This window comes from Tetrao urogallus (genome assembly GCF_951394365.1).
Source record: "Tetrao urogallus genome assembly, chromosome: 1".
In the NCBI taxonomy this organism is placed as follows: Eukaryota; Metazoa; Chordata; class Aves; order Galliformes; family Phasianidae; genus Tetrao; species Tetrao urogallus.
Window position 1 is genome coordinate 119,135,983 of NC_136813.1, and position 144,179 is coordinate 119,280,161.

Consider the following 144,179-nt stretch of genomic DNA (forward strand, 5'->3'; position numbering starts at 1 on the left):
CCAAAATTAAGAACTATATCATTAGAAGAGGAAAAGGACTTAAATCAGCAGGATTCTTGGATCCTGGTTGAATCTAAGAATAGAAAGAAAGCCAAGCAGACTAAAATCCAAGTAGAAGATCTGGGAACCTGAGGTCCTCTAGAAATAAGATCAGTAATAACTTAAAAAACAAAGAATGTCCAAGATTGACCAGTGGGGTTGTCACCTGAGGTGTGGCCCCCTACCCACACCACATTACATGTAATGGTGTGCTGATACACAAGCTGCCAAACTCATGGATCTGTTACAGCGATTTAAGCAAAAAACATGAGAGGGCACACCAGCTTGGCTCTTGAGATTATGGGACATGGGGGCTGAAAGCATGATCCTGACATTTCTAAACTTGCATCCGTTACTGGCCCTCAGACAAACACTGTATGCAACTGTAATACATAATGAGGAAAATCATTCACTAATTCAATGGATAATGATGGTGTGTAAAACCATGCGGCCAAACAAATGTGATATACCAATAAATACTGGTCTGTGGACTTGAATGGAGGAACTTCACTCTCAGTTCTCTGATATAATTTTGAAGGAGACAATTTATGCTTTTGAGAGTCCTGGTTAAGTATTCAGCAGGAATGAGAGACCTCTTCTTGCAGCAAGCTCCTCCCCACCAGTATGGCACACTGGTGTCCATACCAAACCCTGTATTGGCCTTAAGGTTCTCCAGGGTCCAATGCTAAAACCTGTTGTCACTGTGTTATCTCTAGATCTATCCCTGTCTGTGACAGGGGAACAGCAGGCCCACAAGCCCAAAAATAGTTTGGGGGGAGAGGATGCTCTTTGTAGCTGTTGTCATTTCCAGGTGTCATGGTTTTAGGACTTTTGTTATTTGTTTTCCACATCTTAACATCATGTAAAGCACAGGGAGCGAGAGTTAATATTTCAGTTCCATGGACTGATGATTTTGTGGATACCTGGTTCTCAGAAGAGAAGAACTATGTACCCCAGAGAACTTTGCATTCAGAGGGAAAGATAAAACTTGCAAGTCATAGGACCTTTCTTTTACACTGCCTGACATTGAGTGGGTATGCTCCCCAGTCATTTCACCTTCAATTCAGAGTAAGGCCTTCGGTTTCAGGTACTCTCTCTCTCATTTTATTTGATTTATAAGCCTCAGTTCCAATTATATATTGTATTATATTGTGTTATCTTGCATTCCAACATCATGAGTAACTTTTCTCCCAGATCATTCCTGCTGTTTTGTTTTTAGGCCCATTTCCCTACCCTTCCCCTTTACCCCTTTTCTTGGGGGCATCTGTCTGTGGTTCCCCCACCCCGTTAGTCCGGCCCATAAACTGTTGACACACTCTCCCCTCTTTGGACTGTGGGCCCTGTCATGGACACAGATAGATCCAGAGATAATTCCATGATGGTTATTGGTGGAGAATGTGGGCAATCTGAACTGAATCTGAACCTTCTAAAGCTAGTAGAAAAATAAAGGCTTCCTTAAAGTTAGAGAGTTGCAGAGTGCTGTAGCTAGCCTTGGCCTTTGTAGATTAGATTGTAGGCTGGGTGGTCTGCCAGACTCTGGATACTGTACCAAGTTTTTTTCCTTTTAGCATCTGCCAGCTATGAATCTTCTTTATTTTAGGAGCACTCTATGAAGGATTAAAGGCCATTATGTTTTTTGGAACTTACTGGTTTCTTATTAAGTTCATCATGTTCTGTTTTGGAGTTGTATATGTATATAACCAAGTAAGAGCACTGATGGAGACACCTGCCTGGTACCTATAAGCAGTGCTGTATGATTTGAACATTAACAGTTACATCACAGAGGGAGTAGCTAATTTTACAAACAGCTCGATATTTAGACCAGTTTCCCGGTTCTCTTCTTGGTTCTGGTTCCTTATGCATTTTTGAAATGCCAAATTAATGGTCATGTTATTAATTCCCCTGAATTTGTTCCTCCTAATAATGATTTATATTATCTGGAGGAAGCTTTCTCCAAAACTGGAGAATGCTGTGTGACAAGGAATATGGAGAGGTTTAGGAGAAATCTTAGAAGCATGGGGACCCCTGGTGTCATGGTATTTCACTCTTGAACACCTGTGGGATCCTGAGACACTAAGCAAGTATTTAAGTCAGGGATAATCTAGATTAGGTAGATCTGAGGAGGTACGACTTACTTGAGGTTTGGCTTGTGCTTACTGAGCTCTATATAATACTGTTTCAGAGAGAGAGAGTTTCCGTGCTATGATTCAAGCCAAAGAGGGAAGTCTGCAAGTCAAAACTGATCAGTCACAGAAGGCACCAGTATCAATGTCAGTTGCCCCTGTGGAAGGCCAGAAATGGAAATGAGTGTTGTCGTGTCTAGAACAGAAAGAAGTGGAGGAGGGAGAGGAAGATCCAGGCAAGGGGCCATCCCCAGAACTACCATCATCGAGAAAGGCAACAGAAAAAACTAAGGGACACAGAGAGGAGAGTGAGCAGGAGGAAGTCACTGTTACCACTACTCTACCAGCACTCTTATTTGGATGTATTTTAGCATGCACAGAGATCTTGCAAGTGGGTTATACATAACTTAAGGGCAGACAATGCTAAGGAGAGGCTGAATCCTAAGATCCAAAGGATTTATTTGTCTTTATCCACTAGAGATGAATCTGATGCAGTCTAAGATCTAGGACGTATCTCCTATCTCAGCTTGATAGATACGGAGCTTCTGTTCCTCTTTTTAAAAGTCAAAGAAAAACCCAAACTGAGTACATATTTCAAAGATGCAGATTCATACAGAGCATTGATGTCAGCTGCACAGAAAACAAAGAGCAATGCCTTCATGGCTCATCACCTGTATACACACAATCATGAATACACAATGAAATCCTTTTGCTTTCTAGCTGATCAGGGTAATGCAGAAATTAGTTAGAAATAAGACTTAATGCAAAGATAATTATACAGTGCAGGAATCAGTCAGATAAGCTGTCAGACCAACAGCTTGCTTGCTTACAAATGGTCCTTTTTCTTACACCTCATTTTGATTTTTCTCATGATTGTTCTTCCCACATCCACCATGACTCCCAATCTTTCTCTACCATTCATCTCTTGAAGAAGAAACTTGTTTCTTGTTGCTTCCTCACCAATGGTCCCAGTTTTGCCATATTTGCAACCACATATATTTTATATTTCTGAGAACACATATGTCGCTTTGGATTTACATGTTATTAGTGGTATTAATACAGTTACCACTGACTATTCAATTTCTACTTGCAAAAAGGTAAATCTGTGAATTTAACCGTGAGATTTGCATATAACTCCCTCCTAACCAGCTGTGAAGTCAGCCATTACACAGTATTACCTGTAAATATTAGCTTCTCACTTTGTTATTTATTATGACCTAGGCCAGGTCCTAGCCATCTCTCTGTACACCTTAAAAGCAATTATTTAATCAATCACAAAAAAGGTAGATGTGACTAATTTTACTTCTAGAAGGCTTTAGCCAGCCAGGTGGTCAGCAAGTAGAAGCGGGAACTGTCAGCCTCCGATATTCTTTGACACTAACACATCCTCTGTCTTGTTGGATTGCTGTTTGCTGATTCTGGCACTGGCATCTGACACTGTTCTGCGCTACATCTTTGTTGAAAAATTGGAGAAAAATGGATTTGATGAATGGACTACTTTCTGGAGAAGGAATTGGCAGAATGACCACACTCAGAAAGTTGCGGTCAGCAGCTCAGTGTCCAAGTGGAGGCTGGTGACAAGTGGTGATCCTCAGGGATCGTTGCTGAGACTGGTGCTATTTAACATCTTTATAGGTGATGTGAACAGTGGGATTGAGTGCATCCTCAGCAAGCTTGCGTATTATGTTAAGTTGAGTGGTGCAGTTGACACACCAGAGGGAAGGGATGCTATCCAGAGGGACCTGGACAAACTTGAGAGCTGGGTCCATACCAACCTCATGAAGTTCAACAAGGCTTAGTGCAAGGTCCCTACAAGGACAGGCTAAGAGATTTGGGACTCTTCCCTCCAGGGAGACCTCATAGCAGCCTTCCAGTACCTGAAGGGGTCCTACAGAAAAGCTGGAAAGGGACTTTTTAGAAGAGCATGTATCAACAGGAGAAGGGGAAATGGCTTTAAACTGGATGAGGGTAGATTTAGGCTAGGTATTAGCCTAAATCTAATTATTACTAAATTGTTACTCTCTTTTTTAGGTGACAGTAGTGAAACACTGGAACAGATTGCCCATTGAAGTTGTGGATGCTTCAATCCTGGAGGCATTCAAGGCCAAGCTGGATGGGGTTTTGAGTAACCTGGTCTAGTGGGAGGTATCCCTGCCTACAGTAGGAGGTTGGAACTAGATGATCTTACAGGTCAAGGAACAGTACAACTAGAATCCCTATCTGCAGGAAAATTGGAAACATTATGTACCAAGTGGCAGATACCATAATAGTTAAGATGCCTGAAGGCATTGTGCGCGCTGCCTCAGCCTCTATGCTGTTTGTTCATTGGATGAAGCCTGGCAGAGTGCATCTTACACTGAAAAGAAGGAAAGCCAAAACGTGGGGGCAGGGGAGACAACGAAACACAGTAATACGTTTGTCTAACTGCTGGTATTTTTTTCCTCTGTACCAGAGTCAGTGCTAAAAGATTTGTTTTTGTTGACAGTAACTCGTGTAAAATTCTCCCCCATATACACCTCTATATAGGCAGAATTTTCTGCTGTGTCAGGTCATTATGAGAGAACTCTACTTCATCACCTAATAAAGTCGAAGCCTGTTTCAGAAAGCAGAGACATTCCCACAAAATGTATCAGTAGCAATTGCCTGAATTCAACAGCTGTTGAAGCAATGGTTGTAATTCTTGTTATTTCAGTAAAAATAACAATGGCAAACGCATCTTCCCTAGGAAAAAACAACAACAACAACAATAGAGAAAAATGGGTACTTTCACCTATTTACACCTCAATCAATTGTTAATATGAAACTGATAAAAAGATATCTGATTTTTGTATGATGAAAATAAACATCTCAAGAAAAGAATATTTCATAGGTAGAGTTTTAAGGACAGGAATAAAAGTTCACTCATGCTAATTTAATATTAATTTCATGTAGACAAACACAGACCAAATAACTTCAAATATTCTATCTAGTGACACTTGTTCCTTCCAAATACAGTATTAGTTGAAGGTCATCTGATCAGTCAATTAAGCTTTGCTTCTTTCCTCTCAAGCACTGAAGAGGAGAGCTTCAAAGATGTTTACCTGTACTGAAAACCAGTGTGTAGCTTCTGCAGTTGTCAGCCTCTTCCTGGTACCTTTTCTGCAACACGAACAGAACAGTCATTGAATCGCAGAATTATTTAGGTTGGAAAAGATCCTCAGGATTATTAACAATCAACATCACCTACTGAGTCCCATCACTAACCCTTAGTGCCCTGTCCATAAATCCCTTAAATACTTCCAGGGATGGGCACTACTCCACCATTTTCATGGTCAGCTTGTCCAATACTTGACCAGCCTCTCTGTGAAGAAATTCTTTTTAATATCCTATTTAAACCTCTCCTAGTGCAATCTGAGACCATTTCCTTGTATCCTGTCACTTGTCATCTGAGAAAAGAGACTGACACACTCCTTTTCTATTGGGAAATTTTCCTGATAATTTTCCCTGTAACTGCTTCATGGACTTAAATGGTGGACTTAGCCTTGTTGAACCTTATGTGACTGGACTTGGCCAATCAGTCTTGCATATCCAGCTCCCTCTGCAATACCTTCCTACCAGATCAACAGTCTTGCCTAACTTGGTATCATCTGCAAACTCACTGAAGATGCACCTGATAAAAATGTTAAATAGACGTGACCAGTCACCAACTGGATTAAACTCCATTCTCTATGACTCTTTGAGTCTGGCTATCCAGCTGCTTCTACCCAGCTAACTCTACACCTGTTCAAGATATGATCAGCCAGTGTCTCCAGAATACTGTGGGAAACAGTGGCGGATGCTTTACTAAAATCCAGGTAGACAACATCCAAATTTGAGGTTCAAGAAAAGACTTTTCACACCACCCAAATGAACGCATTGCTACCTGCTTACTTCGATGTTGGGCCAACAGGGCCAACAGTATGTTGCTAGACAGTAGAGGGGCTTGCCAACTGGGTAGCATTGCTAAGGATTCAGCCACTGACAGAAGTACTAGTAGATGTCAGGATGAGGCTTTCACCATCTGGAAGCAGATGCTGTTAGCCATGAAGGAAAAATACTTCTTCAAAGACGATCTGATGCCTGAGATAAAGAAATTATGGACTACTATGGAAAAATGCATCCTTTTTTTTTTGAAAGAATGCACTATGGTGGAAATGTTGCCAGACTCCACTTTCATTCCTGATGATCCAAACCAGGAGTCAGGTTGATCCTGAGAGTCAGGTGTACACCAAATATGTGGTGTAAATTCACATATTCACCAGAAAAGTATGCTGGTACACTAACTGCCATGCATGGCAGAAGACAAAGATGACCCCTTTAAAATGAACTGATTACTAGACTTCATGACTTTGAGCTACATTTAACCTCTCTACAAGCTTATGTTTCAGCCATTTCCAAAGTAAATGAAAAACTGGATAGAATAGAGAGAAATCAAGGAGATATGGCCAATGGATGAACTGTCTACTGTGCTTCATTATGATGAAATTGATGAACCCAAAGAGACACCTGATGAGAATCAGGATTATCAAAATAGTCTACTGGAGGGCTGATCAGATTGGTTTCCTGGCATGCTGCATCATCCAATATTAAAAGAGGACTCACAGTTTGTAGCTCAGAGATGCAGCACTAAGCCACAAAGCTCAAAGCAGTTCCCCTGTGATAATGAGTGCACTTTCTGTTTGTTTCCTTGCTCCCGGTCATTGCAAGTGCAAATAACTGCACAACATACTATGCAGTTATGGTCAAGGTCATTTGAATCTTAATTATCAGAGTTCATCAGCTGTCACAGGAACTCTGTTTATATTGTCAGTCTGTTATACAACAGTTACTCACCCCCCTTGAAATAAATAAAAGCCACTAACACAGTGTCTCAGTAACAGGATTTCTTTACACAGAGTAACTTATTTGTATTAAATCACTTCTTGGAGTGGAGCAGAGGAAGACAGGTGAATTTTAAGAGTTTAACTTTTCACATATATGTGATAGACATTTGTAACCACACTTTAAAAAACACACCTTCCATGTTTGTGAAGAGCATAGGTGTTATTAAAAGCACCATGAGAGGTGATGCAAGGAATTACTTAATTCAGACAGAACGTCTGGAAGTCCTGCTTTTTTCCCCCATCTATGCCCCAAGTAAGGTGTGCTATAAAGAAATTGAATCAAGATAATCAAATAACAATTAATTAATTAGTGGAAATTTCTTTAATATTTGTTTCTCATTAATAGGATTCTTAGGCCTGAACAGTGCAGAACAATGGCTAAAGTGTTTTATTTTTTTTTTCTTAGTTACAGAAAAAATTGATGTGTGCGCACAAGCACAGTATATTTAGACTTCTATGGGGCATAGTTGATCAAGAAAATAGATCAATACAAAGTTTTGAAGTTGGGTTTGTTCAGTCTGGAGAAAAGAAGGCTGTGGGGTGACCTAATCACAGCCTTTCAGTACCTAAAGGGAGCCTATAAACAGGAGGGGAGCCAACTCTTTACAAAGATGGGTAACAGCAGGACAAGGGGAAATGGTCTTAAGTTGAAGGAGGGAAGATTTAGGCTGGATGTCTTTAGGGGGAAGTTCTTTACAGAGAAAGTGGTGAAGTGCTGGAAAGAGGTGAGGCTGCCCAGAGAGGTTGTTGATGCCCTGTCCCTGTTCAAGGCCAGATTGGATGTGCCCTGGGCAGCCTGGTCTAGTATTAAATGGAGAGGTTGGCGGCCCTGCCTGTGGCACGGGGGGTTGGAGATTCACAATCCTTGAGGTCCCTTCCAACCCAGGCCATTCTGCGATAGCAGAGCAGCAAGATCTTAGGCTACAGCAAGTGAGAATCTGCTTAGATGTGATATCAGAAGGCAAAGAAATAAGAGAAATTACTTAACTTCAAAAGGCCTATAAGGTCCTCAGGTGCATACGGATCTCCAGATAAAATTTTCTCACCTACACTGCCAACCCTTAAATGATGTCTGTAAAGGGGTGGATCTTGGCTTCACCCCTTCCAGTCACTCAGATGCATTGCTTGCACGTGAGCTCTCCTGAGCTGGCCCTGCCTTCCTAGCAGAGGTTCAATCGCTGGTTCAAGCTGTGACTTAGCATTTCCACTACAGTCATCACTACTAACATCCATCAAATGGTTTTAAATTATCTGCTAGCAGATATCTAAGGAAAATTCTAAATCAGAAATGCGTGTGTAAGATACTGTACAAAGACTCTTTTGTCTCAAAATCTGCCTGAGTTTCTGCAAGCCTTCCTACTGGATAGACCTCACTTCAACTAACCACATGGTTGCCAGGGACAATGAATATAAGGGGAGAATCCCAGCTCACATTACATTCTAGGCTACTCCTGAGATGAGACAGGATGATCCTAAGGTGAGGGGCCCTGAATTCCCAGGGGTAGGTAGGTGTAGTATCGAATGTGCAAAAAAAACCATTACCATTTCTCTGGAGAAACCAGAGAAAGACTGGACAGTTTATAAGGACTTTGCAAACAAAAGACTCATGCCTTTTCCATCTTTTCCCTCCTTGATTAGAACATCCCATCACTGACCGAGAGAGAAGATGCAACCCACCCCATCTCTACTGCTTACTGGGAGAATCATGGAACACTGTGAAACTGCAGTGGTGTTATATCTCTGCTTTTCTATAATGAACCCTTGCTTTTTCTATCTTTTTACTATTTTTACTATCTTTTTACTATTTTTACTAATTTTTACTATTGCATTCTTCAACTCCCCCACCTCCAGGCCTAACTAATGATGAATGTATAATAAATGTCAGATGTTGGGCAACATCTGAATCCAAAAACATCTTAATCTCACTCTGGGTGTATATACATATATCACAAATCATCTCTCCTCTGCTAATTGGAGCAAGACAGCATGGTATATTGCATCCAATTTTAAGAAGAGTAGAAAGGGTGACCCAGGGAACTACCCAGGTATTAGCCTCACCTCAGTGCCAGGAAAGATCATGGAGCAGATTCTCTTAGAAGCTATGCTAAGGCACACGGAAGGTGAAATGGGATAACCAGCATGGTTGGCTTCACCAAGGGCAGGTTCTGCCTGACCAACCTAGTGGCTTTTTATGATGGCATAACTGTGTCAGTGGACATGGGAAAAGCCAATGATGTCATCTGTGTGGACTTTAGTAAGACATTTGACATGGACCGTCATAGCATCCTTCTCTCCAAATTGGATGGATATTGGATGGATATGGATTTAATGGGTAGGTTGAAAGGTTGAACTGGTTGCAAGATTGTTCCTGGAGAGCGGTAGTTCAATGTCTGGATGGAGATTAATGACCCTCATGAGTCAGAACTGGAACCAGTGATCTTTGACATCTTCATCAGTGACACTGATAGTGGTTTTGAGTGCACCCTCAGTGGATTTGTGGATGACACCAAGCTGTGTGGTATGGCCAATATACCTGAGGGACCTTTTGCCATTCAGAGAGACCTAAACAGGCTTGAGTAGCGGGCCCAGGATAACCTTATGAGATTCAGCAAATCCAAGTGCAAAGTCTTGCACTTGAATTGTGTCATTGCCCATTATCAAAGCATGGAGACAAAAGGATAGAGAACAACCCTGCCAAAAAGGACTTGGGTATACTGTTGAATGGATGGAAGGTGGACATGAGCCATTGATGTAGCCCAGAAAGTCAACTGTTGCCTAGGCTGCATCAAAAGAAGCATGGCCAGCAGGTCAAGGGAGGTGATCCTACCCCTCTTCTCTACACTGCTGAGACCACATCTGAAGTCCTCAGTACAGTAGAGACATCAATCTGGTAGAGCACATCCAGAGGAGGGCTACAAAAATGATCCAAGGATCTCCTACAAGGACAGCCTGAAAGAGCTGGTGCTGTTCAGCCTGGAGAAAGCTCCAAGGAGATTTAATAGTCATCTTTCAATCCCTAAAGGGCCATAAGAAAGAAAGAAAGAAAGAGACAGACTCTTCATCAGATAAGACAAGGGGAAATGGTTTCAAACTAAAGAAGGCGAAATTTAGATTCAATGTAAGACAGATGTTTTTTACAATAAAAGTGCTTGGGGACTGGAACAGTTTGTCCAGAGAGGTCATAGATACCCCATAGTTCGAGACATTCAAGGTCAGGCTGGACCAGGCTCTGAGCAACCTGATCTGACTGTAAATATCCCTGTTCATTGCAGAGGAGTTGGACTAGATGAACTTTCAGGGTTCTTTCCAGCTCTGAGGATTCTATGATTTTATGGTTGTGTTACACTCTATGGAAAGTTTTAATGTAGGATCACAGAATCACAGAATTTCAGGAATCGGAAGGGACCTCATGAGAGGTTGAGACCAACCTCCCTGCTAAAGCAGGTACCCTACAACAGGTTGCAGAGGTAGGTGTCCAGACAGGTCTTGAATATCTCCATATTGAGATTCCACAACTCCTTTGGACAACCTGTTCCAGTGCTCTATCACCCTTACTGTAAAGAAGTTCTACTGCATGTTGGTATGGAACTTCCTATGTACAAGTCTTAGGCCATTACTCCTTGTCCTATCACAACACACCACCAAGAAGACCCCAGTCTCATTTATTTGCCTCCCACCTCCCTTTAAATACTTATCAATCAGATCCCCTCTCAGTCTTCTTTTCCCCAGACTGAACAGACCCAGGTTCCCCAGGCTGAACAAACCCAGGTCTTTCCTCATATGGGAGATTGCTCCAGGACATTTACCATCTTTGGGGTCCTCCACAGGATCCCCTCTAGGAGATCTCTATCTTTTCTTGGAATGGGGAACCCAGAACTGGACACCGTAGTCCAATGCTACCTCTTCAAGACTGAGGAGATAGCTCACAGAGGATCACTGTGAGCCTGGAAAAATGTTGGACTAGGCACCAATACACAGCTGACATCTCTGGATGATGTTTTTTTGTTTCAAATGTCATACAGCATCCAGGGGGGGCTTGTCACAGCTTTGAAAATGCCAGTTTCTTCATGCAGGCCATACAGTCCTTCTGTAATGGATGGTTCAGATAATATAAGAATGATCTTTTTTATTACTGCTGTTGGAAGCCAAGGAAGCTTCCATGGACTTACTTCTGTAGTAAACACTCCTACGATGAATCTAGGTAAGGGTCACAGCATTCAGTTCATCACTGTGAGCAGAACTTCTGCTGAGGGAGATTGGCAACCCTCTGGGTATTCTTCCACTTGATGTTGACTTGCTCCATAGTCCTGCAGTTCCTTAGAGAGCAGGGGAGCTACTTTTTGGTGCAACTTTATTCTCACCCGTCAGATTCTCAGTGGAAAAGTTCAGTGTTTTCTTATCTGGCATTGTTCAGGTCATATATATTGCCCCTGCAAAGCGTATAGAGAACTTTGCCATTTGTTGGTTCAGCTAAGACCTGTAATCCAAGTAATAATATGGCTAGATATTTTCTAGACTTTTCTTCCTGACCATATTCCAAATGGTGTGAAAACACCCTACAATACATGCCCCATATAAAAACTGAAATGACAGGATACATTAGTTCATTCATTCCAATAAACTGGACTAGAGACCTCTAAGGATCTGTTACAACCAAGATAGTTGTGGTGCAGATGAAAAAAAAAAACAACAGATAACCATTTCTTGCATGGTTTCAGTCACACAAAACATTTTGCGTGTCTTTGCGTACCGACACTGAAGCCTAACAGTTGGTCTCACACCAACTACAACCCCCCATAATATAACTCTGAAATAAATTATGAAAGCACTCCATGGCGCAAGAAGATGTTATGCTTTATTGTCTCAGCTATACTTAATAGTGGGTGGTGCTGAATCAGCTTATCAGATGAGTATTTTCAGAAGTCCTTTCCTCAGAAATCTTTAGGTATTTACTGGTAAAGGATACCACGCATCTTTTGAATTCTGTTGCTCATATCCTCCCATATTCTCACTTTATTGCTTAAAAATTGCTGTAATCATGTGTGTTATTGTCTAACTGGAATAGAAATGCTTTCCCTCACATACTGCTGTTACAGCTTCACACAACACTTGTTGGCCTCCTTGAGAGAAGTTAGAAGATCTGACTTCCTCCCGCTTGACTGTGCTCTTTGTAGCATGATGTATTAACATCTGAGATGAAGTCTCAAAGACACTGAAAAGAAGTGTTTGAAAAGGACTAAGGACCTCACTTTTCAAATTGGAACTGGTCTGTGAATATGTCCTGGTTTCATCTACTATAGATTTAATTTTCTCCATGGTGGCTGATACGATTTTGTATGTTGGGTTTAGGATAAAAGAAATGTTGATAACACAGTGATGTTTTAGTTGTTGTTGAGCAGTGTTCACAGTGTTCACAAGGTCTTTCTTTCTTCTCATACTGCACTGCCAGCAAAGACACAGGGGTGCTCAAGAATCTGGGAAGGGACAGAACCGTGAAAGCTGACCCAAACTACTTAGAGATATTCCATACCACCTAAATATTCCTCAAAAAATGCGTACACATACCACAACACAGTAAGAAAACACAAAATTATCTTTAATTAGTCTTGAAGTTACATTTTTTGCAAAACCCTTATGTATATTTAGCCAATATGTATACACCTAGCTTCTGGGGGACAAAAAGACGGTGAGAAGGGAAGGGGAGATGAGAATGCAGTTAGGTGATGTAACTCATATAGAAAGGCTAGGGTGCAGCCACATAAAGGTAAGAGGGGAGCTACCATGAGTGGTGTAAAGTGAGAACTAACTGTATCTTCCTCTATCTAATTCTTCTCAGAGATGCATAGTAAAAGAACAAAGCAGTAGTACCAAGCTATATGGGAACTGTTGAATCATGACCTGAACCTCTGATTGATCAGGAAGAGAATTCACCTGTGCTGCTGGAAGGGGTGGAGCCTGGCTCCACCTATCCTAGACTCATTTAAGAGCTGACTACCATAGGGAAAGGATCTCTTCTGGAGATCCCTCCTCTGCAGTTTTGCAGTGAGCCCAGGGTGTAGGTAAGTATTCTATCTATTCTCCTTTAGTTATTATAACAGAGCAGTATTTTGCCTAACGCTCTTGTTTATTTCATGATTATAGCGTCTTTGCATTCATTGATTATATGTAAGCTGTAACAAGAGAAATTCTGGTTGAATGTAGAAAAATAATAATAATAATGAATCTGTCGATGCCTGTAGAGGCTATGAAACCTTTGCTCTTGGAAATGTTCAGAACTTGTCTGAACAAAGCTCTGAGAAACATAATCCAGCTTGAAGTTAGCCTTAACCCCTAGTACAGCAAAGATTTTCAGAAGGCTTTTCCATCACTAATTAGTCTATGTAATTAGTCCTATAGCAAAATAACCCCACCTCATCTGTTTACCAAATCCACTATCCTTTCTGTTTGGATATTTCTCTCTGTGTACCCCCTCCCTCTCTCTCTGTGAGTTGTGGGAAACATGGGCCGGCTGTAAAGGAGGGCAAGACAAAAGAATGTAGCAAGCAGGATGTGCAGTAAATAAGGATTAACCATTGCATAGTGAGTAAATAGAGGACAAGATAAGGATTAACCACTGCATAAGAATGCAGGTAAGCAGGATGCGAGGCCAGATAAGAAAAGAACATCTTGAAACTCTATTGTAAACTTAAAGAGAACACCACACAAGGAACAGGTCTGATCGGATTATTTCGGTTGAAGACAATGAGCCTTCATCCCATGACCACCAGAAGAAGACCCCCACGGCGCAGGTGCAAGAGGGAGGGACCGTATGCTGGTGGGTTCTCGGAAATGTAATGAATATGTATACGAATTCCGGGAAAAACACTGATTATGTATTAGTTCAGCCTATATCTGTACCAACTTTTTATCCTATGGTGTGCAAGTTCGGAGGAGCTATCCCCCTTGCACCCAGCTTGGTGCCAAATGCTGAATAAAACATACCTGCTTTATAACCTAACTCTGGGTTATAGAGTTCGATTCCGTATATCATCCGTGTCCGTGATCCCTCTCTCTCTGTGTCCGTCCCTCCCTCCCTCTCTCTTCTCTCTCTGTGTCCGTCCCTCCCTCCCTGTCTCTCTCTCCTTTCCTCTCACCCACCTTCTCTTATACAGCAGGAATCATTGTTGCTGAAACATTCTTCTCTTTGTCAGCTGACTCCAGTTGAACAAGTGAGCAGGCAGATTCTAATAAACAGCAAGTCATTCTTTTGCCTTCTTGCTCTACCACTTACTCTACTGTGTCCTGGGATATCGTTAATTTTCTTCCTAACTTTAATAACATCTGGCAAGAGCTAGTTGGTACTGGGAGTGATAAATGCTTGTGAGTTATAGTATACTGTTCTGTAAAGAACTTAAGGACCGTAGAACAGTCTTCTTCACATTCATGAGGACTGCCTCCCTAATTCTATAGGTGCTGCCCATACGAATTGTACTCAGTGCATTTTTGAGGCATATCTTAGATCTAGCTTCTTTGGATGCTCCTTTGTTCTTGAAGTGACAGGACAATCCCTGACGAGTTTTAATAAACTTTCTTGAAGATCGCAGTCAAGGCAGAAGTGACTTTCTTTCTCATTTTGCCAGTGCTGTATTTATTACTCATCAGGGATGTGTTACTATTATATTTAAATTTATTTTATGCTTTGAGCTCAGCTCTTGATCTTCTTTTCTTATCGGTGGAAAGTAAAATAAAAGCTTTAAAGATGTGTCTGTTTCAGAGATCAAGTCATTTTGTCATTAGTATTTTAATGTACAGCTTTGAAAATGAGTGACTTGGATTAAATCCTGATGTGTGTGACTGACTTTCTTATTCAAATCTTAATAAGGTTAGGCTCAGACCTTGTGTTAGTTACTTGTAATTAGTTCTTTACTTGCTGAATTGCTGAAGAAAGCCTATCAGCTAATCGCATGTAGCTGTCAATCTTGCATTTGTTTCACTAATGACAGGATAACAGACACTATGTATGCTGAACTCATTGGTGGTTTCAGAATCTTAGTGGTTTGAGACATGCATATGGAACTCAGAAGCCTAATTTTGTCTTTTGATCACTGTGATTTGAAGATAGCCAGCTCTGTAGCATGTTCTCTAAGCTCATGTGATGGAGAAGCATGTGCTATGCTTTCAGTGTGATGTGAAAGAGTAGTACAAGGATAGTTTTCCAGAGACAAATATGACTTATCTTGCCATCATCTCTGAATAAATTAGTCACCAGTGCATGGCTTGAAGTTCTATCAAGGAGTAAGACAGATAAACAAAGCCAGAGTTTTTTCTCTCTAAGTTATAATCACCTGAGTGATTTGCAGAAAAGGAGAAGATAAAAACAAACACTGTTTTAAATTTGAGAGTCTCTTTAGAAGTGGAAGGACAGAGGAAAAAAATCTGGTAGAATTCCTTACCTTGAAGTCCTAGATTCATGAAGTCATGAACTTGACAGAAAGGTATTTCTTGAAGATTTTATGTTCCAAGCCCTCACTCAAAGTGTTGTTACGAGCTGATTCCTTGAAAATGACAGCAGTATTTGACAGAAAAAAAATGCCAGTAATTTGGTGAGGAAAGTAGTTTACCCTCATTCTGGGAATATGAAATGAAGTGCTTTAAAAGAACTGCAAGGAACTGCACTGCAAACTGCATTTTTCTGCTAAATTATAGTTTAATTTTATTCTCCATAGATACCACGTGGTACAATCCCTAGACCATAATTCTTAGATATTACGTTAAAATGGAGGTACCGTACCGTTTTCATGAAGGGAAAAGCAATAGAAATATATTCTGGAAAGTAAAAAGCTGACAAACATATACGGGCAAAATAAGAACCTACAAAAAACTTACTGTTGAGCAACACTGTTTGCTTGTATATTCACGTAAGCTTTATTTATAGGTGATTAAAAAGATTTTTCAGGCAAAAAATAGTCTCATCCAGTATATGATGGAACATGATGCAGTGCACTGCACTAGAGATTAGAAGATGCATATTTAGAACTGATGATTCACTTTTTGACAAATTACTTGTGATTCCATGGTCAGCTTTCATACAGTAAAAATACATATGAATAATTACAGTCAATATTTACCTATAAGCATAAGGTTTTGTAAGAAAAACAAGGAGTGTAAGAGGATGGGGAAGCTACAGGCATCTTAGTAATATTGGAAGCAATATATATTTATTTAAGACATTAACTCATTCCAGCATACCATTGCACCCCTTGAGAATAGTATTTGCAACTTAAAACTTATCTGAAACATTAATGAAAGAAAAACTCTAGTTTTTAAAATGATTCTGTATTTAGAATCTTGCGGAGAACTCAAATGGGCAAAAACTACATGGCCACAAAACATGAATTACCCACCATTTCAGAGACTTTGCATTCATCACATTTAAGTACTACGTGCCTGATTTCAGAAGGTCTCATGCAAAATCCACCTATAGGAACTCACCACAGGATATTTGCAAGCTGATGTTCTGTAAAGCTCTAACACATCCAGTTATGAAAGTGAATTTTAGAATTCGTGGTCCAGTTTCCAGATGATATTCTAAGAGATACTTGCTGATCCTTTATAAACTCCCAGCTCTTACCTACATTTTGCTCAGAGTATTTCCCAAAGCTATAATTTCAGCAATTAATTAGAGCTGAAAAGTAGCGCTGTCTAGAGTAGTGATATCATCTTTCCATAACTGCATAATTAAAATTAAGTAATCACAAAATGAATTCCTATTACGAATAAACATTTTTCTCATGTACAATATATATCATATTATAATATACTATTTTATACTATATTATATAGTATTTATATTGAACGTAAGTCCAGCTATAATGTCTTTTAGTGGTCTTCTATATTGAAGAAACTGCCCTAATCAACTTGTAACATGCAAAGCTTGGAAGAACCAGAAATTCATTATAAATAGTACAATTTTATATGCATCTTCTGGCATCCTGAAGTCAAACAGAACACTCAATTCTGTTATTTGTTTTCCCCATATATTTGACAAAAGCTGTAGTTCCGTATGTTGTACACTCACAGTGGGATCCCAACCTTCTATACCATCTGTAGGAGGGAATCATGTTACCACTTTCCACTGGAGTAAACATTCTAATGTTTAATATAGTAATCGTGCAAGCATTTGCTCCTAGCTTGAAGTTCAGCAGTTCAAGATTTCACAGAATTCATTTCATCTCTCTGAAAGGTTTCTTGCTAGCGCATTTTGTAGTCATTAGATACTGATGCTTCACATAGCTGTCCTTTAAAATCCAAGTCTACGGTGAAATCCAGGTCGCGCTGTAGAAGATGTAAATGTAAGCAAGACCATAAATCCAGTGTTTGAATTCAGTTATTGCTCAGTTTGAAAAGACCTGCAGTCTTAAGAGTTACATGCCGTGGTTTCTGAGTTCTTTTGTTTTGAAATGTTGCTAGCATTGAAAAAGCAGGATGTAAGAAGTATAATGTCACCATGTAATCTTTGTCTAAGGTATATTGTATTCTTCTCAAGACTGCTTTACTGTCCTGGTTACAATTAGAAGGTTTCTGAAATACTGTGCTGTCGTAAGTATTCTATAATTTTTAAAAGCATATCTCATTGAGTAAAGGGTCTTCAATCGAACAGCTATTCCAGAACAGATTAGGTAAACTTACCATCGTAGACCAGTCCTTAGTCATTATTTTTCTTTCTTTTTTTTTGGAAAGAGGCACAACACAGTCTCTCAAAATGATGTTGTCTCCCTACAGGCTTTTGGAAGACTTCATATTTCAGAAGGTCCAAGTGCTAAGAAATAATTTTTAATCTAAGAATACTAAGATAGTCTGTCTTATGATAACTATTAAGAAGATTTTCATTTTACCACCTGCGATAGGTGTTGTGAGAACAAATTTGATTTTTCTTTTTTTCCTCAAGAGAAAAGGGCAATGGACTGACACATTCAATGCAAAAGAAAATGTTTCCATGCCACCTGAAGACAACATTAAAGCGGGAATCACACTGTCCGCCTGTATTCTCACAGCAAGGAGTAAGTTTCAGAAGTGAAAGTGATTGTTTTAATGCTAGGCTTAATTCATGTTTAATTCTTCCTATGCATCAACACTTTCATGAAAATTGTATACAATTTAGTTTTGGTAGAAAAAAATAGGACAAGACATGCAATAAAAGAAAGCAATGGAATGTTAAGATTCACTGCAGTCAATGAATACAATGTTCCAACAATTACAATGACAGCATGAATGGATTATTATCACACTATATTAATGGCAGTATGCGACAATTGCAGTAATAAAAACCAAGGAGATTACATTAAAGGGTTTTGGCAGAAAATGGTACCACAGTTTCTCATGGAAGCAATACTTCTCATATCTTGCTTTTCTATATTGGTAGTGGTTGTCCATCAGACTCTGTCCCATAGTCTCCTCATAAGCTAAAAGAAGCCCTAACTCAAGACATCAGCCCATAGCAGACAAATTGAGGAAGTTCTTGGTCATCATAGAGTGATATCCATCATGTTTTGGCTTTGGTCTTGAACAAAACATCAATATTTTCTATAGGCAGCCACAGTTTTGAAATAACCATATTGAGTTTGAGTAGTGAGTTCATACAGAAGCAACTGGAATCTGTTACTTAATTTCCTGAAAGGTGAATTCTTGGGTGCTGAGTGGAAAATGTGGCTCTAAGTATAGGATTTCCTCAATCATTCTGTACTGGTAGGGGGCTCTTATTTCTGATTTTAGTGACAGTATGAAGAAACCCTTGCCTGCTTTTTTTTTTTCACAACCTATGATTCTAATTATTTCAGAGGGCAGCGGACCTGGTGATGTAGCTGGACGATTTCTTCCTTCTCTTGCTAGCTGGTTTGCAAGCTGTCTTCTGTAATGTAAGCACTATGTTATCATTGCTGTCACCAGTTTTGGTGAAGCTATGAATACAGCTTTTACTAAAATACACAAATTTAGTGTTTTTAGCGTACTCGGTGTTTTACTCATACACAATTTAATTACTGCTGATTATTATTTGTCATCAGTAGCGTTGGAATTAGAAGCAGTGATGCTGACTTACCACATTTTTTGCGTTTGGTTTCATGGATATTGTCCCATAGATTTCTTCTCCTCGTCTCACAGTTAAGTAGTCTTCTAAGTAGAAGACAGTTTGCTTCCAGTGAGTATAGGGAGCATCAGGTGCTAGAAAACATATGTGGGCTTTATTTAAAGAAATTTGGTCTTTGTCCTTAATTCAAATTAAGACTTTCAAACAAATGAAAAAGGGCCTATAATACTTTTAACTCATATACAGTATTAATAGTTGAGCTTAAGGACAATCTTAGCAACTATGATTCTATTGACTGATAGTGGGTTTTCATCCAAGTTTTACTGGAATGTGTTAGATGTGATTACAGACAGCAAGAGGGATTCCAAGAAGAATGTTAGTGATCATGACAGGCACTTTCTGTATGCATTCCTATTAACTTAAACACATTCAAGTTGGGGAAGTCTTCATCGCTAAGTTATTTGAATGTCAGAAGTATAGATTAATTCAAAATCAGAAAATCACAAAGAATTGTGCATAAAATGCTAACCACAGAAGAAATCTTTGATTCACCATGCTGAAAGAGTACAAAACAGATTTTTCAGGAGAACATGTCTGGGGGAAAAGGCATTTGAACATGTTTGTTTGTTTTTCAAACGTCATATGCTATGGATGATTGACAGAAATGGATACCAGATTAAGTGAATTCCTAATCTCTCTTAGTAGAACCACTTTGATACCCTTTAAATTTAGAACTAAATGATAAATTTTGCTAAGTGCTAGTCTTAGTTAAATCTGGGGTTCCTTTGCACAAGTATTTTAATTAATTAATTCTATTAGAATTGAATGCTCGCTTTGGTTTGTCTTCATTTTCTGTTTGTCTTCAGGACCAAGCACACGCTATTTAACTATTTTGTATTCAGGTTCTTTTTCCCCCCAAAATTCCGTTGCTGCTCTTTATATTTGGAGGAGAAAAAAATACCATAAATCCTGAGGATGGCAGCACACACTTTGCAATCATTCTTCAAAACTTCTAGTATTATCCTACTTGATGTTTAGAAAATGCTTGCCTTTTCAAGTTAAGGAGACCTAAAACAGATTATCCAAAATTTAGAACTCTCACCTGTTCTCAGAATACTACAGTGCAGAAATGAAGTTAATGTCAGAGAGAGATGACAATGCTAAATCATCATCAAGTTTAATAAAAAGAAGTGACTACCTCCAAAGAAGGGTGATCTTGTCCTAAAATAGGTGAGAAAAACTGCCTTTTGCTTTGTTTCATTACAGGAGAATATAATTGATGTTGCATACAGTTGGCCACAAATTTCAGGGCAGTTAGAGAGAAGTTCAATGCCACCCAGCCAACACTTATGTAAAGCTGCAATCAGCACCTGCTTGTGACAAGACTTGTTTGTGAATTTCAAGCATATTTTTGAATAATGTATCCAACATTTTTTTTTTTTATTCTGCCTTGGGCATTAGTCTATTTGGATACTTATTTCACAGACTTCTTCCTATTGCATAGGGCTGGCTGATCAGGAATTACTTTAATTCTGCGTATACTACATCTCTAAACTTTAATTGAATGGTACTGTTTGTTTTACTTGTCATTTCTCTTCAGCAATTTTAATTTTTCTGTTTTGCATATTTGTTTCTATCCTTGATTTAAATACAGAAGTTCAAGTAGTCCCTAGCGAACTGGCACTGGTAACTTTTGCCTGTCATTGGTCACTGATACCTGTCACAGTGTGAGAAATACTGCAGTATAATGACTTTGTAGAATGACCAGGGAAATGTATTTGATGAAAAAATATAAGAATGAGGTACCAATAATATCTTCCATATGGTTATTCTAGAAGAATAAAACATAAGTTTTGACTCTCAGTGAAGAGCTGAAAGCTGCAAGGGGAAAAAAAAAGAAAATATTTCTAAAAACTTTTAACTTACATTAGATTCCATTTACACCAACGGTGCCAGTAACAACTGGTAACTACTGTTTGTTGTTCTCATCATTAAAGCAATTGCAAGATTTTTACATTTCTTGTGACACTGGTTTACTCACTCTGGCACAGGACTGGAATTATTCCAATTATTCCTTTAAGTATCTGCTCACCTAGGGAAGTTAGGGTTTCATGTATGGATTGATTGAGCCAATTTACATAAGCAATATGTGTGTGTGTGGTTATGTTATTGAAAAACTGATAATTTTGTTCTAGATTCTGAGTCAAGTAAGAAACTTTTGTTGAGTTTCGGATTTCATGGAAGCTGGGACCCAGAGCTGCTATTTCTTACTGAGGCAGCAATCTCTTGTTCCTTGTTTCCCACAAGAAATGTGATATAGGATTAAGATACTGTAAGAGATTATTATTTTACATCATTGTCTCAAAGCTTGTTGGAGACACAGATGAACAAGTCCAGGCAAGTCCTGGGCAGGGGTTGAGAAATCGTTTGTCTGAAGGACACAGATGGACAAGGCCAGGGGCAACGAGAGCGAGATAAGCTGCAGCTTAATGGCCGTGAAGCCGTCTTTTGTGTGGGCTTATCTTGAGAAAGATGGCCATCTCAGGGGATACTCACATGACTCTTGCTCAAGCACTCAGGGATGTCACATAGGCGGAAAAAGGAGGATAAAATGGGGACCTACAATCAGGAGGTTTAGGTTTTCTGGCAACAGATTCCTCACGAGGAAGAGGTTTCTGCCATGAGAAGCCTCACGACCTGCCACTCTCCCTCCTGGACTTGCTCTGCACACTGCCACAATGCTGAAGAACAAAGGTGTCTGCCTTCAGATTCCTCACTACGGAATTCCTGCATGCTGACGGACTTTCCTGGGCCTGCTACCTGAGTCGTGCTGCTTCCTCCCGGATTGGCTCCGTGACTGTCTCTTGCTACCTGCTTGCTGCCCAAGGCCGGCCACTCTGCTGCTCTCCCCCCACCCCCTGGTGCTTTTGCCTTGGACCTTCGCTGGATCCTGGTGGTGACTGTCCCCGCTTTACACAATTCTTGCTTCTTTCCTATCTTTTCTATCGCCCTCCTTCCCTGTCTGCCTGATTAGGATTTTTAATAAACTGGTTGGGCTAACATGTGAACTGTTGTTACTTAATCTCACACCAGGTATACAGGTATTAAAAGAACCTCATCTCCCTCCTATATATTGGAGCAAGACTATAACTGCTGATGAGCACGAACTCCAGGATTATAATTCTTTCTGAGCTGTAAGATTGGTAGCTATGTGAAATACTGCCACTGCTTTTGCAGAATTTCTACAATTGTCCTTTCTCTATCCTGATCACTTCCTTCAAGGATGATAGTTTTTATCACTGAAATGAAAACTTTTTGTTACAGTAAACCCTCATGTACCATATGACCAGCAGTACTGACAAACAGTTTGAAATAGAAATGGAACAAAAGTACGGATTACCTGTAGAAAATCCCATCTTTTTGTGGCACTTTGTAAATTCAATATTAAAGTAGGTGACCAATGCATGAATGTAATCATTACGCTGAATTTGGAGGCAGAATGCTGAAGTAAATGCCAGTTCTTCAGTCTTCACTGTATAAATATCTACTTCCTGTTTTGAAGAGAATGAAGTAACTCTTTAGATTCAGATGTCTGTGACTAAGGTAACTGTTAAGGTGATGTACTTAAGCATTTTATTTAATGATCAACAACCAAGATAACTAGCGATCATTTATGCTGTAAGAAATTCATGGTACAATTGAATATATTAAATCAGCAAATGATCCAGCTACCTGACTGAGCTGACTCTATGATAAGAGAGGACAGTCACAGAAGAGAGTGTGCCCTTTGGAATGGGAGGGAGGAATGATGGGTGCTGGAGAAAACTAAGGTAAAATGATACTTTGATAAATATAGGTTCGATGGATGCTGAAATGGAGATATGTAACCCAGTTTTAAGATCTTTCCTTTCTGGTACAGTCAGCGTAAGATGATAGGGTTTTTTGTTATTTGTGTTTTTTTTTTTTTTTTTAAGTAAAAAAAAAAAAACTTCTGATTTGTTTGCGCATTTCTGGGAGGGATATTCTGTGACTGTTGTGTTAAGCAGTCAAAACGTTTGAGTCATTTGAGGAGACTGGTTTTTGCTGGTAATGTTTTCTAATCTTGTGTCAGACAAAGGTTTCTATTTAGCAGGCAGAGAGATATTACCCTTCAACTATACAAAAGCAGATTCTGTAAATTGTTTGGAGCAAAGATGAATCTACAAGATTGCTTATTTCTATTGATATTTAAATCACGCTTTTCAAGGCTTAACCTTTTTTTTTTTTAATTGATCTGATTTTCCCAGCTAGGTATTTATTTAGGTTTTATCAGGGATGCTCCCGAGATTGATACTTATGATAGGTATATTACTAAGTCATATATATATAGAAATATTATCAATTATTTTCCATAGCATTGGAATGTCTTTCCTATCAATTTACTTTTTGATATTCTTGTAAGTATCTCAAGCTGTGAAGCTTGATAGTGATAAAAAAGATAGCGATATCTTTGTCAGGGCATAATTAGCAGGAGATCTCAAAATACTTTGATTTCTGTTATTAGGAAAATCAGTTTCAACAACAAAATTATCCATGCTATCCATAAATATTTTGTAGGCAGAAATCCAGGATTCCTCTACTGCATCAATGTAAACTGTGAATCATATCATTGATTTCACCAGCATTACTTCAGGAATGGAGAGCAGAGATTAGAATGTCCATGCAGAATAGAGGGATCTTACTTATACTTTATAACCTAAGAGAACCGTGTACAAATAAGCATTAGCTAATTAGTTTGGTCTATCTGTCTATTTGAAACATTCAAAAATAATCTGAATATAATGAAAATGATTCTAGTACATTTCTATGTAACCATGACTCACTACAGTTTTTTTATCTGAAAAGTGGGTTTTTTTTTTTTTTTTATCCTGTGTGCAGTGAACCAATTCCTAGGCAGTCAGGAGAGAGATTTCTTTTTTATTTAGGTGTAAGTGCCAGCAGAAGCACAGTAATGCAAGTTTCTTCATTATGTTTTACATTAGATTCCCAAATATTCCACCTATCCAATACAGAAAAAACATCTACTACTACATATTCAAATACTTTAAATGTTTCAGAAATATAAGTTCTGGGTAAAATTGTTTCACTTTTGAAGGGTATTCTAAGAACAGAAACCTGCTTTTTACTTTTTTTTTTTTTTATTAGTATGCAGGATATTAAACTTTGCAGAGGGTTAATTAGCTTATTTTTGAGCCTGGCCTGATCCTGGTTTTGCTGATCCTCTTATTCTGTCAAGTATATGTTTATATGTTCTACTAAAGTACACAGTTCATTGAACATTACTAACAGTTCAGGGGATAAAAGCTTTGAATAAAATAAGTAGAAGAATTGTGATTTACCACATTTCATTTTAAATAACTTAATGGAAAAATGATTGAATAATGATTATAGTTAACCAGAGAATGAAAAGGAACTGAGTCTTTGCGGTGAATGAGCAAACTTCTGCTTCATTGACCTGATTCCATTGCTCCTATTGAAACAGAAATCTTTATTCATGTGAGTAGTCCCACATCTCGAGGATTCCTGCACATGAGAGGAATTTTAGAGTTTTCACATGTTCCTGTAGCTACAGACTTCTAACCTGGTTTTGTGACCATTCTGTCTTTTATGTAGAAGAGGGTACAAGTTAATCTCTGTCTGCAAGACTTGGTACTGGGAGAGAACAGCAACATTCTGGATAAGCCTAAGAATTAGGAATATTCACAAAAATTAGGTTCCAATTCTGATTTCATTGTCTGGAATAAACTAGAGTTACTTCATCAGAACCAAGCAATTCATAAACTACAAACAGAAATAATTTACTCTTTCTCAGCAGCTTGCCGTTGGTAATTTTCAGCCTCTGTTTACAAGAAGGTAAGGCAACTAGAATTCATATTTAATATATCATGTCTCTATCCAGTATTTGCACATTATAATTCAAAGAGTTTAAGTTACAGTTTGACAACCATTTATAGAAGTAGTCCAATGAGTGGAGTTACAAGGAGCATCTCACTTTGAGGCATTCCATAATATGTACTGCTTAGTTTAGCTGACAGCTGAGCATGTGCAACATACCAATTTACTCTATTTTTAAACTAATTTGAACTAATTTTAAGTTTTTAAAAATTTGTCTTACTGTGATAGTATTCTATGGTGATGGCTTGTCTAGCTAGTTAGAAGCGTACAAAGATATTAGTAAAGCAAAAGCAGCAGGTTTCCAAAGAATCCTACAGTTAGATGTAAACATTCATAGTTAGATAAATTTGGAATTACCAAACCTTTATTAAACAGGCATTGGTCACCACTTGCTTTGGATCTACTATGTCCACCAAAGGCTCCTTCATGGCAACATCCCTAATACAGGTCATGTCAAAGCCGTACACATTCTCCCACCCTGTCAATGCAAATGGATGTGTTAGAAACCAGCAGTAATATAAATATTTTTTGCTTCTCAAGCATATTTCCTTTGAAAGTATTTCTATGATTAGCTGATTTTGTTCTCATTAACTCTTTGCTGAGGTGCCACAATTGTCCATGTCACTGCTGCTATTTTATAGATAATGCAGTTGTGGCAAAATAAACATTGATGTACATCTTTTAACAAGTGGCCTGTGTTTTTGGATGCCCCCACCCTAAACTCTGTTACGAGACTTGATGATTGTTCAGAGTTCTAGATATTTGGGAGTGTTGCTCAAAATTATATAACGTGTCAGACCAAGGCCTAGAAATGTATTCTATCCTTTCATATTCATTTGGGATTTTTTTAGGTTGCTATTCAGTCACCTGGTTTTACATATGCTCTTTAAGAAGCAAATTAGTGACAGAAGTAGAATTTCATGTGTGTTTCAGCATTTGGGAGATTCAAGATTTAATCTGCATTGACATCATGGCAAAAAGCAAAGTATCCTTCCTCTTATTTTAAATCCATGCTGATCTCCAGCATTTAAACTTGCTGAGTGTTTTTGGTTTTTTTCCTTGAATTAATAGTAACTTAGGGAAAAGTAAACTGGCTCTACGTTTAAGATTGATTCACAAAATGAAAACTTCAAAAAACATGAAATATTCTTATCACGTGAATCAGGTTTAATTCAGCAGTCTATTTGAAAGTCTAAAAACAACGTCATAAACGTCACTGGGCATTACAGCCTGTGATGAGTAGAAAGCTGGCTAGAAAAATTCAGTGAATATATAACAATTATACTATTTGGACAAGTGTAAAATACATCGGTGGTTTTTTTTTTTTTTTATTTCTTCCTCCCCAGAACTGTGGTACTGGTGTTCCAAGTAGGTTACGACCGAAGGAACTTCAGATTCTATTTTGAGAAGCCAGATGTTTTTATATGATTAGTCAGACCTAAGAAAATCATCATCACCTAGGAAACACTGAGGAAAAAAATTCTTTTGGTGTATTTCAGCCTACATGAAATGTCATTGAGTGCATGCTACAGTCTATGTTAGAAATCTGTCAAAGGAGTAAGATAAAAGATGAGAAAAGATATTTTACAATTTTACAATTTAAAATGAGACTAATTGACTATAGTAGTCCTCTGTGGTATTACAAGTTTGAGACATCAGATGTTTTTTAGAAGTCCTATATTTTATTACTTCATTTGATGGCTTTTGAAGGTACTTTGAAAAGTTCAGCCCTCAAGCTCACATGAAGGCAAGATTTTCTCCCCCATCTTAAGTGAGAAAAAAGAGGAAAAAGAGGAAATGTAAGAAGATACGATCAAGGAGTTACAAATTGAAAAGAGGCAAGATGGCAGTGCAGCTATGAGTGAGATGGAAATAACTAAGAAGTTACAGAGTAAACACTGGAGGTATAAAAAGTGAGGGAAATCAGGTGAAATCAGAAAAGAAAGTGTCTTAAAGAAAAACAACATTTTAGAAGAGAAAATAAAACCTGAAGATTTTCGAAGTATAAAAAAAGAAGAATTAAATCCTGAGATAAGAACAAAACTCAAAGCCTAGAAAGGAAGGAGTTTGAAAGAAAAGTGCAATAAAGGAGTTTTTAGCCCAAAATGTCTTTGAATCTTTTTCAGAATGGATGCCACATGCATCCTTCTGAATCTGTAAATTTTGTAATGAATTTAACTGTTAAGGTCACCACAAGAGAAGAGAATAACCTGGGAAATGCCTGAGGAGTTGATACAATTTTACCTGGCACTTACAGAAACATTTTTTTCACTGCCTTACTGCACTGGAGTTGCTTTTGACCCGTGATGACCCATATGCATTGCAGTTCTATGTATTGAAACTGAATTTGATTTTTTCTGAGAGGAATTTTAGAGGAAAAGGAGGAATTAGGCATTTTCATCTGTAGGTGGACTGGACCAACAAATTTTGCTGAAACTTCTGTGTATATCTTTAATTAACAAAGCTGCTTAGGAATTTTTGTGGTTCCCCCATCCCCCCTTCCCCTGCCTTCTAAAACAAAAAATGCCTATAAGTGAAATTGACAAACTCTAAGAAGTAAATAAATAAGAGTCAAAGAGAAAAAAAAAAAGTGGAAAAAAAAAAAAAAAAGCAATGTAGAATTTTTTTCTTTCATCAGAACTATTATGACCAAATAAATCCAGGACTTGGGAGATCTGGGGGATTATAAATTGAACGTGAACTAGGATTATGACACAGCAGTGATAAAAGTGAAGCACTCAGATATGAAATATTTCTAGGAAAACTGTGTTTGAGGTGACAAGAGACAGTGGATGCAATTCCAGAGTGGAAAATTCTGGCTGAATGTTCATAAACATGTTTACTCTTGAAGGTACTTTAGCGTTAACACAACAGCTTGGAGAAAATAAGGAATCCCTATCTCTGAACTCTGCTGGACTGGGTTCTGTATGACCCGATTTAATTTTGAAATTTAGTGTGCGTTGAGTAGGATGTTGAAGAAGATAACCTCTACAGGTCAATTAAAGCACAAGTTATTCAATGAAATTTAAGGCAAAAAATTAAATAATTAAATGTAAATGCCAGGTTAATTTTATGCATCCATGAAGCGAAAGCAAAAAACTTTTGGTCTTTTTCACATTAAAGTAAATGGAAAATTATGATCCTTATTTTTTATTTAAAAATGCTAATATGAAGTGCTTTAAAAAGTATTACATGTTTTTTCTCCCTGACAATTTATTAGTGACACTTATTTCTTAATCTTTACAGTTCAAATGCATCAAGTTAATTTTTTCTGTTGTTATTTTTATTAAAAACAAAACAAACAACAAAAACAGCACCCAAATGACAAGAATTCTCTTTTTCGTGGTGTTCACTACGAAGTGCTTTATGATTTTAAATAAAAGGGGGCAGATTCATCTTAGATGTTAAGAGGAAATTCCTTACTGTGACTGTGATGGGGCACTGGAAGATGTTGCCCAGAGAAGTTGTACTTATAGGTGCCTCTTTCCTGGAAGTGTTAAAGGCTAAGTTGGATGAGTTTTTAAGCAGTGTGATGTAGAGTAAGCATCGCTTAGCATGGCAGGGAGTTCAAACTAGATGATATTTAAGGTTCCTTCAAACTCAGACCATTCTGTGATTCTAATTTTAATGAAGGGATATTTAATTTTTTTAAATTTTAATGTGGAATATTTACAAAATCAACAATGAAACTAAATCTCCTAAAATGCACATTTTAAAATAGATTTAGAGTTATTAATAAAGCTGTAAACATTGTATCATTCATGTGTCTGTCCTTTGCAGACTTTAAATTATTGAAAATTTACTTAATTTTTCATCGGACTAGAATTTTTGTTTTTGTTTGTATTGGAATTCTGCCTGGCTAGTATGAATTCTTGGCTTTTGCAAAATGTTGTTGGTAAGGAGATTACAGAAGGCAAATGTAAGTCAAATATTTTAGGTAAATAACAGCAGAAAATGGTTATCCTTAGGCATGTACTCACAGTGAATTTTGAAGTCCTTGTATTGTCTGTCTTCAATTGCTACCACGTACAAAGCAGCTCGGTCTGGAAACATTAGCCCTCCTGGTTTCTGTTGATGAATTGTGGGGAAATGGATCTCGTAATCTATTCACCTGACAAAGACATCACATTTTGAACTGCACATACAAAAAACAGACAAGCATCTCTTGCATGCCTTTTCTGTTTTACTTCAGATTGTCACATCAGCCTTAATCTCAGCAAATCTGGCAGCCTGTAGCAATGCTATTATAGAGTGCCTATATGAATTTCAGCGGCAGTCAATCAAAACCAAATCTCCTTTACTGAGAATTTTTGTTTTTTTGTTTTGTTTTCTTTTCTTTTCCATTAAAGCCTACAAAATTGTATTGGAGATGTAACTGTTTTTTGTTATGAGAACAGTAGGAGAAGGAAGGCTTGTAGTCAGAAAAGAAATGTTGACTGTTTCAGAGAGGAGCATAAAATGCAGGGCACCTACCAGCCATTTATCTCGTGCGAAGATGACTGTGTTTAACATTGACTCATAGAAAAGACAATAACCCATCCACTCGCTGATAATGATGTCTACTTTATCCACAGGTAATTCAACTTCTTCCACTTTACCTTTAAATATTGTGATTACTGAAAAAAAGAATCCAAAGAAATACATTTCACGTAATAAAACACCTGACTTCCTTGCTAGTGAAAGTCAGGTTGACTTTTTCAATATCATTCTCTTCTTGACCGCCTGCAGATTAGGAATGATCTCTCAGGACTCAGATAACCTTTATGTTATTTTAAAGTTTTCTTCAGTAAGTGCAATAAACATAACTTTTAGCATGACTTTTAGCATAAATGGAAAAAAACACCACAACACTAATAGAGCACATATATAAAAACAAAAAGAAGAAAGATCTTACCCTGTTTACTTGCATGATCTCGTTTTTCATGCCCTAATAAATTTCGTTTTCTAGATTATTAACAAAGTAGTGCAAATAATCCACTTAAAATATTTAAACATTCTTGTAGAATTACACGTCTGATCTCATTATTGAGATATTAGAGATTAATGGAGCTAAAATGTAATTCTCATCTGCTTTTCAAGTACTATTCTGACTTTACAGTGAGAAAACTGAGACAGTGTGTGAATCATGGGAAGTTGACTCAGTTGAGAAAGTCAAATCCAGCCTGACTGTAGGCGAACAAGGAAAGTTGTACCAACACAGTTCTGTCATGAAAAAATATTTGTTAAGTAAATACTAAAAATTAAGTACTAGTCCATATCCAGTTGTAACAAACAATTTCCTGTTGGGATCATCACACTGTTCTCCAATCATTCTTGAATGTTTTTCATGTATCTTCTATTTTCTAACACAGGCTAAATTCTTTAGAAAAATATTTTTAGCTTGGGTTTGTCTGCTATTCTTTGTTGCAAGGGGGCAAAGTCTAGTGGTTTTGTGTTTTGTCAATTTGTTACCTTGAGAAGGCAACAGATGCACTTTAAATTCTGGAAGACTAGGGAAAATTTTACTTTCATATAATAATGGACTGCATAACTGTATAACTCTTAGTATCCGGCAATTTTTATTGGTGGTAAGCTTTATTGTTGAAAGTGGTCAACATTTAGTGTGGGGAGAAGTAAGGTACCTTTATTTAGCTGTAACTAGGTAAGCTGTTCAGCAATTTTAGAACTTAGCCCAGGAAAAATGAAGTTCTATTCTTCCAAAATACATGCAGTATTAGTCATACTCTAACCAGATATAGCTACTGTATTTTCACAATAAGCAAAAACAGATTGGCGTTCTATGAAGTTTGCAAGTTCTCATTCAAACAGATAACATAAAGTGTCAACTAGTTAGAGGACCCAGCCTGGATGAGAATACAGTTTCCTCCTCATTTTCATTTGTTAAACTCCTTCTTTTTGCAGTTTTTGCAGGTCAATAGTTAATTGGTTAATATGTTACAGACTCTTTGTGTTTATATGCTCCTGCCATGAATTGAATTCTCTTTAGTGCACTTTTTTTCTGAGAAGGTTCACTACCTCCACTATTTTGGCATGAATATTAGGGCTGTTAACAGCTGCCAGTGTGACACATCTGCAGACTTTGAAGCCATATGTTTATACAAAGAACAGCCAAAGCATGAATAGTTCCTCCCACCTCCCTTTACTTTGATGAAACATCATTAGGCACCATGTGAGAACAAACTGTGTTGTCCTGTCCCCAGCTGTATTACATCAGTACATCAGGAAAAATTGCCATAAGCAATAAGATCCTTTGACTCAGTACCTGCTCACATTAAATTAAATGTATGTCAGTGTAAACTGTAAATCAGCCAGTCTCCTGCCACAGCAGAGCAGTCTCATTTTTCTAGGACTTTTTCCTATTTAAATGAGAATTTCTCCCTGGAAAAAGTATGGAGAAGACTAACCTCTGGATCACACTGGATCCTTCTTGGAGCCATTCAAACTCACCAGGTAGTGAAATGAATCTGACAGTGGGGTGGCCTACTAGATGACAGTGCTAGAACAAGGTAATCCAGAAATAAAGAGTAGGAAGGAAAGGAAAAGAGATGGGGGACTTCTTCCCTTCAGTAGAGATGACCTTAGATGTTCCTCATTATCATGCAGCCTTACAACTTTGAACGATATAGAAGGAGTAACTTCAGCAAAGAGAGATTCATTTTTTTTTTTTAATAGTAGTTTCAGTCTGACTAACAAATACAATGATTCTTGGGATGTAGACATCCAGACCACAGAGAATCGAGCCAAATTATTCATAAGGGAGAGCTACAGAGTCACTAATGATATTAGGTCTGCATCTATTACCAGATCTCAGGTGTATCTGTCTGTAAACTGAAACATTGTTCACTTATGCTTTTCACACGAAGGAAGTTTATGTTGGTCTTCAGAAATAAGTCTTAAAATTCTTAAGTATTCTTAAATAGTCTTAAGTCAAAGACAAAAGTGTGGAGGAGATCTGAAAAATCAACTGTACTGTAGGTTAGATTTTCTAACATTCCACTGGTTTTCATAATGGACGCACCCTAGACTCTTGGTCCAAGCATCAAGAAACTTTTGGGTTTGTTTGTTTTTTTTTTTTTTTTTCAAAACTGATTATTTTAATATATGCACAATTACTGTAGAAATTAAGCAAAACAGGATTGTTTTATGAACATATATGTTCATGTGTATATAAAGGCCAATTCTTTCTAGATATTGACAATTCTATCTGAATTCTGTCTGAATTTAAAACTCTCACTGTTAAATTCTGAAACTAACAAGTTACTCTGTTATAGTGTCCCTTAACATGCAATTTCTGGTGTTGGAAATCCAAACAAATACAAATGAATTTATGATAGGCTAGTGTGAAACTACTTTGTGAAATGTCTTTCTAGGAACCCATCTGCTCTGCACTAAGGGTGTGGGCTAAGCAAGCTGTGGTGTTGACAATGCTTCGATGCCTTCTCCATCTAGTGGAGGAGAGCATTTTCTGGTGCTTTACTTCCTTCTTTTTGTGAAGTAGCAGCCAAATACACTGGCTGCCTATTATAATCCATGCTACTGTTCTTTCTGATTATTTTTGCTGCATTTTTTTTTTTCTTTCCCAGCTTTATTTGAACAAACATATATTTATGAGAAACTCTCTTCACAAACATCTACCACTGTTTAGATGCTGCCAGTGACAGCAATAAAAATTAAGGCAGAAAACTAGTCCTGAATTTGTGCTTGCACAACACCGGAACAGGCACAGCTAAGAGAAAAGGAAAATGTTACAATCCAACTAATGTGATCTGTGTCGCTCTGCAGCAAATTCAATCTGTCTAAAAAGAGCACCTTTTAAAAAACTGTTTCACAGCCTCAGTTAAAAAAGCCTGATTTCTTCAGGTTACAAAAAGAGATATTTTGTGCTGTGATTTGGAGGACTGAAAACAAGGACTAGAACTAGCTGGATTTTTTTGATTGTTTGTTTAGTTTTTGATAGGTTGGGGAGATGTTTATATATATATATATTTAAATTGAAGTATTTCCACATCTTTGGAAATTTTACAGTTTCTGTTCAGGAGAGAAAAGTTCTCAGTGATACCACTATTCTGGCAATTAAATATTTTGATTGGTGTGTATGTGTATTTCAGTATGTTTTTTTTTTTTTTTTTTTTTTAAATACATTTTTGTGAGGTTGGAAGTAAGAAGAAGCAGTAATAAATCAGTATTGATTTGGAATACTTTTTGCTCAGAACATCATTTCAATTTTAATTTCTGAGTGTGCATGTGTGAATGAGTGCTGATTCTATTTAAGACATTAAGGTAGAACTGAAATGGCAGAATTCATTTGAAAGAGGAATTTTGTTGCTTGTTCAGCTCTACTATGTGACCTTCTTACTGCTTTGCTAAATAAAACTGCCATCTATCACTTCTGTTGTCTATGAGCCTTGAAGTAAGGGTAGAAGTAATTCCCCTTGTGAGGAGTTGCTCTAGTGTCTACAATGAGCACTTGTTTTATTTTTGTGATTATACAACTGAATAATGCAAAATTATAATTTACATACAGACCGCACAATATAAATTAACTAGGAAAATTAAAAAGCACTTTTATTTCTCCTGAAAAAAAAATATTTTGTAATATGCCTTACTGTTGTCCAAGTGGTTGGCCTTGATAATTTTTTCAGAGTAGTCAGATATACTTGAACATTCAATCTAGAAAAAAAAGAAGAAAAGAGGAAGGGTAATTAGACGTTACTGATATCAGATGCATGAATATATACAAAATCTACTGAAATCAGCAGAGCCTGTGCAGAACATTCAGTGACTGTTGAAGAGTAAATCAAACCTGTGTGTTCAATATCTTGAACAATTCTATCTTAATATTTAAACTGAAGTCTGTGCATAAGTTAAACTGGCTCATACAGAAAGGACTGTTTCTAAAATTGTTAAAATGTGGAAAAAAAGAGATCCTAACTACAAGTTTACTTAATATATAATCATAATGTATAATTTATTTTCACTACCTCAGATATCACCCTTCATTCAGAAACATCTCATGAAGGGAATGATGGTACATTTCCTCATACATTTTAAAATAAAATAGATTCAAGCTTTGTGAGTAATGTTAAAATTCAAACCATGGAAATATGGTCTGTTTCCAAAACAACTGCTTTTAATTGTTAAATTCTATCCCAATGCATGCTATTAAAAAAGAATAAAGAAATTTTACACAGAAGTCATTGAAATAATTTTATTTATAAATCATCCGTATCTACTTTTCTTTTCCTATGACCAACGTAGTGGAAATGCTAAGTCGTGGCTGGAAACAGTGATTGAGCACATGGTAAGAGGGCAGGGGCAACCCAAGGGAACATGCAATGGACCTGAGTGACTAGAACAGGTGGAGCCAGGCTCCATCCCTTCCCAGACCTCATTTAAAGGTTGGCAACAGAGATCCCTGTGTACCTTCAGGCCCTCTGAAAGGAAGCAGATTATTTTCCTATATTTCTGTGTCTTCTGCTGTTATATCTAACCAGATCCCCACTCCCTATAACTTAAGACCTTGCTACCTTGCCATTTTGTTACACTTTCTATCACATTGCTCTTAGCAAGCCAGGCAGGAGAGACAGCTGTATACATACTTAGGATGGATTATCTTAAAGGAATAACATGTTGGCTGGACACCAGGACCCATAATATCCCAAAGAAGGAACTCCTGGGATTCGTGAGTTTCCCTGAGTGCTGCTCAGATTATTTAAGAGTGGGGACCTATAAGTGACAATATCAAATCTCCTTCTAAGGTGGCAGAGTTGTTGAATAAATTAGATCAAACTTTCTCTAACAACAGAGACATCCACTGTGACATGTCTCCTACTACTAGCACATATCATTCCTCTGTGGAAGAACTAAAAGAGGAAAACAAGTTTTTAAAAGCTAGTAGCAAACAACTGGAAAACAAAACTACACTTCTGATAGGGGGAACTGCCCCATCTTCAACTGTCATTTTCCCTCTAAAAGTAAGAGGAGGTAAAGGCCCCAGATCTTTGGAACCTGGCTGAATCTAAAAAGAAAACTAATAAGACAAAAGCTCAAACAGAGGATATGGGCTCCCAAATCTTCTAGAGATAAGACCAATCATAACCCAAAAAACAAAGGAAGTCCAGGACAGACTGGTGAGTTTTCCACCTGAGGAATGGCCCCCTGCCCACACCATCTTAAATATGATGGCATGCCTGTGCATGGCTGCTGAGCTGAAGGGATCTGCTAGAACATTTTAGACAAAAACCAAATGAGTGTGCCAGAATGGCTGCTTAGGCTGTGGGATATAGGGGTGGAAAGCGTCACAGTGAGCAGGCCAGAAATTTCAAAGCTGGTGTTCATCACTACTCCCCCTGCCCTCAGGCAAAGGATTTATGCTGCAGTCCAGCACGATCAGGAAAATCCAGTGGTTAATGTGTAGAATCTCATGGCCAAATAAAAATTTCATTCCCATAAATACAGTTTATGGACTTCAGTGGAAGAACTCCAAACTTGCGTAAGAGTATTAGGTATGAAAGAGGCAGTCTGTGAGGACGTGTTTGAAAGTCCAGACCTAGTTTTCAATAGGGATAAGAGATCTCATCTTACAACAAACACCTGCCATACTGGTATGGCACACTGGTGTCTATACTAAGTCCCCTGGTGGCCTCAGAGGCCACTGTCCAACAGGCCGCCCAGTTAGTAGCCAATCAGAGGGAAACAGTGCTTGAGGGCCAGACACAATATTGGGATGTTGGAAGGGTCTGAGGTCTTACCCATAGCTAAAACTAGGAGGCCTGCACAATAGACATCACGACTGGGACTCATGCGAATAACCTCAAAACAGACAGTTCAATGATTTAATCCAGGATGGAGTTTAATTTGCAAAAATTGACCACCAGCTCAATCATGTTCTCCTCCAGCTATGGAAGCAGCTGGAGGAAAATAAAAAATTTCAAAACACCCCCAGAAAAGTAGGGTAAGAATTATTGAAGATGTTTTAATGGGAACACGGAACCTAGAAGATTTTATAGTTCCTAAAACAAGGAAAAGGCCTCCTGAAATGACTTGGGTGATTATGCCCAAGCCACATGAGAAAAAAAATTGGTGATTGTGCAACTACTTGCATGGTGGGGAAGGTCAGCCCCCCTGCAACTAGGGCACCCAGACAGGACCAGATGCCCTATGTAGAATTGGCTGTCTTGTGGTCCCAGAAAAATATACAAAGAGTGGTGGCATTAGTGGACACAGGCACAGAAACCTCAATTATTTATGGTGATCTGACTAAATTTCAGGGAGATGGAGTGATTGGTGGGTTTGGGGGCAGACCATCCCTGTAACCCAGACATGGTTGAAGTTTACGAGTTGGGTGTCTCCCGTCCTGGGAGTATAAGGTATCTATTTCTCCAGTCCTAGAATAAATAATGGGCATACACATATTATGGGATCTGACTCTCCACTGACTGTGGAAGAGTTCAGACTGAGAGAGAGATGTATTAGTATCCAGGTGGTACAGGAGAAGTTAAGAGGCCATGTGAAACATGAGCCTATCTGCCTGCCAGAGCTGTGCTGGTTTACTAATACAAAACAGAGTAGACTCCTGGGACAGCAAGAGGAAATCTCAAGAATGGTGCAAGAACTAGATGAAGAACTAGAAAAAGTGTGAATCAAGACTTGCACATAGCCTATGTAATTCCTCTATATGGCTGACATGGAAGTCATACAGCACATGGAGGATGACAGTGGATTACAGAGAATTCAGTAAGGTCACACCACTTGTGCACGCAGCCATACCCAATACCGCATCTCTCATGAACACATTCAGTAGGAAGATAGAAACCTATGATTGTGTCCTATATTTGGCAAATGCATTCCTTAGTATTCCCATCCATGAAGAATTGTAAGATCAGTTTGCATCCACGTGGGGAGGCAGGCAGTGACCTTTCAGGTCCTGCCATCCTTTCAGGTCACGTGCATTCACCTACATATTGTCATAACCTAGTGGTACATGACCTCGCCAATTAGAATAATCCTAATAACATCAAACTGTACCACTATACTGATGATCTCATGCTGATTTCTGACTCACTGGAGGCATTATGAAAGGCAGTAAGATTTGCTGACTACCTATCTACAAGAGAAAAGGTGGGCTATAAACCCACAGAAGGTGCAGGGACCAGGCCTGTTTGTGAAATTCCTGGGTGTAGTTTGATTGGGAAGGATCAGAGTACAACCCAGTGCAATAATAGACAGGGATCATGTGTTCCCAGTCCCTACCACACCAAAAGCAGCTGCTAGAGTTTTTAGGTGTATTGGGAGACTGTCATTCCTTTATACCCTGGAGTATAAAGGGGATGCCGGGGATGCTGCTGTTCTAGGGGATCCTAGATCCTCTATAAAGGCGGTGAGACAGAAAGCCCAGCTGAAGTGCTTTTATACCAACGCACACAGCCTGGGAAATAAACAGGACAAGTTGGAAACTGTGATGCGCTTGGAAAGTTATGACCTTGTTGCTATCACGGAAACATGGTGGGATGACTCCCATACCTGGAATACCACCACTGAGGGATATCTGCTCTTTAGAAGGGATTGGCAAGGTAGGAAGGGTGGGGGAGTTGCCCTCTATGTCAGAGAGTGGATAGACTGTGAGGAGCTTCCTCTGAGAAATGGTCAGGAACAGGTGGAGAGCCTGTGAGTTAGAATTAGGGATGGGTCTAACAAAGGTCAGCTGGTGATAGCAGTATATACTACAGGTCACCTGATCAAGGGGAGACTGTTGAGGAGGCTTTCTTGCTTCCAGTGCAGGGGGCTTTGTGCTCTGTTCGTGGAGTTCGTGGGCTCTTGTTCTGATGGGGGACTTCAACCATCCGGATATCTCTTGGAAAGACCACACGGTGAGCTGCAGGAGGTCCAGGAGGCTCCTGGAATGCATTGATGATAACTTTCTGGTCCAGGTATTGGACAGACCGACCAGAGGTGAAGCGTTGCTGGACCTGCTGCTCACCAATGCGGAGGAATTCATTGCAGGTGGTAAGGTTGGAGGCAGCCTGGGCTGCAGTGACCATGCCCTGGTTGAGTTTGTGATCTCGATGGATGTGGACCTGGCAAAGACTGGTGTCAGGACCCTGAACTTTGGTAGAGCGAACTTTAAGCTGTTCAATGGGCTGTTGGCCAAGATCCCCTGGGATGCTGTCTTTAAAAACAAAGATGTTGAGGAGAGCTGTCTACTCTTCAAGGATGCCTTCCTGAGAGCACAAGAGCTCTCCGTCCCTCTCAATAAGAAAGTGGACAGAGGAGATAGGAAGCTGGCGTGGCTCGGCAAGGACCTGCTGGCATGCTGAGGGCGAAGAAGGTGCATACAAGCTCTGGAAACATGGGCGTGTCACCTGGGAAAAATACAGGGATGCCGTCTGGATTTGCAGACGTGGGATCAGGAAAGCCAAGGTGCAGGCAGAACTGAACTTGGCAAGGGACATGAAAAACAGTAGGAAGACTTTCTACAGGTACATTGGCCAGAAGAGACAGGTCAAAGCGAGTGTACCTCCTTTGGTAAGTGTAAAAGGAGAACTGGTTTCAATGGACGAAGAGAAGGCTGAGGTACTGATTGAGTTCTCTGCCTCAATCTTCACTGGCGGCCAGAATTCCAGTACTTCTCACGTCCCTGAACCCTGCATCCATAAACCATAGGTGGAGACCGGGGCAGTAAATCCTCCCCCACTGTGAGGACAGAGCAGGTCCGAGACTGCCTCATGAGACTGAATGTGTACAAGCCTATGGAAACGGACTGCATGCATCCCAGGGTTCTGAAGGAGCTGGCTGAGGTGGTTGCCAAGCCGTCTCCATCATATTTGAAAAGTCGTGGCTGTCAGGTGAGGTCCCGGATGACTGGAGGAAGGGTCACGTCACTCCCATTTACAAGAAGGGGAGCAAGGAGGACACGGGGAACTACAGGCCGGTGAGTCTCACCTCTGTGTCTGGGAGAAAAAGCTTAACATGAGCCAGCAATGTGCTCTTGCAGCTCGGAAAGCAAATGGTGTCCTGGGCTCCATCAGAAGAGGGGTGGCCAGCAGTGAAAGGGAGGTGATTGTTCCCCTCTGCTCTGCTCTTGTGAGGCCCCATCTGGAGTACTGTGTCCAGATCTGGAGCCCCCAGTACAAGAAAGACAGGGAGCTGTTGGAGAGGGTCCAGAGGAGAGCCACGAAGATGATCGGGGGACTGGAGCATCTCCCCTATGAAGATAGGCTGAGGGAGCTGGGCTTGTTCAGCCTGGAGAAAAGAAGAAGGCTGTGAGGAGACCTCATTGCAGCCCTTCAGTACCTAAACGGAGCCTACAAACAGGAGGGGAATCAACTTTTTGAAAGGGTAAATAACAGCAGAACAAGGGGAAATGGTTTGAAGTTGAGGGAGGGAAGATTTAGGTTGGATGTCAGGGGCAAGCTCTTTACAGAGAGAGTGGTGAGGTGCTGGAACAGGCTGCCCAGAGAGGTTGTTGATGCCCTGCCCCTGCAGGTGTTCAAGGCCAAGTTGGATGGGGCCCTGGGCAGCCTGGTCTAGTATTAAATGGGGAGGTTGGTGGCCCTGCATGTGGCAGGGGGGTTGGAGATTCATGATGTTTGAGGTCCCTTCCAACCCTGGCCATTCTGTGTGATTCTGTGTGATTCTGTGACTTTATACTGACTCTCAAAGAAAGGCCAAACATGAGATTGGTGGAAAAAAAACAGAATGAGAGTCCTTCCAGCAAGCAAAAACAAGCTGTTAAACAGGCCCAGGTGCTGGGTATATTTGATCCTACCCTCCTGCCGAGGGTAAAAGCTGCTGGTAGGTCCAGTATCCCTTGTCTTGTTTGTCGTTCCAATCTGTCACCTCAGAGTTGGAAACCAGCTTGCCTTCTTCCAATTGCAAGGATTTAAGCCTGTGTCAGTGCACAATACTACTTTCACTATGAATCAGGTGTTGTGAGTCAAACCTACTGACCAGGTTTGTTTGTGATTACACTTGGTCTCTATTACTGCTTCTTTTTCTTTTTATCCCCTGTTGTATAGGGAAAGGTCTTTGGCCAGACACCCTCAGAGGGAGCCGTCACTTTCCTTTTACATAGCTTTACGATTAGAAGTCTTGTCCGTACCTACAACCATTTTTACTTATTCAGGTTTTCTGTCTGCATTCCCGTCTGTCTGCGTTCCCATCTGGTGTTTTCAGTTTCATTTTTTTACTTGTTTTTGATGATTCTTAAGGAAAAAAACAAACAAACAAACTTGGGTCTGGCTTTCCAAACTTTCTAGAGAAAAAAGGTCAATACAATCAAAAATTCTGTTTTATGAGCGACTACAAGTTTTTAAATAAAAAAAAAAAAAAAAAAAAAAAAAAGGAAACACAGAACAAGAATATGCTTAATTGTGTAGGTGAAGAAAGAGGAAACTAGATTCTTTGCCAGACTTTTCCCCTATTCTCTTTCAATTCAGTAATCTGCTTAAATTTGTCCAATTTTATAAAGCACTTGGATTTTGTGAAAGCTGTATGTTCCAATAAATAAAACCTCAATTTCTACAGCTGTGTTTAGTTTGTTGCATGTATATTCACTCATACTTTCATTATGCTTCTCAGACATCATCTTAATGCTGTATCTCCTCTTACGAGATATTTTTTATTTTTTTATACAGTCACTACTGTCACTGTAAATATTATTCATAGAACGGCCTGGGTTGAAAAGGACCACAGTGATCATCTAGTTTCAACCCCCATGCTATGTGCAGGGTCACCAACCTCTAGACCAGGCTGCCCAGAGACACATCCAGCCTGGCCTTGAATGCCTCCAGGAATGGGGCATCCACAACCTTCTTGGGCAACCTGTTCCAGTGCATCACCACCCCCTCTGTAAAAAAAACTTCCTCCTAATAGCTAACCTAAACCTCCCCTGTCTTAGTTTAATACCATTCACCCTTGTCTTATCACTATCCATTCTTATAAGCAGCCCTTCCCCTTCCTGTTTGTGTGCTCCCTTCAAGTACTGGAAGGCTGCAATGAGGTCTCCCCGCACCCTTCTCTTTTCCAAGCTAAACAAGCCCAGTTCCCTCAATCTTTCCTCATAGGAGAGGTGCTCCAGCCCTCTGATCCTCTTAGTGGCCCTCCTCTGGACCCAGTCTAAGAGCTCCACGTCCTCCCTGTACTGGTGGCCCCAGGCCTTGACACAGTACTCCAGGTGGGGCTCGCAGGAGCTGAATAGAGGGGGACAACCACCTCCCTCTCCCTGCTGGCCACCCTTTTTTTTAATGCAGCCCAGAACATAATTGGCCTTCCGGGCTGCAAGTGCGCTCTGCTGGCTCGTGTCCAGCTTCTCATCCACCAGTATCCCCAAGTCCTTCTTCACAGGGCTGCTCTCAAGGAGATTTTCCCCCAATTTGTATAAATACCTGGGGTTGCCCCAACCCAAGTGCAGCACTGTGCACTTGGCCTTATTGAACCTCATTATGTTTTCATGGACCCACTTCTCCAGCCTGTCCAGGTCCCTCTGGATGTCTTCCCTTCCCTCCAGTGTATCAACCACACCACTCAGCTTGGTGTCATCTGCAAACTTGCTGAGAGTGCACTCAATGCCATCATCTATGTCATTGATTAAGATGTTGAAGAGCACTGGACCCAAGTCCGACCCTTGAGGGACATTGCTTGTAACCGGCCTCCATCCTGACACAGAACCATTGATCACAACCCTTTGGCTGTGTCCAGCCAGCCTAATCCATTGAACAGTCCATCCTTTAAATCCATACCTCTCCAGTTTAGAGAGAAGGATGTAGTGAGGGACCCTGTCATAAGTTTTGCAGAAATCCAGGTAGATGACATCCATCGCCTTTCCCCCCTCCACCAAAGCCATCGCTCCATCATAGAAGGCCACCAGATTGGTCAGGCAAGATCTGCCCTTGGTGAAGCCATGCTGGCTCTCTCAAATCACCCCTTTATCTTGTACGTGCCTTAACATAGCTTCTAAGAGGATCTGCTCCATGATCTTCCCAGGCACAGAGATGAGGTTAACCGGCCTGTACTTCCCTGTGTCTTTCTTTCTCCCTTTCTTAAAAATGGGAGTAATGTTTCCCTTTTTCCGGGGACTTAATCTGGACTTCGTCTGGATAGCCATGATTTTTCAAATATGATGAAGAGTTACTTAGCAACCACATCAGCCATCACTTTCAGAACCCTAGATGGGTATCATCCAGCCCCATGGACTTATACACGTTCAATTTCATGAGGAGGAGGGCTTGGACTTGTTCCACTGTTACAGTGGGATAGAAACCACTCCCCACACCCTCACCTAGAGGCTCATGGTCCTGGCAAACATGGGAAACCTGATCACCCATGAAGACTGAAGCAGAGCACTCATTGAGTACCTCAGCTTTTGCTATGCCTGAGGAAGCCAGCTCCCCGTTACCTTTCATCAGAGGGGGGATGCTCTCCTTGGCCTGTCTCTTCCTACCTGTGTACCTTTAGAACGCCTTCTTGTTATCTTTTACATCCACCGCCAAGTTCAGCTCCATCTGCGCCTTGGCATTCCTAATCCTATCTCTACACACACGGACAACAGCCCTGTATTCCTCTCAGACTACACAACCCTGCTTCCATTTTCTGTACATTTTCCTCTTATCCCTTAATTTGAACTGCAGGTCCTTGCACAGCCACGAGCCATATATATATATATATATATATCTCCATAATATACAAAGGAAATATCCCCATATTTCTATTCGCTCCCTGGGCTGGATCCTCATCACTGCTTTTTTTTAATATAAATCAGATAATGTCTACCATGTGTCTTGATATTACGTGTCCGTTTAACTCATTAACTATACAATGTCGTTTGTGTGAATGTTCAATGAAATTGATTTGAAATTGGTCTGAATTTTATATGACTAAATTTTATATGACTAAATGCAATGGATAAGACAAGGTTTTCAAGGGATAATTGAATATATTTTTCCATCCACTTCCCACTGACAAGCATAAACAGGCCTTCCCATCATATCTTTATACATCTTCCAGCAGCTCCCTAGTTGGGACCTACTGTGATATCTTTGTTATCTTCCACGATGGCTAGGGTTTTGGAGCACATGAAGAAAGAACAGCTGAGGAGACAAGTTCTGTTTCTTCTATAGAAGGCAAACCTGAGGGGTCATCCAATAGTTATCTTCAACTATCTAAAAAGGACTTGCTGAGAAAAAAATGTCAAACATTTTTCAGAACTGAACATTGACAGAACAAAAGGCAGCAGTTATGACCTGTGGCAAGGGAAATTTCCCCTAACTGTAGCAATAGAGTAAGTGCTGAGAGAGAATTTAGAGTCTCCATCCATAGATGTTCTTGAAACTAAGCTGCACAAGGACTTGAGCAACTTGATACAGCTTCATATTTAACTCTGCTTTGAGCAGGAGGTTGGATAAGAGAATTCCAAAACTAAATATTTCTGAATAGACGACTCTATGATTTGCACATCCTGGAGACCCTGAAATGATTTTAGCAGTTTGGCTGAGTAGCAAAGAACATCCAACAGTGGTTTAGAGGGAACAAGAAGAAACAGATAGGACTATGGATGAATTCGAACCTGAAGACGGGAAAAGGGGATAAAAATAGTGATTTCGGTATCACGGTAGCCAGAGAACCAACACTCTGCATTTGTCAACAGTGCCCATAACACACTGAAAAATCAAATCTAACTTTAGAGAAGGAAACAGTAACAACTCAGTTCTGTGTAATAATTCCTGTCAAACATTTGCTTTTAATAGGAACACTCACAGTTTCCAGTGGAAATCTTTGCTAAAAGGACCGTAGAGTTAAATTTGAATTTGAAAGTGATTTCCACTTCCATGGTTCTGAAATGTCTGCTTTTCCAGCACAAATACAACTCTGTAGCTTGATAGGTGACAAGTTCATGGTGACGTAGCTCTTGTGACAAGAATATTAAAGCTAAGTTCCTTTGAGTGCTAAGCTTTCCTGGCTTCTCAGCTCTAGTGCTGAACAGTCTGTGATTGAGCTGACACTTCAGTGAGCTTTATAAATGCTTGAACTCAAAAGAAATTCGAAGGAAACCAAAAGAAACCTGTGAAAAGTATTTTATTTTTTTTTTACTGGTTGAATTGTCTGGCAGTGAATTGTCTTGGAAATATGGGTATGTAGCAGATAATTGAAGATTCACTTTCCCCCCCTTCCCCCAATGTACACAAAAATAGCAAGCACTATTTCTTGATTTTAAAAGCGTATACTACTGTAAGTCCTAGAAAACTTCAGACCTCCACTGAAGACTCTGTAATTCAAAGCTTGAAAGGGAGAATTACAAACCAAGACAAGCAAGAAATAGAAATCAGTGCAAATCCATTTTGCTTGTTTCTCTCTCAGGCATAATTTGCAAACAAACTATGAATATGAGGGAAAGTATTCTTACCCCATATACCTTCTTGGCTCCTGCCTTTGCAGCAAACATGGAGAGGATTCCTGTGCCACTTCCAACATCAAGGACAATCTTATCTTTAAAAACATGCTTATTGTGATACATTGAGTTTCTGTAAGTTAATGTACGCACTTCATCCTTTAACATTTCCTGTGTTGAAAAAAAAGCATAATGTTATTATTTAAGTGCTTATTTATATTCAACATTGCTGCTGAATTAGTTACCTTATTGTAATTTAAGAATTATTAGCAACCTGAAGAGTTTTCCAAGTACTTTGGAGTGCGTGCATCAAAGCTATTTTAAAAGGCAATCAACTTAGGAGTGAATTATTAAGAATAAGCATGATGTCTTTCATACAATTTTATTTCTATAAATATTGTATCACTCTTACAAATGGCAAACAGAACTTAATCTGATCACAGCAGTGATATGAGTGTAGACAGAAGCAATAAAGAAAAACAAACTTTTTCCTATGTTGTGAACAACCTAGAACCTCAACTTTCTCCTTGAGCACAAGCGAATAATTCCATAAAACATTATAAGAAGGCATGAGCCTTGCAGAAAAAGGTGAAGCTAGTCTACAGTAGAGCTTGGAAATAGTGTTCTGTTTTTGGAGCTCTGTTTCTACTCCTTTGTTCACTCGTTCATTCATAGGACCAGTTTTGAATTAGAATGAATAGACTGGAACAACAGTACTCTGGGATGAATCCCAACAGGCATGATAAGTTTAAGAACAATCCACTGATAAAATAAGTTCCTTACAGTTTTGGTGTTCCGGAACAGAAAGTTGCTGCTTCCACAGTCATGATCCACCATATCACAGGACAAGGCCTATCACTAATACTAAAGACTGAGGCAAAGAAAGACATTTTCTGCCTTTTCATTATCACCATTTTTCAGGTGACCAGCTTCATCCAGTAACAATCCAATATTTTCTTTTGAGCTCCTCTTACTATTAACGTACTTTTTTATTATCTGAAACACTGCTGGTTAGTTTTAACTCTGGCTGAGCTTTGGCCTTTCCTGTACTCTTCCAGCAAACGTGAACTGCAGCTCTGTAATCTTCCTGTGTGGCCTTATTTTGCTTAGAGACGTTCGTTTTTGGCTTGAGGAGTTCTCTCTTCAACAAAACTGATCTTAAGCCTCATTGACTTGACTTATAGCACACTGTGATTGCCTGCTCCCCCGTTTTTAAAAGGTTGTCCTTAGAAAGGGATCAGCTCACCCTAAGCCATCAAAAGCAAATTCCCACAGAACTCTACTAACTCACTCCCTGAGTTTCTCTCTCTAATTTATTAGAGAGTTTCTCTCTAAAGAAGAGAGTTTCTCTCTTAAAATCCAGAGTAACAACTCTGCTCATCATTTTTCTCATTTCACCAAAAATTTTAGACTCAATCGTTTTGTTGTTGCTTTTGACTGAACTGTATTGTATTCTCTATCTAAAGGTCTTCTCTATTCACAAACAGTGAGTCTAGGAGGACACCTTTCCTGGCTGGTTCACTAAATACTTGTGAGAAAAAGTTATCTTCAAAGTACTTCAGAAATTTCTCAGCAGTGCAGTATTCCTGAACAAAATTGAAATCTTCTGGAAGAGCAAGGGCAACCAATCCACAGATTTCTCCTAATTGAATAAAATAACCAATCAGTACTATCACCCTGGTTGAATGAACAATAATTCAATATCAATAAATCCCGCATGACATCATCTTATTTATCCATACCCCTCTCAACCACATCATCTCTTAACTAGAAATTAAAAGAGACCTCTAGAAGTCCTCTAGTTTGTCTGGTTGAGGCTGAATAACCTAGAACAGATTTCTCAGAGCCTCATTCAGCCAATTTTTGAAAATGCCTAAGGATGGACACTCCACAACCAGCATTTGACTAACCTCACAGTGATGATTTTTACCAATTAAGTTTGTTGGTAACAGGACAGCCTGTTGCCTCTTGTGCTTTAATTACTAGAGTAGTGGAAATAGTTATGTGATTGTGAAAAATGCTACTGTATGTTATATTGTAGCTTTTTACAGGCTAGTCTTTAAGTTTCCTTCCTCTTGAGTCATGTAATTTATTAGTGATTTCTTTAGACTTCATCCACAGACAACTTTTTGCTTGTAAACGTGAATTTTCTAGATGCTATTGGGCTATATGTTCCTATTAATGCAACCTGTACATTCAAATAACACGTCAGGAGTAAAAAAAATCACTTGGCTTCGTATGTCAGTTAAGTAACTTTCCTGCCATTATCTGTAATCAAATATTCAAGAGAACAAAAGACCTATGTTAACAATGAGGTAGTTTCCATTTGTGATCAGGTTAGTTTCCAGTCCTCATAAACATACTAAATTAATGTGCTCAGATAAGATCACCATTGTACAAATAGCTCTGTGGAGATCTTGTTTAAGGATTCGAGTGGGACAGACGGTTGAGTATGGATCTCTGGAGAAGTGGCACCTGACCAGTTCATTCACTGTTTTGAAGAAAAGCTGAGAAACAACAATCATTAGGAAGTGGCAAGGGATAAATGATAAATCACAGACAACTTTGTGGAGTTTTTTTTGTTTTTGTTTTTCTAAAATAATTACTGAGATAAAAAATAAATATTACCTCATGAATTCCGAAGTGCGCATAGGAATCAAAGTAATAATCTCTGGATGTCATCTCTTCTGGACTGAGGAGCTTTGCCATTTTGCCTCGGCCTGGACAGCCTGGTTGCAATGGGACATGTACGACAGACTGAACTGGCTTTGGAACGACAGTAGGCTGAGGAGTCTGGGATGGCACAGAGCAAACCTAGAAGAATACAGAGTGTTGTTTGTTAAGGTACATCATTAAAAGAGGGTATTTCTCTCAATGCCTAGTGTAGTGATATTGTAACTAGCTAAGAGGCAGTAGCACCAAAGACACCTGGGCTATCATAAGAGAAATCTAAGAAAATGGATTCTTTCTATTCTGAGCTCTTATTTGCTCTGTCTTGAAAATTTTCCTTAATGGCTTTTTCTTTTGCACAAAGTCACTGGAAAATACTGGCGTTGACTGAAGTGAGTGACTCGAAACATGCTCAAAATAACATTGACACACAACAGTTAAGAGCCAGCTTTTCTCCCTTAGGGTCACACTTTTCTAGCAAATGACCACAGCCTTGTGAGAGGCAAGTTGTCGTAACTAAATAGTTCCCCCACAATGAAAGGGTTTTTAGCCCTGTGTTGCTGACGTGAAAGGCAGGATTCATAATAGATTCTTAATTGTAAGGTGACGTATCTGGCTCTATAAATGAGGCAGGCCTGAGAAAGTTTGAAATATCTGAAAATCCCTATCACTCTCTAAAAATCTATCAGCATGTTCAGAAAGCAGCGTTAGGAGCTATGTGGAATATATTACTGTACTGGATGTGACTGGGATGGAGTTAACTTTCCCCACACCTGCCCATATACTGCCATGCTTTCCTCTTTTATCTAGAATAGCTTTGATACAGTACTAATGTTTTGGCTATTGCTGAGCAGCATCAAGACTGTCTCTCTAAATTCCCATTCACCAAAGGCGAGAGATAGGCAAGAGACAGGGAGAGAACTTGGTCTGTACAGCTCACCTAAAACTAAGGAGATATTATATATTGTGCGACATCATCCTCTTCAAAAAGAAGAAGGAAAGAGGGGGAAAGGGAGATTCTCATTGTGAAAGTGTTTACCCTTCTGACCAACCACTACAAACACCAAGGCTTTCTTTCACAAGACATGACTGAATATCAATTGATGTTGGGAAATAGTTTTTTTCCACAGGACCTTTTTTTTTTTTTTTTTTTTTCCCCTCCCATTTAACTACTCCTTTTCTAAAAACTTGATTTTTTTCTTCTGTTCATTGTATTTTATCACTCACTTTCTGAGACAGGGGAGGTGAGAGAGAAGCATGTTATTTAGTTAGACATGCTGTTAGTTGCTAAAGAATCACAGTTACCTCTTAATTTGTTTTACTATTTTAGAGAGTCATGTGGTACCAACATGCTCTGGACTACTGCATTTTGTTTCTCCTTGGTATCACACTTTCAACAGAAAACTTCCAAAAGAGCCAGAATTGTCACACTACCTTGACTCAGATCTGACAGCTGCAGTCACTAAATCAAAAGACAGAAAGTTTCACAAACAATTAAAATGAAACGATAATAGTCAAGTCTATGAGTGCATCTCCATCTTTCATCCTTAACATGAAAATTATGAAAACTTAGATGGAAGAAAAAATTAGAGCTTCACATGTGCACTAAGTGATTTGCAAATAATGGCTAAACAACTTCAGGTATTGAGAAAGACAATCCCACTTAAACTTTCTTTTCTACTTTCTTCTGATTTTCAAACTCAGAAGTTTACCAGTGGGGACCAGATTTGCCTCAGCCTCTCCAAGGCAATTTTTAAAAAATTGCCCTATATTCTATACTATGAAAATGTAAGACATCATTCTCTTGTACTCTCTATGAATAGCATCAATTAGCCTAGTTTAGTTTACTTCTATATATATAAAAACAAACCCACACTTTTTCCCAGTTCCTTTGAAGACTTAAGTGTGTCAATTTCTGATGGTTTCTTTGGTCGGTTTGGGAGAAAGGAATACAAGTACTTCATGTTCCTGTAACACCTTTTGTACCAGAAGATCCAGGAGTGTCTTCTTTTCTATGTCTAAGTTTTTACTCCATCTCATTGACTTCACCCTTGTAAAGAATATAGTAGTTGCCAAATTATATTTTCATTTTTATCTTATCTAGTTCTGTCAAGATGTGTTCCAAATTCAATCCTGATACTTTTACTTACTTACTTTTATAATCTACTATTTTTCTCCACCAGTGTACACATTATTGAATCTTTATTGAATTTTTTATTGAATCATTTACTTGCCCTGCAGTCCTTTCTGAAATTTTCTGCTGAATTACAAAGATTTCAACGGTAGATGTTCCACACTGCATTTTAATTTAATGCGGACTCTATAAGGTCTTATGCTTTTCTCCTAAATATTATTCTCTGCATCTTCTTATAAGCACAAAACGTAATTTTAATGTTCACATAATTTTCCACTGTGTTACTCTCTTAGGCGAGAAAGACACCAGATACATCACAGGCACTTGCACAAGAGCTATCTACTGGAGATTAAGGGGTACTACTGAGCACTGAGTATGCCTACTGCCAACGTATGGACTGGATGGGAAGACACTGAGTTACTTTGAAAAGTGTCTGAATGGCTGGGCCCAGAAAGCATTGGTCAGCGGCATAAATTCTAGTCAGAGGCCAGTAACTAACAGAGTTCCCAAGGTGGGAAGAGTACTGTTTAACATCTTCAATAATGATGTAGAAAGCATGACTGAGTGCACACTCAGTAAAACTGTTGGTGATGCAAAAACAGGGAGTGGCAGACAAACTTTAATCCAGAGGGACCTTGACCGGCTGGAAAAATGGGTTGACAGTCATCTTATAAAGCCAGTTTGAAGCCCAGGCTCTGGGAAGGAACAAATCCAGAAACACTGGGGGCTGCCTGGCTGGAAAGTAGGTTGGCAGAAAACGATCTGGGGGTCCTGAAAAACACCATGCTGAGCATGAATCCGCAATGTGCGCTTACTGCAAAGAAGGCCATTAGGATCCTGGGCTGCATTAGGCAAACTATTGCCAGAGGGTCAAGGTAGATGATACCTTCTTTTCAGCAATGGTTTTGCCTGAGCTGAAGTGCTGTATACAGCACTGCTGGGTGCCTCGGTTCAAGAGAGATGAACACACACACTAGAGAGTCCAAGAAGGACATTAGATCCTTCTCCTCCCTCTTCAGATACTGCATGACTTGTCTACTTTTCTACTCCACTTCTTTGTTAACACACAATATCTGTCTATACAGCCTAGAACCTGGTGCTTTACAGATAACAGGAAAAGTTTCCAGTCTCAGGATTTCTACCATAAGGGAATTTGGCCATATATTGATTTAATAATCCTCCAGATGGATAGTGTCTGTACTTCTCTGGTCTTCCTTCCATGCACTATGTGTGAATGATGAAAAGGGAAAATCATTTGTCTTCAGAACTGTTTTTAAATCAATCATGTCTTGAAGTTGTTCCTGTTAAGAATAAATTTGTCTTTTCAGAGACTGAAAGCGGTGTATTTACAGATACGGATGTGCACATACGAATACTTGGCCAGGCCACAGTAGTGACCTCAGTAGAATTTCCTATTGATATTGAAATTCACAGGAACACTGAACCTGAGAATATTTAAAAATTATAGTTGACCATTGAGACTGAGCTTGGGAACACATTTATGAACTCAGGTTTGTTGGATGTCAAGGAAAACAGGACAGGCACAAAGAAAATGACGTAACAGTAAAAGTGCATTTGTAAAAAATCCAAATGTCAAAAAAAATTCTGTACTTTAATACTTTATGCATAAAGTATATGTGAAGGTCACAGCATATTACAAATACAACTGTAGTGGAACTGAAGAGAAAATGGTAATGGAAGCATTCATTACTTCAGATTTCCAACAACAGCAACTATAGCCGAGTGTGGCAACAATACTGCGCTCGCCATCAGGAAATTCATACCCATTTCCAGTTTTGTCATTAGCTTGGGTGAAACCCAAGGTTCTACACTTGAAGTAGAGTTATCCCATAGATACAGACTGAGAAACTGACTGCATAGCAATCTTGCATAGCAGTCCTGACGAAAAGCATTTTGAGTTTACAGGGTGGGGGTTGTGAAGCTAGGTTAAAAACGCTTTATTATGCTTCCTCGCTACATAAGAGAGAAAATGCATAATTAGCTACATTAAATGTAATGTGGTTAAACTGCGTGAAATTACTGATCTCCCTGTGTGATATGATATGATATGATATGATTAAGACTCCATCTTTGATTCTGTGTCCAGTTCCGAGTCCGCCTGTCTCAAAAGGGAGTTGAATACATTGGAGACTGCACAGTGGAATATTACTAAGATGGTCTGCTATGGTGCAAAACCTCTGAGGAAATCTGGGCTTGTTGAATATGGTGAGGAAGAGGTAAAACACTCGGTAGTGGCTTATGAGTAGCTGTACGGATTGCTAATAAGATGACAATGTGAAACTCTTCTTGATAATGTCAGATGATGTGAACAGTTGCAGGTCACGCCCTGGGCAGTTCAGATTCACTGTTGGCAAAAGAAGGGTCTCACTGCATAAAAAAGTCTGACCGTTTGTGCTTTATACATCAAGGAAAGAGATTTTCTTTCATCTGTCAGTGATATGTGAGTCGCTAAAAAGAAGCATACATGAAAAAGAGAAAAAAATTTCCTGCTGATAAAATCCTTCTCCCTAAAATATTTTTTTGGGGGAAAGAAGATAAAATGAAGGTGCTGCTGTGGTGATTTCAGTTGAAGTGGGCAAGAAGGGCTTCAAACATAGACAATTTGGCATAATTTCAAGTACGAGATAAGGGCAGTTATCTCCAGTTAAACTGCATGGACTGGAAATCAAAGGATGAATAAATAAAGGAAAAGAAAATATGAATAAAAAGGCAGATCTGCCGGAGAGCTGGCAGAAGAGAACAGGTAGAGAAAGGGAATGAACGTGTAGTGAAGATCTTTATGGGGAGGCACAAGCTAGGCATGATAGGCAGTGGTAGGTAGGCTGAAGGCACACACTCTGTTTAGTGGTCTCCCAAACCTCTTTTTTATCCCCACTGTTTTTCTCAGAAATGCCACTATTTCAGATACAGTAGTACAGATACTTCTCATTGCCTGCAATTTGACCATGTTCATTCTGAAGATTCTGAAGTGAAGTCTCTGACACTGTGTATTTTAATATCTGCTTTTATTCCCTCTGACCTTTAGCCTTTGTCATGCACTTCTTTGCTGACTTTTTTTTTTTTTTTTTTTTTTTTTTTTTTTTTTTTTTTTCCCAGTACATCATCTTTTTATTGTCTTCTTCATGAACACTAATAGTTTTCAAGCTTCTCTTGGACATCACTACAGTTTTCAAGCACCAATGTTTAGGTTGAGAGAGGAAGTATTTATCAAAAGCTAAGGCGACCGGACATACTTCATCATGGCCACAAGTCAAAAAAGCAATTATCAGCACCCAGATAACTCAGTGTAAAACTATGGAAACTTAGACATGAAATGAACTCATAATTGCTTATGGCAAATGGAACATCACGCAACTACCCTGACCCTTGTGGATTCATCACTAGAATTTTCATGCTTTTCTAAGACTCTTCACTTTATATATCAACAGCTATTCTATTGTGTCAATCAGTCAAAAAAGGAAAACCGCATTTGAATTTAACCAAAATGTTGTGTTATGTTAATATTTTTAGTATTACCTTATTGTTTCATTATGAGTGATAAATTTATAAAAATTTGTAAGTAGGCCATCTAAAAGATTCTGCTGGAAGACAGTTCTGTTCCAAGAATTTCTATAAAGGCCACCAAAATTGGTTCTCTGACAGGTTAGAGACCAGTTAGGATATTAGGACGTCTCGAAGAGCTAAGAGGGCTGTTGAGAATTGGATTTACCTCTCTCAGCAGAGATACATAAAGGCATAATATCCTGGTATGTTAAATGTTGGCCTGCATAAGTCATTATACAACCTTCAATTACCAGCCAACTGTTTGAATAATTCCAAACCACATCCATTCCAAAGAGACAGCAAGGTGCCTTTGGACTTTGGTTGTAAAGTTGTCTTCAAGTTATGAAGAATCTAAAGGATAGTATACAGAATCACAGAATCACAGAACTGTAGGGGTTGGAAGGGACCTCCTGAGATCATCGAGTCCAACCCCCCTGCCAAAGCAGGTTCCCTACACCAGGTAGCACAGGTAGGCATCCAGGCAGGTCTTGAACATCTCCAGAGAAGGAGACTCCACCACCTCCCTGGGCAGCCTGTTCCAGTGCTCCGTCACCCTCACTGTAAAGAAGTTCTTGCGCATGTTTGTGTGGAACTTCCTATGCTCCAGTTTCTGGCCATTTCCCCTTGTCCTGTCTCCACTCACCACTGAAAAGAGTCCGGCCTCGCCATTCTGCCCCCCACACCTTAGATATTTATAGACCTGGATCAGGTCCCCTCTCAGTCTCCTTTTCTCAAGGCTGAACAGACCCAGTTCACTCAGCCTTTCCTCATAGGGGAGATGCTCCAGGCCCTTCACCATCTTCGTGGCCCTCCGCTGGACTCTTTCCAAAAGATCCCTGTCTTTTTTGTACTGGGGAGCCCAGAACTGGACGCAGTACTCCAGATGAGGTCTTACCAGGGCAGAGTAGAGGGGGAGGATCACCTCCTTTGACCTGCTGGCCACGCTCTTTTTAAAGCACCCCAGTAAGCCATTGGCCTTTTTGGCCACAAGGGCACACTGCTGGCTCATGGCCAACCTGTCGTCCACCAGGACACCCAGGTCCCTTTCCGCAGAGCTCCCCTCCAGCAGCTCATCCCCCAACCTGTACTGGTGCATGGAATTATTCCTCCCCAGATGCAAGACTCTACACTTGCTTTTGTTAAACCTCATCTGGTTTTTTTCTGCCCAGCTCTCCAGCCTATCCAGGTCTTGCTGAATGGCAACACAGCCTTCAGGCGTGTCAGCCAATCCTCCCAACTTCGTATCATCGGCAAACTTGCTGAGGGTGGCCATTATCCCCTCATCAAGGTCATTGATGAAGATGTTGAACAAGACCGGACCCAGCACAGACCCCTGAGGAACACCGCTAGTTACAGGCCTCCAACCGGACTCTGCACCACCAACAACGACCCTCTGTGCTCTGCCAGTCAGCCAGTTCTCAACCCACCTCACTGTCCACTCATCTATCCCACACTTCCTCAGCTTTGTTATAAGGACATCATGGGGGACAGTATCAAATGCCTTGCTGAAATCAAGGTAGACTACATCCACTGCTCTCCCCCTATCCACCCAGCCAGAGACAACATCATAGAAGGCTACCAGGTTGGTCAAGCACGACCTCCCCCTTGTGAACCCGTGCTGACTACTCCTGATAACCTCCTCTTCTTCCAGTTGTCTGGAGATGACATCCAGTACAAGCTGTTCCATCACCTTTCCAGGGACAGAGGTGAGGCTGACTGGCCTATAATTGCCTGGGTCTTCCTTCTTGCCTTTTTTGAAGACTGGGGTGACGTTGGCTATCTTCCAGTCTTCAGGCACCTTCCCCGTCTTCCAAGACTTCTCAAAGATGACCGAAAGCGGTTCAGCAATCATCTCTGCCAGCTTCTTCAGCACCCGTGGATGAATCCCATCGGGTCCCATGGATTTCTGAACATTGATGTTGCCTAGGCGCTCCCGGACCACCTCTTCCCTGACAGAAGGGGGGTCTTCCATTCCCCAGATCCTCTCACTAATCTCCAGGGTCTCAGATTCCCTAGGGGGAGCTTTTTCACTGAAGACAGAAGCAAAGAAGGCATTCAGTATCTCCGCCTTCTCAGCATCCCCCGTTACCAGAACACCCCCGTCACTTAGCAGGGGAGCCACATTCTCCCTAGTCTTCCTTTTACTGTTAATGTACTTGAAAAAACCTTTTTTATTATCCTTTATCCCCTTTGCCAGATTTAATTCCAGGCGGGCTTTAGCCTTCCTTGTCGCATCCCTGCAGACCCTGACAACATTCCTGTATTCTTCCCAAGTAGTCAGACCCTTTTTCCACATTTCATGGGCCTTCTTCTTTCCTTTGAGTTTGTGCACGAGCTCCTTGCTCATCCACACAGGTCTCCTGCCACCCTTTCCCGATTTCTTCCTCACAGGGACGCACTGATCCTGAGCTTGGAAGAAGAGCTGCTTAAATGCTGACCAGCTCTCACAGGCCCCCTTGCCTTCCAACACCCTAGCCCATGAGACAGCTCCAAGTAGGCCCCGAAAGAGATCAAAGTTGGCTCTCCTAAAGTCCAGGATAGCAATCCTACTTTTTGCTTTACTTCTTCCACTCAGGATCTTGAACTCCACCATCTCGTGGTCACTACAACCCAAGCTGCCCCCGACCTTTACTTCCCTGACAAGCCCTTCTCTATTAGTGAGAATAAGGTCCAGCAGTACCCCTCTCCTCGTCGATTCCTCAACCACCTGCATCAGAAAGTTGTCTTCAATACAAAATATTTTTCAGTGTAATGTGGTAAGTACTTCTCCAGAGAACTCTGCCAGTTTCAGTGATACTATGATTCTATGTGATATAGTGAATAGGTATGTCTGATTAAGCTTTTAAAAGGAAATAGTATTTTTATACATTCTTGTACCAGAGTAATTTGACAAATGTAGCCAATGTGTTAACAGGTAATGATTATGTTGAGAGAAGTGAAAGACTGTTGCTTGCATTTTCTTGTTGAGTGCTCAGAGGAGAGAAGAGGTATATATTTGTATGAAGAGCTCAATCCCTTTAATTCCCTTCTTCAAAAGCCATAAATGGGCAGTGGATAATACGTTTGGATGCGCAGTGTATCGGAAGGAAGGTGAAGGAATACTCTCAAAAGCATGTACCCAATTTTTGTTGAAATGAAATGCGTATTACCAGCTTCAATACTGTACCGTCACTTTCTATATCTTTGTGATAGCTTTTAAGGAACTTTCACTTCCGTGCCTCTGTTGCAGGAATCTGAGATGGGATTTCTGTATTCAGATGACAGACCTGTTTCGTCTGCATTGCATTTCTCTACTGCTGCATTGCAGACTGGGATGAAGATCAAATAAGTAAAAAAAATATTTTCATTCAAACAAGCTGTTTTGTTGCTTTGTAAGTATATCTTGGTAGGTTTTTTTTAATTCACAGGTAACATTCTGTGCTTTAGCTTTTAAATTCTTGTGCTATATAGGTTCACAGTACTTCAGCTAGATAACTGATGAAGTTGCAAAGTTGCAACAATTGAGATGCGTGCTCTCCCCACTCTTTTTTTTTTTTAATTTTCCCACTGACATGTGGAGGCCTTATAGTGGCCTGCCTGTGTCTGAAGTGGACGGGAAAGCTGGAGAGGGACTCTTCTTCAGGGAGAGTAGTGATAGAACAAGAAATAGTATCTTTAAACTAAAGGAGGGTAAATTTAGATTATGCATTAGGAAGAGGTTACCCAGAAATACTGAGGAAGTGTTTGGGCCAGGCTGAATGGTCTTTGAGCAACCTGATGTAACCGAAGGTGCCCCTCCCCATGGCATAGGAGTTGGAATTAGATGATCCTTAAGGTCCCTTTAAACCCAAACCTTTCCATAAAAAAAGCCTCGTATCTATTCTGAACTGCAGATAACTGAATACGATGCAACTGTAAATCTACCCTTTACTGTTTCCCAGTAGCCAGACAGACTCTTTAAGGGGGAGGAACAGGTAGTCCCCTTTTGCTGTAAAATGAACCAGAGGGAAAGAAGACCAGCCTGGTTGAAAAGGGAGCGTTTGCTGAGGCTCTGGGAAAGGAAGACATCTTTGGAAGAAGGGTCAGGCAACTTGGGAAGAGCGCAAGGATGTTTCTAGTACAAGGAGTTGTCTAGAAGGAAAATTAGTTAAGCAAAAGTCCAGTAAGAACTTAACCTGGCCACCGTTGTTAAAGATAGTGAAAAATGGTTTTACAAATATACTGACAGCAAAGAGGAAGGCCAGGGAGAATCTCCTGGCTTCACTGGACATGATGGAGAAAGTTTTCACCAAGAGCAAGGAAAAGGTTGTCGTTCTCAGTGCCTTCTTTACTTCTGTCTTTAATAGTCAGGCCAGTTATCCTCAGGCTACTCAGCCCCCTGAGATGAAAGACAGGGATGGGGAGCTGAATAACCTACCCACACACAATTCAGGAGGAAACTGTTAGCAACCTGCTACTCTACCTGGACTGTCACAAATGCATGGGACCACATGGGATCCAGCCAAGGGTATTGAGGGATCACTGGCAAAAGTGATTGCTGAACCACTTTCCATCATTTATCAGCACTTCTAGTCAACTGTGGAGGTCTGCAGATGACTACAGACTTGCTAATGTGACACACATCTACATGAATGAGGATCCAGGGAACTATGGGCCTGTCAGCATGATCTCAATACTGGAGAAGGTCACTGAGCAGATTGTCTTAACTGCAGTCCTGTGGCATGTGCGGGACGACCAGGAGATAAGGCCTAGCCAGCTTGGGTTCACGAAAAGCATGTACATTTACTATCACTGCTGCCCTTTACAGGCAAGTTGGCTTAGAGTACATTACAATTGCTACCTGTTGTTCCTAGGGTGATAATAAAAACACTGTGAAAACGGTTAAGCACGTTCAGAAATCAGAGACTCTATTGCTTGTTTTGGATTAAAGTCTCTGTCCTGAACAAGGACTGAGTGATCATACATGGAGTATTTTCACTGAGTGGTTGATTTCCCCCAGAATTGACATGTAAGATGCTAGCAACAGTTGACATATCTAGACCGCAGCAGAAATAACACCAAGTATTGAAACCAATGCAAAGATCACAAATCTGTGCAAGTCTGATACTTACTGCTGGAAAGTTGAAGTGGAATTTTGCTATCCAAAGCCAAATGTAAGATAGAATCATAGATTCATAGAATCGTTTGAGTTGGAAGGGACTTCTAAAGGTCATCTAGTCCCTGCAAGAGAACAGGGACATCTACAGCCAGATGAGGATGCTCAGAGCCTGCTCCAGCCCGACACTGAATGCCTCCAGGGGCAGGGCATCCAGCACATCACAGAGCAACTTGTTCCAGCGCCTCACCACCCTTACTGTGAAAATCTTCTGCCTTATATTGAATCTAAATCTCCCCTTGTTTAATTTGAAACCATTTTCTGGACATAGTTAAATGCAAAAAGAAAGTATATAGGGGGTGGAAGCAGGGACGGGTTATCCGGGAGGGCCACAAAGAAGCTGTCCGAGCAGCCGGGGATCAGGTTAGGAAAGCTGAAACCCGGATAGAATTAAATCTAGCCAGGGACATTAAGGGGAAAAAGAAGAATTTCTACAGTGTATCAGTGATCAAAGGAAGGCCGGGGGAGATGTGGGCCCTCTCCGGAAGGGAACTGGAGACTTGGTTATGAGGGCCGTGGAGAAAGCTGAGGGCCTCAATGATGACTTTGCTCAGCCTTCACAGGCAAGGGCTCTAGCCACACCGCCCAAGCTGCAGAACGCAAAGGTAAGAACTTGGAGAAGAAAGATCTGCCCAACGTAAGTGAAGATCAGGTTCAAGACCATCTGAAGAGCCTGAAGGGCACAAGTCCATGGGACCCCATGAGATCTACCCACGGGTTCTGGGGGAACAGGCGGATAAAGTTGCCAAGCTGCTATCCACCATATTTGAAAGGTCATGGCAGCCTGGCAAAGTTCCCACTGATTGGAAAAGGGGAAACATAACCCCCATTCTCAAGAAGGGAGAAAAAGAAGATCAGGGAGCTGCAGGCCAGTCAGTCTCACATCTGTTCCATGAACAGATCCTGCCAAAGGCCCTACTAAGGCATAGGGAAAATAAAGACAAATTGATCGGTGATAACCAACATGGGTTTGCCAAGGGCAAGTCATGTCTGACAGACTTGGTGGCCTTTTATGATGGAGTTACAGCGTCAGTGGATAAAGGAAGAGCATCTGACGTCAACTGCCTAGACCTGTGCAAAGCATTTGACACTGTCCCGCATGACATCCTGGACCCCAAATTGGAGAAAAATGAATTTGATGGATGGACCACTCGCTGGATAAGGAATTGGCTAGACGGCCACGCTCAGAGAGTTGTGGTCAACGACTCGACATCCAAGTGGATCCCAGCTCCTCAGGGATTGGTGCTGGAACCGGTGTTATTTAACATCTTTGTAGGTGACGTGGACAGTGGGATCGAGTGCACCCTCATCAGGTATGCAAAATGGCATGGAAAAACCAGTTGCACCTTTAGGCTAAGTGCAACCAGATTGGATTAACTGTGCCAAACAGAGATCGTGTAGTAAATCATTCAAGTCTTAATACATGACCAAACCCTGTTACAGTGTTTGTTCTTGCAAGCCAACAGCATACATGCACAAAATCTGCAATCAATGCAGTCTTACAAGGACAGGTGTAAATGCAACAATTACCTAGGTATGGTGACAACTTTCAACAGGAAATAGCAATTCTGAAGACTGTAAAGACTGTACTGACTGAAGCACCTCCCCTACAAGGATAGGCTGAGAGAGTTGAGGCTCCTCTGCTTGGAGAACAGAAGGCTCCGGGGTGACCTTATAGCCGCCTTCTAGTACCTGATGGGGGCCTACAGGAAAGCCTGAGAGGGACGTTTTAGAAAGACATGTAGCAACAGGACAAGGGGAAATGGTTTTAAACTGGAAGAGTGTAGCTTTAGACCACAGATTAGGAAGAAATTCTTTACTGTGAGGGTGGCAGGACACTGTAACTCATGTGTGTGGGTTCCCTTGTCCTGTCACAGCAGACCCTGATAAAGAGTCTGTCCCCTTCTTGCTCTCGCCACTGCTCCCCCCTTTAGATATTGAGAGGCCTCTGTCAGTTCCCCTCTTCTCTATGCTGAGAGAGCCCCAGATTTCTCAGCCTGTCCTCATGAGGGGGGGAAAGGAGGAGGGGGTGTTCCATCCCTTAGGTAATTTTTTGTGGCTCTCCTCTGGATGTGCGCCATGTCTCTCCTGTATTGAGGACTTCACATCTGGTTGTAGTACTCTAGGTGAGGTTTCACCAGTGCGGACAAGAGGTGCAGGATCGTCTCCCTGCTGGCCATGCTTCCTTTGATGAAGCCTAGAATACAGTTGGCTTTCTAGCCTGTGAGGGCACTTTGGTGGTGGTGGTGGTAATTCAGAGCTGGTTGTCTGCCGTCACCTTTCCCCACAGGTATCCATCTTTATTTTGAATTCTGTGAACATTTTTGCAAATGAAATGCCAAAAATTCAGTGTCCATGAGTACAAGTGTAAACAAATGATTATGCTGAGCTGAATTTCACAGTGAATTTCACTGATTGTTCTTTGTTATGCTTATCTTGTATTTGCTTCAGCCTCTTTCATTACAGTGTAATATTTTCTCTCACACGAGTAAGGGATCTGAAAAGCAGAGAATGAAATACAGGTGAACTCTAAAGCCCATGATGGAGACAAGCCATAACATTCTGTGCTAGATGTTCTGAGGTTTTCTTTCCAGTCTTCAGTGTGATCAAGAATGGAAGAGGTGAACTTCAGTACATTCTGGTTACTTGACACAAGCTTGACATTCGTGAGTAAATCCAGCAGACTGAGAAACAAAGGTTAGAGAATCAGGGCTACTGTGTTTATGAGGGAAAGCCAAGATTTTTTGGCCCTTGTGTGGCTCGAAAAGAGCATGTTTCCTGATCAGCTCTTCTGAATTTGGTGGCTTACTAAGAAATAGAGGTGGTTGTTGTTGCAAATTATAGTAGCCAAGCCATTTCCCTGTTCCAGAATCCAGTCTTAACAGTTGAGTTTGGCATGAGGCTCACAGAGCAGTGTAAAATGCAATCAGCAGCCCCACAAAATTCTGACAGCTTTCAGCTCCTGGTTTCATATAGATTTACAGCTATTTTGTGACGTGGTTACATTCAAGGTCCCTGCTTTCCACTGGGAGATCCTTTTTAAGGATATCTGAAAAGCGAATAAAAGTGAGAGAAGGAAAAGAGATATGTTAGTATTGTTTTAAGCCTCTTCTTTCCTGACAAAAGAAGGTAAGAATTTCATGTAATTTCATTATTCCTCACTCACTGAGAAGAGCTGAGACCTTACGTAATGAAGAACAGGAAGGTACTGTAAGAATTGGTGGTGACTGGGTGAACTGATATCATCACTGGAATTTAAAATTATAAACTAAGGCCAGCTGTGAGTGTTAAGAATTATTTTGCTAGCAGTGGGTTGCACAGTAACTCACATACTGCCATACAAATTTGAAGTGTACCTAATATCTAAAATAGTGCTTTAATGCTTTAAATTGATGGATTGGCCACCATGGAATAATTTTCTTTCTTTTTTGCTCAGAGGAAAAAAGCAGCAAGTATAAGCAATGTGTTTTCCCGTAACCGTAAGATCTTCCTTATGCGGATTCTGATTCTTAGGAGTTTTGACAGGATCAGAAGTTCCAGATCTCTTCTCTTGCAGCGCTACATCCGAAACTCTCTAAAATAGTAATCAGGATGCACAGATATAAAAGGGGGAAACAGCCTGATGTTCTGACAAGAATACTAGAGGCTTAGCTTTTGTTTTAGTTAAGAGGGGAAGTCTGGGGGGTGGGAAGTGGGAAAAGAGGAAAACTACAGCTGCCAGTCTTTCCCTTTCCCTCATGTCTTGGATCCCCAGCTGTCCAACTTGCATTACTGCAGTCATTCTGCAATAGCAGTCATTCAGGGTCCATCAGTGATGATCGCTTTTTAAGCATCACCTCTTAAGAGCACAGGAATAGGCCATCCCAAAATGTCACAAGTCAGGCAGGTGGAACAAAAGGCCAGCTTAGCTGAGCAAGAACTTTCTTGAGCTTATGGGGAAAAAGAAAGCATATGGCACTGGAAGCAAGCTTTGGGGTCATGGGAGGACTACGCAGATGTTGTTCACCATTGTAGGGAGAAAATCTGTGCAGCGGAAGCTCCATTGGAATTGAAACTGGTCTGTCCTGTGGGAGACATCAAAAAGGGCTTTCCAAAATATGTTACCAGCAAGTGAAAGACCAGAGCTCACATTGGTTCACTGCTTGATGAGGACAGTCACTGCACAAATAGGGATGCAGATAGAGCAGAGACGTTTAATGCCTTCTTCACCTTTGTCTTCAGCACTGATGGTGGGCTCTGGGACCCTCAGAGCTGGAGGACTGTGACTGTAACAATGATAAACTCCCAGCCAACCCTGAACTTGTGTGGGATTTGCTGCTCTGGCTGGATGCATGTGAGACTTCGGGCCCAGTGGGATTCATGCTAGAGTACTCAAAGAGCTTGCTGATGTCATCATTTTTCAGTGGATTGGAATTTTGAGACCTCTGAGGCTGGCAAACACCATCCCCATTTTCAAGAAGGGTTAGAAAGGACACCCTGGTAATTACAGACCAATTTCACTTCAGTGCCCAGTAAAATTATGGAAAAGGCTATTCTGGGAGCTACTGAAAAGCACGTGGAAGACAATGCTGTCAAGGCTAATGCAGGTTCATGAAGGGAAAGTCCTGTTTAACAAACTTTATTTCCTCTTGTGACAAAATTACTCACCTACTCACCTGATGTAAACTTTTAGGATTTCATTTAAGTTTTCTATACTGTGCCTCAAAGTATTGTCCTGGACAAAATGTCCAGCATACTGGTAAAGACAGTGTGATCAGTGAACAGCTGGCTGACAGGTCATGCTGAAAGGGTTATAGTAAATGAGGTTACATCATGCTGTTGAACAGACAATATGGGAGTTACACTGGTTTCCGTTTTAGGGCTTGTCTTATTTAATGTTTCCCAACAGTTACCTAGATACTTGAAGGCATACTAAGTAGGACTATATTACGTTGGTAGAATCTGTTGACTTCCTCGTGACAGATTGGTGGGCTGGACAATCAGCAACTACATGAAGTTAAATATGAGCAAGTGCCAAGAAAGGCATTAAGGCCCTGGAGTGTGTTCAAACAGTGGTCTGGAACACAGGTCTTATAAGGAGAGCTCAGGGAACTGAGATTGGTCTGTCTGGAGAAGAGAAGGCTTGAGGGAGACCTTATCACTCTCTACAAATGCCTGAAAGGAGGTTGTAGTGAGGTAGGACTCAGCCTCTTTTCCAAGGTGACTAGCTGGTATTTCTAGGATCCCCATGTTATGGGATTGCCACAGTGAATGGAAAATGGGGCCCCTTGTGGGATGGGATCAATTTTTATGAGTCCCCGGCCTGCATGGCAGAATGTTTTCATGGCCTCAGTAAAGATATACTGGATACAAAAAAATGACAGCTGGCTGTGTCCACTGTGGAATGGCCACTTCCAATGGCCTTGAATCAATTAGATATATCAGGTCTGGAAAATGAAAATTCAGTTATTACTTGACTGAGTCAAAAGATTCAAACAAGGCACTATACTAACTGGGGAAAAACTAAATCTCACCATCCCCCTGAGAAAACTTGGGAACATATCATCAGAAACTACCAAGGCCCCTGTACAAGTGAGTCTGTACCACCTAGATTTAGTAGTGGAAAAAAAAAGAAGATCGGATCTTGAGGCTCCATTTGAGCCAGATCCATTTGAGATCTGTCCTATCGTGATGCAAGAAAACAAAAAAGGTGCAAGGTTGACCAGTGGGATGCCCCCTGACCAGTGACCCCCCAACCAGACTACATGGCATGTAATGACACACCCATACACAGCAGCCAAACTTCTGGATCTAGTTTAGATAAAAACTGGGAGAAAGTATACTCATGTGGTTGCTCTGGTCACAGCACATGGGGGCAGAAAGCATCATAGTAAATGGACCAGAAATTTCAAGACTGGCATCCATTACTACTCACTCTGTCCTCAGGCAAAGTCTATATGCAGCAGTCCAATGTAACGAAGAAAATAATTCATTCATTCAGTGGCTGATTTTTGCATGCCAAGTAACTTGGCCAAATAAAAATATAAATACTTTTACACACAGATTTATGATAATCTATGGAAGACTTACAAAACCATGTTAGAGAATTAGGTATGAAAGAGGCAATTTATGAGGATGCCCTTGAAAGTCCTGGTCAAATGATATTTTCAGCAGGATTGAGAAATATAATCCTGCAACAAGCCCCACCACACCAGTGTGGTACTTTGGTACCATCCATACTGAAAGCCCCAGCAGCTGTGGAGGCCGTAATACAACAGGTTGCCCAACTGGTGCCAGATCTGGCAGAGATGTGATGGGTATAATGTTCCAGTAGTGGTGGAGAGGTTAGAGATCCATCTGTGACCGCAACCTTGGAGACCATCCCCTAAGGTATTCCAATCCGGTCCCATTAGGGTCTCATGAAAGCAAATATTCAGTGACCTGATTAAGGTAGGAGTTCAATTTCAAAAGGTTGACAGATGGCCTAATCAGGTCCTATTATAACTATGGAGGCAATAACTGACAAACAGATACTCCAGTCATAGAACGGATTCCACGAGAAACATGAAATCTAGAGGATTTCATAGTCCCATCAAAAAAAAGTGTAAAACTCTTTAAGGTGGGCTGGGCAGCCATGGCTGAGCCATCTGAGGGAGAAGTGTTGGGGATTACTGAGCTAATGTTATGCTGGTGGAGCAGAAATCCCGGAAGAATATTCAGCGGGTTATGGCGCTAGTGGATATCAGAGCAGAAACATCCATTATATATGGTGACTCAAATAAATTTTCAGGCACTAAGGCAATGATAGGTGAGTTCGGGGGTCAGGTGATCCACATAACCCAAATGTGGTTGAAACTGGGGGTAGGGCATCTCCCACCTGGGAGTGCAGGGTGGCTATCACCCCCCTTCCAGAATGTACATTGGAGACAGACATTCTGTGGGGTCTGACTCTCCAGACCAGTGTGAGAGAGTTCAGGCCAAGAGAAAATCTGATTTCGTCTGCATAATAGACTTTTACCACATGCTCTGCCTAATCCTACTTGATCATCTGTTTTTAGTGAAAAATCCTGCATATAATCAAGATGGATTTATTCATTTGGATGTTTTTAATGAGCAACTGGGCAGTGCAGGAAATTTTAAGAGGCTACTTGCAAACTTAGCCCATTTGTTTGCCGCAGCTGTGTCAGCTCACAAGTACAAAATGGTGTAGATGCCTGGGTGGGCAAGAAGAAATTGCCAAGACTACACAGGAGCTGGAGAGAGTAGAGACCTACACACAGCTCATATAACTCTCCCGTATGACCAATCAGGAGGTCAGATGATACGTGGTGAATGATGGCAGACCACAGACAACTAAATAAATACCATACCACAAATCCATGCAGCTGTACCCAATATCACTTCTGCCTTGGATACATTAAGTGAAGAAATAAAAATCTATCACTGTTTTCTAGCAAATGCATTTTTCAGCATACCAATTGGTAAGGTATCCCAAGACCAGTTTGCATTCACCTTGGAGAAACATAAGATTAAAGAATTGTTCAAAGCTATGTTACTGCATACTGTCAGATTTAGCCAAGGAGCAGTTGGACATTATTTGAGCTATAAATGGGAACCTTGAACTGTAAGGGTCCATGTGCACCTACAGTAGAAGAAACTGTTAGCTTAGGCCAGCTGCTCAAGTGCCCTAGAGCAAGCACTGAACTGACAGAATCTGTAGGAGTCAAGTTCCAGACAGCCACACACGAATCTGAAGTTCTCCATCCTACCTCCAAAAACAAAGAGGCAAGGTTGTTGCCTACCTATTTATTGATCTCAGTTTGTTACATGTAATAAAAAGAGTAGCCAGTAGAGATGTGAAAGCATAGGATCAGATGCATGGAATCACAAGGGTTGGAAGGGACCTCTGGAGATCATCTAGTCCCATCCCCCCGCTAAAGCAGATTAGCAGATTCCTTTGAGTAGGATGCACAGAAAAACATTTAGGGAGATTTCGAATATCTCCAGAGAAGGAAACTTCCCAGTCTCTCTGGATGACTTGTTCCAGTGCACTGTTACCCTCAAAGTTAAAAAGTTATTTCTGATGTTAATATGGAACTTTCATCCAGTTTGTGCCCATTGCCCTTTATTCTGCTGACAGGCACCACTAAAAAGAACTTGCTCGATCCACTTGACTCCCATCCATTAGATATTTATAAGCACTGATAAGATTCCCAATCAGTCTTCTCCAGGCTAAACAGTCCCAGGTTTCCTCATAAGGGAGATGCTCCTGACCCCTCCTCATTCTTATAGCTCTGCACTGGACTTTCACCAGCAGTTCTGTCTTTCTTCAACTGGAGAGCCCAGAACTGAACACCGTACTTCAGATGTAGCCTCACTAGGACACAGTAGAGGGAGAGGAGAAACTCCCTCAACCTCTGAAGTCCATCAAGACACACAGGTCCTTCTCTGCAGAGCTCTGTTCCAGCAAGTCAGACCTTACACTGTATGGACATGTACAATTATGCCTTGCCGCGTGTAGGACTCTACACTTACCAATTGCACTAGTAGTATCTAATGTGTTGTGTCCCAAGTTCTGAGGTCATGCTGGCATGTCCACATGCCTAGCTTTCCACAGTAGGTTTGGTAGTGGGTGTCATGTGGGCTAGGGGGAGACTGGACGCAATGGTGAAGGTGATGATGCAAACATGAGTTGAATTTATCTGAGAAGAGACTTCTTCTGGTGACCAATCCTCAGTAGTAGAGATCTAAAGACAGAATCATAGAATTGCTCAGGTTGGAAAAGACCTTAAAGATCACTGAGTCCAACCACAACCTAACCAAACTGCCCTCTCTCTAACAACCTTCTGCTAAATCATGTCCCTGAGCACCACATTCAAATGTTTTTTAAACACATTCAGGGATGATGACTCAAATCACCCCTCTTGGGAGCCTATTCCAGTGCTTAACAACGCCTTCTGTAAAGAAGTTTTTCCTGATATCCAACATAAACTTTCCTTGGCGCAACTTAAGGCAGTTTCCCCTCGTCCTGCCACTTGTCACCAGTGAGAAGAGAACTACCCCGCTCTCACTGTAAGCACCTTTCAGATACTGGAAAAGAGCAATTAGGTCTCCCCTCAGCTTCCTTTTCCTCAGACTAAAAAGCCCCAGTTCCTTCAGTCGCTCCTCGTAGGGCATATTCTCCACAAGCCCTTCAGAAGCCTTGTTGCCCTTCTTTGGTCCTGCTCCAGCACTTCACTGTCCTTTTGTCATGAAATATCCCTAGTTATCCCTAGATCTAAGACCGTGAAAGGGGAGAGCACAGACCCAGGCAAAAAAAAAAAAAAAAAAAGGAGAGACAAAGGAGCAAAGAAAAAGAAGGAAAGAGGTACTAACAGTTTGCCACACGATCTGGCTAGCCCCCAGCCTCGCAGCAAGGTGTGCCACAGGCTGCACACTCCAGGAAAGAGGGAAGGGCAGAGTGCTAGTAGATGGGTTTAGCAAAAGGAACAGAAGGGCAATGAACTGAGGAGGAATGGTAATTTGCTAAATCCAACAAAATGAAACAAAATGAGAGAGACGAGTACCCAAAGTGTTAGTCCCCACAATAGTGCAAGGGGAAGCATGTGCCGTTCTCCTTCTCCGCAGGGAGCTGAGCCGGCCCAGAGGGAGAGACGCTAGCACCCTGTCCGGAGTTCCACCTATCTTTCCTCTTATCTTTTTGTCAAGTCCTCCAGGAATGCCGCCCCTCCCCCCCCATCAGAATACTCAAAATGCCCACAAAAGGCAGTAAATGGATTCAGAACATTAACTCTTGAACTCCCACTGGCTTACATGATACTCTGATGTGGAATACTGACAACAAAAATTCACAAAACCTCAACACCCTTCTGTACTGAGATGCCCAAAACTGAACACAGTACTTGAGGTGAGACCTCACCAGTGCCAAGTACAGGGACAGGATTACTTCCCTAGTCCTGTTCACCACTCCATTCCTGATACAAGCCAGGATGCCTTTGGCCTTTTTGATCACCTGGGCATACTGATGGCTCATATTCAGCTCATATTCACATCCATATTCAGCCGACTGCCTATCAGTACACCAAGGTCACTTTCTGTCAGGCATCTTTCCAGCCACTCCTCCCCAGTCTTGTAGGGTTGCCCAAAATGCATGGCCTGATACTTCCCCCTATTCAAACTCATTTAAAAATATGTATTTTGAAAGAGGCAAAAGAAAAGCTTTCTATGGAAAGAAAAGCACTGTGTTACACACACCCGAATGCGTAAGATCCAGGAACTGTGTTCTTTAGTACCAAATTCCTTTGATTTACCAGATTAAAAAATAATTTGATGGGGGGAGGTAAAAAAAAAAAAAAAAATTAATAAACAAAAAGAGTGGAATGCACTGAATGTATGTAGGTTGCTCCCAAAACAATGCTTCCTATTTATTTCCACAGAAACAGCAACGTACACAAAGAGTGCAATACTATAACTTGGCAGAAAATTCTCAGCAACAAAATACTAGTTTTCTACGTAGTCACCACCACCATTAACTACGCATTTTTGCCAGCAATAAACAGTGCATGCCTCACTGTACACCAGCAGAGGTGACCCCCTGTAACCACTGCTGAAACGCACCATCCACTGTTTCACTGCACTAACATCCACCATTGTTCTCCATAAACATTCAGCAAGCATCAATGAATGTCAGTGAGCGCAATTTTTTCCACATGGAGGACTTCATTTACATGCCTGTGCTTCATGTGCGCTTGCACGTCAGATGCCATTTTATCAGACTGCCTCTCTGCTGCCATCAACACACAGCAACAGAATTTAGCTGAGTATTGGCAGGAAGGTTCAACCTCTACTGCCATACCACCAACATGCACCTCTAATGTCCCTGACCAACATAAAAGATAGGAGGCATTATCTTCCAATTTTGTTTACAGTTTGTGTTTGATTTCCCTATTCAGATTGATCCGTATTTTAAAAATGACACTTGAGCTATTTTATGGTTTTACTTTTCCCCATCATTTGAGATCAAGAGAAGAAGTAGGTAGGTAGGAACAGGAATCGCTTACCAGATTTCATCTTTTTGGTCAAAATAGTAGTTCTCTGCTGTTATTTCACTCTTCCACACTCTTACAACTTCCAGTCCCTTTAGCAGAGCCGTGACTAACAGTGCTTTTAAGAGAAACTCTGATCTCCAATGAGGCCACTAGGGATGTTCTACATCTGAGGCATGGAGTCAGATGTGAACAATCCAAATTGTTTGTTGCAAGATCCAACATTCCTTTTATACATTTCCATGTCTTTTACACAATTTCCAAGTTTCCTCTAGTAATTTTCCCACATCCCTTTACATGTCAACAAAACATTCTACAAACCGTGCATGCAGATGCTTTCCAATCAAAGTCATGAGTTATTCCCAGCCACATGTTCTTCATCCAATCAGGGTCATTATCACACAACATTCCCACAACTCACTAGGCTCTTCTTTTTTATCTTCTGGAGGTGTTCTTTGTTATCAGTATTCCCTTCTCATGCCATTTATCTTGCTCCGCAGCTTCTGCTCTGAATAGCCTTTTGTAAATTCCCACAGAGGAGGTGTTTTAAGATTATAAAAACATAGGGTGTCTTTTTAATTATGCTTTTGTACCTCTGAAGAGTGTGCAAGTGTTTGATGCAGCCAAGAGGCCCTACACAAAAAAGTGCCATGGAAAATACGAACAGTGCTTCACAGCGTGCAGTTAATGTTGACGTTCATTACCAAGACATCTTAAAGAAAAATGAACTGTTAATTACATTGAAAAATACAGCTGCTAGAGAACTATTATCATCTTTATATGAAAGAAAATATGTACGGTCAGTACAATCTTTATACAATTCAGAATTGCTATTTCCTGTTGAAAGTTGTCACCGTACCTAGATAATCGTTGCATTTACATCTGCCCTCGTAAGACTGCATTGATCACAGATTTTATGCACGTATACTGTTGGTTTGCAAGAACAAACACTGTAACAGGGTTTGGTCATGTACTAAGACTTGAATGGCTTACTACACAATCTCTGTTTGGCACGGTTAATCTAATCTAGTTGTACCTAGCCTAAGGGTGCAACTGGTTTTTAGATGCCATACTCTTAGTAGATCTACAGCCATTTATAGCTAGGTATAACTAGCGAATCTACAGAAAGACTTAGTGCAGTCAGGTTGCAGGCAGATCAGGACAGCTAGTAATGCAATCCTCCCTCCATGCTGCCACACCATCATGGTGTGACAGCATACTTCTCCTGCTCACTCCCACACCTTCCTTCTCTCATTTCCAACCTCTGACCTGGCCTTGACACGCAAGCAACAATACTGTGAAACTCCTGTTAAAACAGATGAACAACCATAGACCTGTCTCAGAATGGTAGGGCTGAAAGAACTGATAGCAGACACCTAGTTCAGCTGCTGACTCTTTACGTCAGCTGCTGACGCTTGCTCTCCTGTCAGAGACCAATTTTGGTGGCCTTTATAGAAATTCTTGGAACAGAACTGTCTTCCAGCAGAATCTTTTAGATGGCCTACTTACAAATTTTTATAAATTTATCACTCATAATGAAACAATAAGGTAATACTAAAAATATTAACATAACACAACATTTTGGTTAAATTCAAATGCGGTTTTCCTTTTTTGACTGATTGACACAATAGAATAGCTGTTGATATATAAAGTGAAGAGTCTTAGAAAAGCATGAAAATTCTAGTGATGAATCCACAAGGGTCAGGGTAGTTGCGTGATGTTCCATTTGCCATAAGCAATTATGAGTTCATTTCATGTCTAAGTTTCCATAGTTTTACACTGAGTTATCTGGGTGCTGATAATTGCTTTTTTGACTTGTGGCCATGATGAAGTATGTCCGGTCGCCTTAGCTTTTGATAAATACTTCCTCTCTCAACCTAAACATTGGTGCTTGAAAACTGTAGTGATGTCCAAGAGAAGCTTGAAAACTATTAGTGTTCATGAAGAAGACAATAAAAAGATGATGTACTGGGAAAAAAAAAAAAAAAAAAAAAAAAAAAAAAAGTCAGCAAAGAAGTGCATGACAAAGGCTAAAGGTCAGAGGGAATAAAAGCAGATATTAAAATACACAGTGTCAGAGACTTCACTTCAGAATCTTCAGAATGAACATGGTCAAATTGCAGGCAATGAGAAGTATCTGTACTACTGTATCTGAAATAGTGGCATTTCTGAGAAAAACAGTGGGGATAAAAAAGAGGTTTGGGAGACCACTAAACAGAGTGTGTGCCTTCAGCCTACCTACCACTGCCTATCATGCCTAGCTTGTGCCTCCCCATAAAGATCTTCACTACACGTTCATTCCCTTTCTCTACCTGTTCTCTTCTGCCAGCTCTCCGGCAGATCTGCCTTTTTATTCATATTTTCTTTTCCTTTATTTATTCATCCTTTGATTTCCAGTCCATGCAGTTTAACTGGAGATAACTGCCCTTATCTCGTACTTGAAATTATGCCAAATTGTCTATGTTTGAAGCCCTTCTTGCCCACTTCAACTGAAATCACCACAGCAGCACCTTCATTTTATCTTCTTTCCCCCAAAAAAATATTTTAGGGAGAAGGATTTTATCAGCAGGAAATTTTTTTCTCTTTTTCATGTATGCTTCTTTTTAGCGACTCACATATCACTGACAGATGAAAGAAAATCTCTTTCCTTGATGTATAAAGCACAAACGGTCAGACTTTTTTATGCAGTGAGACCCTTCTTTTGCCAACAGTGAATCTGAACTGCCCAGGGCGTGACCTGCAACTGTTGCTTTCTTTCCATGTTTCCAGGATCATCTGCTCAATAGTCCTCCTGAACATAGGACTATGTAAGACTGACTGGCCTGTAGTTCCCAAGGTCTTTTTTTTTTGTCCTTTTTGAAGAATGGGATTTTATTTCCTCTTTTCCAGTCAATAGCAACTTCACCAGTCTGCCATGAGTTCTCAGAAATGATGGATAGTGTCTTAACAAGTTCATCCACCAGTTTCCCCAACCCTCAGATGCATCTCATCAAGTCCAAATGTTTGTGCACCTTCAGATTTATTAGGTAGTCTCAAACCTAATCTTCTACTGTGGGGAGTTCTTCATTCTCACTAGTCCATTCCTTTGCCTTCTTCAAGTTGTATAATATGGTGAGAGCACCCACTGGTGAAGCCTGTGGCAAAAAATTCACTGAGTAACTAGCCTTCTCCATATTCTGGGGAATCAAATCTCCCATTTCCTTCAGTGGAGGGCCCACATTTTCTCCTAGCCTCCTAGCCATTTGTCACTGACATACTTAAAGAAATTTTTCTTGTTGCCTTTGATGTCTCTGGCAAGATTTAATTCTATCAGGGCTTTCTTAATATGATCCCTGAGTGATCTGACAGCCTCTCTGTATTTATCTCAGGTCATCTGTCCCTGATTCCACCTTCTGTAGGCTTCCTTTATGAGCTTGGCCAGGAGTTTCATGTTCTTTTGAGCCTTCTCATGTTCTTTTGAGATCATGAGCCTTATCTTTGTTGGGTGCTTCACTCCTCAGCCTGGAGCAGGTTATCCTTCAGTATTAAGCAGCTTTCTTTTCTCCCTCCAAAGCTTTATCCCATTGTACTCTACACACAGATCTTTGCAGAGTTCCAAGTCTTCTCTTATGAAGTTCAAGGTTGTGACCTTGCCTTACTGCCTTCAGGATCTTGAACTCCACCAATTTGTGGTCATTGCAGCCAAGGCTGCCCTTGAGCTTCACATTTTCTCCTCCTGTCTCTCCTTATTGGTGAGAATAAGGTCCAGTATAATAGCTCTCCTCTTTGGCTCCTCTATCTCTTGGAGAAGGAAGTTACCATCAATGTACTTCAGGGTTAATTACGCCTTGCAGAGTTGTCCCTCCAACACATCGGGGTGGCTGGAGTCTCTCATGAGGACCTGAGCCTGTGAATGTAAAGTTGCTCCTCGCAGCTCCTAGAGGGTCTCATCTACTCAGTCTTCATAGTTGAATGGCGTGTGGCAACCTTCTCACTATAATGTCACTTGTTCCTGACCTTCTCATTCTGAGAAATGAGTAAGAGTTTTGAATCTCACCCCTTGTAAGAACACAGAGCTTTTATAAAAGCAATCCTGTACTAATTCCTTTTATGCATCTATAATGCACACATCTCATTCACAAATAAAGAGGAATTAAATTTTATTTGACTTTAAAATACAGGAAGATATAAAACTGCTTTCCTCTGACTTAGCTGTTGACATAGAGCCCTGGGGCCCAAGTGCCACAGTAATGGCAGAAAAAAGACTGCTTCTGAGATCTTTCAGATTCTCCATATACAACAAAATGGGAGATGGAAAACTAGAGGAATGCATTGCTTCCTGCTGATGAAAGAACGGGCCTATAAATTAAAAGATGGCTTAGAGAGATTTTTTCTTCAGTAAAATAATGAACATGAGGACACGACAAAACATCTTCCTCTAAAAAAAAAAATTAGAAAAAGTTTCATTTTTTCATAAAAATTTCACACTAAGAAATGAAATAATATTCCTTACTTGAAATCCTTATCTATGTCTCCCTTTAAGTTCATATGCTAATATAAAAATTCTGTTAGAAATCATGGCAGAAAATGAGTGTCAAATATACAAAAAGCAGAAACAAACAAAAAAAGGTTTTGAATTTGTCTATTTCTACATGTTCTGTGCTTACCTTCATTAAAACTGTACACATATTGTCACATTACTTCTATTCCACTAAAATATGTTTGAAAAAATCTAAGAAGTTTGAGATGGAGTTTGACACTTGAGGCTAGAATTAATCTGCTGGTACTGAATGAGAAGTGACAGGTAGCACTGAGATTCTCTGAACAATTTTGAAAATGACAGTCTTTTTTGATTCAATAAAATATAAAGATTCATCAGATAATTTATTAATAGGTGTGATTAAAATAATCTACGAAAATGAACTTCACAGTAATATTCAGAGTAGTTCTGAGTGGATCAGGATTTTATGTTAGGTTCTGTGAGAGCAATGTGACTGTGATAAAACATAAAGTGAGGAGAACTAGTGTGAGTGTCTCCGATGAAAACATGGTGAGCTGAAGTCTTTGATCATGTTGACTGAAGAACATTCCTTAGGACTGGAAGAAAACAGATATCAATTCTGTATTCAGGAATAGCAAGGAAGATCAAGGGAAACATAACCCAGTCAATCATGCCTCAATTCCTGGGAAACTCACCGATTAAATAATCCTGGAAATAACTTCCAAGATTATGTCCCTGTGAAGGACAAGAAGATGACCATGAGTAACCACCATGGAACTACGAAATTGTGCTTAAGAAAACTGATCTAGTTTTTTAGATCTGATAGTGTAATTAAGTTGGTGGATGAGGGAAGAGCAGTACATGTTGTTGGTCTTCAGATAAATTTCTGATGGTATCTCACATACACAAGCTGATGAACTGTGAGTTACATAATTGGATAGAGAAGACGTCAGAAAGCTGAGGAGGAAAGAAAACTGAGAAAGAAAGAAGAGGTCAGAAACGGAGCCTAGTAAATTTCTTTGACTTTGTTTCCTGTTTGAGCACCTTTGATTCTTTGAAGAGAAGCCAATTCTGAATGTGTTATTTATGCTAACATTTCTGTCTTATGTACACAAACTTCTTCCATTATTAAAGATACAGAGGTTCATTTCTATATTTTGAGAAGAGATTTTACAACTTTTGTTCCAGCAGAAGTCTTCTTGAAGTTCATTAGATGACATGGGCATGGTTGTTCAACATTTTGGCTTGCATTAAGCAAACAGGAATTCTCATGGGTTGCATATAAAATATATAATAAACTTAATGTATACAAGCAACAAAACTTAATGTGTTTTTTTTTTAATTAAAACATAAAAAACTGGGAGCAACAAAAACATAAAACTAGTGGGTTTGTTTTGCCTTGTTTTTGTGAAACTAATGCATCAGACTAGTTCACTGGCAGTGGTTTCCATTCCTAGTGTGTTCTCAAGGTGTTCATCAGAGATTTTTGATGAAATATTATTCTTCCTGTGCTTCATCCTTGACAGTATTGTTCACAAATGTACGTACTGTCAAAAAGTGATGACATGAGTAACCTGTGACTGTGAAGCGAGAGAATTTTTTCTCTGGTAAGATAGGGTGTATGAAAGTCTGGTAAAGAGATATGACCAAATTTTTTTTGAGTTGAGTGTCTGATTGCAACTCTATACATTCCATGTGAAAATGTGCAAGTAATACATTTAATCTTCACATCCTTACTCTTCACATTCTGGCACAAATTCTCATTTTGATTCTATTAAGGACTTGATGTCACATTGTCATGTTTTTTTTAGAATTTTACCCTGACTTAGCCACCTTCCTTCAGAATAGAAAATGATGACCCCATAATCAGCATCTACATTTTTAAGAAACTCTTAGAACTGGTGATGATTCAGTCCATTGGACTTTATGAAGTTCAAAACTTTGATGATCATTTGCATGATACTATGCATTTTTAAAGCTTGTGCATATAAATTGTCTTGATGTCTAACACAGTGATGTTTCATCAAATGTGAGTTACTGGTGGTAACTGCATCATCTTCTACTAATTTTTTAAGTCCCTCTTTTTTACATCACCAGGGCACCATCAAGTAGCTATACCAGATATGTTGACAAAGAAAATCATTTTAATGTTTGTTTTTTTTCACTGCCTCTCACAGATCAAGGGATTTAGTTGTGTCTTTCAGTGACAACAATGAAGCCGTTTCTTCAATGACATTATAATTGTTATCAATACCTCTAATTAAAATGGCAAGTTGAGCCGTATTGCAGCACTTTCATCTATTGCCAAAGCATAACATTTGAAATTAGTGGCTTTACTCTCCAAATCTTCTTTGATAGATTTTCCTGTTTCTTCATTTCACCTGGCTATTGTCTAGTGAGACAAAATTATTTTAGAAAAACCCATTTTTTTGTCGGGACACATCTGTTGTACTTTTCATCCATTTCTTAACAAACTCACCATCAGGAAATGGTCTTGATTTTTTTTCCAGTCAGATTTGCTATCACATAACTAGCTTTTATAACAGAGTCCATTTGTGTTTTTACTTTTTAAAAAATAGATTGTCAAAGTGACAGACTTTTTCAGTTCCGCAATTTTGTCTTTATGAAGCATTCCTTGTTACACGTTTAATTCAGCGGCATGTTTCTGCAGATAACGTATTTTCAAATTGTAATATTTGAAAACTGACACAATTTCCTTGCAAATTAAGCATAGTGCCTTATTATTTGTCAGTACCTCACTGTGCCTTCCCTGTGTCAAAGGACTGGGCCAGGCCACATGCAATGGCAGAGCTGCTGCCATGATGCCAGGGCAGAGCACAGGGTAAGGGCTGCAGTGCAAGCTATGCTGGGCTTAGGGGAATAAATATTTTCTGAATATTTTTTTCACTGTGCAGTCTTCAAAATCTGGAAAACAGGATCTGAAATGATTCTAGCAAGTTTACTATTAGTTGGACTCCTATGGCCTAAACAAGACTCCTAAAGCTCTAAACAAGAAGTGATATGGACATTTCATTCCTGTTGGTATTTCTTTTTCTAGAAAGTACTACGTAACTACGTACTCTTAGACCCCTACAAACAAAAGAAAAAAAAAAATCGCCTGTTCTAGTTAAAACTGTTAGACAGATTAATAATTGGCTGTTATTAACACACTGACATAACTGCTGAAAAAAATGAAAGAACTATACTTAGTCTGACCAAAGATCCAACACCTGAGGAAAGACCTGTGTTCATTTATGTAGGTTTTTGAACAAGATACAAATCTATGGGTATATCAATAATGTAAATGTCTGTATAATCTGGTAGCATGGGAGCACATTCATATATATTTCCTGGTAATATTAGGTGTCCTCCTTGAGTGGAAATTAATGCTAATTGACATATTGCTTTTACCCTCTTATACCTTTTTTTTTTTTTTTTTTTTTTTGTAATATACTGTGAGTATTGTTTTATTGTAGCTTTGTTTTTCTCTTGCCTTTATTTGTTGTTGGCATTTCTTTAAATTTTGAGGGTCTAATATGATGGTCATCAGAAGAGAGTTGAGGAAGTAAAATGTTTCTCATAGAGAGTCATGTTTTTTGTCTTAACATATTTTTGTAAACTGTCCTACTACTGAGGGAAAAAATTATATTAAACCTTGAAAAGATTTACAGAAACCCTTTTAGTTGTGGCAGATTTCAAGAAAACCATGTGTTTTTGCTGTGAAGCTCATTGGGAACTTTAAATTAATTTGTGTAAGAACTATGAGGCTTTTGGAAAGATTTGGTAGTGGGATGTTTTGACCATTTGTTAAATGTTTTTAAGTGTTCATCTCTCTCTCTGGATAGTATTTTTCACATCATGCCCATCACCAGCACATCAAAGTGCTTTACAAATTCAATGACTGTCATGTTCAGCATATTAGTGAAACCCCAATGGTTTCAAGTGAAGCAGATTTATGCCACTTTCTAATTTTTCTCCTACACTATGACAAATCCAAAAGTAAGGTGCTTTGTTCTGCATTCCTTCTGTCACAGAACATTTGCACATATTTCTTAACAGAGGAAGCACTATTACAAGGAGTAATGTCGGATTCATAAAGGTGCAGAGCATTATTGTGAGGAATATTTGAAAGCAGGAGACATTTAACAAAGATCTTGAAAGAAGAAAGGAAGGAATAGTCACATGCTCACTCACACTGGTGTGGTGCTTTGTTCTTTATTATCTGCAGGGTAATGGGGAGAACCAGTATCACCTGTGCCTAAAAGGACAATGCAGCTGAACTTGATTAGGGTGCAATGTCCTTGGGGGTCCACATATGGCTGTGCTGCATATAACTTAACAATATGTTAAATGTTCAGCCGAAGTGTTAGTCTGTTAATAGAAACAGTCACATATTCGCACTTTTGCCTGCCTGCTTCTCACATGCTCCCAAAGAAACTGAGATTGCATCCTGCATCTTCTGCTTTTTCAGAGATGAGAGTTTGCACACTGATGTAGAATTTAAGAAGACTCAGTAAGATCAAGAAAGCTCCAAGGAAGCAAATGGGGGCTGCAGCTGAACGGAAAAAAAGCTGAAGGAACTAAACAATTGAGGGGAGAAAGAGAAGCTGATTTGTTGTAGAAAAAGGGTGACCTTGTAGGATACCCTCTCAGCTCGAATAAAAACCAGCTTGGGGAAATGCTCCTCCTGTGATACCCGGGTGCTGCAGAGAGATTTTCCTCAACTCCTCCACGCAGTGCTGCCACTAGCTCCACTGCATCCTTTCAGTTGAAAAGCACCAGGAGCTGACCAAGGTTCTGTAGAAAAATACCTTATTTATCCCTGTCAGCCTCCTCAAACATGCAGTAACAGCCCCCTGTTCGTTAGCACCGCACACTCTTTTTTTCGCGTTCACCGTACACGACAATAAAAACCTCTCCTCTAACCAGCCTGCAATGGCCCACTTAGCCTCCCAGGGAAGAAGTCACAGAGCGGATGCTTCCCGGAAGCTACCCGAGCTACTAGACAGTCCATCCGGGTGCAAAGTTCTCTGACAGCAGGGAACGTCAGGGACTTGGGGGGGGGGGGGGGGGGGGGGGGGGAGATCAGTAGGAAGGGGGGGGGGAAAGGGAGGGGAGGGAAGGGAGGGGAGGGAAGGGAGGGGGGGGAAATGGAGGGGGGGAAGGGAGGGGGGGAAGGGGGGAGGAAGGGGGTGTAGAGGGAAGAGAAGCACAGTCAGGAAATCATAACAACAAAAGAGGGAGAGACAAGCCAAAGGACCCAGGAAAGTTCATCTTCACTTATTGCTGCTTCTTCTGAGGGAACCCAGGGCTGGGGAATCTGGGTTATAGGCTTTGCTTTGTGTTCTTACCTCAGTACTTTCGGCACCGTTCTCCGCCATTTTCCTCCTCAGGAGCAGGCAGCGGGAGGAGTGTTTCATTCCCATAAGAGCTAACCACGGGGCTGGGGCTTCGAGGCTGGTATTTTATTTTGTGTTTTCAAAGATCTCCAAACACGGGTTTTCACTAATAGGTAGGAAACTACCACAGAAAACAGCAATAAATAATCAGTCTTCTCAGTCAGTTCTACTTCACCCACGAGAATATTTGTCGTCTTTTGGCATCAGGAGCTCCTTGGCACTTTCAAGTATTTTCCTCTCACCTCCACCTCCAACAAGCTTTGGGGATGGGGAGAGAGGTGGCACACACTCTTCAGGTTAATCTAAAGGGTTGTCAGTCTGTGAGTCCACCCCTTCAGAGAAATCTGTTGTGCTAAATAGGAGAGAAGCACCAGCTGAACTGAACTTGTGCATGCAGAGACCAGCTCGGCATCTTTGTGTCCTGTGGGTAATCTTCCAGAGACAGAGGGAGTCAGAGACAAAACAGCAGGACAAGGAAAACATAACCTTTTACTTTCCTTTTTTGGAGTTCCTTCTCTCTAGGTCTTCAGGAAACTTCTTTTAAAGGTGGTCACACATTTGCCACTGTCTTTCCATGAAAAAGTACAGCAACCTCCTCTCTCCTTTCCATTTCCCTTTTTCTTCGCTTTCCCTTTCTCCTTCCCCCAATCTCTCCTCCCCTCCACCCCTCCCTCTCTCTCCCTCATTCCCCTCCTCCTCCCTCTCGTTCTCTGCCTTCTCCTCCCCCTTTCCTTCTCTCCCTCTGCCTCCCATTTTCTCCCCTCCCCTCATCCCATCCTTCAATTTCTCCACCCTTTCTCCTCCTGAGAAATGCTTTCTGTCTTTCTCTGGGAATTGCATTCACATGTCTTTCATAGAAAAAGCAGTATATCAAGCTCCCCCCACTTGTGACCTACTCCCTCTCATATATGAGCATGCTCTCTCACATTCTATCCCTCTCACAAAGACATAGATATTTTTTCTGCCCATATTCCCTCTATTCTTTTGAATAAGCAACATTTTCTTTCCAAAGAATCTCAGCAAGGTCTTTATAAGGCAGCTGAAGAAGTCTGCTCCAGCTTCTTTCTTCTGAGTTTAGTAACAAACCTGCTGTCTAAATTTATATTCTCTTATGTGGGCATCCACCTTTAGTTTCTCTTGATTTTTTTTCAGGAGGATCCGCTCTACATCAGATAACTGTGAATTGTAGGACTGCAGGTCAGATGCAGTTCCAACTGAAAAAGTTGCCAGGTGGGGGGAACGTAGAAGAAGTCTTCCTGGTACAGGAAGGACCTAGAAGTGTTTTGAACTGGTTTGTTTTCTTTCATTTTGTTTCATTCTGGACTTTTCCTAATGATGTCCTCTGCTGTGAGAATGCGTCACCACTTTCCACATGTTTATTGTGCCTTCGTTCCTCCAGCACTTTCTAGTTCAGAGTTTTCATTTAAGAGAATTGGGTTTACCTCGCTTGTATTGCTGTGAGCAAGGGCGAGAGAGGGGGTGTATTACATAATTAATCTTTTCAATTTCATATTCCATAGCTCGATTTTCAGCCCACTGTTCTCACGGTTTTGTTTTGTTTTGTTTTTGTATAGAGGAGGTGAGGAAACAATGTTGGTGTGTGGGTGTATGTAGCTCACAGGATTTCAAGGACCAGAGCAAGACTGCTGCTCTCTGAAGAGTCTGAAATCATTTCCTCTGGGGGTGTCAATGGAGACTTGAAAAGATGGCTTTCTGTGCTTTATTTTAAGCATGTATCCAACACAGATGCTACATCAGTGAGAAACTGATAATAATATAATGAATGTTGAATTTTTGTCCCCTACAGTCTATTTTTAAGTATTTTAATTGGTGTTTATCCTCAGCTGACCACTGGAATACCGACCTATCATCAACTAGTGCACGAGTGCGCAACCTTTTGCCTTGCTTGGGTTATGTGAGGTGATGAGGAATTGTGTTGGGTGGCATATAAAATACATAGGTTGCTCAGAAAGAAATGTCTCCTATTTATTTCAATAGAAAATACAACAGAAACAAAAAACACAATAAAATTATTTGCTAGACAAAATTCTCAGCTACGAAATGGCATTTTTCAATACATTCACCATGATTAGATATATATTTTCACCACTGATGAACAAGAGCCTGTATGCCACACTTACAAAAATCTGCACCAGTGGAAGTAACTTACTGTCATTGTCACCACAGCTGAAACACACCACCACCTCACTGTGTTAACATTCACTATTTGGTCTCCATAAATGCTCAGCAAGCATTGATGAATGTCAATGAGTGCAGTTCTTCCCACATGAAGGAATTCAGTTACTCAGCTTTGCTCATACACACTTCCAAGTCAAGTGCTGCTTTGTTAGACTGTCCCTCTGCTGCCATCTGTTTCACATGGCAATAGAATTTAACAAAATGTTGGCAGGAATACTCAATGTCTACTGACATACTACCAATATTTACTTCTGATATTGCTGACCAACATCGTAAAATAAGATGCGTTACTTTCAGAGCAGCCCACAGACATGATATAGTTTATGTATATGCAGTAAAACCACATGCTGATACAACAAATGACTGAGAATATACCGTGTAGGAGACAATGGTGTTGTATGAAACATTTCAGAATGTGAGAGAATTTTACAGAGACATAAATCACACAGCCTGATACTGAACCTCTACAATGTACTTTACAAAACCTTCTGATCATTTAGTTGTTCACAAGCCTACCAATTCTTTCAGCTCACATTTATTCTAATAATTCAAGATCTTTCACTGGGTCCAAAATGATGCTAATTTTTTTTAGTATCAGCAACTCCTTTTGTATAAAGTAGATTTTTACTTCATGCTTTTGTTTATGAGATTCAAATGGCAATGTAAGGGGAAACGGCATTTTCCCTGTTCTTTAGGAACATTTATCAAGTTTTGAGGGCCTTACAATCTTCAAAACATGAAAATTAATAGATGTTACCCAAGGAAGTTACTTTAGAATTTTACAAAATTACCCTTAGTCTTGGGCTAGGGAAATTTTCTCACTAATTAATTTGAAGTCTTGAAGGAGAAATAAGAAAAAAAATCTGCAAAAAAAGAATTAGAAAGTTTCTGCAATCCTTTCACCTAGTTTTTCTCTGATATGTCATGCAGATCAAGTGGTTATTGAGTGTGTGATTGGGCTGGCCAACATAGTTTTAGTATTTCTTCCCTATTTCCAGGTAATATGCATTAGACTAATAAAATTTTTTAGAATAAACCAGTGTTCTATAAAGAAAACAAGAGCTAGATAATTCAAAACAATTCCCAGACGTCTTTTCATTGAAAGATAGATTTGTTTCTAGTACTGCTCAAACGCTGTCTAGTCACTTAAATAAGTGTTGGATCTTCAAAAGCACTCAGCAACTATCAAAACTGGCAGAGATTTTGTATAGATCCTTCTCCTCCCTCTTCAGATACTGCATGACTTGTCTACTTTTCTACTCCACTTCTTTGTTAACACACAATATCTGTCTATACAGCCTAGAACCTGGTGCTTTACAGATAACAGGAAAAGTTTCCAGTCTCAGGATTTCTACCATAAGGGAATTTGGCCATATATTGATTTAATAATCCTCCAGATGGATAGTGTCTGTACTTCTCTGGTCTTCCTTCCATGCACTATGTGTGAATGATGAAAAGGGAAAATCATTTGTCTTCAGAACTGTTTTTAAATCAATCATGTCTTGAAGTTGTTCCTGTTAAGAATAAATTTGTCTTTTCAGAGACTGAAAGCGGTGTATTTACAGATACGGATGTGCACATACGAATACTTGGCCAGGCCACAGTAGTGACCTCAGTAGAATTTCCTATTGATATTGAAATTCACAGGAACACTGAACCTGAGAATATTTAAAAATTATAGTTGACCATTGAGACTGAGCTTGGGAACACATTTATGAACTCAGGTTTGTTGGATGTCAAGGAAAACAGGACAGGCACAAAGAAAATGACGTAACAGTAAAAGTGCATTTGTAAAAAATCCAAATGTCAAAAAAAATTCTGTACTTTAATACTTTATGCATAAAGTATATGTGAAGGTCACAGCATATTACAAATACAACTGTAGTGGAACTGAAGAGAAAATGGTAATGGAAGCATTCATTACTTCAGATTTCCAACAACAGCAACTATAGCCGAGTGTGGCAACAATACTGCGCTCGCCATCAGGAAATTCATACCCATTTCCAGTTTTGTCATTAGCTTGGGTGAAACCCAAGGTTCTACACTTGAAGTAGAGTTATCCCATAGATACAGACTGAGAAACTGACTGCATAGCAATCTTGCATAGCAGTCCTGACGAAAAGCATTTTGAGTTTACAGGGTGGGGGTTGTGAAGCTAGGTTAAAAACGCTTTATTATGCTTCCTCGCTACATAAGAGAGAAAATGCATAATTAGCTACATTAAATGTAATGTGGTTAAACTGCGTGAAATTACTGATCTCCCTGTGTGATATGATATGATATGATATGATTAAGACTCCATCTTTGATTCTGTGTCCAGTTCCGAGTCCGCCTGTCTCAAAAGGGAGTTGAATACATTGGAGACTGCACAGTGGAATATTACTAAGATGGTCTGCTATGGTGCAAAACCTCTGAGGAAATCTGGGCTTGTTGAATATGGTGAGGAAGAGGTAAAACACTCGGTAGTGGCTTATGAGTAGCTGTACGGATTGCTAATAAGATGACAATGTGAAACTCTTCTTGATAATGTCAGATGATGTGAACAGTTGCAGGTCACGCCCTGGGCAGTTCAGATTCACTGTTGGCAAAAGAAGGGTCTCACTGCATAAAAAAGTCTGACCGTTTGTGCTTTATACATCAAGGAAAGAGATTTTCTTTCATCTGTCAGTGATATGTGAGTCGCTAAAAAGAAGCATACATGAAAAAGAGAAAAAAATTTCCTGCTGATAAAATCCTTCTCCCTAAAATATTTTTTTGGGGGAAAGAAGATAAAATGAAGGTGCTGCTGTGGTGATTTCAGTTGAAGTGGGCAAGAAGGGCTTCAAACATAGACAATTTGGCATAATTTCAAGTACGAGATAAGGGCAGTTATCTCCAGTTAAACTGCATGGACTGGAAATCAAAGGATGAATAAATAAAGGAAAAGAAAATATGAATAAAAAGGCAGATCTGCCGGAGAGCTGGCAGAAGAGAACAGGTAGAGAAAGGGAATGAACGTGTAGTGAAGATCTTTATGGGGAGGCACAAGCTAGGCATGATAGGCAGTGGTAGGTAGGCTGAAGGCACACACTCTGTTTAGTGGTCTCCCAAACCTCTTTTTTATCCCCACTGTTTTTCTCAGAAATGCCACTATTTCAGATACAGTAGTACAGATACTTCTCATTGCCTGCAATTTGACCATGTTCATTCTGAAGATTCTGAAGTGAAGTCTCTGACACTGTGTATTTTAATATCTGCTTTTATTCCCTCTGACCTTTAGCCTTTGTCATGCACTTCTTTGCTGACTTTTTTTTTTTTTTTTTTTTTTTTTTTTTTTCCCAGTACATCATCTTTTTATTGTCTTCTTCATGAACACTAATAGTTTTCAAGCTTCTCTTGGACATCACTACAGTTTTCAAGCACCAATGTTTAGGTTGAGAGAGGAAGTATTTATCAAAAGCTAAGGCGACCGGACATACTTCATCATGGCCACAAGTCAAAAAAGCAATTATCAGCACCCAGATAACTCAGTGTAAAACTATGGAAACTTAGACATGAAATGAACTCATAATTGCTTATGGCAAATGGAACATCACGCAACTACCCTGACCCTTGTGGATTCATCACTAGAATTTTCATGCTTTTCTAAGACTCTTCACTTTATATATCAACAGCTATTCTATTGTGTCAATCAGTCAAAAAAGGAAAACCGCATTTGAATTTAACCAAAATGTTGTGTTATGTTAATATTTTTAGTATTACCTTATTGTTTCATTATGAGTGATAAATTTATAAAAATTTGTAAGTAGGCCATCTAAAAGATTCTGCTGGAAGACAGTTCTGTTCCAAGAATTTCTATAAAGGCCACCAAAATTGGTTCTCTGACAGGTTAGAGACCAGTTAGGATATTAGGACGTCTCGAAGAGCTAAGAGGGCTGTTGAGAATTGGATTTACCTCTCTCAGCAGAGATACATAAAGGCATAATATCCTGGTATGTTAAATGTTGGCCTGCATAAGTCATTATACAACCTTCAATTACCAGCCAACTGTTTGAATAATTCCAAACCACATCCATTCCAAAGAGACAGCAAGGTGCCTTTGGACTTTGGTTGTAAAGTTGTCTTCAAGTTATGAAGAATCTAAAGGATAGTATACAGAATCACAGAATCACAGAACTGTAGGGGTTGGAAGGGACCTCCTGAGATCATCGAGTCCAACCCCCCTGCCAAAGCAGGTTCCCTACACCAGGTAGCACAGGTAGGCATCCAGGCAGGTCTTGAACATCTCCAGAGAAGGAGACTCCACCACCTCCCTGGGCAGCCTGTTCCAGTGCTCCGTCACCCTCACTGTAAAGAAGTTCTTGCGCATGTTTGTGTGGAACTTCCTATGCTCCAGTTTCTGGCCATTTCCCCTTGTCCTGTCTCCACTCACCACTGAAAAGAGTCCGGCCTCGCCATTCTGCCCCCCACACCTTAGATATTTATAGACCTGGATCAGGTCCCCTCTCAGTCTCCTTTTCTCAAGGCTGAACAGACCCAGTTCACTCAGCCTTTCCTCATAGGGGAGATGCTCCAGGCCCTTCACCATCTTCGTGGCCCTCCGCTGGACTCTTTCCAAAAGATCCCTGTCTTTTTTGTACTGGGGAGCCCAGAACTGGACGCAGTACTCCAGATGAGGTCTTACCAGGGCAGAGTAGAGGGGGAGGATCACCTCCTTTGACCTGCTGGCCACGCTCTTTTTAAAGCACCCCAGTAAGCCATTGGCCTTTTTGGCCACAAGGGCACACTGCTGGCTCATGGCCAACCTGTCGTCCACCAGGACACCCAGGTCCCTTTCCGCAGAGCTCCCCTCCAGCAGCTCATCCCCCAACCTGTACTGGTGCATGGAATTATTCCTCCCCAGATGCAAGACTCTACACTTGCTTTTGTTAAACCTCATCTGGTTTTTTTCTGCCCAGCTCTCCAGCCTATCCAGGTCTTGCTGAATGGCAACACAGCCTTCAGGCGTGTCAGCCAATCCTCCCAACTTCGTATCATCGGCAAACTTGCTGAGGGTGGCCATTATCCCCTCATCAAGGTCATTGATGAAGATGTTGAACAAGACCGGACCCAGCACAGACCCCTGAGGAACACCGCTAGTTACAGGCCTCCAACCGGACTCTGCACCACCAACAACGACCCTCTGTGCTCTGCCAGTCAGCCAGTTCTCAACCCACCTCACTGTCCACTCATCTATCCCACACTTCCTCAGCTTTGTTATAAGGACATCATGGGGGACAGTATCAAATGCCTTGCTGAAATCAAGGTAGACTACATCCACTGCTCTCCCCCTATCCACCCAGCCAGAGACAACATCATAGAAGGCTACCAGGTTGGTCAAGCACGACCTCCCCCTTGTGAACCCGTGCTGACTACTCCTGATAACCTCCTCTTCTTCCAGTTGTCTGGAGATGACATCCAGTACAAGCTGTTCCATCACCTTTCCAGGGACAGAGGTGAGGCTGACTGGCCTATAATTGCCTGGGTCTTCCTTCTTGCCTTTTTTGAAGACTGGGGTGACGTTGGCTATCTTCCAGTCTTCAGGCACCTTCCCCGTCTTCCAAGACTTCTCAAAGATGACCGAAAGCAGTTCAGCAATCATCTCTGCCAGCTTCTTCAGCACCCGTGGATGAATCCCATCGGGTCCCATGGATTTCTGAACATTGATGTTGCCTAGGCGCTCCCGGACCACCTCTTCCCTGACAGAAGGGGGGTCTTCCATTCCCCAGATCCTCTCACTAATCTCCAGGGTCTCAGATTCCCTAGGGGGAGCTTTTTCACTGAAGACAGAAGCAAAGAAGGCATTCAGTATCTCCGCCTTCTCAGCATCCCCCGTTACCAGAACACCCCCGTCACTTAGCAGGGGAGCCACATTCTCCCTAGTCTTCCTTTTACTGTTAATGTACTTGAAAAAACCTTTTTTATTATCCTTTATCCCCTTTGCCAGATTTAATTCCAGGCGGGCTTTAGCCTTCCTTGTCGCATCCCTGCAGACCCTGACAACATTCCTGTATTCTTCCCAAGTAGTCAGACCCTTTTTCCACATTTCATGGGCCTTCTTCTTTCCTTTGAGTTTGTGCACGAGCTCCTTGCTCATCCACACAGGTCTCCTGCCACCCTTTCCCGATTTCTTCCTCACAGGGACGCACTGATCCTGAGCTTGGAAGAAGAGCTGCTTAAATGCTGACCAGCTCTCACAGGCCCCCTTGCCTTCCAACACCCTAGCCCATGAGACAGCTCCAAGTAGGCCCCGAAAGAGATCAAAGTTGGCTCTCCTAAAGTCCAGGATAGCAATCCTACTTTTTGCTTTACTTCTTCCACTCAGGATCTTGAACTCCACCATCTCGTGGTCACTACAACCCAAGCTGCCCCCGACCTTTACTTCCCTGACAAGCCCTTCTCTATTAGTGAGAATAAGGTCCAGCAGTACCCCTCTCCTCGTCGATTCCTCAACCACCTGCATCAGAAAGTTGTCTTCAATACAAAATATTTTTCAGTGTAATGTGGTAAGTACTTCTCCAGAGAACTCTGCCAGTTTCAGTGATACTATGATTCTATGTGATATAGTGAATAGGTATGTCTGATTAAGCTTTTAAAAGGAAATAGTATTTTTATACATTCTTGTACCAGAGTAATTTGACAAATGTAGCCAATGTGTTAACAGGTAATGATTATGTTGAGAGAAGTGAAAGACTGTTGCTTGCATTTTCTTGTTGAGTGCTCAGAGGAGAGAAGAGGTATATATTTGTATGAAGAGCTCAATCCCTTTAATTCCCTTCTTCAAAAGCCATAAATGGGCAGTGGATAATACGTTTGGATGCGCAGTGTATCGGAAGGAAGGTGAAGGAATACTCTCAAAAGCATGTACCCAATTTTTGTTGAAATGAAATGCGTATTACCAGCTTCAATACTGTACCGTCACTTTCTATATCTTTGTGATAGCTTTTAAGGAACTTTCACTTCCGTGCCTCTGTTGCAGGAATCTGAGATGGGATTTCTGTATTCAGATGACAGACCTGTTTCGTCTGCATTGCATTTCTCTACTGCTGCATTGCAGACTGGGATGAAGATCAAATAAGTAAAAAAAATATTTTCATTCAAACAAGCTGTTTTGTTGCTTTGTAAGTATATCTTGGTAGGTTTTTTTTAATTCACAGGTAACATTCTGTGCTTTAGCTTTTAAATTCTTGTGCTATATAGGTTCACAGTACTTCAGCTAGATAACTGATGAAGTTGCAAAGTTGCAACAATTGAGATGCGTGCTCTCCCCACTCTTTTTTTTTTTTAATTTTCCCACTGACATGTGGAGGCCTTATAGTGGCCTGCCTGTGTCTGAAGTGGACGGGAAAGCTGGAGAGGGACTCTTCTTCAGGGAGAGTAGTGATAGAACAAGAAATAGTATCTTTAAACTAAAGGAGGGTAAATTTAGATTATGCATTAGGAAGAGGTTACCCAGAAATACTGAGGAAGTGTTTGGGCCAGGCTGAATGGTCTTTGAGCAACCTGATGTAACCGAAGGTGCCCCTCCCCATGGCATAGGAGTTGGAATTAGATGATCCTTAAGGTCCCTTTAAACCCAAACCTTTCCATAAAAAAAGCCTCGTATCTATTCTGAACTGCAGATAACTGAATACGATGCAACTGTAAATCTACCCTTTACTGTTTCCCAGTAGCCAGACAGACTCTTTAAGGGGGAGGAACAGGTAGTCCCCTTTTGCTGTAAAATGAACCAGAGGGAAAGAAGACCAGCCTGGTTGAAAAGGGAGCGTTTGCTGAGGCTCTGGGAAAGGAAGACATCTTTGGAAGAAGGGTCAGGCAACTTGGGAAGAGCGCAAGGATGTTTCTAGTACAAGGAGTTGTCTAGAAGGAAAATTAGTTAAGCAAAAGTCCAGTAAGAACTTAACCTGGCCACCGTTGTTAAAGATAGTGAAAAATGGTTTTACAAATATACTGACAGCAAAGAGGAAGGCCAGGGAGAATCTCCTGGCTTCACTGGACATGATGGAGAAAGTTTTCACCAAGAGCAAGGAAAAGGTTGTCGTTCTCAGTGCCTTCTTTACTTCTGTCTTTAATAGTCAGGCCAGTTATCCTCAGGCTACTCAGCCCCCTGAGATGAAAGACAGGGATGGGGAGCTGAATAACCTACCCACACACAATTCAGGAGGAAACTGTTAGCAACCTGCTACTCTACCTGGACTGTCACAAATGCATGGGACCACATGGGATCCAGCCAAGGGTATTGAGGGATCACTGGCAAAAGTGATTGCTGAACCACTTTCCATCATTTATCAGCACTTCTAGTCAACTGTGGAGGTCTGCAGATGACTACAGACTTGCTAATGTGACACACATCTACATGAATGAGGATCCAGGGAACTATGGGCCTGTCAGCATGATCTCAATACTGGAGAAGGTCACTGAGCAGATTGTCTTAACTGCAGTCCTGTGGCATGTGCGGGACGACCAGGAGATAAGGCCTAGCCAGCTTGGGTTCACGAAAAGCATGTACATTTACTATCACTGCTGCCCTTTACAGGCAAGTTGGCTTAGAGTACATTACAATTGCTACCTGTTGTTCCTAGGGTGATAATAAAAACACTGTGAAAACGGTTAAGCACGTTCAGAAATCAGAGACTCTATTGCTTGTTTTGGATTAAAGTCTCTGTCCTGAACAAGGACTGAGTGATCATACATGGAGTATTTTCACTGAGTGGTTGATTTCCCCCAGAATTGACATGTAAGATGCTAGCAACAGTTGACATATCTAGACCGCAGCAGAAATAACACCAAGTATTGAAACCAATGCAAAGATCACAAATCTGTGCAAGTCTGATACTTACTGCTGGAAAGTTGAAGTGGAATTTTGCTATCCAAAGCCAAATGTAAGATAGAATCATAGATTCATAGAATCGTTTGAGTTGGAAGGGACTTCTAAAGGTCATCTAGTCCCTGCAAGAGAACAGGGACATCTACAGCCAGATGAGGATGCTCAGAGCCTGCTCCAGCCCGACACTGAATGCCTCCAGGGGCAGGGCATCCAGCACATCACAGAGCAACTTGTTCCAGCGCCTCACCACCCTTACTGTGAAAATCTTCTGCCTTATATTGAATCTAAATCTCCCCTTGTTTAATTTGAAACCATTTTCTGGACATAGTTAAATGCAAAAAGAAAGTATATAGGGGGTGGAAGCAGGGACGGGTTATCCGGGAGGGCCACAAAGAAGCTGTCCGAGCAGCCGGGGATCAGGTTAGGAAAGCTGAAACCCGGATAGAATTAAATCTAGCCAGGGACATTAAGGGGAAAAAGAAGAATTTCTACAGTGTATCAGTGATCAAAGGAAGGCCGGGGGAGATGTGGGCCCTCTCCGGAAGGGAACTGGAGACTTGGTTATGAGGGCCGTGGAGAAAGCTGAGGGCCTCAATGATGACTTTGCTCAGCCTTCACAGGCAAGGGCTCTAGCCACACCGCCCAAGCTGCAGAACGCAAAGGTAAGAACTTGGAGAAGAAAGATCTGCCCAACGTAAGTGAAGATCAGGTTCAAGACCATCTGAAGAGCCTGAAGGGCACAAGTCCATGGGACCCCATGAGATCTACCCACGGGTTCTGGGGGAACAGGCGGATAAAGTTGCCAAGCTGCTATCCACCATATTTGAAAGGTCATGGCAGCCTGGCAAAGTTCCCACTGATTGGAAAAGGGGAAACATAACCCCCATTCTCAAGAAGGGAGAAAAAGAAGATCAGGGAGCTGCAGGCCAGTCAGTCTCACATCTGTTCCATGAACAGATCCTGCCAAAGGCCCTACTAAGGCATAGGGAAAATAAAGACAAATTGATCGGTGATAACCAACATGGGTTTGCCAAGGGCAAGTCATGTCTGACAGACTTGGTGGCCTTTTATGATGGAGTTACAGCGTCAGTGGATAAAGGAAGAGCATCTGACGTCAACTGCCTAGACCTGTGCAAAGCATTTGACACTGTCCCGCATGACATCCTGGACCCCAAATTGGAGAAAAATGAATTTGATGGATGGACCACTCGCTGGATAAGGAATTGGCTAGACGGCCACGCTCAGAGAGTTGTGGTCAACGACTCGACATCCAAGTGGATCCCAGCTCCTCAGGGATTGGTGCTGGAACCGGTGTTATTTAACATCTTTGTAGGTGACGTGGACAGTGGGATCGAGTGCACCCTCATCAGGTATGCAAAATGGCATGGAAAAACCAGTTGCACCTTTAGGCTAAGTGCAACCAGATTGGATTAACTGTGCCAAACAGAGATCGTGTAGTAAATCATTCAAGTCTTAATACATGACCAAACCCTGTTACAGTGTTTGTTCTTGCAAGCCAACAGCATACATGCACAAAATCTGCAATCAATGCAGTCTTACAAGGACAGGTGTAAATGCAACAATTACCTAGGTATGGTGACAACTTTCAACAGGAAATAGCAATTCTGAAGACTGTAAAGACTGTACTGACTGAAGCACCTCCCCTACAAGGATAGGCTGAGAGAGTTGAGGCTCCTCTGCTTGGAGAACAGAAGGCTCCGGGGTGACCTTATAGCCGCCTTCTAGTACCTGATGGGGGCCTACAGGAAAGCCTGAGAGGGACGTTTTAGAAAGACATGTAGCAACAGGACAAGGGGAAATGGTTTTAAACTGGAAGAGTGTAGCTTTAGACCACAGATTAGGAAGAAATTCTTTACTGTGAGGGTGGCAGGACACTGTAACTCATGTGTGTGGGTTCCCTTGTCCTGTCACAGCAGACCCTGATAAAGAGTCTGTCCCCTTCTTGCTCTCGCCACTGCTCCCCCCTTTAGATATTGAGAGGCCTCTGTCAGTTCCCCTCTTCTCTATGCTGAGAGAGCCCCAGATTTCTCAGCCTGTCCTCATGAGGGGGGGAAAGGAGGAGGGGGTGTTCCATCCCTTAGGTAATTTTTTGTGGCTCTCCTCTGGATGTGCGCCATGTCTCTCCTGTATTGAGGACTTCACATCTGGTTGTAGTACTCTAGGTGAGGTTTCACCAGTGCGGACAAGAGGTGCAGGATCGTCTCCCTGCTGGCCATGCTTCCTTTGATGAAGCCTAGAATACAGTTGGCTTTCTAGCCTGTGAGGGCACTTTGGTGGTGGTGGTGGTAATTCAGAGCTGGTTGTCTGCCGTCACCTTTCCCCACAGGTATCCATCTTTATTTTGAATTCTGTGAACATTTTTGCAAATGAAATGTCAAAAATTCAGTGTCCATGAGTACAAGTGTAAACAAATGATTATGCTGAGCTGAATTTCACAGTGAATTTCACTGATTGTTCTTTGTTATGCTTATCTTGTATTTGCTTCAGCCTCTTTCATTACAGTGTAATATTTTCTCTCACACGAGTAAGGGATCTGAAAAGCAGAGAATGAAATACAGGTGAACTCTAAAGCCCATGATGGAGACAAGCCATAACATTCTGTGCTAGATGTTCTGAGGTTTTCTTTCCAGTCTTCAGTGTGATCAAGAATGGAAGAGGTGAACTTCAGTACATTCTGGTTACTTTGACACAAGCTTGACATTCGTGAGTAAATCCAGCAGACTGAGAAACAAAGGTTAGAGAATCAGGGCTACTGTGTTTATGAGGGAAAGCCAAGATTTTTTGGCCCTTGTGTGGCTCGAAAAGAGCATGTTTCCTGATCAGCTCTTCTGAATTTGGTGGCTTACTAAGAAATAGAGGTGGTTGTTGTTGCAAATTATAGTAGCCAAGCCATTTCCCTGTTCCAGAATCCAGTCTTAACAGTTGAGTTTGGCATGAGGCTCACAGAGCAGTGTAAAATGCAATCAGCAGCCCCACAAAATTCTGACAGCTTTCAGCTCCTGGTTTCATATAGATTTACAGCTATTTTGTGACGTGGTTACATTCAAGGTCCCTGCTTTCCACTGGGAGATCCTTTTTAAGGATATCTGAAAAGCGAATAAAAGTGAGAGAAGGAAAAGAGATATGTTAGTATTGTTTTAAGCCTCTTCTTTCCTGACAAAAGAAGGTAAGAATTTCATGTAATTTCATTATTCCTCACTCACTGAGAAGAGCTGAGACCTTACGTAATGAAGAACAGGAAGGTACTGTAAGAATTGGTGGTGACTGGGTGAACTGATATCATCACTGGAATTTAAAATTATAAACTAAGGCCAGCTGTGAGTGTTAAGAATTATTTTGCTAGCAGTGGGTTGCACAGTAACTCACATACTGCCATACAAATTTGAAGTGTACCTAATATCTAAAATAGTGCTTTAATGCTTTAAATTGATGGATTGGCCACCATGGAATAATTTTCTTTCTTTTTTGCTCAGAGGAAAAAAGCAGCAAGTATAAGCAATGTGTTTTCCCGTAACCGTAAGATCTTCCTTATGCGGATTCTGATTCTTAGGAGTTTTGACAGGATCAGAAGTTCCAGATCTCTTCTCTTGCAGCGCTACATCCGAAACTCTCTAAAATAGTAATCAGGATGCACAGATATAAAAGGGGGAAACAGCCTGATGTTCTGACAAGAATACTAGAGGCTTAGCTTTTGTTTTAGTTAAGAGGGGAAGTCTGGGGGGTGGGAAGTGGGAAAAGAGGAAAACTACAGCTGCCAGTCTTTCCCTTTCCCTCATGTCTTGGATCCCCAGCTGTCCAACTTGCATTACTGCAGTCATTCTGCAATAGCAGTCATTCAGGGTCCATCAGTGATGATCGCTTTTTAAGCATCACCTCTTAAGAGCACAGGAATAGGCCATCCCAAAATGTCACAAGTCAGGCAGGTGGAACAAAAGGCCAGCTTAGCTGAGCAAGAACTTTCTTGAGCTTATGGGGAAAAAGAAAGCATATGGCACTGGAAGCAAGCTTTGGGGTCATGGGAGGACTACGCAGATGTTGTTCACCATTGTAGGGAGAAAATCTGTGCAGCGGAAGCTCCATTGGAATTGAAACTGGTCTGTCCTGTGGGAGACATCAAAAAGGGCTTTCCAAAATATGTTACCAGCAAGTGAAAGACCAGAGCTCACATTGGTTCACTGCTTGATGAGGACAGTCACTGCACAAATAGGGATGCAGATAGAGCAGAGACGTTTAATGCCTTCTTCACCTTTGTCTTCAGCACTGATGGTGGGCTCTGGGACCCTCAGAGCTGGAGGACTGTGACTGTAACAATGATAAACTCCCAGCCAACCCTGAACTTGTGTGGGATTTGCTGCTCTGGCTGGATGCATGTGAGACTTCGGGCCCAGTGGGATTCATGCTAGAGTACTCAAAGAGCTTGCTGATGTCATCATTTTTCAGTGGATTGGAATTTTGAGACCTCTGAGGCTGGCAAACACCATCCCCATTTTCAAGAAGGGTTAGAAAGGACACCCTGGTAATTACAGACCAATTTCACTTCAGTGCCCAGTAAAATTATGGAAAAGGCTATTCTGGGAGCTACTGAAAAGCACGTGGAAGACAATGCTGTCAAGGCTAATGCAGGTTCATGAAGGGAAAGTCCTGTTTAACAAACTTTATTTCCTCTTGTGACAAAATTACTCACCTACTCACCTGATGTAAACTTTTAGGATTTCATTTAAGTTTTCTATACTGTGCCTCAAAGTATTGTCCTGGACAAAATGTCCAGCATACTGGTAAAGACAGTGTGATCAGTGAACAGCTGGCTGACAGGTCATGCTGAAAGGGTTATAGTAAATGAGGTTACATCATGCTGTTGAACAGACAATATGGGAGTTACACTGGTTTCCGTTTTAGGGCTTGTCTTATTTAATGTTTCCCAACAGTTACCTAGATACTTGAAGGCATACTAAGTAGGACTATATTACGTTGGTAGAATCTGTTGACTTCCTCGTGACAGATTGGTGGGCTGGACAATCAGCAACTACATGAAGTTAAATATGAGCAAGTGCCAAGAAAGGCATTAAGGCCCTGGAGTGTGTTCAAACAGTGGTCTGGAACACAGGTCTTATAAGGAGAGCTCAGGGAACTGAGATTGGTCTGTCTGGAGAAGAGAAGGCTTGAGGGAGACCTTATCACTCTCTACAAATGCCTGAAAGGAGGTTGTAGTGAGGTAGGACTCAGCCTCTTTTCCAAGGTGACTAGCTGGTATTTCTAGGATCCCCATGTTATGGGATTGCCACAGTGAATGGAAAATGGGGCCCCTTGTGGGATGGGATCAATTTTTATGAGTCCCCGGCCTGCATGGCAGAATGTTTTCATGGCCTCAGTAAAGATATACTGGATACAAAAAAATGACAGCTGGCTGTGTCCACTGTGGAATGGCCACTTCCAATGGCCTTGAATCAATTAGATATATCAGGTCTGGAAAATGAAAATTCAGTTATTACTTGACTGAGTCAAAAGATTCAAACAAGGCACTATACTAACTGGGGAAAAACTAAATCTCACCATCCCCCTGAGAAAACTTGGGAACATATCATCAGAAACTACCAAGGCCCCTGTACAAGTGAGTCTGTACCACCTAGATTTAGTAGTGGAAAAAAAAAGAAGATCGGATCTTGAGGCTCCATTTGAGCCAGATCCATTTGAGATCTGTCCTATCGTGATGCAAGAAAACAAAAAAGGTGCAAGGTTGACCAGTGGGATGCCCCCTGACCAGTGACCCCCCAACCAGACTACATGGCATGTAATGACACACCCATACACAGCAGCCAAACTTCTGGATCTAGTTTAGATAAAAACTGGGAGAAAGTATACTCATGTGGTTGCTCTGGTCACAGCACATGGGGGCAGAAAGCATCATAGTAAATGGACCAGAAATTTCAAGACTGGCATCCATTACTACTCACTCTGTCCTCAGGCAAAGTCTATATGCAGCAGTCCAATGTAACGAAGAAAATAATTCATTCATTCAGTGGCTGATTTTTGCATGCCAAGTAACTTGGCCAAATAAAAATATAAATACTTTTACACACAGATTTATGATAATCTATGGAAGACTTACAAAACCATGTTAGAGAATTAGGTATGAAAGAGGCAATTTATGAGGATGCCCTTGAAAGTCCTGGTCAAATGATATTTTCAGCAGGAATGAGAAATATAATCCTGCAACAAGCCCCACCACACCAGTGTGGTACTTTGGTACCATCCATACTGAAAGCCCCAGCAGCTGTGGAGGCCGTAATACAACAGGTTGCCCAACTGGTGCCAGATCTGGCAGAGATGTGATGGGTATAATGTTCCAGTAGTGGTGGAGAGGTTAGAGATCCATCTGTGACCGCAACCTTGGAGACCATCCCCTAAGGTATTCCAATCCGGTCCCATTAGGGTCTCATGAAAGCAAATATTCAGTGACCTGATTAAGGTAGGAGTTCAATTTCAAAAGGTTGACAGATGGCCTAATCAGGTCCTATTATAACTATGGAGGCAATAACTGACAAACAGATACTCCAGTCATAGAACGGATTCCACGAGAAACATGAAATCTAGAGGATTTCATAGTCCCATCAAAAAAAAGTGTAAAACTCTTTAAGGTGGGCTGGGCAGCCATGGCTGAGCCATCTGAGGGAGAAGTGTTGGGGATTACTGAGCTAATGTTATGCTGGTGGAGCAGAAATCCCGGAAGAATATTCAGCGGGTTATGGCGCTAGTGGATATCAGAGCAGAAACATCCATTATATATGGTGACTCAAATAAATTTTCAGGCACTAAGGCAATGATAGGTGAGTTCGGGGGTCAGGTGATCCACATAACCCAAATGTGGTTGAAACTGGGGGTAGGGCATCTCCCACCTGGGAGTGCAGGGTGGCTATCACCCCCCTTCCAGAATGTACATTGGAGACAGACATTCTGTGGGGTCTGACTCTCCAGACCAGTGTGAGAGAGTTCAGGCCAAGAGAAAATCTGATTTCGTCTGCATAATAGACTTTTACCACATGCTCTGCCTAATCCTACTTGATCATCTGTTTTTAGTGAAAAATCCTGCATATAATCAAGATGGATTTATTCATTTGGATGTTTTTAATGAGCAACTGGGCAGTGCAGGAAATTTTAAGAGGCTACTTGCAAACTTAGCCCATTTGTTTGCCGCAGCTGTGTCAGCTCACAAGTACAAAATGGTGTAGATGCCTGGGTGGGCAAGAAGAAATTGCCAAGACTACACAGGAGCTGGAGAGAGTAGAGACCTACACACAGCTCATATAACTCTCCCGTATGACCAATCAGGAGGTCAGATGATACGTGGTGAATGATGGCAGACCACAGACAACTAAATAAATACCATACCACAAATCCATGCAGCTGTACCCAATATCACTTCTGCCTTGGATACATTAAGTGAAGAAATAAAAATCTATCACTGTTTTCTAGCAAATGCATTTTTCAGCATACCAATTGGTAAGGTATCCCAAGACCAGTTTGCATTCACCTTGGAGAAACATAAGATTAAAGAATTGTTCAAAGCTATGTTACTGCATACTGTCAGATTTAGCCAAGGAGCAGTTGGACATTATTTGAGCTATAAATGGGAACCTTGAACTGTAAGGGTCCATGTGCACCTACAGTAGAAGAAACTGTTAGCTTAGGCCAGCTGCTCAAGTGCCCTAGAGCAAGCACTGAACTGACAGAATCTGTAGGAGTCAAGTTCCAGACAGCCACACACGAATCTGAAGTTCTCCATCCTACCTCCAAAAACAAAGAGGCAAGGTTGTTGCCTACCTATTTATTGATCTCAGTTTGTTACATGTAATAAAAAGAGTAGCCAGTAGAGATGTGAAAGCATAGGATCAGATGCATGGAATCACAAGGGTTGGAAGGGACCTCTAGAGATCATCTAGTCCCATCCCCCCGCTAAAGCAGATTAGCAGATTCCTTTGAGTAGGATGCACAGAAAAACATTTAGGGAGATTTCGAATATCTCCAGAGAAGGAAACTTCCCAGTCTCTCTGGATGACTTGTTCCAGTGCACTGTTACCCTCAAAGTTAAAAAGTTATTTCTGATGTTAATATGGAACTTTCATCCAGTTTGTGCCCATTGCCCTTTATTCTGCTGACAGGCACCACTAAAAAGAACTTGCTCGATCCACTTGACTCCCATCCATTAGATATTTATAAGCACTGATAAGATTCCCAATCAGTCTTCTCCAGGCTAAACAGTCCCAGGTTTCCTCATAAGGGAGATGCTCCTGACCCCTCCTCATTCTTATAGCTCTGCACTGGACTTTCACCAGCAGTTCTGTCTTTCTTCAACTGGAGAGCCCAGAACTGAACACCGTACTTCAGATGTAGCCTCACTAGGACACAGTAGAGGGAGAGGAGAAACTCCCTCAACCTCTGAAGTCCATCAAGACACACAGGTCCTTCTCTGCAGAGCTCTGTTCCAGCAAGTCAGACCTTACACTGTATGGACATGTACAATTATGCCTTGCCGCGTGTAGGACTCTACACTTACCAATTGCACTAGTAGTATCTAATGTGTTGTGTCCCAAGTTCTGAGGTCATGCTGGCATGTCCACATGCCTAGCTTTCCACAGTAGGTTTGGTAGTGGGTGTCATGTGGGCTAGGGGGAGACTGGACGCAATGGTGAAGGTGATGATGCAAACATGAGTTGAATTTATCTGAGAAGAGACTTCTTCTGGTGACCAATCCTCAGTAGTAGAGATCTAAAGACAGAATCATAGAATTGCTCAGGTTGGAAAAGACCTTAAAGATCACTGAGTCCAACCACAACCTAACCAAACTGCCCTCTCTCTAACAACCTTCTGCTAAATCATGTCCCTGAGCACCACATTCAAATGTTTTTTAAACACATTCAGGGATGATGACTCAAATCACCCCTCTTGGGAGCCTATTCCAGTGCTTAACAACGCCTTCTGTAAAGAAGTTTTTCCTGATATCCAACATAAACTTTCCTTGGCGCAACTTAAGGCAGTTTCCCCTCGTCCTGCCACTTGTCACCAGTGAGAAGAGAACTACCCCGCTCTCACTGTAAGCACCTTTCAGATACTGGAAAAGAGCAATTAGGTCTCCCCTCAGCTTCCTTTTCCTCAGACTAAAAAGCCCCAGTTCCTTCAGTCGCTCCTCGTAGGGCATATTCTCCACAAGCCCTTCAGAAGCCTTGTTGCCCTTCTTTGGTCCTGCTCCAGCACTTCACTGTCCTTTTGTCATGAAATATCCCTAGTTATCCCTAGATCTAAGACCGTGAAAGGGGAGAGCACAGACCCAGGCAAAAAAAAAAAAAAAAAAAGGAGAGACAAAGGAGCAAAGAAAAAGAAGGAAAGAGGTACTAACAGTTTGCCACACGATCTGGCTAGCCCCCAGCCTCGCAGCAAGGTGTGCCACAGGCTGCACACTCCAGGAAAGAGGGAAGGGCAGAGTGCTAGTAGATGGGTTTAGCAAAAGGAACAGAAGGGCAATGAACTGAGGAGGAATGGTAATTTGCTAAATCCAACAAAATGAAACAAAATGAGAGAGACGAGTACCCAAAGTGTTAGTCCCCACAATAGTGCAAGGGGAAGCATGTGCCGTTCTCCTTCTCCGCCGGGAGCTGAGCCGGCCCAGAGGGAGAGACGCTAGCACCCTGTCCGGAGTTCCACCTATCTTTCCTCTTATCTTTTTGTCAAGTCCTCCAGGAATGCCGCCCCTCCCCCCCCATCAGAATACTCAAAATGCCCACAAAAGGCAGTAAATGGATTCAGAACATTAACTCTTGAACTCCCACTGGCTTACATGATACTCTGATGTGGAATACTGACAACAAAAATTCACAAAACCTCAACACCCTTCTGTACTGAGATGCCCAAAACTGAACACAGTACTTGAGGTGAGACCTCACCAGTGCCAAGTACAGGGACAGGATTACTTCCCTAGTCCTGTTCACCACTCCATTCCTGATACAAGCCAGGATGCCTTTGGCCTTTTTGATCACCTGGGCATACTGATGGCTCATATTCAGCTCATATTCACATCCATATTCAGCCGACTGCCTATCAGTACACCAAGGTCACTTTCTGTCAGGCATCTTTCCAGCCACTCCTCCCCAGTCTTGTAGGGTTGCCCAAAATGCATGGCCTGATACTTCCCCCTATTCAAACTCATTTAAAAATATGTATTTTGAAAGAGGCAAAAGAAAAGCTTTCTATGGAAAGAAAAGCACTGTGTTACACACACCCGAATGCGTAAGATCCAGGAACTGTGTTCTTTAGTACCAAATTCCTTTGATTTACCAGATTAAAAAATAATTTGATGGGGGGAGGTAAAAAAAAAAAAAAAAATTAAAAAACAAAAAGAGTGGAATGCACTGAATGTATGTAGGTTGCTCCCAAAACAATGCTTCCTATTTATTTCCACAGAAACAGCAACGTACACAAAGAGTGCAATACTATAACTTGGCAGAAAATTCTCAGCAACAAAATACTAGTTTTCTACGTAGTCACCACCACCATTAACTACGCATTTTTGCCAGCAATAAACAGTGCATGCCTCACTGTACACCAGCAGAGGTGACCCCCTGTAACCACTGCTGAAACGCACCATCCACTGTTTCACTGCACTAACATCCACCATTGTTCTCCATAAACATTCAGCAAGCATCAATGAATGTCAGTGAGCGCAATTTTTTCCACATGGAGGACTTCATTTACATGCCTGTGCTTCATGTGCGCTTGCACGTCAGATGCCATTTTATCAGACTGCCTCTCTGCTGCCATCAACACACAGCAACAGAATTTAGCTGAGTATTGGCAGGAAGGTTCAACCTCTACTGCCATACCACCAACATGCACCTCTAATGTCCCTGACCAACATAAAAGATAGGAGGCATTATCTTCCAATTTTGTTTACAGTTTGTGTTTGATTTCCCTATTCAGATTGATCCGTATTTTAAAAATGACACTTGAGCTATTTTATGGTTTTACTTTTCCCCATCATTTGAGATCAAGAGAAGAAGTAGGTAGGTAGGAACAGGAATCGCTTACCAGATTTCATCTTTTTGGTCAAAATAGTAGTTCTCTGCTGTTATTTCACTCTTCCACACTCTTACAACTTCCAGTCCCTTTAGCAGAGCCGTGACTAACAGTGCTTTTAAGAGAAACTCTGATCTCCAATGAGGCCACTAGGGATGTTCTACATCTGAGGCATGGAGTCAGATGTGAACAATCCAAATTGTTTGTTGCAAGATCCAACATTCCTTTTATACATTTCCATGTCTTTTACACAATTTCCAAGTTTCCTCTAGTAATTTTCCCACATCCCTTTACATGTCAACAAAACATTCTACAAACCGTGCATGCAGATGCTTTCCAATCAAAGTCATGAGTTATTCCCAGCCACATGTTCTTCATCCAATCAGGGTCATTATCACACAACATTCCCACAACTCACTAGGCTCTTCTTTTTTATCTTCTGGAGGTGTTCTTTGTTATCAGTATTCCCTTCTCATGCCATTTATCTTGCTCCGCAGCTTCTGCTCTGAATAGCCTTTTGTAAATTCCCACAGAGGAGGTGTTTTAAGATTATAAAAACATAGGGTGTCTTTTTAATTATGCTTTTGTACCTCTGAAGAGTGTGCAAGTGTTTGATGCAGCCAAGAGGCCCTACACAAAAAAGTGCCATGGAAAATACGAACAGTGCTTCACAGCGTGCAGTTAATGTTGACGTTCATTACCAAGACATCTTAAAGAAAAATGAACTGTTAATTACATTGAAAAATACAGCTGCTAGAGAACTATTATCATCTTTATATGAAAGAAAATATGTACGGTCAGTACAATCTTTATACAATTCAGAATTGCTATTTCCTGTTGAAAGTTGTCACCGTACCTAGATAATCGTTGCATTTACATCTGCCCTCGTAAGACTGCATTGATCACAGATTTTATGCACGTATACTGTTGGTTTGCAAGAACAAACACTGTAACAGGGTTTGGTCATGTACTAAGACTTGAATGGCTTACTACACAATCTCTGTTTGGCACGGTTAATCTAATCTAGTTGTACCTAGCCTAAGGGTGCAACTGGTTTTTAGATGCCATACTCTTAGTAGATCTACAGCCATTTATAGCTAGGTATAACTAGCGAATCTACAGAAAGACTTAGTGCAGTCAGGTTGCAGGCAGATCAGGACAGCTAGTAACGCAATCCTCCCTCCATGCTGCCACACCATCATGGTGTGACAGCATACTTCTCCTGCTCACTCCCACACCTTCCTTCTCTCATTTCCAACCTCTGACCTGGCCTTGACACGCAAGCAACAATACTGTGAAACTCCTGTTAAAACAGATGAACAACCATAGACCTGTCTCAGAATGGTAGGGCTGAAAGAACTGATAGCAGACACCTAGTTCAGCTGCTGACTCTTTACGTCAGCTGCTGACGCTTGCTCTCCTGTCAGAGACCAATTTTGGTGGCCTTTATAGAAATTCTTGGAACAGAACTGTCTTCCAGCAGAATCTTTTAGATGGCCTACTTACAAATTTTTATAAATTTATCACTCATAATGAAACAATAAGGTAATACTAAAAATATTAACATAACACAACATTTTGGTTAAATTCAAATGCGGTTTTCCTTTTTTGACTGATTGACACAATAGAATAGCTGTTGATATATAAAGTGAAGAGTCTTAGAAAAGCATGAAAATTCTAGTGATGAATCCACAAGGGTCAGGGTAGTTGCGTGATGTTCCATTTGCCATAAGCAATTATGAGTTCATTTCATGTCTAAGTTTCCATAGTTTTACACTGAGTTATCTGGGTGCTGATAATTGCTTTTTTGACTTGTGGCCATGATGAAGTATGTCCGGTCGCCTTAGCTTTTGATAAATACTTCCTCTCTCAACCTAAACATTGGTGCTTGAAAACTGTAGTGATGTCCAAGAGAAGCTTGAAAACTATTAGTGTTCATGAAGAAGACAATAAAAAGATGATGTACTGGGAAAAAAAAAAAAAAAAAAAAAAAAAAAAAGTCAGCAAAGAAGTGCATGACAAAGGCTAAAGGTCAGAGGGAATAAAAGCAGATATTAAAATACACAGTGTCAGAGACTTCACTTCAGAATCTTCAGAATGAACATGGTCAAATTGCAGGCAATGAGAAGTATCTGTACTACTGTATCTGAAATAGTGGCATTTCTGAGAAAAACAGTGGGGATAAAAAAGAGGTTTGGGAGACCACTAAACAGAGTGTGTGCCTTCAGCCTACCTACCACTGCCTATCATGCCTAGCTTGTGCCTCCCCATAAAGATCTTCACTACACGTTCATTCCCTTTCTCTACCTGTTCTCTTCTGCCAGCTCTCCGGCAGATCTGCCTTTTTATTCATATTTTCTTTTCCTTTATTTATTCATCCTTTGATTTCCAGTCCATGCAGTTTAACTGGAGATAACTGCCCTTATCTCGTACTTGAAATTATGCCAAATTGTCTATGTTTGAAGCCCTTCTTGCCCACTTCAACTGAAATCACCACAGCAGCACCTTCATTTTATCTTCTTTCCCCCAAAAAAATATTTTAGGGAGAAGGATTTTATCAGCAGGAAATTTTTTTCTCTTTTTCATGTATGCTTCTTTTTAGCGACTCACATATCACTGACAGATGAAAGAAAATCTCTTTCCTTGATGTATAAAGCACAAACGGTCAGACTTTTTTATGCAGTGAGACCCTTCTTTTGCCAACAGTGAATCTGAACTGCCCAGGGCGTGACCTGCAACTGTTCACATCATCTGACATTATCAAGAAGAGTTTCACATTGTCATCTTATTAGCAATCCGTACAGCTACTCATAAGCCACTACCGAGTGTTTTACCTCTTCCTCACCATATTCAACAAGCCCAGATTTCCTCAGAGGTTTTGCACCATAGCAGACCATCTTAGTAATATTCCACTGTGCAGTCTCCAATGTATTCAACTCCCTTTTGAGACAGGCGGACTCGGAACTGGACACAGAATCAAAGATGGAGTCTTAATCATATCATATCATATCATATCACACAGGGAGATCAGTAATTTCACGCAGTTTAACCACATTACATTTAATGTAGCTAATTATGCATTTTCTCTCTTATGTAGCGAGGAAGCATAATAAAGCGTTTTTAACCTAGCTTCACAACCCCCACCCTGTAAACTCAAAATGCTTTTCGTCAGGACTGCTATGCAAGATTGCTATGCAGTCAGTTTCTCAGTCTGTATCTATGGGATAACTCTACTTCAAGTGTAGAACCTTGGGTTTCACCCAAGCTAATGACAAAACTGGAAATGGGTATGAATTTCCTGATGGCGAGCGCAGTATTGTTGCCACACTCGGCTATAGTTGCTGTTGTTGGAAATCTGAAGTAATGAATGCTTCCATTACCATTTTCTCTTCAGTTCCACTACAGTTGTATTTGTAATATGCTGTGACCTTCACATATACTTTATGCATAAAGTATTAAAGTACAGAATTTTTTTTGACATTTGGATTTTTTACAAATGCACTTTTACTGTTACGTCATTTTCTTTGTGCCTGTCCTGTTTTCCTTGACATCCAACAAACCTGAGTTCATAAATGTGTTCCCAAGCTCAGTCTCAATGGTCAACTATAATTTTTAAATATTCTCAGGTTCAGTGTTCCTGTGAATTTCAATATCAATAGGAAATTCTACTGAGGTCACTACTGTGGCCTGGCCAAGTATTCGTATGTGCACATCCGTATCTGTAAATACACCGCTTTCAGTCTCTGAAAAGACAAATTTATTCTTAACAGGAACAACTTCAAGACATGATTGATTTAAAAACAGTTCTGAAGACAAATGATTTTCCCTTTTCATCATTCACACATAGTGCATGGAAGGAAGACCAGAGAAGTACAGACACTATCCATCTGGAGGATTATTAAATCAATATATGGCCAAATTCCCTTATGGTAGAAATCCTGAGACTGGAAACTTTTCCTGTTATCTGTAAAGCACCAGGTTCTAGGCTGTATAGACAGATATTGTGTGTTAACAAAGAAGTGGAGTAGAAAAGTAGACAAGTCATGCAGTATCTGAAGAGGGAGGAGAAGGATCTAATGTCCTTCTTGGACTCTCTAGTGTGTGTGTTCATCTCTCTTGAACCGAGGCACCCAGCAGTGCTGTATACAGCACTTCAGCTCAGGCAAAACCATTGCTGAAAAGAAGGTATCATCTACCTTGACCCTCTGGCAATAGTTTGCCTAATGCAGCCCAGGATCCTAATGGCCTTCTTTGCAGTAAGCGCACATTGCGGATTCATGCTCAGCATGGTGTTTTTCAGGACCCCCAGATCGTTTTCTGCCAACCTACTTTCCAGCCAGGCAGCCCCCAGTGTTTCTGGATTTGTTCCTTCCCAGAGCCTGGGCTTCAAACTGGCTTTATAAGATGACTGTCAACCCATTTTTCCAGCCGGTCAAGGTCCCTCTGGATTAAAGTTTGTCTGCCACTCCCTGTTTTTGCATCACCAACAGTTTTACTGAGTGTGCACTCAGTCATGCTTTCTACATCATTATTGAAGATGTTAAACAGTACTCTTCCCACCTTGGGAACTCTGTTAGTTACTGGCCTCTGACTAGAATTTATGCCGCTGACCAATGCTTTCTGGGCCCAGCCATTCAGACACTTTTCAAAGTAACTCAGTGTCTTCCCATCCAGTCCATACGTTGGCAGTAGGCATACTCAGTGCTCAGTAGTACCCCTTAATCTCCAGTAGATAGCTCTTGTGCAAGTGCCTGTGATGTATCTGGTGTCTTTCTCGCCTAAGAGAGTAACACAGTGGAAAATTATGTGAACATTAAAATTACGTTTTGTGCTTATAAGAAGATGCAGAGAATAATATTTAGGAGAAAAGCATAAGACCTTATAGAGTCCGCATTAAATTAAAATGCAGTGTGGAACATCTACCGTTGAAATCTTTGTAATTCAGCAGAAAATTTCAGAAAGGACTGCAGGGCAAGTAAATGATTCAATAAAAAATTCAATAAAGATTCAATAATGTGTACACTGGTGGAGAAAAATAGTAGATTATAAAAGTAAGTAAGTAAAAGTATCAGGATTGAATTTGGAACACATCTTGACAGAACTAGATAAGATAAAAATGAAAATATAATTTGGCAACTACTATATTCTTTACAAGGGTGAAGTCAATGAGATGGAGTAAAAACTTAGACATAGAAAAGAAGACACTCCTGGATCTTCTGGTACAAAAGGTGTTACAGGAACATGAAGTACTTGTATTCCTTTCTCCCAAACCGACCAAAGAAACCATCAGAAATTGACACACTTAAGTCTTCAAAGGAACTGGGAAAAAGTGTGGGTTTGTTTTTATATATATAGAAGTAAACTAAACTAGGCTAATTGATGCTATTCATAGAGAGTACAAGAGAATGATGTCTTACATTTTCATAGTATAGAATATAGGGCAATTTTTTAAAAATTGCCTTGGAGAGGCTGAGGCAAATCTGGTCCCCACTGGTAAACTTCTGAGTTTGAAAATCAGAAGAAAGTAGAAAAGAAAGTTTAAGTGGGATTGTCTTTCTCAATACCTGAAGTTGTTTAGCCATTATTTGCAAATCACTTAGTGCACATGTGAAGCTCTAATTTTTTCTTCCATCTAAGTTTTCATAATTTTCATGTTAAGGATGAAAGATGGAGATGCACTCATAGACTTGACTATTATCGTTTCATTTTAATTGTTTGTGAAACTTTCTGTCTTTTGATTTAGTGACTGCAGCTGTCAGATCTGAGTCAAGGTAGTGTGACAATTCTGGCTCTTTTGGAAGTTTTCTGTTGAAAGTGTGATACCAAGGAGAAACAAAATGCAGTAGTCCAGAGCATGTTGGTACCACATGACTCTCTAAAATAGTAAAACAAATTAAGAGGTAACTGTGATTCTTTAGCAACTAACAGCATGTCTAACTAAATAACATGCTTCTCTCTCACCTCCCCTGTCTCAGAAAGTGAGTGATAAAATACAATGAACAGAAGAAAAAAATCAAGTTTTTAGAAAAGGAGTAGTTAAATGGGAGGGGAAAAAAAAAAAAAAAAAAAAAAGGTCCTGTGGAAAAAAACTATTTCCCAACATCAATTGATATTCAGTCATGTCTTGTGAAAGAAAGCCTTGGTGTTTGTAGTGGTTGGTCAGAAGGGTAAACACTTTCACAATGAGAATCTCCCTTTCCCCCTCTTTCCTTCTTCTTTTTGAAGAGGATGATGTCGCACAATATATAATATCTCCTTAGTTTTAGGTGAGCTGTACAGACCAAGTTCTCTCCCTGTCTCTTGCCTATCTCTCACCTTTGGTGAATGGGAATTTAGAGAGACAGTCTTGATGCTGCTCAGCAATAGCCAAAACATTAGTACTGTATCAAAGCTATTCTAGATAAAAGAGGAAAGCATGGCAGTATATGGGCAGGTGTGGGGAAAGTTAACTCCATCCCAGTCACATCCAGTACAGTAATATATTCCACATAGCTCCTAACGCTGCTTTCTGAACATGCTGATAGATTTTTAGAGAGTGATAGGGATTTTCAGATATTTCAAACTTTCTCAGGCCTGCCTCATTTATAGAGCCAGATACGTCACCTTACAATGAAGAATCTATTATGAATCCTGCCTTTCACGTCAGCAACACAGGGCTAAAAACCCTTTCATTGTGGGGGAACTATTTAGTTACGACAACTTGCCTCTCACAAGGCTGTGGTCATTTGCTAGAAAAGTGTGACCCTAAGGGAGAAAAGCTGGCTCTTAACTGTTGTGTGTCAATGTTATTTTGAGCATGTTTCGAGTCACTCACTTCAGTCAACGCCAGTATTTTCCAGTGACTTTGTGCAAAAGAAAAAGCCATTAAGGAAAATTTTCAAGACAGAGCAAATAAGAGCTCAGAATAGAAAGAATCCATTTTCTTAGATTTCTCTTATGATAGCCCAGGTGTCTTTGGTGCTACTGCCTCTTAGCTAGTTACAATATCACTACACTAGGCATTGAGAGAAATACCCTCTTTTAATGATGTACCTTAACAAACAACACTCTGTATTCTTCTAGGTTTGCTCTGTGCCATCCCAGACTCCTCAGCCTACTGTCGTTCCAAAGCCAGTTCAGTCTGTCGTACATGTCCCATTGCAACCAGGCTGTCCAGGCCGAGGCAAAATGGCAAAGCTCCTCAGTCCAGAAGAGATGACATCCAGAGATTATTACTTTGATTCCTATGCGCACTTCGGAATTCATGAGGTAATATTTATTTTTTATCTCAGTAATTATTTTAGAAAAACAAAAACAAAAAAAACTCCACAAAGTTGTCTGTGATTTATCATTTATCCCTTGCCACTTCCTAATGATTGTTGTTTCTCAGCTTTTCTTCAAAACAGTGAATGAACTGGTCAGGTGCCACTTCTCCAGAGATCCATACTCAACCGTCTGTCCCACTCGAATCCTTAAACAAGATCTCCACAGAGCTATTTGTACAATGGTGATCTTATCTGAGCACATTAATTTAGTATGTTTATGAGGACTGGAAACTAACCTGATCACAAATGGAAACTACCTCATTGTTAACATAGGTCTTTTGTTCTCTTGAATATTTGATTACAGATAATGGCAGGAAAGTTACTTAACTGACATACGAAGCCAAGTGATTTTTTTTACTCCTGACGTGTTATTTGAATGTACAGGTTGCATTAATAGGAACATATAGCCCAATAGCATCTAGAAAATTCACGTTTACAAGCAAAAAGTTGTCTGTGGATGAAGTCTAAAGAAATCACTAATAAATTACATGACTCAAGAGGAAGGAAACTTAAAGACTAGCCTGTAAAAAGCTACAATATAACATACAGTAGCATTTTTCACAATCACATAACTATTTCCACTACTCTAGTAATTAAAGCACAAGAGGCAACAGGCTGTCCTGTTACCAACAAACTTAATTGGTAAAAATCATCACTGTGAGGTTAGTCAAATGCTGGTTGTGGAGTGTCCATCCTTAGGCATTTTCAAAAATTGGCTGAATGAGGCTCTGAGAAATCTGTTCTAGGTTATTCAGCCTCAACCAGACAAACTAGAGGACTTCTAGAGGTCTCTTTTAATTTCTAGTTAAGAGATGATGTGGTTGAGAGGGGTATGGATAAATAAGATGATGTCATGCGGGATTTATTGATATTGAATTATTGTTCATTCAACCAGGGTGATAGTACTGATTGGTTATTTTATTCAATTAGGAGAAATCTGTGGATTGGTTGCCCTTGCTCTTCCAGAAGATTTCAATTTTGTTCAGGAATACTGCACTGCTGAGAAATTTCTGAAGTACTTTGAAGATAACTTTTTCTCACAAGTATTTAGTGAACCAGCCAGGAAAGGTGTCCTCCTAGACTCACTGTTTGTGAATAGAGAAGACCTTTAGATAGAGAATACAATACAGTTCAGTCAAAAGCAACAACAAAACGATTGAGTCTAAAATTTTTGGTGAAATGAGAAAAATGATGAGCAGAGTTGTTACTCTGGATTTTAAGAGAGAAACTCTCTTCTTTAGAGAGAAACTCTCTAATAAATTAGAGAGAGAAACTCAGGGAGTGAGTTAGTAGAGTTCTGTGGGAATTTGCTTTTGATGGCTTAGGGTGAGCTGATCCCTTTCTAAGGACAACCTTTTAAAAACGGGGGAGCAGGCAATCACAGTGTGCTATAAGTCAAGTCAATGAGGCTTAAGATCAGTTTTGTTGAAGAGAGAACTCCTCAAGCCAAAAACGAACGTCTCTAAGCAAAATAAGGCCACACAGGAAGATTACAGAGCTGCAGTTCACGTTTGCTGGAAGAGTACAGGAAAGGCCAAAGCTCAGCCAGAGTTAAAACTAACCAGCAGTGTTTCAGATAATAAAAAAGTACGTTAATAGTAAGAGGAGCTCAAAAGAAAATATTGGATTGTTACTGGATGAAGCTGGTCACCTGAAAAATGGTGATAATGAAAAGGCAGAAAATGTCTTTCTTTGCCTCAGTCTTTAGTATTAGTGATAGGCCTTGTCCTGTGATATGGTGGATCATGACTGTGGAAGCAGCAACTTTCTGTTCCGGAACACCAAAACTGTAAGGAACTTATTTTATCAGTGGATTGTTCTTAAACTTATCATGCCTGTTGGGATTCATCCCAGAGTACTGTTGTTCCAGTCTATTCATTCTAATTCAAAACTGGTCCTATGAATGAACGAGTGAACAAAGGAGTAGAAACAGAGCTCCAAAAACAGAACACTATTTCCAAGCTCTACTGTAGACTAGCTTCACCTTTTTCTGCAAGGCTCATGCCTTCTTATAATGTTTTATGGAATTATTCGCTTGTGCTCAAGGAGAAAGTTGAGGTTCTAGGTTGTTCACAACATAGGAAAAAGTTTGTTTTTCTTTATTGCTTCTGTCTACACTCATATCACTGCTGTGATCAGATTAAGTTCTGTTTGCCATTTGTAAGAGTGATACAATATTTATAGAAATAAAATTGTATGAAAGACATCATGCTTATTCTTAATAATTCACTCCTAAGTTGATTGCCTTTTAAAATAGCTTTGATGCACGCACTCCAAAGTACTTGGAAAACTCTTCAGGTTGCTAATAATTCTTAAATTACAATAAGGTAACTAATTCAGCAGCAATGTTGAATATAAATAAGCACTTAAATAATAACATTATGCTTTTTTTTCAACACAGGAAATGTTAAAGGATGAAGTGCGTACATTAACTTACAGAAACTCAATGTATCACAATAAGCATGTTTTTAAAGATAAGATTGTCCTTGATGTTGGAAGTGGCACAGGAATCCTCTCCATGTTTGCTGCAAAGGCAGGAGCCAAGAAGGTATATGGGGTAAGAATACTTTCCCTCATATTCATAGTTTGTTTGCAAATTATGCCTGAGAGAGAAACAAGCAAAATGGATTTGCACTGATTTCTATTTCTTGCTTGTCTTGGTTTGTAATTCTCCCTTTCAAGCTTTGAATTACAGAGTCTTCAGTGGAGGTCTGAAGTTTTCTAGGACTTACAGTAGTATACGCTTTTAAAATCAAGAAATAGTGCTTGCTATTTTTGTGTACATTGGGGGAAGGGGGGGAAAGTGAATCTTCAATTATCTGCTACATACCCATATTTCCAAGACAATTCACTGCCAGACAATTCAACCAGTAAAAAAAAAATAAAATACTTTTCACAGGTTTCTTTTGGTTTCCTTCGAATTTCTTTTGAGTTCAAGCATTTATAAAGCTCACTGAAGTGTCAGCTCAATCACAGACTGTTCAGCACTAGAGCTGAGAAGCCAGGAAAGCTTAGCACTCAAAGGAACTTAGCTTTAATATTCTTGTCACAAGAGCTACGTCACCATGAACTTGTCACCTATCAAGCTACAGAGTTGTATTTGTGCTGGAAAAGCAGACATTTCAGAACCATGGAAGTGGAAATCACTTTCAAATTCAAATTTAACTCTACGGTCCTTTTAGCAAAGATTTCCACTGGAAACTGTGAGTGTTCCTATTAAAAGCAAATGTTTGACAGGAATTATTACACAGAACTGAGTTGTTACTGTTTCCTTCTCTAAAGTTAGATTTGATTTTTCAGTGTGTTATGGGCACTGTTGACAAATGCAGAGTGTTGGTTCTCTGGCTACCGTGATACTGAAATCACTATTTTTATCCCCTTTTCCCGTCTTCAGGTTCGAATTCATCCATAGTCCTATCTGTTTCTTCTTGTTCCCTCTAAACCACTGTTGGATGTTCTTTGCTACTCAGCCAAACTGCTAAAATCATTTCAGGGTCTCCAGGATGTGCAAATCATAGAGTCGTCTATTCAGAAATATTTAGTTTTGGAATTCTCTTATCCAACCTCCTGCTCAAAGCAGAGTTAAATATGAAGCTGTATCAAGTTGCTCAAGTCCTTGTGCAGCTTAGTTTCAAGAACATCTATGGATGGAGACTCTAAATTCTCTCTCAGCACTTACTCTATTGCTACAGTTAGGGGAAATTTCCCTTGCCACAGGTCATAACTGCTGCCTTTTGTTCTGTCAATGTTCAGTTCTGAAAAATGTTTGACATTTTTTTCTCAGCAAGTCCTTTTTAGATAGTTGAAGATAACTATTGGATGACCCCTCAGGTTTGCCTTCTATAGAAGAAACAGAACTTGTCTCCTCAGCTGTTCTTTCTTCATGTGCTCCAAAACCCTAGCCATCATGGAAGATAACAAAGATATCACAGTAGGTCCCAACTAGGGAGCTGCTGGAAGATGTATAAAGATATGATGGGAAGGCCTGTTTATGCTTGTCAGTGGGAAGTGGATGGAAAAATATATTCAATTATCCCTTGAAAACCTTGTCTTATCCATTGCATTTAGTCATATAAAATTTAGTCATATAAAATTCAGACCAATTTCAAATCAATTTCATTGAACATTCACACAAACGACATTGTATAGTTAATGAGTTAAACGGACACGTAATATCAAGACACATGGTAGACATTATCTGATTTATATTAAAAAAAAGCAGTGATGAGGATCCAGCCCAGGGAGCGAATAGAAATATGGGGATATTTCCTTTGTATATTATGGAGATATATATATATATATATATATATATATATATATATATATATATGGCTCGTGGCTGTGCAAGGACCTGCAGTTCAAATTAAGGGATAAGAGGAAAATGTACAGAAAATGGAAGCAGGGTTGTGTAGTCTGAGAGGAATACAGGGCTGTTGTCCGTGTGTGTAGAGATAGGATTAGGAATGCCAAGGCGCAGATGGAGCTGAACTTGGCGGTGGATGTAAAAGATAACAAGAAGGCGTTCTAAAGGTACACAGGTAGGAAGAGACAGGCCAAGGAGAGCATCCCCCCTCTGATGAAAGGTAACGGGGAGCTGGCTTCCTCAGGCATAGCAAAAGCTGAGGTACTCAATGAGTGCTCTGCTTCAGTCTTCATGGGTGATCAGGTTTCCCATGTTTGCCAGGACCATGAGCCTCTAGGTGAGGGTGTGGGGAGTGGTTTCTATCCCACTGTAACAGTGGAACAAGTCCAAGCCCTCCTCCTCATGAAATTGAACGTGTATAAGTCCATGGGGCTGGATGATACCCATCTAGGGTTCTGAAAGTGATGGCTGATGTGGTTGCTAAGTAACTCTTCATCATATTTGAAAAATCATGGCTATCCAGACGAAGTCCAGATTAAGTCCCCGGAAAAAGGGAAACATTACTCCCATTTTTAAGAAAGGGAGAAAGAAAGACACAGGGAAGTACAGGCCGGTTAACCTCATCTCTGTGCCTGGGAAGATCATGGAGCAGATCCTCTTAGAAGCTATGTTAAGGCACGTACAAGATAAAGGGGTGATTTGAGAGAGCCAGCATGGCTTCACCAAGGGCAGATCTTGCCTGACCAATCTGGTGGCCTTCTATGATGGAGCGATGGCTTTGGTGGAGGGGGGAAAGGCGATGGATGTCATCTACCTGGATTTCTGCAAAACTTATGACAGGGTCCCTCACTACATCCTTCTCTCTAAACTGGAGAGGTATGGATTTAAAGGATGGACTGTTCAATGGATTAGGCTGGCTGGACACAGCCAAAGGGTTGTGATCAATGGTTCTGTGTCAGGATGGAGGCCGGTTACAAGCAATGTCCCTCAAGGGTCGGACTTGGGTCCAGTGCTCTTCAACATCTTAATCAATGACATAGATGATGGCATTGAGTGCACTCTCAGCAAGTTTGCAGATGACACCAAGCTGAGTGGTGTGGTTGATACACTGGAGGGAAGGGAAGACATCCAGAGGGACCTGGACAGGCTGGAGAAGTGGGTCCATGAAAACATAATGAGGTTCAATAAGGCCAAGTGCACAGTGCTGCACTTGGGTTGGGGCAACCCCAGGTATTTATACAAATTGGGGGAAAATCTCCTTGAGAGCAGCCCTGTGAAGAAGGACTTGGGGATACTGGTGGATGAGAAGCTGGACACGAGCCAGCAGAGCGCACTTGCAGCCCGGAAGGCCAATTATGTTCTGGGCTGCATTAAAAAAAAGGGTGGCCAGCAGGGAGAGGGAGGTGGTTGTCCCCCTCTATTCAGCTCCTGCGAGCCCCACCTGGAGTACTGTGTCAAGGCCTGGGGCCACCAGTACAGGGAGGACGTGGAGCTCTTAGACTGGGTCCAGAGGAGGGCCACTAAGAGGATCAGAGGGCTGGAGCACCTCTCCTATGAGGAAAGATTGAGGGAACTGGGCTTGTTTAGCTTGGAAAAGAGAAGGGTGCGGGGAGACCTCATTGCAGCCTTCCAGTACTTGAAGGGAGCACACAAACAGGAAGGGGAAGGGCTGCTTATAAGAATGGATAGTGATAAGACAAGGGTGAATGGTATTAAACTAAGACAGGGGAGGTTTAGGTTAGCTATTAGGAGGAAGTTTTTTTTACAGAGGGGGTGGTGATGCACTGGAACAGGTTGCCCAAGAAGGTTGTGGATGCCCCATTCCTGGAGGCATTCAAGGCCAGGCTGGATGTGTCTCTGGGCAGCCTGGTCTAGAGGTTGGTGACCCTGCACATAGCATGGGGGTTGAAACTAGATGATCACTGTGGTCCTTTTCAACCCAGGCCGTTCTATGAATAATATTTACAGTGACAGTAGTGACTGTATAAAAAAATAAAAAATATCTCGTAAGAGGAGATACAGCATTAAGATGATGTCTGAGAAGCATAATGAAAGTATGAGTGAATATACATGCAACAAACTAAACACAGCTGTAGAAATTGAGGTTTTATTTATTGGAACATACAGCTTTCACAAAATCCAAGTGCTTTATAAAATTGGACAAATTTAAGCAGATTACTGAATTGAAAGAGAATAGGGGAAAAGTCTGGCAAAGAATCTAGTTTCCTCTTTCTTCACCTACACAATTAAGCATATTCTTGTTCTGTGTTTCCTTTTTTTTTTTTTTTTTTTTTTTTTATTTAAAAACTTGTAGTCGCTCATAAAACAGAATTTTTGATTGTATTGACCTTTTTTCTCTAGAAAGTTTGGAAAGCCAGACCCAAGTTTGTTTGTTTGTTTTTTTCCTTAAGAATCATCAAAAACAAGTAAAAAAATGAAACTGAAAACACCAGATGGGAACGCAGACAGACGGGAATGCAGACAGAAAACCTGAATAAGTAAAAATGGTTGTAGGTACGGACAAGACTTCTAATCGTAAAGCTATGTAAAAGGAAAGTGACGGCTCCCTCTGAGGGTGTCTGGCCAAAGACCTTTCCCTATACAACAGGGGATAAAAAGAAAAAGAAGCAGTAATAGAGACCAAGTGTAATCACAAACAAACCTGGTCAGTAGGTTTGACTCACAACACCTGATTCATAGTGAAAGTAGTATTGTGCACTGACACAGGCTTAAATCCTTGCAATTGGAAGAAGGCAAGCTGGTTTCCAACTCTGAGGTGACAGATTGGAACGACAAACAAGACAAGGGATACTGGACCTACCAGCAGCTTTTACCCTCGGCAGGAGGGTAGGATCAAATATACCCAGCACCTGGGCCTGTTTAACAGCTTGTTTTTGCTTGCTGGAAGGACTCTCATTCTGTTTTTTTTCCACCAATCTCATGTTTGGCCTTTCTTTGAGAGTCAGTATAAAGTCACAGAATCACACAGAATCACACAGAATGGCCAGGGTTGGAAGGGACCTCAAACATCATGAATCTCCAACCCCCCTGCCACATGCAGGGCCACCAACCTCCCCATTTAATACTAGACCAGGCTGCCCAGGGCCCCATCCAACTTGGCCTTGAACACCTGCAGGGGCAGGGCATCAACAACCTCTCTGGGCAGCCTGTTCCAGCACCTCACCACTCTCTCTGTAAAGAGCTTGCCCCTGACATCCAACCTAAATCTTCCCTCCCTCAACTTCAAACCATTTCCCCTTGTTCTGCTGTTATTTACCCTTTCAAAGAGTTGATTCCCCTCCTGTTTGTAGGCTCCGTTTAGGTACTGAAGGGCTGCAATGAGGTCTCCTCACAGCCTTCTTCTTTTCTCCAGGCTGAACAAGCCCAGCTCCCTCAGCCTATCTTCATAGGGGAGATGCTCCAGTCCCCCGATCATCTTCGTGGCTCTCCTCTGGACCCTCTCCAACAGCTCCCTGTCTTTCTTGTACTGGGGGCTCCAGATCTGGACACAGTACTCCAGATGGGGCCTCACAAGAGCAGAGCAGAGGGGAACAATCACCTCCCTTTCACTGCTGGCCACCCCTCTTCTGATGGAGCCCAGGACACCATTTGCTTTCCGAGCTGCAAGAGCACATTGCTGGCTCATGTTAAGCTTTTTCTCCCAGACACAGAGGTGAGACTCACCGGCCTGTAGTTCCCCGTGTCCTCCTTGCTCCCCTTCTTGTAAATGGGAGTGACGTGACCCTTCCTCCAGTCATCCGGGACCTCACCTGACAGCCACGACTTTTCAAATATGATGGAGACGGCTTGGCAACCACCTCAGCCAGCTCCTTCAGAACCCTGGGATGCATGCAGTCCGTTTCCATAGGCTTGTACACATTCAGTCTCATGAGGCAGTCTCGGACCTGCTCTGTCCTCACAGTGGGGGAGGATTTACTGCCCCGGTCTCCACCTATGGTTTATGGATGCAGGGTTCAGGGACGTGAGAAGTACTGGAATTCTGGCCGCCAGTGAAGATTGAGGCAGAGAACTCAATCAGTACCTCAGCCTTCTCTTCGTCCATTGAAACCAGTTCTCCTTTTACACTTACCAAAGGAGGTACACTCGCTTTGACCTGTCTCTTCTGGCCAATGTACCTGTAGAAAGTCTTCCTACTGTTTTTCATGTCCCTTGCCAAGTTCAGTTCTGCCTGCACCTTGGCTTTCCTGATCCCACGTCTGCAAATCCAGACGGCATCCCTGTATTTTTCCCAGGTGACACGCCCATGTTTCCAGAGCTTGTATGCACCTTCTTCGCCCTCAGCATGCCAGCAGGTCCTTGCCGAGCCACGCCAGCTTCCTATCTCCTCTGTCCACTTTCTTATTGAGAGGGACGGAGAGCTCTTGTGCTCTCAGGAAGGCATCCTTGAAGAGTAGACAGCTCTCCTCAACATCTTTGTTTTTAAAGACAGCATCCCAGGGGATCTTGGCCAACAGCCCATTGAACAGCTTAAAGTTCGCTCTACCAAAGTTCAGGGTCCTGACACCAGTCTTTGCCAGGTCCACATCCATCGAGATCACAAACTCAACCAGGGCATGGTCACTGCAGCCCAGGCTGCCTCCAACCTTACCACCTGCAATGAATTCCTCCGCATTGGTGAGCAGCAGGTCCAGCAACGCTTCACCTCTGGTCGGTCTGTCCAATACCTGGACCAGAAAGTTATCATCAATGCATTCCAGGAGCCTCCTGGACCTCCTGCAGCTCACCGTGTGGTCTTTCCAAGAGATATCCGGATGGTTGAAGTCCCCCATCAGAACAAGAGCCCACGAACTCCACGAACAGAGCACAAAGCCCCCTGCACTGGAAGCAAGAAAGCCTCCTCAACAGTCTCCCCTTGATCAGGTGACCTGTAGTATATACTGCTATCACCAGCTGACCTTTGTTAGACCCATCCCTAATTCTAACTCACAGGCTCTCCACCTGTTCCTGACCATTTCTCAGAGGAAGCTCCTCACAGTCTATCCACTCTCTGACATAGAGGGCAACTCCCCCACCCTTCCTACCTTGCCAATCCCTTCTAAAGAGCAGATATCCCTCAGTGGTGGTATTCCAGGTATGGGAGTCATCCCACCATGTTTCCGTGATAGCAACAAGGTCATAACTTTCCAAGCGCATCACAGTTTCCAACTTGTCCTGTTTATTTCCCAGGCTGTGTGCGTTGGTATAAAAGCACTTCAGCTGGGCTTTCTGTCTCACCGCCTTTATAGAGGATCTAGGATCCCCTAGAACAGCAGCATCCCCGGCATCCCCTTTATACTCCAGGGTATAAAGGAATGACAGTCTCCCAATACACCTAAAAACTCTAGCAGCTGCTTTTGGTGTGGTAGGGACTGGGAACACATGATCCCTGTCTATTATTGCACTGGGTTGTACTCTGATCCTTCCCAATCAAACTACACCCAGGAATTTCACAAACAGGCCTGGTCCCTGCACCTTCTGTGGGTTTATAGCCCACCTTTTCTCTTGTAGATAGGTAGTCAGCAAATCTTACTGCCTTTCATAATGCCTCCAGTGAGTCAGAAATCAGCATGAGATCATCAGTATAGTGGTACAGTTTGATGTTATTAGGATTATTCTAATTGGCGAGGTCATGTACCACTAGGTTATGACAATATGTAGGTGAATGCACGTGACCTGAAAGGATGGCAGGACCTGAAAGGTCACTGCCTGCCTCCCCACGTGGATGCAAACTGATCTTACAATTCTTCATGGATGGGAATACTAAGGAATGCATTTGCCAAATATAGGACACAATCATAGGTTTCTATCTTCCTACTGAATGTGTTCATGAGAGATGCGGTATTGGGTATGGCTGCGTGCACAAGTGGTGTGACCTTACTGAATTCTCTGTAATCCACTGTCATCCTCCATGTGCTGTATGACTTCCATGTCAGCCATATAGAGGAATTACATAGGCTATGTGCAAGTCTTGATTCACACTTTTTCTAGTTCTTCATCTAGTTCTTGCACCATTCTTGAGATTTCCTCTTGCTGTCCCAGGAGTCTACTCTGTTTTGTATTAGTAAACCAGCACAGCTCTGGCAGGCAGATAGGCTCATGTTTCACATGGCCTCTTAACTTCTCCTGTACCACCTGGATACTAATACATCTCTCTCTCAGTCTGAACTCTTCCACAGTCAGTGGAGAGTCAGATCCCATAATATGTGTATGCCCATTATTTATTCTAGGACTGGAGAAATAGATACCTTATACTCCCAGGACGGGAGACACCCAACTCGTAAACTTCAACCATGTCTGGGTTACAGGGATGGTCTACCCCCAAACCCACCAATCACTCCATCTCCCTGAAATTTAGTCAGATCACCATAAATAACTGAGGTTTCTGTGCCTGTGTCCACTAATGCCACCACTCTTTGTATATTTTTCTGGGACCACAAGACAGCCAATTCTACATAGGGCATCTGGTCCTGTCTGGGTGCCCTAGTTGCAGGGGGGCTGACCTTCCCCACCATGCAAGTAGTTGCACAATCACCAATTTTTTTTTCTCATGTGGCTTGGGCATAATCACCCAAGTCATTTCAGGAGGCCTTTTCCTTGTTTTAGGAACTATAAAATCTTCTAGGTTCCGTGTTCCCATTAAAACATCTTCAATAATTCTTACCCTACTTTTCTGGGGGTGTTTTGAAATTTTTTATTTTCCTCCAGCTGCTTCCATAGCTGGAGGAGAACATGATTGAGCTGGTGATCAATTTTTGCAAATTAAACTCCATCCTGGATTAAATCATTGAACTGTCTGTTTTGAGGTTATTCGCATGAGTCCCAGCCGTGATGTCTATTGTGCAGGCCTCCTAGTTTTAGCTATGGGTAAGACCTCAGACCCTTCCAACATCCCAATATTGTGTCTGGCCCTCAAGCACTGTTTCCCTCTGATTGGCTACTAACTGGGCGGCCTGTTGGACAGTGGCCTCTGAGGCCACCAGGGGACTTAGTATAGACACCAGTGTGCCATACCAGTATGGCAGGTGTTTGTTGTAAGATGAGATCTCTTATCCCTATTGAAAACTAGGTCTGGACTTTCAAACACGTCCTCACAGACTGCCTCTTTCATACCTAATACTCTTACGCAAGTTTGGAGTTCTTCCACTGAAGTCCATAAACTGTATTTATGGGAATGAAATTTTTATTTGGCCATGAGATTCTACACATCAACCACTGGAGAAAACTAACACTAACTCTTTCTGTTATCGTAACTCCAACTCACATATTTCACAGAGTCACAGAACTGTAGGGTCTGGAAGGAACCTCTAGAGATCATCTAGTCCAACTTCCCTACCAAAGCATGCTCCCTTGACCAGGTTGCACAGCTAGGCATCAAGGTGTGTCTTGAAATTTCCAGAGAAGGAGACTCCACAGACTCTCTGGGCAGCCTGTTCCAGTGCTCCATTACCCTTACTGTAAAGAAGTTCTTATGCACATGTGTGTGGAACATCTTGTGCTTCAGTTTGTGGCCATCTCCCCTTGTTTTATCACCAAGCACTGTTGAAAAGAGCCTAGCCTTGTCCGTTTGCTTTCCTCACCTTAGATATTTATGGGCACTGACCAGATCCCCTCTGAGTCTTTTTTTCTCAAGGCTGAACAGCCCTAGGTCGCTCAACCTTTCCTCATAAGGAAGGATAAAAGGCTTCAAGCCTTTTATCACCTTTATGGCCCTCCACTGGACTCCTTCCAGGAGATCCCTGTCTTACTTACCTGTTTCACTTTATGTCTTTGCTAAAACAAGCAACCTAATAATAATAACAGCAACAATGATAACAACAACAGTAATTATAATAACAATAACAATAATAAATCAACATAACAAATGTTGCACTTAGCATATATAAGGCTTGGATGCAGTTCTGCATATACTGGCAATCTCACTTGCATCTTGCCTTCACAAGATTTCCAGAATTTTAGAATAAATATGGCAGCATAAACTCAGTTGAAGAATTCAGGAGAAATTTCTGATGCTACAGTAATATTCCCACAAGACAGTCAGGATATCATCATTATTTTTAATGAACATTCATATTGAACTTCCAGCTCACAAAAGATGCTATCACTATTTCTTGAAAGGTGGTGGGTTTTTAAATATATTATGACACTTTTTTCCTGTCAAAAGATGTACTTATAAAAATATCTGCATTATTCAGCTCTGATCAGATCCATATGAATACTGTATGCATAATTCCACTCTAAAATAGAAGTTTTCCAGTAGTACAAACATATCATTCTGAAGAGTAATTAGATACAGAAAATAAAATACAATCAATGTTGAGAACTTACAGAAGTGCAGATAAACAAGTGCTCATGACGTTCTTCAACAGATGGTTAGAAAAATTCAGAATATCCTTCTAGATTCTCTCTTCTAGGTTCAGAAAAATGTAGAATCAAGAAGGCTTCAGCAGATCAACAATCATCCTTTAAAATAATATTGTAAACACATAAAAGCATTTTATTCAAACTTAGACACAGTTCCAAAAATCCTTTTTTTTCCTCTCTGTAATCATATATACTTGTTTATTTGCTAAAAATCTAACAGTGGATTTTTTTTTTTTTCCCCAGTGAATGACATAATATTATTGTTTCTTCTTTGGCTTTGAACTACTATTCAGAATTGTAGCCAGTGTCAACAGCTCCTCTAATTTCAGGTCGGAGGTTTCTTATTCTCTGGTCATCACTCACAGCTAAAATTTGAAAATACTTCCCTGTCCTTCATTGAGTCCTTTTAAAGCACTTCAGGTAAGTGCAGTAAAGGAGGACAGAGTTAGTACAGTTCAACCATAAATAGTTTTTCTTTCTTGTAATACACTTGGGATGAGAGAGCAGAAGATGATAGTGACCCAAGTAGCAATCACTAACTAGCATTAATTTACAGAAGAAAAAAATAATAATAATAAAAGAGAGAGATCAGTACAGGAGCTTAACCAGAAAGGCATCTTACGTGGACCTTGGAAGTTGGAAATCAATAAATAACAAGAAATCCAGTAAACTTGAGAGTAGGAAGAGAGTTGCAGGGATGGTGGTGATACAACTGGATATCTTATATTGTGATGAAGGCTGAGCCTCGGGAAAATCTAAAATAATTCCTTCTTTTATCCATAGGACTTCAGGTTGATTCAGTGATATCAGAATGGATATAAAAGGCAGCAGGACTAAGATTCCATCGGGAACAATAAATCTTGTATGTACTGCTTTTCCAGTTCAACTTCAAGTATCTTCAATTAATAGAGTGTAAGGAGAGGAGAGTCAGTTAATTCATTTTTATGTCGTTAAATCTATTGTCCTGAAAAACAAGTGAAAATAGTGTGTAAGCAGCCTTACCTTCATTGTGTCTTCAGAGTATAGAAACCAGATTCAGTAACTAAGACAAGGAACATTTATATGACCTCTAATGCTTCTGCTTAGGTCAGCGTAGGATAGATTTGTACAGGCAGGTTCTGTCCTTCCACCTGCAATATAAAGGAGTTCATTCTTCTCTCAAACAAATTCCACTGTATGTACTTTGATGAAGCAGGTAAAATAAAATTTGTCTATTTTTTCTTCCAGCTCTCTGAGGTAGCGTATTAAAAGGTGTTGCTTCTCCTCACAGACACTGAATCAATTACATGGATTTCTCTATTTTGCTGCTGAGAGGTTACAGATCAGTAGCACTATGCTGTTTACTGATGTTGGAGTATCAAACCCTCATTTCAGAAGTTTTCTGACGACACAGCATTAGTATACAGCTCCCAGAAAGCTGAAATAACTCAGTACTCAGTAAAGTATCACACATGCTTGTGTTTCCAAGTCAAAGAAATAATGTGTGTGCATCTTAAAGCCAAGCAGAAGCTTACATATGTTTTCTTGGGACAAATCAAATTTCAGTTATTTTAACATGCTTAATAGAATGGTTTCATGTAAAATTCATTTATCATAAATACTACATTTCAAAACAGTGTGCAAACAGTACAGTGGATATTATTTTTGTAGTGTTATAATACAGTTATGGAATCAAAAAAGTTAGTTACAAAAAAGTAGGCAAAATATCAAGAAGGAGAATTTTTTTATACATATATTTCAGTGTCTGCTGAAGTGAAACAGGGAATTTCTTTCCACTTTTATTGGTTTTGGATTAAGGTTCTGCAAAAAGAAGCTCGTTAGCCAAGCGGAATGTGTGATACTGATATACTGATTCAGGTAGGTGCTATAAAACTATTACAGAACTGCTGTTAATAGAACAGAGAGAAAGTCGTGATCCTGTTTTAACTTAGGTTAAGGACATGTGTACCTTGGAATCAGCTACCTGTTAGTGTCTGCAAAGATGAAAACATCTCTGTATGTTTATGAATAATATAAAAATTAAACAGTTTTTTGGGTTTTTTTGGTTTTTTTTTTTTTTTTTAGAGAGAGAAAGTGTATGGCAACTGGAGAGAGGAAGATATTATCAGACAAAAAACACCCAAACATTTATCTCTGATTCTAAGTATAGATATAGATCCTTAAATTTATACTTTAAAAACTGTGACCAATGTTTCAAAGTGCCTAAGCTCTAGAAATATTTCGGTGATCTTCGGTTAGCTCAGTGTTAACTGGTTCATACCAAAATTAAATGCAAGAAATAAACATCTTTGCTGGGTAACTTATATTACTTGAGTTTAGTATTATCATAAAATTACAGAATCTTCTGAGTTAGAAAGTCATCTAATCCAACTCCCTTGAAACGAATATGAACAAGTTGCTCAGAGCCTGGGCCAGCATGATCTTGAATGTCTCCAAGGACAGGTGATCCATCCACCACCTCTCTGGGTGATTTCTTTCAGTGCCTCACCACCTTCATAGTAAAAAAAAACTTCTTTGTATCTAATGTGAATTTATCCTTTTATATTTTAAAACCATTTGCATTTGTCCTATCGCAACAGACCTTGCTGAAGAATCTGTCCTCTTCTCCTTATAGCCCTCCTTTAGATACTGAAAGGCTACTATCACATCTCCCCAGAGCCTTCTCTTTTCCAGGCTGAACAGTCCCAGCTCTTTCAGCCTGTCCTCACAGCGGAGATATTCCATTTCTGCTCATGCTCTAACAGATCCATGCCTCTCCTGTACACGAGAACTCCACGTCAGGATGGAGTACTCCAGATGTGGTCTCACCAATGCAGAGCAGAGGGGCAGGATCATCTACCTTGACCTGCTGAGCACGATTCTTTTGGTGCAGTCCAGGACAGGAGTGGCTTTCTGGGCTGTGAGGGTACACACTGCTAGTTCATGTCCACTTGCTATTTACTAGTATCCCTATGCCCATTGTGGCAGGGCTGTTCTCTGTCCTTACATCCTTCAACTTGTACTGATACAAGGGGTTGGTTGCCATTACCCATGTGCAGTACCTTGCACTTGGATTTTTTGAACCTCATGAGCTTCTCCTTGTCCCACTGACAAAGGCTGTCTAAGTCTCTCTGAGTGGCATCCCATCCCTCAGTCATCTTGACCTTATCACATAGCTTGTTGTCATCCACAAACTTGAGGAGAATGTACTTGATCCCACTGTCAATGTCATTGCTGAAGATATTAAAGAGCTGTCTCGCTCCAATTTACAGGAGGGAGAGGAGGTTCTTTTATTATCTATATATCCGGCCTGAGATTAAGAAGCAATGGTTCAAATGTTGGTCCGACCAGTTTATTACAAATCTTAATTAGGGGAAATGGGGAAGGGGAGAATGGACACTTTTATGAATTAGGGTAATGGGGGAAGGGAAGGAGGGCGATAGAAAAGATAGAAAAGGAGAGGCAAGGAGTCTTTATAGGCAGTAAGAGGGACAAAGTCACCACCATGGATCCAGCGAGGTTCGTAGTTCCGTCTTTGATCCTCAGTAGCGGTGGGTCGTCAGGCAGAGTTGTCCTGTTGCCAATGATGACAACGACCATGGTGATGATGGCCCTTTTTCAATGCTTCAAAGTGGTTGAGTCAGCTGTTTTTGGAGTGACAGCTCAAATCCAAAGTGGTCGAATCAGCTCTCCTTTGAGTGACAACTCAAACCCAAGGTGATTGAGTCAGTTCTCCTTGCGGTGGCAGCTTCAGGCTCTGGGATCTCAGCAGGAACCTCCTTTGTTCTTATCTTTCTAGCCTTGCCAACAGATAAGAGGAAGCAGGGAGGCACCAACTTGCATCTTGCCTTCGCAAGATACAATGGTATCATCCCCCAGCCTTCCATACTTAGCTGGAGCGGTTTGGCCACAGGCCAGATCTTCCGCCAGTGAACACTCCTGAGCACTCTCTTCCACTCTTCTACAGAGCAAGCAGCTCTGGGGGAAGGGGCTTTCAAATGTTCCCAAAGCGATATCGATTGTCACACAGTTAGCACCCATCACTTGTCTCCTTGACAAGTCACTCAGAGTCTTATCACAAGAAATACCTCAGGAAGCAAGCTTTGAGCCAAAAAAAAACCAAAGAAGGATTCTCACAAGAGCATGGGTCCCAGTACTGACCCCTGAGGAGCACCACTTGTTACTTTCTCTAGCCAGGCATTGAGCCAATGACCACCACTCTCAAGGTATGACTACACTAAACTTTGTTCATCAGTCCACCTTTCAAATCCACACGTTTTGAATTTGAAAGGAAGGATATGATGGGGACTATGTCCAAGTCTCTACTGACATGAAGGTAGATGACATCAAGCATTTTCCTCATCCGCTCATGTAGTTATGCCATCATGAAATCCACTCGTTATCTTTTCAAAATTAGTTCTTCTTTGTAACACTGAACATTCTAAATTGTATTTTCTTTACATAGCAGTAGCTAATAGCTTTTACCTGAAAGGAGCTTGTTTCTGAAGAAACAAAAACTGGATTTGCTACTTTTGAACTCTTTATATTTTTTCTTTGTCAAATCCTAACCATTTTAAATGCATAGGTTTCCTTCAGTTTTGCTTATTTTGCGGGGTAATTTGATAAATTAATGCATATTTTGTAAAGCAAACAAGTGTCTGGCAGTTAGTACATAGCATGACAACAGAATTGCTCTTTGATTTGCGTAGTAGTGTTCCTGTTAAAAATTCTGCTTGCCAGTCTTTGAGATTAAATTCTTTTATAGAGAATGAGTGTGTTAAGTCAAATTATGTGACTCTGCCTAAACCACTTTCTTCTTTTATCAGGCAGTCTCAGAATTCGATAATAATCCTTCCTTCCTAAAACTTTGGAATTGTTTTTTAGACACAGTCTTTGTTTCTGTGTTTAATCGTGACAATATCAATATGTCTTATGGACTTGGATCCATTCAATAAAGTGCACTAGCACAGCAAAAGACCATGGCTCAGTATTAACTGATTCATAGCAAGCAAAGAAATACATTTCCAAGAATAAATAAGAATGGTAATTTATTTTTTTTAATTGTCAGCAATACCTGTAGACAGTATCTTCTAGAACTAACAATGCAAAGGCAGATATACATATGCAATACTAACACCAAAAACAAGATCACTACTGTATTGTAATTGATAAGTCATTCTCTTCTACGAGGCAGTTCTTTTGTTTAGTACATCATCCTAGAATGCAATGACATAGCAAGTATCAACTAGTAACAGTGTTACACTATCTCCAGCTCTAAAATTAGGCTCCTTATCTGGTTGGGACTAACGGGCTTACAGCAGGTCAGAAAAAGACTCGTGTAAATTCTAAGGACAGAGAACTTTCTAAAAAGTAAGCAGCTAATCAGCAGTATTTAACCTGTAGGGAAAAAAAATTACTGTGCTTTGACTAATTAGAGAAATATTTATAAGGCCCCATCCATACAGAATTCAGAGATTTACAGTGCTTTCCTTCACACGCACAGCAGTCTGGCTGAAGTTTTGGCCCTGAAAGCATTGCCCCAGCAATCTTTACATTAAGATCTGCAGCAGTGGACTATGGCATCAAGTTAATTACAGGTGACAGAATTTATTGTGTTATTGTGTACCAATAAAAAATCTCAGTTGTCATATTCTTCCAGATAAAGATTTTTCGCATGCTTTGAACCACTAAGAGAAGGTGATCCAGTGGTCCTGAGGACAATAATAGCATGCATTACTGAGGGATATTTAAAAAGGTGTATGTCATTAAAACTTGCTTAAAACATGCAATTGAACTTAAGTGCTATTTTCTACTCGGAACTTCATAGGCTGATGAAAAACTACCTACCAAATGGGATTATTATGTTTCTAACATTTCTAATGAATAAACAACTTTCTTTCAAACAGCCAACACAGAAGATTGTTTTTATGTGTTATTACTCTGAGTTACATTACCCAGTTAAAAATACCCCATATGTAAGGGAATCTACTCCTCTGAACACAGAAAATAGGCAGTTATAGAAATTCAAACAACAAAATGTTCCCTCGTGTTACATAAGAAGACTGGAGAAACCAGCAGACCATCTAGCAAAAACAAAAGTGTACTCACTGCACTGAATGTGAACTTGTGGAGGCTTTTTTCTTAGCGTAAAACCAGCCAGCATTCCTTCACCCATCAACTATTTTGAACATGCACTGGAAATCAAGGGTTGGCAATGAAGATAAACACATCATTTTTCTACAAAGGAGGCATTATAAAGAAGTTGTTCTTACATGGTAAATAATAGAAACTCACTGAAGAGTGGGATGAAATAATGCAGTTCTTCCTGTACTTTGCTGCGTGGGTGAATACGGACACGAATCTGCCAATCTTATTTCTAACTTCTGAAGAAAACACAATGGCTTAGCTGTGAAAAATTTCCTGGACTGTCAAGTAACTGGAAGGAAAGAAAAAAAAAAAAACAACAATGAAGACTGATAATGCTCTGCTTTACCTAACATAGTAATTATAACCTCATGTGCTGTTTTATCCCCTCACAATTACTTGACCCTGTGCAAATGTTTCAATATATTGATATTACAATGAAAAACAAGTAGACAAAAGTGTGGTTTTACCAACACGCCTCTTTCAGAAGCCCTATTTATTAGTATGCCAGTTTCAAATTTAGCGTTAACATATATTAAGCTAGGAAGAGAGTCACTATCATGTTAATGTCTATTAGTCATTGTAATTATGAAAAAACAATTAGATATGTGTTGCATCACCTTGATTGAATATCCCTGTGATGCATCTCTAGTTTACATCCACTGACCTCCTGATCCTCCGGGAGATTAGCAAAAATGAACCAAATAAAATAAGACTTCTCACCTGTGGTTTGGTTTCCAAATGATATTCAACACCCAGCGTGTACATCTTCTGTTATCCTGGTCTATATTTGTGCTGTCTATTTTCATGTCACATCACCAAAATCTCTTCTCCTTAGGCTTGTTTTGAAGTGTTAAAGATGACGTCTCAGCCAGATGGAGAGCCAGCTCCAGGTACAAGAGGTGTACCAGCAGAACCAGGAGTTACTAGGGTAGGAAAGTACAGGATGGCATCCCTTTTTGGTGCTGTCTGCCACACTGTGGTGTCAGCTTACAGCTCCCCAGGGAGAAATGCACGTCATCTCCTCGCACAGCAATTAAAGACCGCTGTGACATTAGTTTAGGATTTGGCGTCCTCAGTGGGTGAACCCAGCACCTGCCTGTATGGCACCATGAGGCCTTTTGGCTCAAACATCAATCCCAAACCCCACAGAAACAGGGAGGCTGCAGCGTGTGTCCTTCGTGCAGCCCCTGTGCTTGAGTCAGAGATCGCTGATGTACGGCAGTGCCCCATTTCTGCTGCGATACGACGCGGGATTGCTGAAGTCGCTGCAGATTTGGAGAAAAGACAGATCATCTCCAGAAAGCACTCCCCATACAACTTGCCCACATGCGTGGGGCACAAGCCCCATTTTGGGGGCAATGACTCACACCCCCCTGTCACAGCCGTGCGCTGAGGGCACCATCACCCCCCTGTGCACAGCCATCAACTTGTCCCAGGACTCCACGCACCCCACAGGCATCCCTGCCCCCATCCTCAATCCCATGGTGACATCAGCATGGACTGAATTGGGGCAGGGGATGTGGGGGGACTTGAGACATGAGGGGATGTGTGGGGACACAGGGACATGCGAGGACAGGGGGTGGAGGTGTGGGGTCAGAACTGCAGAGGTGAGATGAGGTGACACGTAGAGGTGACACAGGGAGGTGGCAGGCCATGCCAGGAGGTGCCAGTGCCATTTGAGCAGCACTGCAGGGCAGATGAGCAGCACCAGCCCAACCTGGGGGTGATGGTGACACTTCAGGATGTGGAGATGCTATTGGTTTTCAAGCAGGAGTTTGTTATCTATACATAATACTGCACTTGTTTGTTTTGTTTTTGTCTTAGTTTTTTTTTTTTTTTTTTTTTTTTTTTTTTTTTTTTTTTTTTTTAAGGCAGTGATAGTATGCAGCCTGCTCCCATGTCTTTGAAAAGTGCAGTTTAAGGATCGTCAGCTGAGAACAGCAGCAGAACATGGGGCCGTCACAGGGGGAAGTCACAGGGAAGGAAGTGAGGAAAGAAAGGAGAAAGCCTGAAAAAAGGAATGGGGAAGGCACAGGGTGAAGGAAAGGCCAAGACACAGGGGAATGAGGGGGAAAAGGACAGAATAGCTGTAGAGCAGCCTAAAAAGCAGCAAGAAGCTCTGGGAGGACTGTCAAGTGCCAGATTCTGTATCAGGTGAGTATCTGTGTGCATATATTGCCATTACCTGCTTTGGTCAGGGTTCTTGTCAGTTCTGAGCTCCTGCAGTGGGAAGAGCTCGAGCAACTGGTGCAGTCGCTGCAGACCTGTGCGATGGGGGAGTGCTTGATAAGGACAGCCCTGCAGCCCTCAGCTGGACAAACTTGCTCCGTGTGCCCAGACTGTGAGCTGTACAGTGCCCGGCCGCACTGCTCCAGCTCAGAGCCCGCTGCCTGCAGCTGCATCTTTGCTTCCTTACCTCCTGCCCAGAGCCTTGAGGGTGCTCCCTCAAGGGGACAGTCCCCTGCCCACCCCCAAAATGTCAGAGAAGGCAGCTGGCAGCGAGCTGCAGGAATCCCAGCACCCTGTTTTCCTTCTGCCTGCAGCTCTCTCCTCCTCTGCCACACAGGGCTCCAGCCTGCAAAATGGGAATGGTTGGGGGGAAAGGGAGTGCTGGCAGGAGCGACTGCTGCAGCTGGCCGGGGAGGGTCTGCGTACCCCGTGCCTTTCTGGGCTATCTGTCCAGCTGCAGGAAGACCAGGGTAGGGCAGCTGAGAAGCTGCCCCCATCAGAGGGGGGAACAAGCTGTCCTTCCACAGAGACATTCCTCTCACAGCCACATGCACCCACACAACTCTCGGGCCATCTTGCCAATGGCAGCTGTGACACATCAAGTCTTTCTAGGCAGGTGAATTAATTTTTTCCATTTGTAAACTTAGGGGGAGAACTGCAGTTTTTGTTAATCTTTGTAGGAACACTGTAATGGTCCACACAGAACTCAAAACTGCAGCTTTGTGCTAGATCTGGCTGCTTAGACTTGCTAGGACCTCAAACTTCCCATTTTATGGCATGAAAAGAACAGAAAGCCAAAAATTAAACCCGCAGTGAAAGAAAGGCTTTCAAAGAAAAATACGTGGAAGTATAAACAAGACAGAGGCTGAATGAACATTAATATGGCTCTGCACTTTCTGCTAATGGGCTCTAATCCCATTATCGTTAAATTTGCTGGGCAGTTGCATTTTGGTATTTGAACATTTAGAAACAATGCAACAGACGCTGGCAAAAAGAAAGAAGAAAAAAAGAAAAAAAACTTTTTTTTTTTTTTTAAGCTATTTATATGCACTTGGCACAGCTCTCCTGGGTTTGGAGTAGTTTCCCTCTTTCTTCTTCGTCTTTCCCCCCACAACCCCTCCACTTCTAACTTCGTGCTCCTCTCCCGTCCTCACAGCACACAGACCGGATCGCCAGGCACTGCGCCGCCGCTCCCCCAGTCCCGTCGGAAAAGTTCTTTCCGCGGTCTCTGCTGCCACCTCCTGGCCAATGCACGGAACGGACGCAGCGTCCCACAAGCAGCACAACGCATGCGCGCACAAAATGCGGAAGTGCCGTTCTAACCGCTCTACTCAGCTAATCCGCCGCCTCTCTATGGTCATCAGTCCTCCAGGTAATAGCGAACATAGCGGCGAACAGCCCCGGCCCGGCAGGTTATTTCGCATGATTAGTTTCGAGTACTCACCTACGCGTGCGTTGTTTTCGACTCCTCATTACGCGTGCGAGGGGCGCAGGGGCCGCTGGGAGCCAGAATAGTCTGTTCCCGAGCCAGGCTCCAGGAATCGACTGCCTGCAGGCTTTGTAGATTTGAATGCTAGTGATGAGTGTCCTGGCGCATGCGCTCTGTTGCCTCGAGGACTAACCATAACAAAGCTCGGCGGATTTGCTGCGCAGAGCAGGGAGCACCACCGCCGCGTGCCTGTGCGCATGCGCCCTGGTGCCTGCGGCGCCAAACAAACACGGCCGCAATTCCACCTATTGGCCACGAGGGGGCACCGGAGACCGTGGAAACAACAACGACTGGCCCGACGCGCAGCCGCGCCGCAGCTTCTGGCGCTCTTTTCCCTGCCGCGATGGCAGAGGAAAAACGCAGTTAGATAGGGGTTGAGGGAGGAGAAAATTACGTCAATTGGAAAAAGACGAAGAAAACCAAGGAAAACTCTATACCCAGCAAACCTCTGCTAAGCACGTAAGAATATTATATCTTAATTTTATAAGTCTCACTATTTTTTTTTTAACCGTCACTGGAGCACTGTCAGTAGATGTACTAGAAATATTGACAAGGGTTAAAGAAAATTGTTCTAATGTTGTTTTGTTTGTTTGTTTGTTTTTTTCTACTCCACATAAATCAGGAGAATTATTTGTTTTTCAGTGCCACCAAAAGAGCCATTTCTTCACTGATACTGAAATTCATTATGAATGCATCTAACAAAAATGATTAGTTGAGCCATTGTATTTAACATAATTCACCTGCCTAGAAAGACTTGATGTGTCAAAGCTGCCATTGGCAAGATGGCCCGAGAGTTGTGTGGGTGCATGTGGCTGTGAGAGGAATGTCTCTGTGGAAGGACAGCTTGTTCCCCCCTCTGATGGGGGCAGCTTCTCAGCTGCCCTACCCTGGTCTTCCTGCAGCTGGACAGATAGCCCAGAAGGGCACGGGGTACGCAGACCCTCCCCGGCCAGCTGCAGCAGTCGCTCCTGCCAGCACTCCCTTTCCCCCCAACCATTCCCATTTTGCAGGCTGGAGCCCTGTGTGGCAGAGGAGGAGAGAGCTGCAGGCAGAAGGAAAACAGGGTGCTGGGATTCCTGCAGCTCGCTGCCAGCTGCCTTCTCTGACATTTTGGGGGTGGGCAGGGGACTGTCCCCTTGAGGGAGCACCCTCAAGGCTCTGGGCAGGAGGTAAGGAAGCAAAGATGCAGCTGCAGGCAGCGGGCTCTGAGCTGGAGCAGTGCGGCCGGGCACTGTACAGCTCACAGTCTGGGCACACGGAGCAAGTTTGTCCAGCTGAGGGCTGCAGGGCTGTCCTTATCAAGCACTCCCCCATCGCACAGGTCTGCAGCGACTGCACCAGTTGCTCGAGCTCTTCCCACTGCAGGAGCTCAGAACTGACAAGAACCCTGACCAAAGCAGGTAATGGCAATATATGCACACAGATACTCACCTGATACAGAATCTGGCACTTGACAGTCCTCCCAGAGCTTCTTGCTGCTTTTTAGGCTGCTCTACAGCTATTCTGTCCTTTTCCCCCTCATTCCCCTGTGTCTTGGCCTTTCCTTCACCCTGTGCCTTCCCCATTCCTTTTTTCAGGCTTTCTCCTTTCTTTCCTCACTTCCTTCCCTGTGACTTCCCCCTGTGACGGCCCCATGTTCTGCTGCTGTTCTCAGCTGACGATCCTTAAACTGCACTTTTCAAAGACATGGGAGCAGGCTGCATACTATCACTGCCTTAAAAAAAAAAAAAAAAAAAAAAAAAAAAAAAAAAAAAAAACTAAGACAAAAACAAAACAAACAAGTGCAGTATTATGTATAGATAACAAACTCCTGCTTGAAAACCAATAGCATCTCCACATCCTGAAGTGTCACCATCACCCCCAGGTTGGGCTGGTGCTGCTCATCTGCCCTGCAGTGCTGCTCAAATGGCACTGGCACCTCCTGGCATGGCCTGCCACCTCCCTGTGTCACCTCTACGTGTCACCTCATCTCACCTCTGCAGTTCTGACCCCACACCTCCACCCCCTGTCCTCGCATGTCCCTGTGTCCCCACACATCCCCTCATGTCTCAAGTCCCCCCACATCCCCTGCCCCAATTCAGTCCATGCTGATGTCACCATGGGATTGAGGATGGGGGCAGGGATGCCTGTGGGGTGCGTGGAGTCCTGGGACAAGTTGATGGCTGTGCACAGGGGGGTGATGGTGCCCTCAGCGCACGGCTGTGACAGGGGGGTGTGAGTCATTGCCCCCAAAATGGGGCTTGTGCCCCACGCATGTGGGCAAGTTGTATGGGGAGTGCTTTCTGGAGATGATCTGTCTTTTCTCCAAATCTGCAGCGACTTCAGCAATCCCGCGTCGTATCGCAGCAGAAATGGGGCACTGCCGTACATCAGCGATCTCTGACTCAAGCACAGGGGCTGCACGAAGGACACACGCTGCAGCCTCCCTGTTTCTGTGGGGTTTGGGATTGATGTTTGAGCCAAAAGGCCTCATGGTGCCATACAGGCAGGTGCTGGGTTCACCCACTGAGGACGCCAAATCCTAAACTAATGTCACAGCGGTCTTTAATTGCTGTGCGAGGAGATGACGTGCATTTCTCCCTGGGGAGCTGTAAGCTGACACCACAGTGTGGCAGACAGCACCAAAAAGGGATGCCATCCTGTACTTTCCTACCCTAGTAACTCCTGGTTCTGCTGGTACACCTCTTGTACCTGGAGCTGGCTCTCCATCTGGCTGAGACGTCATCTTTAACACTTCAAAACAAGCCTAAGGAGAAGAGATTTTGGTGATGTGACATGAAAATAGACAGCACAAATATAGACCAGGATAACAGAAGATGTACACGCTGGGTGTTGAATATCATTTGGAAACCAAACCACAGGTGAGAAGTCTTATTTTATTTGGTTCATTTTTGCTAATCTCCCGGAGGATCAGGAGGTCAGTGGATGTAAACTAGAGATGCATCACAGGGATATTCAATCAAGGTGATGCAACACATATCTAATTGTTTTTTCATAATTACAATGACTAATAGATATTAACATGATAGTGACTCTCTTCCTAGCTTAATATATGTTAACGCTAAATTTGAAACTGGCATACTAATAAATAGGGCTTCTGAAAGAGGCGTGTTGGTAAAACCATCCTAAATTCTTGTACTGGATACAGAGATTGCCTTCATAGCCCAGAAGTAGTGCAGATTGTAGAATTTTTTTAAAACTATTGTTATTGTTATTATAAATAGTCATGTGTCAATAGTCACCTAAACCCTGATGGTGGTGGAGCAACAATTTGACTAATGTTTTTTTCTTACAATAATGTCATTTATATACGGTTAAAATAGTGTTCTGTTTAAAGTTATTGCAGACTGTAACATTTCAATGCACTGAATATGAGTTTAACAATACCTAACCAATTAAGTTAATTTGACTGAAAAATGTACTACTTGTCTTTTAAAGAATAAGAATGAAAGACTGTAAGGGATTTGAAGATAATGTGGAATTGCTTAGGAAGTAATTTTTGGGCTTCTACCTGTATTTTGCTTCCAGTTAAAATCTCCACAAACATTCAGTTATTTTTTTCCTGCATCTGAAAATTTAACAGTGTGAATTCATTTTTATATGGAATTATATCTAATAGAGTGTCTATAAACCTTGAACATGCATTGGGTTTTATTTCAGTGAAATACTTATTGTATTGTCAATAGTCTTCTCAGGAAGCAGTTGTCAGTGTGTATGTCTGTTACATGGAAGGAAACAATTTATACGTCTTCAGCACATAACATCCTTTATAAACATTCCATGTGATTTTTTGATAGCAAGCAAAAGCATGACAGGTGAATGCAGAAGAGATATTTGAGGAATTTTCATGATAATATTTACTCACTATATGTAATAAGACTCCGAAGTCACTGTAAATAACTGGAATGTTACAGATATTTCAGAAAGTTTCAGCAATGCACAGTGAATGCTAGATATAACATATCGACATAACTAAATAGAATACAAAGTAATCTATTCTTTGCATTGATCTGCTCATTGAGCATAACACTGTTGAACAATCAGTATTCAGAACAGCAGTTTGTGATCGTTTAGATGGTAGCTGTAGGTTAATGCATGGCCTCTGAGATTCAAATGGCTGGCATACTTCAGGCAAATAAAATAATAAAATACATGTTCTGAAATGGGGGATGTATGGCAGAATAATTAATATTGACCTTTGAAGGTAAATACAGACTGAGAACAGTTGTTCTCAGTCCAAAAGGTAATGCTAAGTCCCAGTGCTACTGATTATAAAAAAAATGAAAAATTGTCTTTTAATGCAAATATGAATTACATATTTTTTCTGAGATATCAAAGGAAGAAAAAGAGGCTGGAGGGTCACCTGAGATAGTCAACCTGTCTCCGATATTGTGATCTCCTCCATCAAGATAAAAAAGATGGGCTGTTGCTCTAGGTGACAACCTTCCGAGGCAAAAGGAGGGCCTTATATATAAACCAGATCCAACACATAGGGAAGTCTTTTGTTTCCCTGGAGAATGAGTAAGAGACATTATTATAAATCTCACAAGCCTAGTACAGTCATCTGATTACCCTTTTGTGTGTGTGTGTGTATTGGCAGTATTCAAAATGTCAAATTCACAGAGGTCAGGCAATGTAAACAGAAGTAGGCAGAGGCTTTAGAAGTTGGGAAAAAGTGCTGATACCTTGTACAATTCTGAGATAACTACTTTGTTCCTACAGTATCCTGATAACCATTATTGTGCTAGTATGTAGCTGTCAATTGAACTCTGTACCCCTTTGTGGCCGTGTCTGATGAGTCTGCTCTGTGTTATCATGGCTAGTTAAATTGGGCCACATCAGTTTCCTGCAATGAACTATAAAAATGAACACGAGATAATTAAGGTAAAGCTTATGAATTATTGGAATGTCTTCTTAAATGAAAAAAAGATAATTTCTGAAAAATATATTTTAGATTTTTCTAAGTAAGTGCAGAATAGGTAGAACATTATTTAAGCATACTGAAATACAACCATTTGAAATCTCCTTTGAATTTCAGAATCGCATGCCTTGTGTGCATTTTATCCCTCACAAAGATCAGCTATCTGTTTGAGCTGTGTTCACCTGTCACTGACCTGGTATGAAGTTCCTATATGTGTTGGCTGGAAGTGTCAATCTGCCTGGGGGTAGCGAGGCCCTACAGATGGATCTGGACAGGCTGGTGAGCTGGGCTGAACCCAATCGGATGAGGTTCAACAAGACCAAATGCCAGAATCACCGACCCTGGAGGTGTTCAAGGAACGGTTGGATTTTGTGTTGAGGGACATGGTTTAGTGAGTACTACTGGTGATAGGTGGATGGTTGGATTGGATGATCTTGAAAGTCTTTTCCAACCTTGGTGATTCTGTGATTCTGTGATTCCTGCACTTCGGCCACAAAAGCCCCAGGCTTGGGGTGGAGCGGCTGGAAGACTGTGTAGAGGAAGAAGGCCTGGGAAAAGACATTGAAGCTCTGGAGCGGGTTCAAAGAAGGGCAACAAAGAAGGTGAGGGGTCTGGAGTACAGGCCTGATGAGGAGTGGCTGAAGGAGCTGGGATTGTTCAGTCTGGAGAAGAGGAGGCTCAGGAGAGACCTCATGGCTCTCTATAGCTACCTGAAGGGAGGTTGCAGTGAGCTGGGGGTCAGCTTTTTCTTTCGTGTAACTGGTGATAGAACTAGAGGGAATGGCTTCAAGCTGCACCAGAGATTCAGGCTGGATGTTAGGAAATACTGCTTCTCTGTAAGAGTGGTCAGGCACTGGAATGGGCTGTTCAGAAAGGTGATGGTGTCACTGACCCTGGAGGCGTTCAAGGAATGTTTCAAGGATTTTGTGTTGAGGGACATGGTTTAGTGAGAACTATTGGTGATAGGTGGATGGTTGGATTGGATGATCTTGTAGGTCTTTTCCAACTTTGGTGTTTGTGTGCTTCTGTGATACTGTGAAAGCAGTTCGGTGAGCAAGATTTATTGAAGTTAGATTTGAATTTGCAGCTCACCTTCTTTGTATTGGTCATTTGGTGTTTCCAGACCTGCTTAAATTTGATTGCAGTTATGTGTTTATTTTCCAGGTGTTTTGTTTTGTTTTGTTTTAATTTTGTTTGTTTATTTATTTATTTCCTGTGGCATGGTCATCTTTTCAGTGTAGTTTGTAATTTGTTGTGCAACATTTCACTTTATTCTATTCTTAAATCCTCGTCACTACATTGCTGTTATTAGAATGCTGACTACACTCTTTCTCACTGAAAGAAAAGCTCTGGATTTTAGTAACATTTTCTCCTTATTTTTTTCTTTTTCTTTTTTTTTAACGTGTACGATAGTCTGTCCAGAAAGCGGCTAAATCTAAGAACTTTTTGCATAACAAATTCAGTATATTGTTCAGCAATATGTTCTTGAAAGTGCAGCTGAAACATAATGCATATTCTTTGTTTCAGCAAGTTTTCAAAAGAATGTTTTGAGTTCAAGATCAATGAGTGTTTGTACAGAAAGGTAAAGGTGATTTTCATACTGCTTTCTCGTGCACATAGCTAATTTGGAAGTATGCAAAATTGTTTTAGAGGCAGAATGTTCTTGTTTCACAGTATTGCATATATGCAATCCTGCATTCAAGATGGAAGAAACCTGCCTAGGTATTTTTATTACTTTAAGAACTGTAGGAAATAAACACTGTAAGTTCTGTCTCCATTCCAAATCCTGTTATTTCAGTCTGATTTTACTCACTTTATAGTAGGCCGCTTCATTAGTACTTGGCAAATTAGAACATTGGATAGACTGAAGTTGCTCTCCATATTTTTGCCATTAATAATAATAATCATTGAAATTGTGAAACCCTGACTATTTTGATTTATTTTCTGTTCAAGTGAAACCCCCGTTGAAATCAAAGATTTGACTAAGGCTTTCAATTTTTTTCTATTTTAATCATCCACTCCTGCACTCTTTCTTACCACACCTTCTATTTTTTCGACTTCATAACCTTCATTATTTTAATATTAAGCTTTAACATGTACGCTTGTTTGTAACTCTTAGCTTGCTTAGTTTATAATTAGGAAAAAAATCATGCTGAACAATAGAAAATGTGTTTATATTGTCGTTTGGAGAAACTGATAGATCCTAAGCCTTTTCACATGTACTGTTCTCATTAATTCTTACAATTTTGGAAAAAAATATATAGAAGCCTTGTAATGACAACATATTCTCACGGCAACTGGGCTTATTAGGAACTTAAGTTCAATTCCAAATAATGTGCTCTATCTTTTCACTAGTAAAACATTTCTGATTGCTTACACACTAAATAGAAATAAAATGCCGCCAAAGAGCGACTGTCGGCAGACAATCACCTCCTTAGTCCCTCTGGAATGATCTTTGAACTCTCTAATACGTACTATCTTTGTGTCTTTATATACTCGACTGTGAATTATTCAGGCCCCTCTCTGAATTCTGTGAAAAGCATCATCATAAACTGCTAGCAAAGAAATCAATACGGCATAAAACTGCACTGTGATTAAACTAGAAACCTGCAATCAGATACACGGATCATCTAAAAGTAATGGTTCCTATTTATTTATTTCCACGGAAACTAAAACTGATACAAAGGGCACAAGAACAGAGTTTGATAGAGAAAATTCTCAGCTACAAAGCGTTTTGTTTTTTTTTTTTTCAACATAATCACTGTCATCAGCCAGTTTGTGCAGATGAGCTGCTGTGAGAGTGACAGCATTTGTGCTGCTGCTGTCCAGGGAGAGTGATTCTCCCAGTGCTCAAATTCCTTCCAGTCCAATGATTGGTCCACATGGAACAGTGTCAGACTTGAATAAAAAGGGTTTTTTGGTGGTGGTAAGGAAAAAAAGGGAAGGGAAGGGAAGGGAAGGGAAGGGAAGGGAAGGGAAGGGAAGGGAAGGGAAGGGAAGGGAAGGGAAGGGAAGGGAAGGGAAGGGAAGGGAAGGGAAGGGAAGGGAAGGGAAGGGAAGGGAAGGGAAGGGAAGGGAAGGAGCACTGAAGTAACAGTGGGAGAGCTAAATGAAAAAGAATAGAAGGAAAACCAACATAGAATGTTTTAGCAGGGAGCAAATTTCGTTGTTGTAGAGGGAAAATTGCATAACAGTAGGCACCAAAGCCAAGGTGCTTCTATCCACTGTGATGTGACAAAAAGGCCATTTCCATTGCTTCTTCACTAGAAACCAAATGAGAAACAAACAAAATGTCTCCAAGGAGGACATCTCTCTTGCCTCCAAAGTCTGAAAGATTCCCAAAGATAGTTGAAAGCTACATGGTTGTCCAAACTGCCTTTCCACACTCAGTTGCCTATATTTGCCTGTAAAATTATGGAAGGTCCTTTAAGCCATTGTTTTGTCAAATCAGGGATCTGTAAATAAATCTTACTAAATTTTGAAATTACCAATGTTATTGCAGGTCTTTAAAAGGTCAAAAGAACAGACATGAAAAAAAGCATTTCAAAGTGAATTCATCAACCAAAGGAGTGTGTGCTGATGACAGTTGTGAAATACATGTGCATTTTTACTGAAATAGGCTAAGTTGATAGCAGGATTTTTGAAAAGTAATGAGATGAGCTATAGGTGTCAGATGATCAAGAAAAGATTAGAATGCTTTTAGTATTAGCATCAGAAAACTGTTACAAGGCAGTATGAGTGAAAGAAAAGATGCAACCTTCGTATGAATATGATATGGACAAATACACAAAGGAGCCATTGCACACCTGTAGCTGCTCTTTCATTTCCTTCATGCACCATTTTTCCCCTGCTCTGAGTGAGAGACATCTGAGTCAAGTGTCCTGAGTTAAAAACATTCTGGTGCAACCTTAAATAATCACCAGGATGGGTCAGACAACTCGCTAGATCCCAGGCCCATGGACCCAGAGAAAGAACCCAATCCATCTCCTGCAGATGAAACAGCTGCTACTCTGAGTAGTCTCTCTAGTATTTCTGCAGTCTCTGCTAGGATCCTTCATTAGAAAGACACAGTCTCGAAAGATATGTTATGTTAGCCCCTCATCAAGATCATTAATAAGGATGTTAAATAGAAGCGGCCCAAGAACAGAGCCCTGGGGAACAATGCTCGTGACTGGCCTCCAACTGGATTTAACTCCACTGACCACAACTCTTTGAGTTCGGCCATCCAGCCAGTGTTTCATCCAGCAGAGCGAATGCCCATCCAAACCATGGGCAGCCAGCTTCTCCACGAGGATGCTGTGGGGGGCAGCGTCAAAGACTTTACTGAAGACCACATCAACAGCCTTACCTTCATCCACTAAGCAGGTCACCCTGTCACAGAACAAAATCAGGTTTGTCAGACAGGACCTTCCATTCATAGACCCATACTGTCTGGGCCTGATCCCATGGCTGACCTTTCATTGATCCATGGTGGCTCCCAAGATTATCCGTTTCACGACCTTCCATGGCACCAAGGTGAGACTGATAGGTCTGTAGCTACCAGAATCATCTTCCTGGCCCTTTCTGAAGATGGTCTTCATATCTGACAGTCTCCAGTCCACCCGGACATTCCCAGTTAGCCAGGACTGTTGAAGGATGATGGAGTGTGGTTTGGCAACCACATCCACCAACTCCCTTAGCACTCCAGGATGCAATCCATCTGGCACCAAGGAGTTGTGAGTGTCCATGTTTCAGAGCAGTGTCCAGCTTTTTCCTTTTCCTTTTCCTTTTCCTTTTCCTTTTCCTTTTCCTTTTCCTTTTCCTTTTCCTTTTCCTTTTCCTTTTCCTTTTCCCTTTCTTTTCCTTTTCCTTTTCCTTGAACTAGGTCATTATTGGAAAGATTGTTGTTTGTTTTTTTTTTAAGGATGACATTTTATTTCTATTCAGTGTGTAAGCAATCAGAAATGTTTTACTAGTGAAAAGATAGAGCACATTATTTGGAATTGAACTTAAGTTCCTAATAAGCCCAGTTGCCGTGAGAATATGTTGTCATTACAAGGCTTCTATATATTTTTTTCCAAAATTGTAAGAATTAATGAGAACAGTACATGTGAAAAGGCTTAGGATCTATCAGTTTCTCCAAACGACAATATAAACACATTTTCTATTGTTCAGCATGATTTTTTTCCTAATTATAAACTAAGCAAGCTAAGAGTTACAAACAAGCGTACATGTTAAAGCTTAATATTAAAATAATGAAGGTTATGAAGTCGAAAAAATAGAAGGTGTGGTAAGAAAGAGTGCAGGAGTGGATGATTAAAATAGAAAAAAATTGAAAGCCTTAGTCAAATCTTTGATTTCAACGGGGGTTTCACTTGAACAGAAAATAAATCAAAATAGTCAGGGTTTCACAATTTCAATGATTATTATTATTAATGGCAAAAATATGGAGAGCAACTTCAGTCTATCCAATGTTCTAATTTGCCAAGTACTAATGAAGCGGCCTATTCACTGAAATAAAACCCAATGCATGTTCAAGGTTTATAGACACTCTATTAGATATAATTCCATATAAAAATGAATTCACACTGTTAAATTTTCAGATGCAGGAAAAAAATAACTGAATGTTTGTGGAGATTTTAACTGGTAGCAAAATACAGGTAGAAGCCCAAAAATTACTTCCTAAGCAATTCCACATTATCTTCAAATCCCTTACAGTCTTTCATTCTTATTCTTTAAAAGACAAGTAGTACATTTTTCAGTCAAATTAACTTAATTGGTTAGGTATTGTTAAACTCATATTCAGTGCATTGAAATGTTACAGTCTGCAATAACTTTAAACAGAACGCTATTTTAACCGTATATAAATGACATTATTGTAAGAAAAAAACATTAGTCAAATTGTTGCTCCACCACCATCAGGGTTTAGGTGACTATTGACACATGACTATTTATAATAACAATAACAATAGTTTTAAAAAAATTCTACAATCTGCACTACTTCTGGGCTATGAAAGCAATCTCTGTATCCAGTACAAGAATTTAGGATCAGCCTATTATTTTTATACCATGGTTTATAGTACTGTCATTCAAATCCTGAACAAAATAAAACTTAACTTCTTACTTTGGCCTCTACCATCTGAAGAAAATAATTTATTTTGCTCTCAGTCATGGTATATGCACTGACACCGATCACATTACTGCTGTTCTTTGCTCAGTTCATACACACAAACAGAAATAGCTTACAGTACATTTTAGACATAATGGCAGCGTAACACCAGCAGGGATTGAACTTGTGATACCTAACAAAATCATTCACTTAAAGTAAAATATTTAGCTCTTTTATCCAAGACTGGAGCAGACCATACCATATGAATTATACAGTTACTATTAGTGCTGTAAAAATACTACACTGGGAATGATCTTTGCGTAGATATATTTCTATAGGACTTTGGTTTACAACCTCATTCATGTAGGAGACTAAGACATTATGCTGCTGTTAGAGAAAATAGATTTATTGTTCACAAAGAGCTACTGCTGAGGAATGTTAATGTCACCTTTAAATCACCTTTAATGTCACCTTTAATGTCACCTTTAAACAGTATTAGAGAAATGTAAATTAAAATCTTGTACCAAAAGTTATTCCAGGTAATCATAATAAAATAAATTAGCTATCAATTCCAAATAATGTGCTCTATCTTTTCACTAGTAAAACATTTCTGATTGCTTACACACTGAATAGAAATAAAATGTCATCCTTAAAAAAAAAACAAACAACAATCTTTCCAATAATGACCTAGTTCAAGGAAAAGGAAAAGGAAAAGAAAAGGAAAAGGAAAAGGAAAAGGAAAAGGAAAAGGAAAAGGAAAAAGCTGGACACTGCTCTGAAACATGGACACTCACAACTCCTTGGTGCCAGATGGATTGCATCCTGGAGTGCTAAGGGAGTTGGTGGATGTGGTTGCCAAACCACACTCCATCATCCTTCAACAGTCCTGGCTAACTGGGAATGTCCGGGTGGACTGGAGACTGTCAGATATGAAGACCATCTTCAGAAAGGGCCAGGAAGATGATTCTGGTAGCTACAGACCTATCAGTCTCACCTTGGTGCCATGGAAGGTCGTGAAACGGATAATCTTGGGAGCCACCATGGATCAATGAAAGGTCAGCCATGGGATCAGGCCCAGACAGTATGGGTCTATGAATGGAAGGTCCTGTCTGACAAACCTGATTTTGTTCTGTGACAGGGTGACCTGCTTAGTGGATGAAGGTAAGGCTGTTGATGTGGTCTTCAGTAAAGTCTTTGACGCTGCCCCCCACAGCATCCTCGTGGAGAAGCTGGCTGCCCATGGTTTGGATGGGCATTCGCTCTGCTGGATGAAACACTGGCTGGATGGCCGAACTCAAAGAGTTGTGGTCAGTGGAGTTAAATCCAGTTGGAGGCCAGTCACGAGCATTGTTCCCCAGGGCTCTGTTCTTGGGCCGCTTCTATTTAACATCCTTATTAATGATCTTGATGAGGGGATGAGTGCACCCTCAGTAAGTTTGCCGATAACACCAAGTTGGTAGGGAGTGTTGTTCTGCCAGAGGGAGGAAAGACATTACAGAGGGACCTGAATCGATGAGCCAAGGTAAACTGTATGAGTGTCAATAGAATCAAGTGTCAGGCCCGGCATTTTGGTCACAACAACCCCAGGCAACCCCACGCTTAGAGAGGAGTGGCTGGAAAGCCGCCTGACAGAAAGGGACCTTGGTGTGCTGATGGACAGTTGGCTGAATATGAGCCAGCAGTGTGCCCAGGTAGCCAAGAAAGCCAATGGCTTGTATCAGGAATGGTGAGCATTTGCAATCTGTAAGTAAACCAGGAGATGATTAGACAAGCTGTCTGGAATTTGAGGACAGTCAGTTAGTGATAAACCATGATGACAGATAGCCAACAATGCTTTCAAAATATCAGTGTGCTTTCAGAATTGTTTTCAGGCACAATATTTCTAAAGACCTATTCTTATGCTTCTTATCTGTCACACTGGTACTTGTAAAATGCTATTGAGATTGTGGTTTGCAGCCTTTAACACATCAGCTAACATAATTTCGTACTATATAACTAATATGCATTTAATTTCTGGTTAATGCCTTTGAATTACAGCAATAGCACTGAGGACCATTACTGCTGATGGGCACAGAGGCCGGACACATGGGCAGCATGAAAGAAATATAATAGATGTATGGGCTTACTTAGCTACTGTCAAGTGCAGAGACACTACGATAAACATTAAACTTTACATGAGTACCAATCTAATTTTTTAGTCCATGTTATTGTAAATACTGCAAAGTAGGTTACGTAGAAGATCTGTGCTTCAGCTTTTTCACATTTCTCTAGCTGCATGGATAGTTAGACTTCATGCAGGTTTAACATTGGATGGTAGAA

At 41.1% G+C, this 144,179-nt stretch overlaps 1 protein-coding gene across 1 annotated transcript; it reads right to left on the reverse strand.

The window, feature by feature from the left end:
* Positions 1-17,293: 17,293 nt before the first annotated feature.
* Positions 17,294-78,940, reverse strand: PRMT8 (protein arginine methyltransferase 8; the record flags this gene model as incomplete). The annotated part of the gene is made up of 10 exons (XM_079536863.1): positions 78,803-78,940; positions 47,074-47,259; positions 44,461-44,616; positions 33,668-33,731; positions 29,535-29,677; positions 29,042-29,129; positions 25,424-25,539; positions 22,528-22,678; positions 19,140-19,261; positions 17,294-17,377 (listed from the first exon to the last, which is right to left on the reverse strand). Exons 1-10 carry the CDS (start codon positions 78,875-78,877, stop codon positions 17,294-17,296), a joined length of 1,185 nt encoding a protein of 394 aa, XP_079392989.1. The 5' UTR covers positions 78,878-78,940.
* Between the last annotated feature and the right edge of the window lie 65,239 nt (positions 78,941-144,179).